This window comes from Rhizophagus irregularis, chromosome 27 (genome assembly GCF_026210795.1).
Source record: "Rhizophagus irregularis chromosome 27, complete sequence".
Classification (NCBI taxonomy): Eukaryota; Fungi; Glomeromycota; class Glomeromycetes; order Glomerales; family Glomeraceae; genus Rhizophagus; species Rhizophagus irregularis.
The window spans coordinates 365,958-473,966 of NC_089455.1; the positions used below are offsets into that span (position 1 = coordinate 365,958).

A 108,009-nucleotide genomic window follows, 5' to 3' on the forward strand; every position below is an offset into this window, starting at 1 on the left:
GAATTTTTGTAGATGTGAAAGAGAATCAAAAATCCTTTGTTGATATGATAATACACATGTTAGTCCAAGGAAATCGTTTCATTTTGGGATTCGATATTAGAACGTGAAAAGCGTCACGCTACCGAAGAACATGATTACAAGACACTTGAGCAAGTTCGAAGCAAACATGTCTCAATTGGTGGTGCTGACGTTGCTAGAGCGCAACGAGAAAATGCTCATTCCGAAGAATTAGCTTTCATCTTATATAAGCGTTGATCGATAGCTTATGTATTTGTTATTTTTGTTGAGTTTGTTCTCGTCAAAGGATAAAACGTATTTATTAAATTACCAACTATAATAAAGAAACATCCACCGCTCCGCCGTCAAGTTGACAGGCGCGGGACACGGTGGCCTACCTTTACGTGCAGAACGTTCACCGTCAGGTTGACAGGCATGAGGTCGTTCTGTACGTACCTCTACCACATCACCGTCAAGCTGGCAGGCATGAATGTGGTAGGCGACTGCAAAGAGGAGGTCACCGTCAAGTTGACAGGCATGATAATCTCCCCTTGCACTTCCAGACACAACTTGCCGTCAGGTTGACAGGCGCAAGTTGCGTGGGCAAAATACAAGTTCGTCCCAGCATCGCCATAAAAAATTCACGACCACGTGATCATAGTCGGTGTGTGAAATCCTATTTGATATAACTAAATGAATAGTATTTATTTTTATATATTACTATAAAGTCCTCTATTTTTTGCTATAATTCTGATAAAGGCTTACTTTTAAAGGATACTTACTTTTGGAACTTTATGGTAATTCAATTTGCATTTTTAATTTGTATTATTTAATATTAAAATATTGCATTATTTTAGAAATTTTCATTAAAAATTTTTTCATTAAAAATAATATAATTTGAATTAACAGATAGATTTTAGCAGAATTTTATATATTTTTTTATGAAAAGTATTTTATATAAAAATATAAACTCAAATTTAAAACTACTATTAGTAATATTTTTGTATTGTTAGTACCTTAACAGGTTTTTCTGTAAGTATGGTTATTAAAATTACAATAATTTATATTAACAAAAGAATATTAAATTACCAATTATTCAATATTATGTGAAATATGAAAGTAAATTGTTACACCGAACACTCCAAGTCATGCTTTACAATACTGTAAATATAAATTTTATTATAAAGAATGTATCTATTTATATGACTTTTCAATTTTTGAGATAACATGGTAATTAGTCATTATTGTATCGATTGGTTATTGAGAAGTTTCAGTGAAAAAGTACGTGTCCATTATACTTGATTTTAAATTTAGTAATTTCCGTGCGAATTCCAATGATATTAAATAATAAATATTTATTATTTTATTTTTATCTGAAAAAAAAAAATTATAATTCCGAAGTTGTATAGTTGATATGATTACGTAAATCATTTATCATTTTTTATTTAGCCCCAGATAAAATAAAAAAAGAAAATTTCAAAAATGTATGATTACAATTTTATAAAAATAAGAATTCTGAATAAAATACCTAAATTGTCTTGCTACTTAAATTGGACACATTGGTCAAATTTGATAAGATGGATCATTTGAGCCAAATGTATTTGACGATGGCAAGATAACTAATACTACTAATACTAAAATGTTAATATTCATAAAAGTTTGAACAACTTTTATTTAGTAAAAACCTGTTAGAAACAAAAATAAAACTGATTAACCAATTAAAGATTTCAAGTGTTCTCATAAATTTTTGTAACAAAATTCGGGGTAGAAATTTTTTTAAGTCGTATGACTCGTTTGAAACATATAAAACATATTGTTTGTTTATTTTTATTATGTTTCACACATAATGTTTGTACCAACTTAAATTAATTATTAATTTTTAATAATTTGTTTTTAAAAAAAATATTTAAAATAGACCAACATATTTTTATAATAAACATAATTTTTTTGACTATTCTTTTTACAGAATTTTATTACCTTAAAAAGTTTTATTGAAATACGCCTCAAATGATCATATTGTTATTATACTTTTTTTGTAAAATTCTTTTAAATGTTTGGAACAAACATATGGCATCTCTTTACCTTAGTTTGTTAAAACGCGAAAAAGGAAATATCACGATTTGATCTGCATATTATATCACGGGACTCGGATAAACTGAAAAGATTCTTACATTTATTTTAAAATAAAAGTTAATAAATAAATGCTGAAGATTTATTAATTATATGAAATATGCTAAGAACTAAATACAAAAATATAAATATTCGGTGAAATAAAATCATATAAAATAATTTAATATTATAGAATAATTTTAGCATCCATCAATCCACCAATCCACAAATAGGATTCATATGCATACAATAGCAATTTGCGTAACATTGATTGATATTTGGAAGTTTTTATTTTATTAGATTTTTAGATTTGATACAAGATTCTTTTCTTGTTAAAATGAATTATATTAATTGTTATGCGCAATATTCTGTGTAATATTACATATACTAGATCAATGCGCATTTCTTTGTCGGGTGTCCCTTGATTTAATGATAAAAAAAATTACTATTGTTCAGCAGATATTTGTTACATATTTTTTTTCCACCCGTTTTATCATAGAAAAAAATTTATATATAAATGCTATATTTTATTTCTTCATGGTTTAAAAAATTATTTAATCCATTCCCCCTTTTTAAATAATACCAATGTCACTAGTTAATTCTTTCTCAACCGAATACTTGGCAATTTCATTACATTCTCGGCTGGATAGAAGAAATATATTTCCACCATTATTTAATGATCCGGAATTATACGTTCCTCCAGCAGAAGATAATTTTCGAAAAAGAAGGCCTCCTAATCCATTTTTAATATGTAAAAAAAATGTCCATGAAGAAGCAAAATTAAAGGGTTCTTATAATATGCGTATAATTACTAAAGCTACAAGTATTTTTTGGAAAAATGCTTCACTTGAAGAAAAAAACTGCTATAAAACTATAGCTAAACGTGTTGCCGATATTTATTATGGAAGAAAAGCTTCTTTTTATAAAATTATTACTTTCCAATTATTACCGCCTACTCCTTCAAATTATTCGGTGGAAACAAATCCTTCCTTTTTTCCTCCTACAACTTCTCTTTATCCATCTACCGTGAATAATAATTATCCCATTTCTTTTAACTATACTCAAATTGATCCAGATCAATTTGTACCACCATATAATACTTTTATATTTATGTAGGTTCTTTTATCTGATGTTTTTAAATATTCTTTCTTTTGAACCAAATTTTTTTTTTTTAAATTATTATTTAGTATATTTATTACATATTAAATATTACAGTTAGTTGTTAAATTTAGTGAAATTGAATTAACTTTCTTTAATTTTAAATCAATAAATTCATAAATTTTATAAATTTTACAAAAAAAAAAATACAGTCAATGATTTGTAACTCCTGCTTCAAATAATGTATCATTTTTACATGGAAAACAATCTTTTTTTTTGTTCTCACGCAAATAAAACAAATATGTAAGCACTTACGTTAATAAGTCATTGTTTTGGGTAATAAATTAATCCATATACGGAAATCCAATAAATCAGATAAAATCATATAAAAAAAAAATATACGATTTGAGGCGTTTTTGTGTACGTGTAACAGGACTGTACAAGCCGTAGCAGAGTAGAAGTATAGCAAGACTTTGATAAATATTTATATTTGAAAGGAATACGTAATTTTTATGAATAATTTAAAAAATATATAGTATATTGAATATCGGTATATTTATGCATAATGTTTGTATGACTAAGTTATCATATTATGCCATAGTTTATTAGTTTATTAATGATTACACAAATCATTTAAATCATTTGCAAGATGAGTCATTGATAAAATTATATATAAAAATATGTTTTTTTGTATTTTTTTTCAAAATTTTTTGTAATTTCTTTCAAACTTTTGTAATTTCTTTCAAATTTTTGTAATTTCTTTCAAACTCTTGTATTTGTTTTTCCATACTATTGTATTTTTATTTTTTTTTATCATCATAATTATTTATTAAGTTAAGCAAAACAGACTTATAGATAAAAAAGTTGAAGGGGTGAATATTTCTAGTATTTTTTTTGTATTCTGCTAACTTTTCATTTTTTTTTTTTTTGACTCTAACTTTATAACTTTTTTTAAGCATGGCTACTGTACGTGAAGCTTGATTTCGTTTTGGACATTGGTTAATATCATATGATTTAGGTGCAAGGGCATTAACCGATTCATTCGGTTCCCACTCCAGGTATTGTATTATGAGCAAGTCATGAGCGGGTGTGGCTGTCAATTTAGGTGCAAGAACATACCTGACTTATATATTTGGTGTCAGTGATATCATGACAGTAGAGATTTATTCACTTACATTTTATATGAGCTTTGCTCCTTAAGGTTAATTGAGCTTGAGAGTATTTGCTGATTCTATAGTTCTGTTCAAATATATCAATCTCAAAATAGTGGGATGTTTTATAATTTAGAAATCTCAACCTCATGATACCATCTCTTTTCCAGAAGCTTTTTTTTATATGGGGTATCTCTTCCATCTGATACCAACCATGCTAATGTTGTCTTCCTCATTTCGACAAAAGCTCTTGTGGATTTTATAACTATGGTTTATGAAGTGTTAAAAGCAAAAACTCACTATCTATCTTTTTTGTATTATTATCCGCATGGTAGGTACTACTTCAATCATTGCATATGATCGTATTATATTAGGGCTTGACTATGACGACGCAGAAATTATTCGCAAGGAGAAAATTTATGGTCGTGTCGTCCTTAAGTTGACCAAGAAAGATTTTCGAGATTGTGGTATGCCTGGCGGAACTGCTGTGATACTTGCGAATTTTGCCAAGGAATGCACTACCTAAAATTCGAAGGAGATGCCTTAGGATAAAACGCTCATAACAAACCAGGAAAAATACCGGTACGACTTTTCACACAAGGGACGAAACATCCAGTAATAACGTATTATACAACAATTTTCCCAATAAACGCAGAAGGAAAAAAAGTCACGCGTAACTCTTGCCTATTATTATTCTGGAGCACCACTTCTATTTACTGATATCAATCAAATGACAATAGTTGAAAGTGGTTTTGGGCGTTTTCAGTCAGTAAATCCACCAACTGCCTCTCATTTTGAAACGATGTGCGATAATGAAAATATATTGTGCATTCTTCTCGTACAGGACTAAGAAAGACTTAAAGAGGTGTTAGGGAAGTAATCATTGAAGGTTTCAGAATTGTCCATTTGATTAAGTATTTCGGTGAAAGAGACCATTTAGAACACTTTGACATTCTCGTGCAACCGCCAAAGAGGTTAATCGCGTATTGAAGTTTGGGTGGGATTATTTTTCCCTCCTGCGGTACACTGCATTGATAATTTCTGCTTTTAGCGCAATTATCCTTTATACACTCACTTATAAAATTTTTTTAGAATGAATCTTGATTAATTTATTCAACTTTGCAAATAACTTTTGATGATTGACTATCAACTTTTCATTAATATCACAAAAACATATAGAATACAATTTATCTTCACATAAAAATGAAAGATATAATAAATTCCAATCAGTTCAATAATGTGGCTAGTTAAGTCTGCATCAGCTTTTGAAAATTGTGTTGCCATTGTTAAATGTATACGGTATGATTTTAGAAGTACTACTGGGTTTAACCTATTTGTTTCTTTTTTAATAAGTAGAAATTTGATGTATTCACATAATAATACAACAGTGTAGCTCGATTTGTATTATTATTGTGAAATTTTCGTTTAAAGAAGGGTAAAAAGGAGTTAATTTATATGTTAATATATTTTTATGACTTAATTTATCGGTGACTTAGAAAAACGTATTTTATTTTATTTTAGTAATTGACATTGTATTTTTCGCCCAGTTTAAAATTTTCCTTTTCCACGGACACACATGTTGGTACATAATATGTAATAATTTCCTTTCATAATTATAGAGACGATTAATAATATACGCAAATGATTTCCCTGATTTTTCTACGAATAATAATATAATTTTGACGCGCTCGCAAATAAATAATATTTTGTTATGGTATGTGTATTTGTTATGGTATTGTGCTTTATTGTCTTTTAGGTATGAAACTTTCTTTCTCACCTGTTTGGCTGTTTCTCTGGATGACATACTATACAAATACAACTAAGCTTACAGGTACAGTACGAGGTCACCTAATAAAATATAATATCTATAATATTTTTACTTTTTTAAAAATTTACCATTAAAAAGTCGAAGGAAATTTTTTATAAATTAGTTTTCATTTTATCTACAATACAACTGTAAAATACTAAAATTTATTATCAAACATCTTTAAAATTACACTTTTACATCTTAAAAAAAATTTACGTTAAAGATTTATTTAATTGTTTCAAAATAAATTAAAAATTCAGCAAGCTAAGTGGTTTTCAGTAAATTCTGTCCGGATTATAAAATAAGATTCATTATATAATTCGAAATTTTACTATAATGTTATAATGTAATTAATACCAAAATTTATTCATGTGATATTATGGTATTTCGGTAGTCGGTACGATTGGCATCGTACCCATTGTAACTGTACATAATTAACAATACCTTACTTATTATATCATATCGTACCATACTATTTTACTATATACTCAGGTTTTTTGGTGCTAAATGTACGTGATATAAAAGATTGTATAATTAAAGTTTATATATAATAACATTTTATTATAGTTTATGATAAAATGCATTTTCTTATATATGATTTAATCAATAGTTTATACTTTCAATTTCTACCGTTATATTTTAACGTTCTTATATGCAACTATTGAAAGTGATTTACTTAACTGCAATGTCACATTCTTCTTATTCGTTCAAAACATTAAAACCAATTATGAATTCTTACCCGTACTTTACACTTCAACAAAAACTTGAAAATATAGATGAATCTTTGAAAGAAATAGTTCTTAATTATATTCAATTCAGTAAGATACCGTTCTTCTACTTTCTTACAAAAAAAGAAACCTAAATAACAAACTTCTCGTTGATTTAGTCATTAATGTGCATTCGGCTCAAAACAATGATATTATCAAGTATATATTATATTTATTATAATAAATTTTTATTTATGAATAGAAAGTTATATATTCTATTATAATAGATCTAACACATCATACGCGTTAAGACTTCGTGAATCCGAAATAAAAAATAAACAACTTCAGTCTGAAAATATTGGACTAAGAGTTACTGTTGCGCAATTAAGAGCAAAGGTTGAAAAGCTTAGGTGCCAAAGAGCGAAAACGAATGACAACTTCAAAGAAAGTGTTAAGGTAATCCTTCTATTTTACTTTTTTTGAATGAATGAATGATATATTATATATATATATATATATATATATATAATGAAGGTATTTAAATTGGTTGCCATTTTAGTCTGCAAATGACAAAATTATCGCTTTGGTTCAACAATTACAAAGTGCTGCAGACTCTTTAAACACCATCGTGGACCCTGAATCAGCTCGAGGCTCCAGTTTCATTTCCGATGGTAAATAAGACTCTTGCTAATTCCGTTAAGGTTAAAGGTTAACTAATTTCTATATGTTAAAAAAAAAATAGGTTCGTCAATATTAAGTTCTTCAATTGATCTACCAAATGGTGGTCTCTATGCTACAAACGGAATTCAATATCCTGATACAGACACTACAGAGATGAATATGCATAAAAAGAAGTCTATTAATTCGGTAATATAATCCTTTTTAAGAATTTTTATGCGTTCATTCATTCAATCTGAATTTTAATAGTTGACCGCTTACCGGAATGAACCAAAAGACTTGATCCCAATCAATGAGCAAGAAGATCCAGAATCTTTAATTTCCGCATCAAATTCGCATAAACTGTGAGTTAATGCTCAACGTATACATCTTTAACTTCTTTGCTTAATGTCCTTTCTCCTTTATCTTTTGAAGCGAGCAAGACGGAGATGAATATCTGTCAGAAAAAGCTGAAAGAGTTCAGGCAAAGATTCCTCAAGAGGAGCAGCAGAGGGATGAATCACCATCAAAAAAGAAATTGAGGCGTGCTAAGAATGGTAATGATTTACTACCATTACGAGAAAAGGATTCTAACTTGGAAGTAATATTTGCAAAAAAGGAAACCAATTTCAAGCAACAAGAGGCTGAGCAACACACCGAAGGAAAATATTTATCCGTGGATGTCGAAACGGATCAACTTTGCCAAATGAGTAAAATTCAAGATTATACCCATGAATCGAAAGAAAGTGTTGAATCTACTACATTTCTGCATGTAAATAGAACATCTCCATCTCAGGTAGTCTCATGTAATCCTCACGCGGTAGCAAGTTATGAAAAAAGATTTACTAATTCTTCATCTATCGGTATTACAAAGCATCAGCTACAAAGTGTGGCAGAAAAGGGTAAACCAGGTGTTTTGACCCCGTCCCAAACGATAATGTCCAATACAAGTTCAATAAACAGAAACGAGAGACCTTTTCAAGAAGAATCTTATGAGATTAATAACTTAAAACTAGTAGAACAAAATATGGAAATATCGGAAAAACATAATAAAAGGCAAACAAGAGGTATAGCTCCATTACACGTTTTGTGCATTAACATTTATGAACGATCTATAGGTTAAACCAGAATTTGTGACAGGGATGATAAATGAAGGAGAATCTCTGGGAAGAAAAAGATCCAGAATAAATTATGCGGAACCAAATCTTCGCAGGTTGGTGGATTTCATTTTTTAACTATAGGTTTCTACCATGGATTTAACTAGTACGTAACATTTCTTATTTGTTTAAGCAAACTACGTAAAGGGGATCCACATACCTATACCTTAAAAACAAATTCTCAGAATAAAGGTTTACGATCACCTTAGTTCCAATGATTAAAGTGTTAAGTAAATTAAGAAAACCCGAGAAAAAATTTATAAAAATGTGGATTTCAAGATTTCAAAAAAAAAAAATTTCTGAAAATGATAAAATAATTCTCAATTTCGGGTTTTCGGTACACGATCGATTGCTTATAAATAATCTTTTTTTTTTTCTTTCGAAAAAAAACTCATTTGATTATTTGTTCTATCCTACAGGTAAATCAAGGGTTCGCACTATAAGTTTGCACAAAATTTTATTTTCGTAACATCTTCAAAATATTTTGAATTATATTTTCAACATCATTTTTAGTACAAAAAAAAAAGTCAAGCTTTTAAAGAAATAACTTTCTTTCTGTGTAAATTAATACCAAATTTACCGTTAACTAGATAAATTCTTGGGTAATTTCGCGAGTCATAATTAGTAAAATCTTATTAGATTGAAAATCAAAAACAAAAGCCTCCTCACAATCGATCTCTTCTCTTTCATGTAATATTTCAAAAATATAATAAATAGTTCGGTTAATTCCAATTGTTTCGGCTCTATTTAAGTAAAGAGAGTTTGACATAAAATAATTTACAAGATAAAAAGAATAATTATATGTACTTAACTTGAAGAAGTTACACTTTATCGCTCAATAGGAGATACAGGAGATAAAGAATCGCGTTTTATATTTTTTGGAGACAAGTGAAAATGAAATATAAACTGATAAACTGAATAATTATGGCGAGTATATATGACAAGTTATGACCATTATCATGCATTACCGGATTTATTATGTATAAGAAAATGGTGAAGTTTGTTTAAGAACTTGGATAAGATATTTCCTAATCGCTCTGTGGTGTTAGATTTGGAAAACAAGAAAAACATAAGAAATTAGTTAAGAAGTCTGAAATGTTTTAAAATCCATGATAATTGAAGAGTTAACATGGCCAGAGCCAAAAGTTTATCTGCTTAACAATTTTACTCTCAATTATAAGAACCGTAATTGTTAAAATTCATTTTTTATAGAATATACAAGCCTACACTTAAAAGCCAAATTAGCAGAGCAATTGCTGATTGCCTTTACTTGCCGATATTTTGAAGATTGCCAGCATTTGCTTTTTGTTCGTTTTTCTGTTAAAAGATAATCAATAATAACTGCTGGAATCAAGTAATATTTTCTCAATCATCAACAATATAACTAATAACGACCTATAGATCAGATTAACTTAATAGCAATATGTAAATAAGCCACTCCTTTCTGCGCCTTCATACTAAAGTTACTGTAGGAGTTAAAACAATTATAACTAATGTAAATAATCCTATTAAAATTTTAAATACTAAATGTTATATGATAAATTGTAAACCTATATAATAAAAATATACGTAACACGAAAGATTCATTGTTTAATGTTTTAATTTCCGAATTTTCCGTTCCTGTGGATTAATAAGACAATTTTCTCTTTTTGGTATCAATGAAAAGGTCAATTACGAAATTGGCGTTTTTTATGTAACTTGCCGGTTCGTTGTGTTACTATTAAGTAAGCTATTTCGACGCGACTTTTATAATATTTAATATTTAAATACTGTATATTAGTTTAGTTATATTGGTTTGTGTAATGTCGGAGTATGTCACCTATTATAGTTGTATAAAGTATAAAAAAAGTTGTTGAGAGTTAAATCAGTCGTGTTACAGGTATATGCATTTTCTACAATCACATTATTTAAGAGTTAAAATGGTAAAGAAAAGCTTCTTCGGAAAGTTTAAGTAACCTACCTTTTTACCTGTTTTAAAAGTATAAAAGATCTGAAATCTCGTTTTATTTTATTTTATTCTCATCTTTCTCTTTTTTTTTCATTTCATTTATTTTTTTTTTTAAAAAAAAGAAAAATTATAAAGCAAGTTCTAAGTTTGTATGTATTATATACGTCGCTTATATATTTTATGAATTTTTTTATGCTGCTTCCTAACCTTCTATTTTTTTTTACACCTATTTTTTTTTAAAAAAAAAGAATAAATATATTCTAGTCAACTCAGATAATGGAAGGTTGCAAAGTTCTCAGCTCAAAAACTATACCTCTTCCCGTTCGCTCTATTACTGCTTGCGCTAACGGCATTTTTACCAACTCTTGTCGTCCATTGATTAATAATACAACTCTTCATGACACTCGTTCTCGCGACGTTCGTGACTGTACAGTTTGTTATGATATTTGCCTTTCAAACCGACCTCATGAGGTTAAAGACGCCGTCGGTAACATCTCAATTCGTAATAATGTTGGAACTTTTAAAGAATCGTTTATGATGGTAAAGAATGCTATTGGCTGTTATGTCTTGCCGGATAGTTATAAACCCAATATATCCAGGAAGAAGGAATGCAAATTTGATGTTAATGATAATCGTTATCTTAAACAAAATGGTATTCCTTGTGAATATTATCCTTCGTCCGAAAAATTTAAGGTTAAAACACCCGTAACTAACGAACTCAAATCTGACGTAAAAGAAGAATTCAATCCTAAAGACTTCATACTCGCGGTTAATACACATAACCATATGCAAGATAATCGCAATCCTGTCCAACTTTCCTGGTCAGAAGTTGTTAAAGCCAACTCATCCCTAATGAGTCAACACAAACCAGGGTGTGTTCCTAAAGATAATATGCAATCTGATCTTAATTACAGTCATTATCTTCCGTCAGAATCTGCTAAGTTTAAAGGAATCATGAAGAAAGAATTCAATCCTTACGCTAAAAATTGGATACCTAAAAGCAAAAATATTAAAAAATTGACAAATTTTTCTAAATCCTCGTCAAAATTTGGATCTTCTGTTAAGGGTCATACACCAGAAGCTAAGTTAGTGGATATTAAAGATAAAAGGAGAGAAACTCGGATTTTAATATCTAAAGATTTCAAAAGTAACAGCAAAAGTTTTAAAACCATCAAGAAGGTTAACAATCTTGAAAATGAAGTATGTACACACAGGGTTGATGTCAACAATAATATATATTATAACAGTGGTATTCAGATACCAAATTATCCAACATGCATCAACCCTAAAGACGTCAATGTTGAGGACATTACTAGCGAAAATAAAGAACAAGACGCGACAATGACTGTTTTAATGCGAAAGAGATCTATTGACGAAGTCGAAAGCGCCGGATCAATCCCTAAAAAGTCAGAATTGCATTATACTGGCAGTCAAGTGATGATTAAACCCGCGGGAACTGCGAATTACAGTGAGGTTGCGTCAAATGCAAATAGTACGGTACCTTTCGTTGCGGATGCGTCTATTTATTGCCTCGAGGATTCATTAATCGAATGTCCTGTTAATAAATTCGATTCTCATAATATAACAAATAAGAAAATAATTTATAAGGGCAATGAAGAAACCATAAAAAAAGTCAGAGAGGAAATAAAAGAAATAAATATTCGCGAAAAAGAAGAAATAAATAATGATCCATCACTTAAAATCGACATGTCATTTGCACAGCTAATAACGGTCAGAGAAACAATAGAGAACATAAAGCGTAGTAATGGATTGTTCATGGTTTCTTCTGGAACATTCGAAGTGGCTGCGGCTTCGACAGTAAATATGACGAAACCACCTATCTGGTCTGGTTTGCATTGGGTTTCTGAACCTTCGCGATGGCTTTGTGTCTCAAATTTCCCATTCGAATCTGAATATTATCCGGATTTGAGACTTTTATTTGAGGTAAGATATGATTTATGCTTTAATAGTATGTATTCTATCGGTGTTAATAAAATTTTATCTCCAAATATTTCTAGGCATACGGAGATGTTCGGGAAATACATTGTGGTTTCAATGGAATTGCATACGTCTTCTATTACGATATTAGAGATGCAATAAAGGCGCAAAACTTGCTCAAACATAAAGAAGCACCCCATAATAGAGGAAGACTCAACGTCAGGTTTGGTCAAAAACCAACAAATATCAATAATGTATGTACAGTACAAGTTACGATTATTAGTATTGTCGTTTGCTATATCTTTAACGCACGCTAATATTATCAAAATTATTAATAGTTGGTGCACTTATACCCATCGATAAACTTGCAAGAGCTTCAAAATGAAGGTAGCCTGATCATTTCATACTACGGTGCATACGCAAGTGAATCTGCAATAAAAGCACAATTCAGCAAATGTGGAACTATTAAAGAATTCAAGTCACAGACTTACGAGGATGTACGAGTAATAACCCTCGAGTACTACGACTCGAGAAATGCGAATTCAGCCAAAAGGTCCTTAAATGGACAGAAAATACAAGTAAATTATTCAACTTGAAGCTTCTTTTTTTTTGTTGAAGATGTTAAATTCGTTTTAACCATTATTATTAATAACAGGGCGCGATTTTGGCCATAGAATTCCATGATCCAAGCGCACAATCGTGGGACATAATAACTAACGAAATCTCCGGCCGTCAAAAACCACCAAAACCAGCCATAAAAGGTTATCCAGCGCCACCAGTAACGAGTACTGTGCACTCGTCTGGGAATAGAACAATTCCCTTGAGAAATCGTATGAATCTCGAAAAAGTCAAGCAAGGTACGTTTTAAAAACGAGCTGCTCATAAATTAAATAATAATTCTCATATTATATATAATAGGGCTTGACGTTCGGACTACATTCATGGTTCGAAATATTCCAAATAAATACACGCAAGAAATGTTGATTGCAGAACTTAACGACACACATAAAGGAAAATACGATTTCTTGTACTTGCGCATCGATTTCACAAACAAGTGTAACGTTGGTTATGCATTTATTAACTTCGTGGATATCAGGTAAATAGATTACTCATTTAGCACTGTGTAAAATACTCCGTTAACTTTGTACGATATTTTACCAGAATTAAGATTAAATTGAGTTAAATTCACAAAAGTTCTAAATTTTATCTATTAGCGCGGTGATTTCTTTTGCAGAATCGCGCGTAGGTCGAAAATGGACCTGTTTTAATTCTGACAAAATCTGTGAATTGTCATATGCAGATGTGCAGGGATACCCTACACTCGTCGAAAAATTTAGAACCTCAAGGTATTTAATCTTTCTCATATCTAAGTCACATCAATCAGTTTCTTATTGTGGTAATAAAATTTAAAACTCTTATATTCTCCTATAGTATAATGAGAGAAAGACCGGAATATCGGCCGAAGGTATTCTTCACTTCGGGGCCCATGAGAGGCATGGAAGCTCCTTTTCCATGTTCTTTGGCCAAAAAATAAAGATCATTCTGAAAATTGGGAAAAAAAAGCGTGGGTTCTTAAATATATACTTACATATAATACCTACCAGAAGCTCATCAAGCTAGCATTTTCCCATAAAGACTGCTAATCTTGTACTACGTTAAAAGAGTATTTAATTTATTTACAAATCATATTTGATTTATAAATTATATATATTTTTTTAACAAGCAATGTCCCTAACCTTAGCGGGGCTAAAAGTTATAATAGCCCATTCAACCAAAAATTTAGACCCCAATGACTCAGATTCAGGTCCATTACTCATGAACATAATAATCTTATGGACCTCCTATAAGTTCCGTAAAATTTTGTTACTAAATAAAGCCGAATTTTATTACTTTATAAATTTTTTTTATATTTTATTTATATTAAGTTAAATTAAGAACAAATTATGAGAAATGTTGTATAGCTACACTTATTAATATTAAATCCAAAAAGGTGCCATTTATTTTGTCTGTATTTTAACATGATGTGTTCAAACAAGAGTTAAAAATTCTTATGCCGATCATTTAATGTTTGACCAGAACGAAAAAAAGGGTTGTATAATAATTGGGTGCATTCACAAATTCGTTGAGTTTGGCGCAGGACCTCAAAATATACATAAAAAGGTCCACAAAAAAAAAAATCATGAAAATCTTTCCTTTTATAGATAGTGCCCGGTGGAAGAGTTGAAGACTATTATTTTTTTTTGGATACTAACCGAAATTATAATAATTCCGGCCCTGACAAAATGCGTACAGCCCTCTGACCTTTTTATATATATTTTGGGGTTCTGTTGACGACCCATATTCACAAAATTAAAAATTCAATTTGGATTGGTCCAATGGATTCAAATGGATTATTCAATTATTCAATCCGTACCATACTGTACGTTTACCATACCACCATTTCACATGTTACATATATATTTAATTATGAGCTTAAAGTTTTTCTTTTATTCTTTACTTTTTTTGTGGGTTTAACAATAATGTAATACAAAATCTATAATCTGATCTAATTATTTATGAACACGGATCCCCATTATTACCAAGTATTACCATGTAACAATGCAAAAGGTTTTTGTTTTTATTTTCGGGGATCGTTGTATTTTAAAAATTGGGAACTTATGACAGATCCGAAGCAGTATTATTGGACCTAAATAATTATTATATAATAAAGCAAAAATAAAATTAATGCTATTATAAATTAAATCAATAATTTAATTAAAGTAATTGATTAGGTTTAGTAATTTAATCATAATAATAGAGTTTGGATCCGTTATCCGTATTTTACGGATATCCAAAACTATTCGCAGATTTAAATCCGTCAAATCCGGATAGTGATTTATCCGGATAAATATCCGGATATCTATGGCAAGCCAAATCGGACAAAAGTCTGTCAATGCACAGATAAATTATCACAGTTATTTCTTTCCATGTTGGGAATTTTTCGCAAATGATCTGTGATATTTTGCATATATTATCTGCGAAACTTTCCAAAAATTTTTACAGATGTTTATTCTGAATTTTCCCATTTTTTATTATCTGAACTTCAACAGATAACTATCTGAATATTAACAGATAATCATCTGGGTAATAGCAGATAAATTATCATCAGATTTATATATTTTTTTGTGTGATAAATTAAAAAAAAATTTTTTTAGAAGTCTAAAACTTGTCAAATATAAACTTTTTTTCATAATTTTTTATTTATTGCTTTACAAGGAAAGTTTTTAATGTTTATTAATATACTTTTTATAATATTTTATTAATATAATTACTTTATAGTTTTTGATACATAATTTATTTATATTTTTATCTTACACTATAACAGAAGTGAATTGTTTTTTTTTAATATCTCAATTGTACCTAAAGTTCTGAACGGTTCAGGCTAAACCAGGGAACCGATCTGAAACTGGCTCAAAATTCAGTTCAGTTCAGTTCGGTTCAGTTCAGTTTAATCTGATTTTTTATAAAAATGTAAAAAATCGAATAGCCGTCCATCTAGTGATCATACAAAGTTGAGCCATATATCATTGGATTCGTCTCAATGAGATGCATTGAATGGTGGTAAGATCACATCAGGAAGTTACGAAAAAAATGTACATTACATATACATTTATGCAAATCATGTACATTGCAATATTCATTCTTTTTAATGTACAAGTAATATTTAACATTAATGAACATCATCAATGAAATTTTTATCATGATGTGCAGCATTTAATAATAAATATTCAATGTACATATCTTTGCTATAATAAAAATATAATTACTAACTAGTAAATTTCAGTTAGTATTGATCGGTATCATGTGATCAGTTTGCCGATCGATCTTTTTTTTGATAAAAAAAAAGTCTAATAAAAAACTTTAAACTTTTTTTTTCCCTTTCTTTCACTTCCCTTCGTCCCCTTGTCCTTTCGTCCTTCTCCTATATCCTTCCCTTTCCTTTCATCCTTCACTTCCCTTTCGTTCTCTTCTTTTTCTCACACCTGTAAGTTTCGTTACTTTTTTTTAATTTATTTTTTTTTTTATTTTTTTTTTAATTTTATCTTTTTTTTTCGTTTCTTTTCATTATTTTATTTTTTGTAGGACGTTTACTAGGGGGACGCTGGCTTGAATACTATGAAACCGGACTTTAAGGTAGTAAGAAACTGAAAAGGGGAAGATTTTTTGTTATTTTTAATTTAAGAAATGAACTAACGTTTCTCTTTATTATTTTATTTTTTGTAGGACGTTTACTAGGGGGACGCTGGCTTGAATACTATGAAACCGGACTTTAAGGTAGTAAGAAACTGGAAAGTGGAAGATTTTTTGTTATTTTTAATTTAAGAAACGATCTAACGTTTCTTTTTCATTGTTTTTTTTTTGTAGGACGCCAGCTTGTTCACGAAACCAGACTTTAAGGTAAAAAACTGGGAAAGGGGGATGGTGGAAGGGGATTTCGCAAAGAGGAACCAAGATTCGTAAGAATCTTGGTTTTTTTTTATTTTTTTTATTATTATGAAACGGTTTACTAACCGTTCCTTTCTTTTTTTTATAGGTTCAGTGTCTCAGAAGGGCTTCCGAAGAATGGAAAATGGAGAACTAAGGTTTGTAAGTATTATATTCAGTTACGAACCTTAGATTTATTTCTTTAATACTATGGACGGTTCTAACCGTTCTTTTTATTTTATTTTTTATAGGTTCTGTCGGGTGATCTTCCGAAGAACGGAAAACGGAGAACTAAAGTTCGTAAGTATTATATTACGAACCTTAGATTTATTTTTTTTAATACTATGAACGGTTCTAACCGTTCTTTTTATTTTATTTTTTATAGGTTCCGTCGGGTGGTCTTTCGAAGAACGGAAAACGGAGAACTAAGGTTCGTAAGTATTATATTACGAACCTTAGATTTATTTTTTTAATACTATGAACGGTTCTAACCGTTCTTTTTATTTTATTTTTTATAGGTTCCGTCGGGTGGTCTTCCGAAGAACGGAAAACAAAAAACTAAAGTTCGTAAGTATTATATTACGAACCTTAGATTTATTTTTTTTTAATACTATGAACGGTTCTAACTGTTCTTTTTATTTTATTTTTTATAGGTTCCGTCGGGTGGTCTTCCGAAGAACGGAAAATGGAGAACTAAGGTTTGTAAGTATTATATTACGAACCTTAGATTTATTTTTTTTAATACTATGAATGGTTCTAACCGTTCTTTTTATTTTATTTTTAGGTTTTGGGTTTCTCGGGTGTCTTCTGAAAAATGGAAAAAACCAAAATTCGTAAGTACGAATCTTTGGTTTATTTTTATTTATTTTATTATTATGAACGGTTTCTAACCGTTCTTTTCTTTGATTTTTAGGTTTTGGGTGGGCTTCTGAAGAACAGAAAACCCAAAGATTTGTAAGGACAATATGAATCTTTAATTTTTTTAATTTTTTTTGTTATTTCTAATTCTTTTTCTTCTTTTAGATCTTGGGTGGGTTTCTGAAGAACGGAAAAAGAAGACGAATCTTAACGGATTGGTAAGTTTCGAAAATTTCAATTCACTTCGAAACTTGGATTTTTTTATTTTTCTTTTAGAAATGTAAACTAACGTTTCTTGTTTGCTTTTTTTTTGTAGGATCTGGGATCACTCAGTTATATGGAATTTCGAAGGTATATACAGTACCTTCAAATTTTTATTTTTTCTAACGAAACGTTTTTACTAACGGTTTCATTTTTTTTTCTTTTGTAGGTCCAAGACGCGACTGGATCCTATTTCGAAGGTATATATATCCCTTCGAATTTTACTTTTTTTATTTTTAACGAAAAGTTTTATTAACATTTTCATTTTTTTCTTTATAGGTTTATTTTGGAAATCAATTTTTATCTAGTATTTAACATATTATATAGATTTAAAATAGCCATAGATATTATATTAATTAGTTAATAATACATTTGTATAGTATAATGATAGTATAATAATAAATAACGCATGTATTTTAATATCATTAATAAATGTGTTAATTAATCGTAATGTACGGGTGATGAACATCTTTAATTTGGCGATGAACATCAAATGTTGTGATATCGGTAGTACATTGCAGGGTCCGATGTTCAGCGTTTCTTTATGATGTACATCAAGTGACCGATGTACATTTGATGAATATTTTTCCCGTGACTTCCTGATGCATGTCTCTAGAATTGATAGATCACACATTAATCCATGCTAAATGATTTGTAAATATAAAGCTATCTATCGGTGCTATGCTAGAGACATGATCTTAGCACCATTCGACGCATCTCAGCAAGATGAATCCAATGAATATTAATTCATCTGTGTACATCAGGAAGTCACAGAAATAATGTTCATCACATATTTGTAATTTACAGATCATATACATTGCAATTTTCATTATTTTGAATGAACATACAATATTTAACATTAATGAACATCATTAATTAGATTTTTATCATGATGTGCAGTATTTAATAATGAAAATTCGATGTTTATCAAATGGCACTAAGTGAATAAATCCCCTATTTATTATCATGTTACGTAAATAGTCTGGCAACATGATTTTTTTTATTTTTTTTAAACAATTTTTTCATTCCCCTTATTTTTATCCTTTTATTTTCCCCTTTCCCGCCCTTTCTCTTTCCCCTCTTCTAGTAATAATGAAGTTATTTATTTTGATAATAGAAGAACTAGTGGTATTTTTATTACTAAAACTCATTCTATTAGTGTACAACATGATAAGAATCTATAAAATCCCTAACGAAACATTTAAATTATTCGACCTAAATTAGTAATGATCTACTAGGACCCCAAAATATACATAAAAGGGTCAGGTCAGAGTTTGCGTATAATGAGTCAAAAAAATCATGTAGATCATTCCTTTTATGGATAATCCCAGCCAAAATAATATTTCCTAATTTAGATAATGGCTGAAATTATCGTAATTCCAGCCCTGAAAGAATGCGTATTTTGGACCACTTCTGGACCTGACCTCTACATATATATTTCGGGGTCCTGATCTACTATTCTTCAATTTGGTTGAATAAACTTTTTTTTACTTTTTTTTGGACTCCTTCTTCCCCTTCCCTTCGTCCTTCCCTTCCCTTTTCGTTCTCCCTTCTTTCTACCTTTAGTTTTTTCTCACAACAGCCTTTCTTCCGCTTCATTTTGTTGAAAGTACTGTAAGTTTCATTTCGAAACTTACATATTTTTTTAATTTTTTTTTAATTTAAGAAACAAATTAATATTTCTTTTTATTTTTTTTGTAGGATATGTACTAGGTTGAATACAAATACTACGAAACTGGACTTTAAGGTATAAAACTGGGAAAGGGGGATGGAGGAAGGGACTTTGCAAAGAAGAACCAAGATTCATAAGAATCTTAGTTTTATTTTTTTTATTATTTTAGAACAGTTACTAATAACCGTTCTTTTCTTTTATTTTTTAGATTTCGGGTAGACTTTTAATCTTTGGAAAAGGAGAAACCAAGATTCATAAGTACATATGAATCTTGGGTTTTTTTATTTTTATTTTTTATAATTACGAATGGTTAGGGCGATGACATTTATTACGTAATATTTTAGGGGGTGGGGGTCACGAAAAATCTTATGTTATACATATTAATATTTATCACGTGATATAATCAACCTATATAACCGATTTAGTGGCTTAAAAATTTATTAATCATTTGTGTTACTTTGGTTTCCCACGTTAAACTTTAGGAAAAAAATAAAATGAATTTTATATATGTATACAAATGCATACAATACATACAATAATAGGATAATAGGGAAATTAAGTTAATATACAATCATTCATTATCTGATATATATTCCCTTAAATTCATTTCGTCAAAAAGAGACCGCTTTTGTTGTGAAGGGAGGAGAGAGAAATCGTCAAGAGAATTTGAATTACACTTAGACTTTCCCTTAGGTCGTCCACGGCTGACTGGATGCATCGCTTTTTTATGCTTTGTCAAATAATTAAAAGTTGGAAAGTATTTGTTGCACACCGAACAACAAAGGCGCGAATAGGTCGTTTGGTCAATGGATGGGCAATGTGAATCATACCCGGGAATTTTTAAGAGATCATAATATTCAAGGAGGTGTATGGGATTTGCGAAATGTCCGTCTTTAGCTTTCGTAGTTGGAGGCAAAAAGCCATTATTCGAAAGAAGAAGATCCGTAGCTTCTTTTGCACGAGATGGCCCACAACAACTTGAATTTGTACAACGTTTAATATCAAGAGAATACTGACATAAATTACAATGATTTTCGATCCATGACCATGGCACAAAACATTCTGGTATGTCATTTTCTTTTTCTTGTTTCTTTTTTTGTTGTTTTTGCTCTTCTGCTTTTTCTTTATCCGTACCCTCAAACTCTATGTTTTCAAACGGGTTAGTAAGCTCCTCGACATACCGTGCATCAACACTTTTTCCAAAAATCAAATCTTTACGCCAAATATCACAAAGTGATTCTCCAGCATATCAAAAAATTTCGAAGGGCTAACTCCGGAACGATTACCTTGCCTTGTGTATTTAGGTGTGATCCAAAGTGATCGATCGGTAGCGTGATATCCGCCAATTTTCCGGACAGTGTTGCCATACCTCTTTCAACTGGATTATACTTGGACTGACCTGTAGCGTGTGTTCGTACAGTCAGGTAATCTAAATCGAACTTTTGAAAAAGGTGGCAATAGGTTTTGATATTTTTTAGATGTCTTGGATTTTCGTCTGGACCTCCATCTACCAATAACACCCAAATAGGTCTAATCTCTCTGTTTGTTTTCAACACATCGTTATATTTAGGATCCAGAGTTAGGTTTTCAAGGTCTTGCATGTGTGAGAGTGAGGACGTACCAAGGGACCATTGACGACGTACAAATATGGCAAGTTGTACCGTTCGTAACTCATCGTTTAATTCATTTGGTTTTATCATAAGGTAAACCGATGGAACTAATTTTTGTGCATTTCCTAGGGGAAAATCATGGTCGGCCACACTAACAAGCTCATTAACTGATTGCAAAGTGTGAAACGTCCGACCTACAGCAGGTACTCCAAGACCTATTTTCGCCTTGTCATCCTGCGAAATAATAACGGCATTATTAGCAAAGACAGTAGCAAATTGTCTTGCGCTTTTGACAGATGCAAGGCAGTTATGACCATCAGAATGATCCCGTATTTCGGTACGCGAAACTCTGACTACCGCGACCCACGCTGGATGATGATGCGCTTTTGCAGTGATAGAATTAGATTGGCGAGGTAACAAATAATTGTTCAATGTAGTTCTCGCCATATAAACGTTATAATTTTCTTCAAGATTTTTTCGCAAGTTTTCAACGATTCGGACCTTAATAACCTCTTTTCGTCATTTTTCGTCAGCCGCCCCAAATTCGATAGAATCATGGATATGATTGTGTAAATTTGGATGGTTAAAAAGAAGTGAAGGACGAACAGGTTTGTTATATCGTATTACTTCCTGATTTTCGTCGAGTATTTTTCTTTTCTTTTCTCTGCACTTTTGAGCATAATTAGCATTTCTTTTTAATTTGATGATTTTTCCCTTATTAGATCTGATTTCATCTCGAAGGCTTCCTATTTTTTTAAAAGTATCAAGCCGAAATTGAGAATCAGTTGTGATGTTGTAGATCTGCTCAAACTCGGTAAGCTTTTTTTCAGCTATTTGTATCTCGTTTACTGCCTTTTATTGAGATGATGCATTAACAGAGATTTCTGGAACAGGATCTATTGTACGAATCGTGGAAAGATTTGGAAGAGATTCTTCTCTAGATCCGGATGGTATTGACCTCATTGTTTGTATATCACATAAATTATATGGTGTGGCCAGGTAATCTCTAATAATATCCTCAATTTCCGGTTTATCTTTTCTTTTAATTTTGTTCCATTCTTTAGTCACTGATTCACAAAGTTCAGAGCGATTAGGATCACCATTCCCCGTCTTAACCATAATACTATATACGTAGGCATTGGTAAATTCTTGATATTTATTTGTTTGTAAACTATAAATCGGTTTCTTATTAAACTTGGGGCTGAGAAAAAAGGTTTGACGGTTCATATTAAGCTATTTTGTTGGATTTTGATAACAATAAAAAAATAGCTTACAAAACTTTAGGAATATATAAATTGTGAATAAAGTTTAATATCGACGCGTAAAAAGTTTAGAGTTTAAATTTAAGTTAAACGCATTTGTGCGAAGTGCTGCGGTAATTCACATTTCTTCTTTTGTAACGAGAAAATGCGAACCGCAGCTATTAATAGGTATCGCAATCGCTATACTGTATATCATTAAATATTATTGATTTGTGTGTTCAATTCATACTTTGATTATATGAAAATTTACGATTTTTGGACTTGAGATTTTAGAATTTCAGAACATGGGGGATTGAGAATTTTAATATAAAATAAACTTGTAAAAATAAATTAGATTATTTTACAATAAAATTTTCTTATCAAACAAAATTGTTTGTATAATTTTATTTAACATGCTTTATATCATTAAAATGAACGGAACATTAAATCAATTTAAAAAAAATTCTGATGAAATATGATCATTATGATGAAATACCAATAAATAATCCTATAAAAGGAAATGATCTGTATTCACGTGATCAGGATATCTTACCTGGGGGTGGGGTAAGCGTCTATAATAAAATGATATTAAGTAATATATGTCACCGCCCTTACTAATAACCGTTCTTTTTTTTGTTTAGGTTCAGGTGGGCTTCCAAGTTCTGAAGAATGGAAACCCAAAGATTCGTAAATACAAATCTTTTTTTATGAAATGGTTTATTAACCATTCCTTTCTTTCTTTTATAGGTTTGGTGGGCTTCTAATGAACAGGAACTAAGATTTTGGTATTTTTTTTTATTTTATGGAACGGTTTACTAACCGTTCCTTTCTTTTTTTTATAGGTTCGGTGTCTCAGAAGAGCTTCTGAAGAATGGAAAAACCTAAAGATTCGTAAATACTAGTATGAATCTTTTAGAAGTTTTTTTTTATTTTTTTTAATATTACGAACAGTTACTAACTGTTTTTTTTCTTTTATTTTTTATAGGTACGGGTAGTCTTCCGAAGAATGGAAAACAATAAACTGAGGTTCGTAAGTATTTTACTACAAACTTTAGATTTTTTTTGATATTACGAATGGTTTATTAACCGTTCTTTCTTTCTTTTTTTAGAGGGTCGGGTGGATTTTCGAAGATTGGAAAACAGAGAACTAAGGTTCATAAGTATTATATTACGAACCTTAGATTTATTTTTTTTAATACTATAAATAGTTCTAACTGTTCTTTTTATTTTATTTTTTAGGTTTCGGGTAGGCTTCCAATCATGTGCACTTTCATACATTTCACTTAAAATATTTCCAGTAATAACCTCGCTTATATTTTCAGGTGAATCCCCTATAGTGTTCTTAGGTGTACTTTGCCATTAGTTTTCTTTATCCTACGAGATTCTGTTAATTTGCAGGACCTGAAGATTTTTTAGGCCTTCTTCGCTTTCTTCGTAGTGAAATATTGGTTTCATCATTAACCATCTCATTATCAGAACTATTTTTATCACACTTTTTCATATTCTTTCTGAGCACAAAAATAACAATATAATTTCTTTGACCGTTGATATATGCTATATATTGTTATTTATTTATATAATTCTGATTTATTCATTTGTATTCTTGGTGAAAATCAAAACTTCAATTATTAGAAGCGTTTAAACTACTATCAGCAAAAGGTTTCAACCTGTTCAACAAGCTCAAGGTTTTAAAAGTAAAGCTGGACGCCCTCTTCGGAATTAGTAGAGCCAAAATTCATGAGTACGAATCTTGGTTTATTTTATTTTATTTTTTTAATATTATGGAACGGTTACTAACTGTTCTTTTTCATAGTTCCTTTTTTAGGTCTTGGGTGGATTTCCGAAGAATGGAAAAAGAAGATCAAGATTCATAAATATATACAAATCTTAACGAAACGGATTGGTAAGTTTCGAAGTTTTACTTCGAAACTTTTTTTAAAATTTTTTTTAAATTAATTTTTTTATTAATACTTTTTTTTTCTTTTTATTGTTAGGTTGTACTTCCTGGACAAAGTTTTGAAGAATAACTTTAAAACTTTTTTTATAGATAACCCAGAGTATTTAGTTAATTAATATAAAAATTGTAAGTTTCATAGCTAATAGGTGTTACTTTTAATAATAGAAAAATTTAGCTAATATTTAGTAGACTTAGTATATAGATTATACTTGTAGCTGAAACCTTCCAAGGGTATGGCCAAAACCGAAAGTCCGAAACACTAGTCCGAAACCTTGTCTGAAATCCGAAACCTTGTCCGAAACTTTATATAGGCTGAAACTATTTTTTATTATAAGCTGAATGTCCAAAACCTTTTTTATTATTTTATTTATTAATTTTTAATTTTTTATAATTATTATATTATTAATGAGCTAAATTATTGAAAGAAATAAGGAATATTCGGGTTTGCTATATACGCATTCATGCGCATACTATGCATGAGTCATGAGAATTAATGATAATTCTGGCCAGAATTATTGTATAATATGACGTATGACTTATATAAAAAAGCTTAAAATAGAACTGGAAAAGGTCAGGCATAGTTTCGGGCACTTTCGGCCATAGTTTCGGCTATATAAAAGGTTTCGGATATGGTTTCGGATTTTGACTAGGGTTTCAGTTTCGGAAATAAGGTTTGTAAACTGATACTGGCCGAAAGTCCGAAACTGAAACCTGGCCGAAACTGAGGGGTTTCGGCTACAAGTATAATATAGATTGTTATAGTGTATTTAATAAAATAAATTCAATAATATTATAAATTTAATATGATGTTTATTATCTTTAAATAATGTACATCGTTAATAGACATTAAATTTAAGTAATGCACATTGAATGTTGTAACATCAGTAGTACATTGCAAGGTCTGATGTTTAGCGTTTCTTTATAATATACATCAAGTGACCGATGTACATTTAATGAACATTTTTCCTATGACTTCCTGATGTACGACCACTGGATGGCGAATAATGTCAAGTTTTGAATTTTTTTAAAATTTTCGAATGTTAAAAATTAAAAATTCTAATACATAAATTTATTCATCATGCAATGATCGTATAAACATAAATTAGAACTCATTGGATTCATCTCGATAAGACAAGTTGAATGGTGGTAAGATTACGTCTCTAGCATCGATAGATAGCTTGCTAATGCCAATTTTTTATAAATCATTTAGCATGAATTAACTTACGATCTATTGATGCTAGAGACATGATCTCACCACCATTCGACTTTTCTCATCGGGACAAATCCAATGAGTCCTAATTCATATTTATACGACTATTGGATGACGAATAAATTCATGTATCAGAATTTTTAATTTTTAACGCTTGAAAATTTTAAAAAAATGCGAAACTTGACATTATTCGCCATCCAGTGATCGTACATAGACAAATTAATATTCATTGGATTCATCTCGCTGAGACGCGTTGAATGGTACTAAAATCATGTCTCTAGCATCGATAGATGGCTTGCTAATTCCAATTATTGATAAATTATTTAGCGTGGATTAACTTGTGATCTATCGATGCTGCTAAAGACATGATCTTACCACCATTTGACACATCTCATCATGACGAATCCAATGATATATGGGACTTTGTATGATCACTAGATGGATAGCTATTCGATTTTTCACATTTTTATAAAAAATCAGATTAAACCGAACTGAACTGCCAGTTTTTCAGTTCAGTTCTTACGAATTTTGGCTTTAATCTGAACCGTCTATAATCCAGACTAAACCAATCCGTTTAGAGCTTTAATTGTACCATTTGTTTTTAAATTAAACAAATAAATTTTTAAAAACTATTTTAAATTAATACATTTAATACTATTCTCTTTAAAACTAAAATACAAATTATTGTCTTAATAATTAGAATAATTTATCTGTTAAAATCTAGATGATTATCTGTTAATATTCAGATAATTATCTGCTAACGTACAGATAAATTATCTGTTGATGCACAGATAATAAAAAATGTAAAAATTTGGAAAAAATATCTGTAAAAATTTTTGGAAAGTTTTGCAGATAATATATGTAAAATATCATAGATCATCTGCGAAAAATTCCCAAAAATGAAAAGAAATAACTGTAATAATTTATCTGTACATTGACAGACTTTTGTCCGATTTGGCTTGCCATACTTATCTGCATTATCTGACAGATATCCAGATATCTATTGGATATCCGTTCATTTTTTTTAAATTATATCCGAATACTTAAGGATGATTTGCAAGTGATACAAATCACATGAATTGATTTATATTATTGATCTTTCATCCTTGATGTATTTAATGCAATTGCGTTACTAATTTGAAGTACAAAAAGGAGCAAAAGGGGCTAAATTATAATGCATTCTTTTTACCTTTAATAATGTGTTCTTTGCATTATCATAATTCATATGACCTTTTGCGCAGTAACTAACAACTAAGAGACTGTTCAGATATAGGAAAAAGGAAAGTCAGAACTAGAAAAAATAATAAAAGTACTAAAATGACCAATATAACAGAAGAAGTAGAAAGGATAGAACATGCTTAACTTTAGGTGATACCATTGAGAGAAATGAAAATGAACCACAAATTCAAGCTAATGGTAGTATAGAATTAAATGAAAATGAGGATACTATAAATCCTAATAATACAAATATTACAGAACCAGATAATGTGGAAACAGATGCCAGACAAGAAGATAATACAATTCAATTAACTAATAATTGAAATAGTTTTATTTGGAATTATCTGGAAAAATTATCTCCATAGAAAAACATAAGAAATGTGTCAGGTATCTTGTACCAGTTATTGGTTCTGATAGTTATGAGCAGCCATATGGGGAACAGATGGTAGTACAGAAAATTTTATTTATCATTTAACAAAACATCGTATAACACATAATACTGTTGAGAGACAATGAAATTCATTACAAAATGGCTAAGATAGCTAATGATAATTCTGTTAAAAAAGATCAATTAGATAAAAAATATGTTGGAATTATCGTAAAAGATAATTAACCATTAAGCATTTGAGATAACAGGTCATCACATAACGATATGACAAAAATATCACAGGGTAGTATGGTAAGATTTTTCATTTTTCGGTTGTATAGTACAGTTGACTAAATTTGACTAAGTATGGGAAATGTTTGTGTCAGGCAAAAATTACTTTCTTAACTCGCCTCACCTAATCAACACTGCATAAATCATCACATACTACTGCTATAAAATATTTATTTATATTATGCAGAGAGGTGATGATATGGTAATACAAGTCAAGAAAGGTAATTTATACTATAGGAATTAAATCAGTATCAGCTGTATCATAATGATTATAAGATATATAAAGTTTGCTTAGTAATCAAAATGAAACACAGATCCAGTTTTCCTTAGCTTTATATGACAACAAAAAAGTAGGCTTATAATAAATTTGGTCTTTTACTTGTTTATTAATTTTTACTTATTTTCAAAATATATATGACTTGCTTGACAAACTACATGAACCATGGATGATAAAGATCATAACAAAATTTATAAATTCTTACAGGTTTTTTTTATATGAAAAAGAATGTAGTTAAACTTATCATAGGCCGTTTTGAAAACAATAAAAAGAATCCCTGAATTCTGAAATATAAAGGGTATTATTTGGAATTTAACAAAATATTTTATAGCAGGTTTCAGAGAATTGTAATGCCTTATGGCCCCAAGGGCAAATTAGTGACTCCACCATTTATTCGTCCAATTTTTATCGTCACTGTGTGGGATGCAGTAGTTCTATTCTGGAAGTACATTATAAGTCAACCATTAAGAAAGGAATTCATGAAACAAGTTGCATTTCTGGAGAAAATGCGATCAATCCTTATGGACAAGATTCTGGACGGAAATAGGGGGATCTCTTGTCCATTTGCGATAAATTTCACATTTTTCATTTGAAGGAAAAAAATCAAGAATTACTTTTTCAGAGCATCACTTCGTGGCAAGTTTGGAGAAATGAAGGAATAGAAAAAATAGGAATACGTAAATGTCAGAAAAGCATTGAAGCAGAGAGTGGAGATGATGAAATCAATATTTTCAAATGTCAAAACCGAGAAAAAATTGACGAATCATTGCTGGGGCCAGTGCTCAGAGTCGGTGCCCTTAAGGGCTCTTCATGGAAAGAAAACTACCTCAAAACACCGTGTTATTTTGTATACCCAGACAGTAAACCTAAATGGATGACTAATACCTCCATGTTCCCAGTGTCAAATGATAATAGATTCGACTCCTCTGGCAATAATCTGTCCTTGTTTTTAGAAATGTTGGAAAACATATTAAACCGCTACCATATTGCGAACTTTCTTGATATTAAATTACTAAATCTAAAAAGTAATGATTATCTTCAAAAAGATAATATCCGCCTTTATGCAATGAATATTGCACTATGCGGTTTCAATCATATAATCATTATTGGAGAAACTTACTGTGGCTTACTTTTTCTGGATTGCTATGGACATATATTCCAATGGGACGCTATGGCTGATGCATTGGTGTTTTATGGAAATATTTTTGAAGGAGTGTTAGGAAAATCTCATGGAGTACTATGGGGCGTATCAGGAGATGGAAGTGTTTGGAAGCTATCTGGTATTTATGCATATTTTGCTTATTCTTTGTTTTAATATAACTAATTTCTATTCTTTTAGATTTGAATTTGCCAGAAGAATGCAATTCTCATCCTGTAAGTAACAAGAAAAAAAGTAAGAAAAAAGGCAAGAATAAGAACCAAAAAAGCGTTACTAATAAATGATTTTTAAATTCGTTATATTTTATAATAATAATAATAATATATATATATATAATATTTTAATGGGCTAGATAGTTATTATAGTTATTCTTGCAATCATTTAATACTGTAAAATACATGTATAGTTATTCTTGTAATCATCAAATACTATATATTTGCTTTAAAAAAAAAATAAAATATGCTATTAAAAATTAATTATCTCTTGGAAAAAGTTGTCAGAAAAGAACGCGTATTAACTTATTAAATATTTGAATATTTAACTACTTCTTGTCTAGAACTTCGTACTAGTCATTATTGTATCTATAATACACAGCATAGCATAGTATAGTTATTAGAGTAATTAATTATTAGATAATTATAGTAATATTGTGGGATACAATATTTCAAGAAGGAGTATGCAAAATTACAACTAATAATTAATAAAAATAATCTCATTTTATAATTCAATATAACAAAAATACTACGGTGTACCATTTGGACGAAAGTGCCAAAATTTTGAAATCGAATTTTTGAATTTTCAAAATCTCCTTATAAGAAAAATTTCCTTTTATAGCAATGTAATGTTACATAAATGTCGGAATAAGAAAGTTCATGTGACAAAATTTCATATAACATAGATCCATTCTATAAACGTAAAATTTCCTTAAAAGGCAATTTTCAAAGTTCAAAGACCCTTTTCATTTCTGAATAATATTGTACCCAAATATGTAAATGTAACCTGATAGTATGGTAAAGTCTTAGGCGTAGTAATTTATTTTTAAATTTTTATTGACAATAAAATTTCCGATTTTGATCACAGGAAATTGTTAAATAATAATAACAATTATTAAATTTTGTTAATAAATTGTAATTAAAAAACTCAACTTTATTTTTATTGAATTTCAAATGAATATACAAAAAAATTTTATGTTCAATAATACTTTTCCTATTCATTATCAATTTTCATTTGAACAAAAAAACGTGTATGATTTATTTGACAAGCAGTTACAATATGACGAATTTTTAGAACCAAATGAAATAAACAACATTGGTTAAATTCTGCTGAAACAAAAACAATTTAATACTGGTCAGACTCTAAAATTAAAACATTACTATCTTATCTTTCTGAAAATTTTGATTATTATCATACAAATAAAACAAAATTTCATGCTAAAGTTGCTATAAAAATTGGAAATAATAGAACTAGTGTACAAATTAAATTTAAACTTCAGGCATTAATTACAAAATTTGAAGAAAACTGAGAAAAAACTGGTAAAGAAAGATCAAAGTGACTAAATTTTGATGATATGAACAAAATATTTGAGAATAGAGAAAATGTTTGTTCTGATTATTTTATATTCAATATTAATTCTGATAAGGTATTAACATATTTTAATTATTGTAAGTTACTTATATAATTATTCAACTAATTTTAATTTTATTTATTACAGCTGGTAGCCTAATATTAGTAATGGAAATAATAAATTAAAAAAAAGAAAAATCTCTGAAATTGATCAATTTTATTTATCTGCATTTGATTTACTTTATAAAACAAAAAAAAAGAGCAATTAAAATTGAACAAGAGTAATTAAAAATTGAACAAAAAAGGTTTGTGAAAAAAAAAGGTGGAAAGAAAACATGATATAAATAAAACAACAAATTACAATGAAAAAGAGAAAAATTTAAAACAAACAAAATTATAATTTATAAATTCAGATTGGAATTAGAAAGAATAAAACAAGAATTTGCTTTAAAAGCTAAAGAATGTAATTAAAATATAAAAAAATTAATAATTTTGTATGTTTAATTATTTGAATAATTATTAATAATATTTTAATAATTACAATACAATATCCATTAAATTTTGCCTTTTAATCTTTCCTGCTTTTTTGATTACTTAGGATATCTTAAATTATTATATATATACATATCTTAACACTAATCCTAATTTTTTTGGAGTAATCCCAGATTTTTGTAGTATACTAATCACATGTACAATCAGCTAAATTGATAGTATTTTAATTGGCTAACCAAAATAATTTTTTTTTTTTGATTTTAATATATTTGCATAAAATTTTTTTAATAAATTTATGCATTTTATTTAGTTTTTAAAATGTTTACTTATTTTGTCTTCAACGTTATTAGAAGAATATTATTCTCAAAATAGTATACTTCAGTATATTTCTGCTCGTTTCTATAATAATACGCAGTTCAAGATTTCAGGCAATTATTTAATACAAACAAACTGGGGTAGGGGTACTTCTAAATATGTATACAATGTGAAATTAATTATATAGAAAAAATACCAGTCTTTAAAATTTTATTTGGAGAAAATTTTCAATTATATATTATGAAATCTACTCAATTAGCAACAAGTGCTGCAAATGCATATTTGCAAGTAAGTTGTGATAAATAAAGTTTGACATAGAGTTCTGAATGAGTCAAGTCAGGTCAGATTAATTGATAAATCTGACCTGAAATTTTTTTTTTCAGATCAGGTCAAATTAGATTATATCAGATTATCTGTTTGATCTGATCTGAACTGAAACCTGAAAATTTTCAGAATTTTTATTAAAATATTAAAAAAAAATGGTGTAAACCATTTTTTTCAAAATATCATCAGTAATTTTTTTGAGGCGCGGATCCTTAGGGATTCCAAAAATCCTGTAATTAGTAAGGATCCTTAAGGATATTTACTATTATATTTATTTTATATATTTATCAATAGATTTATTATTAATTTATTTATTTATAGATTTATTAATGTATTTATTAATTTTATTTATATATTATTACATATTTTTTTGAATTAATAAAATATAAAACAATAATTAGTTTTGATTACAAAGAAAAAAGGACAAATCATCTAAGAAAAAAAATAACGAACAGTTAGAAGTGTTCGTTAAATTAAAAAAAAAGTTGAAATAATTTTATTATTACTTGCTGGTATCCATGACCTACTTGAACGCATTTTTTCTTCTGTCTTTCTACTTTTCACCCTGTAATAATCAGAGACTTGAACTCGTCTAAAAAAAAAAGAAAAAGTGAACAGTTAGTAATGTTCATTAGTATAAAAAATTGAAAAAAATATTTTTTTTTACTTACCAGTCCTACATTATCTTACAAAAACAGTCTAAAATATGTAATAAGTGTTTACCTTAAGAAGTGCTCCAAATAGAGAAGCAAAAAAACTACGAGCTTTTTCGTAATATTAATACCGGTAGGCAATGTCAAGAGGATGGTCGTATTCATCAATTAGGATGATACACTCTTTTCTGTGATAATCTTTTAAATACCTAGAAAGGTCAATGAGAACATCATCTATGCGTTTACAATTCTCATATTTAGACCGTATTTGACTGAAATGTGTCTTCTCATACAGGTCAAGTTTATCATAAATATAATTATGATTTTTGTACAGCATTGCCAACATTCCAAATAGTTTGATTTTCATCTTCGACTAAATTTTACAGCCATCGAAATTCTGCAAAGAAAACGTAAAAAAAAGGCAGATCAACAAAACAATTCATAGTAGCAGTCTGGATGCAAATAACACTATACATTCAGAGAGAGAAAGATGACCAGGTACTTGCAAAAATGTGTGTCAAAAAGGCTCTGTTTCTCTGTAATTTTCGTGCCTACGAACAATTCACAATGGTAATCCATATTGTCTGGGTGGATGGGAATCGAAAAAAAATCTTTAAGCATCGTAAGGTTAATTATTTTTCCAAACCGCTTTAGTTAAACGAAAAGAGAGACTTTTGAATTGCACTCAATAAAATCGGAGATCAGAAATGTTTTATCAAGAAAAGTGCAACCTCTGTTCACAATTTTGCTAAAGCTGTCCCAGCCAATGGGTATGCTTTTTCCTGCAGAGAGTCATTAAGAAAGAACAAAAAATCGCCTAAAAAAAGAAAAAAAATGAATAATTAATAATATTTGTTAATATAGAAAAAATCAAAAAAAAAATAATTATTTTACTTACATTAAGTGAGACTTAAAAAACTGCCTAAAAAAAGAAAATAAACGAACAATTAGTAATGTTCGTTAAAATAAACAAAGAAAAAAAATTTTGTTTTACTTACTAATATCCCAAGTTCAGAGAGTCAGAGAGATTCAAACTCTACTTAAAAAAAGAAAAAAAATGAAAAATTAGTAATGTTCATTAAAATAAATAAGGAAAAAATTTTTTTTTACTTACCGATATCTCAAGTCCAGAAAGAATTGAACAAACCAACTAAAAAAAGAAAAAAAAATGAACAGTTAATAATGTTCATTAATGAAAAAACTTAGAAAATTTTTATTGAAAAAATATTGCATCTAGAAAATTTGTACCTTATATTACTTGTCGATATCACGTCCACAGTAACTTGAAGAATCCGCCTAAAAAAAGAAAGAAAAATAAACAATTAGTAATGTTCGTTAATATAAACAAAAAGAAAAAAAAATTTTTTTTTCTTACTTGCCGGTATTTCACATCCAGAAAGACTCGAAAATGCCTAAAAAAAAAAGAAAATAAACGAACAGTTAGCAATATTCGTTAATATATAAAAAATTGAAAAATTATTTCTGTTTTACTTGCTAAATGTTCTGTTTGAATACCCAAAAACCCAGTTATCTAAAAAAAATCAAACAGTTAGTAAAAGTTTGTTAATAAAAAAAAATATTTTTCTTTTACTTGCTGAAATTTACATCTGAAATTTACATTCAAGTACATTTCATTAAAATAAAAAAAAATTTAAAAACAGTTTAAACTTACCAAAATGCCACGTATTAGAAAAATATGAAAACCTAAAAGAAAAGTCTAAAAAATAGAAAAAAGAAAACAAAACATTAGTAAATGTTTCATTAAAATAAAACTTTTTTAAAAAATAACTTACTGCAAAAAAATCCGTCATGAACATAAAATTGATGAAATATAAATTAAAAGAACTGTCTACAAAAAATAAAAAATAAATCGTTAGAAACTGTTTATTAAAATTATTAAGAAATAAAGGAAAAAAACTAATAAAAATCTTACTGGAATATCATCTCCAAAGAAATCTGAAAAACCTGTCTAAAATAAATAAAAAACAAGTAATTAGAAACAGTTTGTTAAAAGAAATAATTAAAAATAAAAAAAACACTAAAAATCTTACCGGTATTGTCTAAAACATTTCATTACAGAATGAGAAAGGAAAGAACAGGGTGATGGAAAAGGGAAGGAGTGAAAGAGGAAGAAGGTTAGAGATGAAAGGATTCGTAATACTATATCAGATTATAAATGGCTGATCTAAGATTATATCACGTGATACACATGATACAATTTTATGGGTTTGGTTTTTTAGGTATTAGGTTTATCAGTAAATAATTTCTAAGGATTTTTAATATAGAAATCCTTAAGGATCTGATAATTCATAGAATCCTTAAGGATCTTTACAATTCATTTAAGGATTTTTAAGGATTTCTTAAATTGCCAGATCCTTAAGGATTCTGAAGTAATTTAAGGAATTCTTAAGGATCCATAACCCAAAAAATTTACTAATGAAATTTAATAAATTTTATTAAAATTTTATGCAATGTGTATAATTTTGAATTTTTATAATAATTTTAAAATTATATGCATCCTTGCATTTTTGTGCGAATGTGTAGAAAAACAAATCCAATTTATAAAATCTAAACATTTATAAATATAATTTTTTATTTATTATCTGAAGTATAAGGACATTCTACTTTTACATATTTCAAATGCAATGTCATTCTGTACTATAGTCTGATTGATGAATAAAATTTTGTATTACATATATACAAATTTAGCTGTGTTATATTGATATTAATTTTGCATAGTTAAAAAATAATATACAAATACATAACTCTGTAAACTTTAATAAATAAATAAGTAAAACTTTAAGTAAAAAGGATTAAACTTTTACTTATTTTGATAGAAGAAGTATTGTTAAAAAAAATTATATTAAGGGTAAAAACTGATTATATTGTGACTTAGAATGAAAGTCTTTAGTGAGATATTTTAGATAAATATTATATAAAAATTTTTAGGATATATAGAAAACATATATTACACAGTAAAATTCGATATAACAGAACTATCTGTTTCAGTAAAAATATCTGGTATATTGAGACTTCTGATATATCAAAAAATTTTGATATACCAGATTATATATATAAATCACATGTAAAGCTCTAATCGGGTCAGTCCTAATCCGATAACTCAGACTGAAAATTTGGATTGATTCAGTCTGGGTTGAGTTTTCAACCCAGACCAAAATATTTGGTCCAGTCTGGTTCAGTTTCGGATTATAAATCTAACTCAGATTGAATTAAACGGGTTAGGACCAGACTGGACCGATAAATATTTTCGCAATAGTTTATATTAAAACCATTGTGATTATTTAATTATTAAATAAAAAAATGTCACGTAACATTTTTTTTAACATATTATTATAAAAAAATGTTTGCGCAACGTTTTTTTAATTAATTTAAAGAAAAAACATTGCGAAATATTTTTTCTTAATATATTTAATTAAAAAAAATGTTTGCGCAATATTTTTTTAATTAATTTAAAGAAAAAATGTTGCGCAACATTTTTTCTTAGTATATTTAATTAAAAAAAATGTTTGCGTAATGTTTTTAATTAACTTAATGAAAAAATGTTGCGTAACGTTTTTTAATATATTATTATAAAAAAACGTTTGCGCAACATTTTTTTAATTAATTTAACGAAAAAACATTTTCACAACATTTTTTTAATTAACTTAACAAAAAAATGTTGCGAAACATTTTTTCTAAATAATTATAATTAAAAAAACGGTTTCACAATATTTTTTATTATAAGATCAGACCAGACTGGACTAAAATAACTGGTCTGGTCTGGTCTGGTTCCGGATTCTTCTTTTAATATAAACTGAACTGAACTGAAATGAACTAATTTTTCGGTCTGGTTCCAGATTACTCTCTAACCTGGACCAATTCGGACCATTTAGAGCTTTAATCACATGCTTAAATACATGTAACTTTTTACAAAAAATCAAAATACTTAGTGAGAAAAAGGTTAGTTTAACAAGAAATCAAAATATTTAGTGAGAAAAAGGTTAGTTTAATAATAAAATTTTTATTAAATCCATGATTTTTATTTTTTTATATAGTTTTGTCTATATTAACATTGCAAAAATTACATGTTTAAGTTTAATTTTAACAGCATAAAAAGAATATTTGATGTAAATTACATATTGTAATCAAATAATAAATAAGTATTTTTCAAATTTAAAAATCTTTTATATATTAAATAAAATGTAAAAGTCATCTTAATAAAAATTTTTCAATATATATCCAATTTTAATAAAAATTGACACACAAAGACTTTAAAATATTTTGAATTTATGTGCAAAATTTCAGTATATATTATTATATGGGATAGAGCAAAAATTTACTATTATACAAATTTCATAGTAAAAAAGTTCCTATGCCGAACCAGTGTTTGATATTATAATTTATATATACAAAAAAATCAACTGTATAATACATATTTAGCTAATTATATAATATATGTTTTTGTAACACCCAAATTTTTAATATAATCAGAAATTTGATCAAACTGAATCATTTTTATGTTTTTAAATAAAGTTACTAAAATAATCTTCTTTAGAACAGGTATTTAAACTACATTTTCATAGTCTATATTAATTATGACTGCATTGTAAAAATATTAATAGATTAAGTGTAACAATTTTTTTTTTAGTATTAAATGTAAAATTATTCAGACACTTCAACAATTTTCATTTCCTAGTCAATTTTAAAATTATGATTTTATTACCATTAAATATGCCTTAATAGAAGGAATTTAACAAATATAATGTTATCTTTCTATAATTACTAGATCTTAAGATATTTTAAAAATTTAAAAATTTTTAAAATTAATTTTAGCTTTTACAGTTCAAGGGGAATGTGTAGTCATGTGATTTATAATAAGATTATTAATGGCGTAAAAATTTAAAATATGAAGCCCAAGAACAAAGTACTTTAGTTTGAATAATTATGTATTATTTTATTATTTTTGTAAATATATGTAAAAACATACCTATAGAATACAAATATATTAAATTAATTAATGATAAAATGCTTTTTTGTTAAAAAAATAATATTATGTTTTTCAGTAGAAAGATTCTAAACTTTCACTAAACGATTTGCAATTTTTTTGGAATTTCTTTTGATATTTTCTCTAAAATATAATATTTAAGTCTAAATAAAAATTATACCTGGTGAACTTTCAGATTCCAAAAGGTAAGAAATTAATATATTTTTTTTTAAATATTTAGTAACAATTTACAAATGTTTTATTAGATATGGATGTTCCTTGGAATAGCACCCAAAAAAATTTTTGCTTGTAGGCATGCGGTGATAGTTAATTAAAAGTCATATGATAACATTTTATCAAGGGATAGTATTTATAATAAAAAAATTTTGCTTCTAAAATTACTATATCTTTAAATATTTAAGTAAAATTGTTTAGCAAACTAAAAATTACCTATAATTAGACTTTTATTAAATTCAGATTTTTGCTAAATTTAAACTTTTACTAAATTTAAATAAATATTTATAGAACTACAAGTTTTTATAACAATTTATATTGCATTTTTTTTCTTATAGTTTATTTTAAGCATTTTAATTAAAGTAAAATGCTTCTGGAATCTGGATATTTAAGTAAAATTGTTCAGTAAATCCAATTTAAATTTATATAAAGTTATAATAAAGTAATTATGTTACATCTTTTTTTTTAATTTTACAGTATATTTTAAGTATTTGAATCAAAGTAATCAATTCTAGATGTTTAGAAAAAACTCAGCAGATCCAAAATCTTGCAACTTAATTTTATTAAGATTAGATAAATACTTAAAAAGTCATTTATATTTTTGTAGTAAAACCAATTGTACTTAATAAAATTTTAATAAAAATTATCTATCTGTTTAACATTGTGAATTTATTATTTTTAAATGTAATTTCATTAAATAACTTTGATTTATAATAGTTTATACATGTAATGTTAAATATTAAAACAAAAACATAACTATAAAAATATCTCTAAATTTTTGGTCAATTAAATGTTTGATAATTCGGGCCGAAATTAAAAGTCACGTGGGGTAAAAAATTTTTGGGTAGAGTATCATGTGATAGATTGTAGTGCACTAGTGCCACTAAAATCTATTTTAAAATTCTATTAATACAGAAAATTGTCAATACTGAAACTGGTTTAACTCAAAATAGATTTGGATTTAATAGCTTAAAATTTGATTGCCAAAATCAAAAAACAGTTTATAGTTTGTATATCTTACGTACTACATTTTGAATAAATTGCTATACAAATCTTTAATTTATTCAGATTAATGATCATTATATGAATATGCTAAATGTAAATATATTATTCTACGACATCTTCATTTACGAGAATTTCTTATAAATATCTTACTAGAAAAAATCCCTGTAAGGACAATTCCTTAAAAAAATAAAATGTTCACCTTAAAGAAATGAAATCCAAAAGGATAAAAAATATGTATTTAATTGAAAAATTACAAAATTCTAATTTGATAAAAAGAAACTTATAGCTAATTGGGAGTCGAAAAATTTTAAATTAAATCTTTGTCTGGAGAACAAATAATAATAAAACATCGAAGTAACTTACTAGTTGAATAAATAAAGACTATGCCGGATTTTCCTTGGCTTGTTGTCTTATCCTCTTCTCATATGCTGCCCGGTCTTTCCTGAAAATAAAAAAAAAGTCGATATAAAACAAAATATCAATAACTAATCAAATTTAATGTTTTATAGTTCATACTTATATAACATATAGGCATCCGATTGCGCAGGACTATCCGGATTCGGTTCATCAAGAAGATTTTGTATTCCCAATAGAATCTACAATTAATTAATGATATAAGTATAATACAAATATAAATGAAATAATTTGTCAATTTACCTGTTTAATTGTGATTGCGGGCTTCCATCCTTCTTCCTCATTTAGGATTGATAAACAAACGGTACCGGATGGATAAACGTTAGGATGAAACAACGCTGGGCCAAATTTACCTACAAGAAATATAAAGATATGAAAGGATAGAATCCATAATAAAGTGAAAATTAATCCGATTTAGCAAGAATCGTATACTTCAACTTTTGTTTCTTGGTTCTTGTAAAAGGTCTTACATTTAGGAGGCTTTGAAGGGTAATCTGTAAGAAAATAATGTTATAAAGAAAGGAAATGGATATATCGAACGTTTGATTCATTCGTTTATAATTTTCATCCTAATTATAAATCAGAACATTCAAAAAATAAAAAAAATTTCAAAAAATAAATTTTTAATAAATTAAAAGCATTACCTTCGGGGAAAGTCATCACCATCTTATATACACCATTCTCCCAAGGAGTCTAGTATAAATTAAGCGGCTTTAGATTAAAGATAGTCTTCATAATATAAACTATATCCGTGTTCAATTAAATAAACGCGTCCAACCAAATTGTCCTTTACTAATTAAAATGAAAAAGTTGATCGCTTACTCCTTTCTTCCCAGGAATTCCGACTTGCCAAGTTAACAGATCCAAGCCAGTTTCATTTTTGACAGGTCGAGCGTAAAAACCCTTCAATAATAGATCAGCTTTAATATTTAAATTCTAACAAAATGAAATGAAGAGCGGTTTACTTACGTAAGGATGATCTTTACGCCATTGGCGCCGTTCTTCCATGAGCCTATTTTTGCAAATACTTGACATTGCGAATATATTTTTGAATTTTTATGAATTTTTATGTGAATATTGTTTATACAAAACGGAGTATGAAATGTAGAATAGAGAAAAATTCGTGTGACGTTAAAGATATTAGTCACATGATAAGTACCACGCGGTCACATGACTTTTGGCCTAAATGTGTTTATCACGTGACTGCAGATTTTGATAGATAAACCCAAAAAGATTATCGTCGTTGCGACGTTGCAGTCTTGAATTGGGTTTTGCGAGTTTAATTATGACGAATTTTGAAGTAATAAAATCAATAGAAACAGATTTTGATATTAAAATCACGAAATTTAAATCAAAGGTCACAGGATTAACAGTAATTCTTGTTGACCGTCAAGGTATTTCGTTTCAAAAATAAATGTGTCATTTGCGACTTTATACTAATATCATTTTTCTAATTATTGTTATATAGCTCCTTTAGTTGATGGATATTTCACAATTGCTACTGAGGGTATGAATATAATACTAATTAGGTTAATCCATATTTTTTTTTTTAATAAACCCATATTAATTTCAATAATATTAATTAAAGCTACCGATGATGATGGATGTCCTCACACTTTAGAACAGTATGATTTGTTTCTTTTGTTTTAGCCGATATTTGGTACATTAAAGTAAATAAAATAAATCAAAATTTTATTCTTTATATTTATTTTAGTTTGGTGTTTCTCGGTAGTGAATTATTCCCTTACAAGGTATAATAAATATCATTTTGGTAATAATTTTGTTTTTTTTTCTTTTAAATAATAAATTTAATATTTAGGGAGTATTAGATTTACTTGCAAATAGAGCATTTGCTAATGGAACAAATGCATGGACAGCAACAGATCATACGTGTTATACGATTCAAACAGCGGGAAGTCAAGGATTTTTAAATTTATTACCTATTTATGTGGATCATATTCTTTATCCTACGTTAACTGATAGCGGATGTTATACTGAAGTTCATCATATTAATGGAAAAGGAGAAGATGCTGGGGTTGTCTATAGTGAAATGCAGGTAATTATTATTAATAACCACGTAATTGATAACAATTTTTAACCGACTATATTTAATAGGGCCGAGAAAATTCTGGAGAAAGTCGCGTTTATTTGAGGTAAATTAAATAATTTAATCAACAAAATATTAATATTAATTAAGCCGATAATACTTTTGACATTAGATATCAACGATTAATGTATCCAGAAGGATGTGGCTATCGCAGTGAGACTGGTGGCCTTATGGAAAATCTAAGAGTTCTAAATGTAGAAACTATCCGTCAAGTAAGTATAAGTTTACCAAAATATTTTTAACTTTGAATAATTCAATTTAATTAATATGTTATTATAGTATCATAGAGACTATTACAAGCCGGATAACTTATGTTTAATCATTACTGGGAAGATTTTACACGATGAATTATTCAAAACACTTGATCCACTTGACGAGAGAATTTCCAGGAAAAAATCTCAAATTCACAAAAGGTAAGAAAGTTGACTAGCAGTACTTATAAAAGCAACAAATTAACAATAATAGTATTACTTTATATTCATTAGACCATTTGTAGATTCGGCACCAATTCCATTACTCGAAAAATCTATTCAGGAAGTAGTTGAATTTCCTGATGAGGATGAGAGTATGGGTCAAATAGTTATTGCTTGGTTAGGTCCATTAATCGACGTAAATATTATTAGAAATGTATAAAATTATCTGTGATCGTTTCTATTAATAATCAATCACTTTTAATATATTAGGAATTCTTAGAAATTAATGCATTAGAAGTTCTTCATACGTATTTGTCAGATTCGGCAGCATCAGTATTGCAAAAGGAATTTGTAGAGATCAAAGATCCATTATGCACAGGTAATGTGAATAATTTACACTGAATATTTGAACTACTATTACTTACTACTTCACTTTTTTGATATAGATATTTATATAATGATTGAACCTCAGACACGTACAGCCATATTAGCTACTTTTTCTAATGTTCCTACCGAAGAACTAGAAGAATTGGCAAATAAGGTGCTCCAAAAATTTACTAGAATTGTTGAAAGTGAAGGAATCGATATGGATCGTATGAAAACTGTTATACAGTTGGCTAAACTAAGGGTAATTTATCATTACTTAAAGATGTTTTCATCTGCTGTAGTAGTTATTAATTAATGTCATTTTTATTATAGATCTTGGATAAAATTGAAACAAGTTCAAGCTATTTCTCCGATGCCAGTATCGTAGGTTGGTACCATGTAAATATTACTTTCCTGAGTGCTTCTCATTTTAATTTTCCTTCTCTTCAATAATTTCATAGATCACGTATATGGTAAACGAACAGGAGAAGATTTAGAAAGAGCTACAAAAGACTTGAAATATTATGATCAATTGTCCGAATTTACTGAGCAACAATGGATACAATATTTAAAAAAATATCATTTAGATAATCATCATATAACACTGCTCGGTAAACCTTCTGCTGAATTTGCTGAAAAATTAAGCAAGCAAGAAGAAAACCGTATTGAAAAGCAGAGAGAAACATTAGGAAAAGAAAAATTAAACGAATTAGAAACCCGTTTAGAAGAGGCCAAAAAATTAAATGATGTACCTGTACCCTCTAATATTATTGAAGATTTCCCTATACCTAATGTTGATAGTATTCCTTTCATTAACGTTATTACTGGCCGCAACAAATCTGAAGGGAAATTGTACGTATTTAACTTAATAGCGAGAATTTTGATATAATTCTACTAAATCTATACTGACTTTTCTAGCAAAAATCCGGTTCAAAAATATCTCGATCATGATTCAAAAATTGACATTCCTTACTTTATTCAATACGACCGTGAGTACCTCAAACTATTCGAATTTAGTATATTTTATATTATATTTGTCTAACTATTTTTGTTCCTCAGATATTAATTCTGCGTTTGTAACAATATCGCTATATATTATCACCACGAATATACCTTTCGAATTACGGCCTTATATAAATATGTATCTTGGATCATTTTATTCGCTTCCACTTAACCTTCCCGATGGAACTAAGTTAACATTTGAACAAGTGGTTTCACAGTTGAATAAAGACACCGTGAAGTATGATTCTTCTTTGGGATATAACGGAAATTTTCAACAAATAGTTGATTTCAGTATCAAAGTTGAAGCTAGTAAATATGTTAAAGCTATTCAATGGTTAAACTATTTATTATGGCATACTGAATTCACAGCCGAGAGGTACCTTTAACTTTTTTGTGTCGAGTATATATTTTTGCCTTTTTTTTGTACATTTAAACGGCTTTACTTTTTTTCTTTAGGTTAAAGATTGTCGCTTCGAAAATCTTGAATGAGATTCCTGAAGCAAAACGTGATGGTTATGATGTAAGGTTTTTTTTTCATGTCTTAAGGTTTTTTATTATATATCTTATATTTTTCCTTTACTATCTAATTATGTAGATGACATCAACAGTTATGCAATTAATTAATTTTGATGAAAAATTATCAAATACATATCTTTCATCTACCCTTTATCAAGAGAAGTTTTTACCTAACGTTATTAAAGAATTAAAAGGAAATGGAGCTAATCAAGTTATTCAAAGATTTTATCAATTTAGAGAATTGTGTAAGGATACATATTTAAGGAGGAATAATTTTTTTGAAAATAACTAATAATAAATTTTTTACTTAGTGACTAAACCTGAGAATTTGAGGATTCATGTTTACGGAAATATTTTAAAACTCGCTAATCCTAAAAGTGTCTGGAATGAACACTTTAAGATAATTGAAGTAATTATTTATTTGTTGCTAGAATACATTATTTGTATGAAGTAGCATATTAACATAAATTGACTTTATAGGCCCCTAAATCATTAACGCCTGTACCTTTATCTCAACAATTTTTGACTGAATTTGGAAGAAATCCCGGAAATCAAGTATTATATTTAATTAATTATATTAGTATTTACTGTGTTAATATTAATTGTTATTTTTTAATTTATAATTTATTATTGTAGGGTTTTATTGTTAAACTACCAGCTATTGAAAGTACATTTTCAATGCATACAGCTGAAGGTAAGTATAAATTTAAACAAATACATCAACTCTTTATGATACAACTCATGGACAAGTTGCCAAAGAGTGGGTGATTAGAGTGCATTTATAAAAAGTAAAGCAATTAGAAATTTCCATATCTTCTTTTCTTCCAATGATTAATTTCTCTCGAACGAATCATTCTGAAATTTTTACATTTGACATTCCTGGGTCCAAAGTTATCATTGTCACATTTTTTTTTCAATGATTAACTCCTCGAGACTGAGCTTTTAATTTCTTGTTTCTCTTGCTTTTTATAGGACCATCGAGCTTTGATTCACCAGATCTTGCGTCATTGCTTGTATTATGCGAATTACTACAAGCCACGGAAGGTTTATTCTGGAAATTAATTCGTGGTCAAGGTTTAGCTTATTCTACTAACTTAAAAGTTGATGTAGAATATGGTAATTTCTTTCACCCTATAAAATGAGAATTATTATTTTCTAATTCTTTCTCTTGTAAGCTATTTTTGTAAATATATAACGTCATTTTTTTCTGGTATAGGGCATATTTATTTTGATATTTATAAATCTCCTGACGCTTTTAAAGCTTACGAACAAGCTAGAAAAGCTGTTTTCGGTTTAGCTGATAAGAAGGTATATATATATTATTTAGAGAAATAGAAGAAATCCTTTTTTTATTATAAAAACTGTTAATTAATTTAGTTAATTGTTCTTACAGATTGAGTTTGATAAAGCTGGATTTGAGGGTGCTAAAAGTGGTGTTATCTATAGTCTTGTCAGAAAAGAGGTATGATAAAAGAATGAGATGGGTAATTTATTATTAAATTAACTTTTTTATTATTTTGAATCTTTAGGGAAACATTTCTAAGGCGGTAGGTTTAGTTATCTTTATTTAAAATTTGAAAGGGTTTTTTTAAAGTCTTGAAAAATTATTGTTAGGCCATTGAGTCATTCGTAGTACAAGTGTTGAAAGATATGGACGCAGAATATAATAAAAATTTATTAGCTAAAGTTCAGGTAAAGTAATATTAATAATTTTGTAATGAATTCTGACTTCTCATAATAATTAACTCTTCTGTATTTTTAAAAATATTTAGGCTGTTAATATAGAAGATTTATATCCAATGTTAACAAAATATTTAGTAAATCTATTTAAGCCTGAAACTTCTAACGTTGTTGTTGTTTCAACACCTGTTAAAGTTAAGGTAAATGAAAAAAAAAATTACACTATGAACTTTTTAGAAAAATCAATACTAAATTTTTTTTTTGAATCAGGATGTTGAACAAGGATTTAATGGTCACGGGTTTAAATTAAAAGTTAAAAATTTAGATTCTATTATCGAATAATTGATATTAAGAAAATAATTGATAATAATAGATATTAAAATGATATATTGTCAATTACATTATTTAAGTAGAAATAATTTAAAAACCGTTATTTGAGGCTGTAAAAACATAAGATAAATCAACAGGACCTTGTATACAAGATAAAATAATGTCTTTCGGATCCCTAACTACAAAAATAAAGTTATAAATTAATCTTTAAAAAAATTAATCTTTTACAAATAATGACATACTTATTAGTTGATAAAGACAAGTCTTCGGTGGTTTATCAAGATTTTCAGGAGATGATTCTTTATTGCTGTAAATATTTAATCCATAAGTAAATTCATAATCTCCAATAGGTAAAGGACATTTTTCATTTGTTGTTTCTACAATTGAACAAAAATCATCTTTCGTTTCCAGTATTGTTTCATAATTTTCATCGATTATTAAAAATCCTATTGTGGAGCCTTTAAGGATTTCTACATTTCGTGTTCCATTAAATGTATATGAGGCGCTTTGTCCTATTACTAATGGATTAGGAGATATTAGTATATTTGTTATGGTATTTGGATAAGGTCCTCCTTCACATTCAGTAAATTTTGTTTGATCGGTTTCATCGGATAATAGAGGACTGACTGTAGTTATTGAAAGTGAAAGTAAGATACATAAGATATAAAATTTCATGACAGTAAAGCGGGTATTGGGATTGAAAATGTATTATTGGCTGGTTGGATAAATCTTCAAAATTGAAAATCATGCATTATGTGGCACAAAATACTAGAAATGATTTATCATTATTGACCTTAAAATGAATAATTCTGATTTGTCAATTGAAGGCAAAAGCATTTGTGAGGACACCGATAATTTAATTAAAGATTCAACAGTTAACATCGAAAATGATCAGGAATTTTTGGGCTGGACACCATACGAGAAATTTAAACAAAACATAAAAAAATCTTGCAAACTAATGATAAGGTTATATCTGTCGGTTAAGAGACGGATATTTGGGCGGAAAAAGCTGGGAAGAGTAATTTTAATAGTGATATTGTTAGTGACGCTGTGGAAGTTGTGGAGGTAAGTTTGTGGATATATAAATATATAAGTGATATCAACTTGTCTAATATTTAAGTAGTATAACCAGCTTGCCACCAAACGACGTATCGCAACGAAAGATATTTATTGCAGCAAATTTTTATAACAATGAAGATATATTACCAAATTTTAGTGAGCAACTGTTGGAACTTGTGCAAATATTGGGACCAGAGAACGTTTACATATCGATATTCGAGAATGGTGAGTTTGCATATTAAAAGAATGTAATCTTTCGAGTTAATTTGCAATATTAACTTATAATGCACACAGGCAGTAAAGACAACACCAAACTCTTTCTCCAAACCCTTCAATCCACTCTTAATAGTATAGACATAGCAAACACCATAATTATAGACGACACGCCAAAATATTATATTGGTAGAAGAATACCTTATTTAGCCAACCTACGAAATAGAGTGCTAGAACCATTACTTGAACAAGCAGAGAAAGAAAATCATTTTGATAAAGTTCTATTTTTCAATGATATAATATGGAAAGTATCAGACATTTTAACATTATTGAGGACAAATGGATATAGTTATGATGCTGCATGTGCCATGGATTTCTACTGGACCTTTTATGACACTTTTGCCACAAGAGAACTACCATCACCTAACATAAGCTATCCCTGGCCTCCTACCCCCTATTATCCCTTCTTCTATGACACAACAGCCCAACAACAAATATACAACGGCGAATCAGTGCAGGTATTCAGTTGCTGGAATGGTGTGGTGATTATGAATGCCGAACCATTTGTGAAACATGGTATAAAGTTTCGGGCACTAATGCCGCAAGATAAGGAATTACCTTTTGAGGCGAGCGAGTGTTGTTTAATTTTTAGTGATTTCAAAAAGGTTGGGTATGATAAAGTGTTTATCAATCCAAATGTGAAAGTGTGTATGAATAAATTTTATATGAAATGCATGGATTATTTCTTTTCTTGTCATTATTATAACAAAAAGTCCTTCTTTGTTTTGCGATATCATTCAGGTTTCCTACGTATACCGTTTTTACCTTTGGTCCAACTACTTTCTTTCACTTATCGACCGATTTTTTTTTCGATACTTCAACCATCCAACACCGCCATCATTATTCTCTTATGAAGGGATACGAATGCAAGAGGTGATGAAGGATGCAGTGAGATTCAATGTGACGAAATTGGATAGAATTTGCGTGCAATAAGAAGTATTCTGCGGTTGAGGGTGATTTTAGTAATATATATTAAGAAATGTTAATATTAAGCCCATGTATAGCGATATTATAAACAAGATCACGAGTCACGTGAATGTGACTTTTTAATAACAAAAAAACCAACTCTCGGATTTATTATAAAATCTTTATTTTTTAATGAAATTTAGAGAAAAAAAATTTCTTATACCGGAAAAAATTGGTATTTAATAGGTTCAAGTCTTTCATTATCATCATCATTGCTATCATTATTGAACAATAAATAATTCCTATTCATGAATCTGAGAAACAAATTATTCTTGCTCGATGATTTTTTTCTTTCCATGAAAATTATCGGCCAACCAACTCAATTTGTTTGAACCCATAATTTTTTCCATTTCATCGATTGCCTTATCCAACCCTATATCGACTGCTCTGAGTTTAATCATTTTAATAATCTTCTTTCTTGCGGCCAAGTTACCACTATTATTAATTTGCCATTTATTACCATAAGTTTCTATTAGTGAAACAATTGAAGGATTATCACCAATTCCAAAATTCCACTCTTTCCAAACATCAAATACAGTATCAAGAGTATCGATATCAGGAATGCGGTAATATCTTGGTCTTGTTGCTATAAATTCATTGTTTCCTGTACTAAATTGTGATTCGTAACTAGCGGGAAAAGAGTTGGTCAAATTGCCAGGTGGATTATTTGAATCGTCTAAATCACACATATCATTTCTAGTATGAATAAATGTCGGAGAGGGAGAATTATCGGTTGATGCTGCAGAATGATATATCGACGATCCAGGCATATTATAAAGATTCGTTCTCAAGTCATTTAATTGTGAACCGTGTGTTGCCGCTAAGTTGGAATGTCTAGATGAACTTCCAATTGCATTAGGAGAGCTGTTGGAAGTTTGATGATATCTTGAACCTGATAAATCGCCCATAGGTGATATGATCTTTCGTGAAGAACTGGCTGTTGCAGGAGTTAATGTAACTGAATTTAACGCATTTGTTCTCGTGTATGGTCCATTCGAAGGATCCAAATTGTTTAAATTATCAGATGAATTTACCGGAGTTGTACTTAAATTGGATGCACCTACTCTTAGTCTATTCTCCGAATTATCCAACTGAGAAGGAACATTCATTTCATTTATAGGTAAAATATCAGTTGTGACATAAGTAGTTGTATTAGAATTATCCGTACTGTTTTTAGTGATACTCGTCATTGTTATTGTAATCCTCGTAGTGGTCGTAGCTGAAAGTTGTTGTTCGTTCACCTGTGGTGGCATCTGTCTGTCAGATGACGATTGTTGAATATTACTTGGATTATTAAATGAAGGAATTGATGCTGGAGGTATATGGATTTCTGGACGCATTGGAATTTCATTTCTTCGTATCGAAATAATTCTTGGTCGGGTTGAAGCATGTCTTGCAGAAAGAATATCTTCGTCAGAACTGTCAATCGGTTGGACATATTTTTTCTTTTTAGGTGGCCTCCCTTTTCTTTTAATTTTGTTCTGATTATTCCGCTGAATATTGTTTGATTTTTTAGGCATTTTAATTAAGGAAGCTGATAAAGCGCGATTATTCAAGTAAATAACGGAAGATCACATGATTTTAAGTAAGATTATTACCATTGGCTGTTGGCTGTTGTAAGCGGAAAAATATGATGACACGTATAGATTAAAATTAACAAAACATGAAAGAAAATTATAACAGTTATATGTAATAAAAAAACATTTCTCTACTAAAAAATTCTGTTTAATTACTTTACATTCAAATGTACTTAACTTTTCAACTTTTAGTCGTTCTTATTTAAGTTCACAGATAGAAAGAACTTTAATAAGGGATAAAATAATAAGGCTGAACTTCTCACACACTCTTTTTTACAGCAGATTTCTTTTCTCTCTAGCTTGTTTCTATTGATCAATAGTATTATCCGTTTTATCCGTTTGACCAGTTTTTGCGTGGATTTTGCTCTAATTACTTGTCACATGAAAATTTGCTGTGCCAGGCAATTCGCCCATCGTTAATACTTTGATTCTTGATTGTTTCATTTCCATCTTCAATTGGGATATTATATTTTTGCATGTCAAGAGTGTCTAGAAATATACCGTACATATTCTAAGAAATGTATTCTCTATAGCAAAAAATCATGAGACTTGGCCCACTTCGTGTTACTATCGTATTACATATATGCGGGTCAAAGAAAGTGATACATACATGATAAGAATGTACTTACTTTTTTCTCTCGTCTATAAGTCTATACGTTCTGGCTTTTCACCATGTTCATAAAATGTGTCAATTATAGGTTTGACCTGGTAGCTTTTTTTTCATAAAACTCGTATCAAATATAAAAGCAAATTTATATATATAATCTTGTTCGTGATATTCATATTCGGTATCTTAAGGACTATCTATTTGTTTAATATAATGACAATTTATTGTACGTTATTTCATCTAGTGTATATTTATTTTATAGTCGAGAAAAAAGAGGGGCTTGCAGGAATAAATAATATGCACATATTACATTTTGATTTGTTTACAATATATTCTTAACAGCCAAATCAAAAATATTCAGTTTATTAATTCAATTTCTACCTACATCTTATATTAAATAACATAAGATATAAAATACCAAAATGTACATTATATAATATTACTAACTGACAACTTATTTGTGCTCGTCATTACGAGGTTTTTTATATGAGAAAACACTTGTTGCCTTTGGTGATACCGTTCTTTTTACACCACTGTTTTTCAATTCTTCTTGTTCTTCTTTCCATCTAATTAATAAATCTTGGTATTCACTTTTCGACTTTTCACCCCTCTCTAACCAAGGCTATACATAACAAAAGGAATTATATCATGCATTACTATAGTCTTAAAAAAGCAATAAATTTTACAATAACTTACTCTTTTCTCCTCATTCGACATCTTTTTCCATATTTCGGCAGCATATGCTATTGTACCGCTGATAGGCAATTTTTCATTCCTTACTTTTGCACACATATCTCCACAAAAGAAACTAAACCCATTTGCTGGCCTTCGTGGTCTTCCATCTTCATAATATTTATCAAGATCCAAGTGTTTCTGGGGGTTAGATGTAGTGGTAATATCGTCCCCTTCATCTTCCCCTTTTCTTGTTCTTAATGTCCTTTTAGAGGAGGTTTGAGATTGTTTCTTCTTTGAAGGGCTGTTTGATGTAGTGGGTGTAGTTGAAATATTAGAAGAATCAGGATCAACTTTCGTTCGTTGACGAAGATTAGCACTAGGTGGCCTATTACTTCTTGTATTATGCCACCTTTTTGGATTTGGTTGTTTCAAGATCGTTGACCTGCACTTAAAATTCTTATCGTCTGGATCGTCGGAGGGTACATCCATGTCTTCCTCGTCGAATTCTATTTCAGATGATGTCTCCACTTCTCGTGCATTTTCTCTATTTTCCAAATCAGCTTTTTCCTCATCCGAATTGTTTTTGCCCCTGTTTTCATTATCATCTAATATAAAAATCAATCAATCAATTAATTAATTCAATATGTTTCATTTTCTAGTAAAATCTTTTTATCTCATACCTTGTCTGTTCATATCAGCGATACCGAGCATATTAGCTATCATATCCCACTTGTAAGTAGTAGGAGGATCTATCTTAATCACTGTTCCTTCTGGTAATAGTCTTTGTAATTCATCATATGCATTAACCGCTTTTTTTGTTATTTCATCAAATTCTAAGAGTAAATTGTCAAGCTTTTGTTTTAAAAAACATTATATATACATATATATACATATATTATTATTATCAGTTGAATTAATGCTTATACTGAATGTCAATATTATCTAAAATATCACTTACTTTATGATACTTTTCTACTATTTCTTTTGATAAATCGCTAAAATTAATTATTTCTTCTACCTTTTCCACTTTATCCATCTTTTTAACAGGTTGAGGTGATTGTGTGACATGACTAGTTGACTGATCAGTTGGTCGAATTATATGGTTGAATGGCCTTTGAATTTCGTTAGACTGAGTCTCTGCAACATTATATTGATTTGTTTGACGAGAAGTCTCATTTATCTGATTTGTAAATTGAGTCATCAAATTAGTAAGAAGATCTGTGTGACTAGTCTCAGGTTCTTGACTAGTCATTTCAGTTTCAGTAGGTTTGCTTGAAGACGCATCTGCCTGGTTTGTAGTTTTTGTAACTTTATCAGCGGATATGGCTACCTTTTTTCCTTTGTCTTTAATTTTAGGTGAAACTTGAGTCTCTAATTCATCATTTTTCTCTTTTTCATTTTCCATTTTTTCAGATGCTTCTTCACTTTTTTCTATTATATCCATTTTGGAAGTTATATTTTCATCTTTATTTTTGTGATCTTGTTCAGACATGTTTACTTGATCTAATTCCATAATATCATTTTTATCCTCCTCCGTATTAATTGTTGACAAACTAGGATATTCAGTACTTTTATTATCGTCATTATCAATATCCATAACTTGAACCTCGTTATTATTAATCTTGTTAACAGCATCATCTCTAGTTAAATTTTGTATTAAATCCACAGGTTTCTCAACAACATCAACATTCTTAAGTTGTACCTCCGCGTTTTGAAATATATCTTTAGGATTTTCAGCTTGTTCTTTCTGCACAATTTCTTGTATTTTGGGATCATTATTATCAAATTGATTCTTCTCTGGATCTTGACCTTTTTTTAAGACCACAGAATCTTTAACTAATAGTGTTAAATTATTATCATCAATCTTGTCATTAACTTGTTCTTGTTGTTTTTCACTAATTTTTCCCGAGTTTTCATTTGTAGAATTATTGTTAAATAATTGATTTTGTTGGACAAAATTTCTTTTTACAATTGCAGAATATTTCTTAATTATTTTAGAACTATTAATTGATCGTTTATTCAGATCTTTTTTTACTACTATAGTATTTACATCAGATTTTCCTAAAGGATTTTCAATAATAACTTGCTTATGTGACTGTTTTTCTTCAGCTACATGATTTTTAACACCTTCTTTAAACCTATCATCTATTACTCGTTTATTATCTTTAAATAAAATTGTTTATAATTAGAATAATAGAATAAATTTTAAAACACGATGAGAATACTTGCTGAAATTCACCTTTTTCGGACTTAATATAAAATAAATTCGATACTTTGGCCGGCAATGATGAGGATTTATTCATGAAAGTAGACTCTTTAACTAAATTCGTATCATTTGCATTCATCATGTCGACATTGTTACTTAGTTTAAAAATGTTTTTTGCTGATGTATTAAATGACTGTTTATCTGCTTGAGATAATAACCTATTTTTATATCCAGTACTCTTTAATTCAAATTTAATTTTATCATGTTTTTCTAATTTTGTCGGTTCATTATTAACATTATTATTTGTAGGTGATTTATTCATTGAAGATTTCAAAAAAAATCCATTCGTTTGTTTAGATGAAGTCGATAAAGTAACTTGAGAAGATGTATTAGATAAAGGAGGTGAGGAATATGTTTTGGAAAGGTTATTCATAGTGTTTTCCGGAAGTGGGCAAGAAGGCAATTTAGACCCTTGGAAATTAAATGGAGGAGAAGGAGGTTGAGGCTGTGCACAAGATATTTTTTTTGATGATACCGTCGAATTGACAGATGGTTTAGTACCGAATTCATTAATATGATCACTTCTATTGTTAGAAGATTGTAAGGAACCGTTTTCACTTTGAGGTGAGAGTGATGTTGAAAAAAATTTTCTATCGTTATCTAATAATTTATCTTTATTCTCATTCATAATTGAAAAATTTGATGATTTTGAACACAGATTATGTGCAGCCGTGTCTTTATAATTGTAATATCTTTCGGAAGAAGAGTCAGAATCTAACTCCATATCGGATCCGTCATATTCATCCAAGGACATTCTTTGTTATCTTAAAAATGAGAATTTTTTTCAACCACAATAACATATTTTATTATTTTTTTTTAAAGAACAAAAAAAAAAGAGTGAAACCAATATTAAATAAACTAAAACAAACTTCATACCTATAAAATAAAGATATAAAATAATTCTTAGAAGAGGTAAACTAAGTGTAAAACTTTAACTATTTTCAAAGAAGGGTCAGAGTGAACAAAATTTCACAATAAAGAAAAATTTCGGGGTGCTGATTTATGCGCTGTTTGTTGTGTAACTATAGTTATGCCATTTTGCCGAGATTCAATGGATCATGAGCAATTTAGGGTGAATTATGATGACGATCATGTATGTAAAAATCGCTGGTCTGAAATCTGTGCCAGGTTAGTGTCGATCACTTCTATAATAGGTATGAGTGATGTTTACGCGTCACCTAATCACGTGCAGCCACGAGTTCAAAAACACTAAGTATCTGAGGGACTTGAAATTTTTTTGTGCCAAAAATTTATTTGTCACCGTTATTTGTCACCGTGATCGACACTAACCTGGCACAGATTTCAGACGTGCGTAAAAATCACGTAATCACGTGAGAATGATTTAACCCAAAAATGGAAAATAATTTTAATTTTATTTTTAATTCTCCAAATATAATATACAATTAAAAACTATAATTGAATATTTCATATTATCTTATCGTAAAATGTTTCTTTGCCTGAAGTATATTATAAGAGGAATAATATATCCGGTCATCTTTTATTTGGTTTACCAATTTCTAAGAATAATTATAATATAAATATAAAAGCGAGTCATTGGCCTTATATAATTTCTCATATTGTTATTGTGGAATTATCATCGTATTTATTATGAAATATTAATTAAAGATCATATGTTTATGAATGATAAAAGGAAGTCCAGAAATTTGTATTCAAATCTCTCTATTCTCTACCCTCTGCCAAAACAGACAACATTTTTACAAGTCTAGAAATTCGAATACCAATAACAAAGCAAAATGAAGCCGAAAGAATCGTTTCAATAATATCTTTATCCGGGTCATATGTTAAATTGATAAAATTAATAGTAATAGCGATACTTGCTAAATGACTATATAAATTCACTAAAAGTTTCTATTATTATTATATAATAAAATATATATAAACGAAATCAATATAGATTAAATATTTTAAAAGAAAAATATATATCTTTTAAGCATAATAAAATATACCCATTTTTTACGCTCTTCCAATATTCCTTTCAAATAAGAGACTTTCGTCAAATCGTCAGGAAAGTTTTCATAAGTCATCTTCTGATTCCAATTCAACCTTTTATATGTTTTATGTAACTCTCTATTGAAAGTCGAGTCAGAAAACAGAATAGTATTAGGAGAAGTTGAAGTCGGAATGTCAGTCGGCATATTTAAGAGAAAGTTAAAAGAAAAAGTTTTTCACGTAACAATAAGGAAAAACTGGCATTTTAAATTAATCAATATCAAATCATTGATTGTTACGTGGTTGAATGGCGCAGTACAATTTTGTGTCATAATAATTATGTGAGAATGATTCTTAAATATTTAAATTTATAAGCCGTAATATCACATCCAATTTCATATAACTGATTTTTTCAGATAGAAAGATAACAAGTATATTATATATTAAGTTAAATGGTTTCATTGAGAACAAAAATATTGCATAAGTTTATAATAGGAATGCTCCAAATTTGCATATTCTTTCTTACAAGATAACAAATTTTGTTTTCTATATGGACCATCAAATAATATATAAATTTGGCCTAATCGAACTTCCGATTTAGCATCATTCAATCGGGTATCTCCTATGTTTTTAGGGTGCATTGAAAATCTTGACATTTTTAACCGAAATTTAATCAAAAAAAAATTTTTTGTTGACAACAGTAACGGTTTTACTAAAATTTTTTTAATGGTAATACTACTGAATTTGGTCTGTGGCGTCGTCTTCTAATAATATAGTTAGTTTCTTTAGTAAATAATTTCTATTTTCTTATTTATAATGCATTAAAGTGTATTACAAAATTAGAATTTAAAGTTCCACGAAAAAATGAATTTTTTATTTAACTCTTAATAAATGTAGAATTGGCCAATTAAAAATAAGACTGAACAAAAAGCAGATAAAAGAACTTTTTTTATAAATAACGAAACTTTTGCTTTTTTATTAATACATATTAAAGTCCTCTTAAAGAATTATTTATACATAAAGAAAGACTCTATCAGGGCAATAAAAAATTTTGCGGACAGATATCATTAATATTGACCACCTATTAGTAGACATAATTAAGATATAATACACCTTCGAAGAGAATATACGAATAAGATAATAATGAGTACAGTAAATGTTCGTTAGTCCATGAGCATTTTCCTTATATAGAGTAATTATTATTGCGTCAATTCTGGCTTTTCTCTGGAAAGAATAAATAATAGGTACATAGCATATTGCTTCGATGCAAACGATTTCTTTAGTAGAACTACGTTCTATCCAAAATCATTCAACATTTCCAACAAAAACTGGGCTCTGCCTTCAGATCAAACTTGACAACTGATTCATAAACGCTTTCACCTCCAACGATTGTCCCAATATTCTTGCTAGTTTCATCGTCTGACAATTTCCATATCTTGATTTGTTTCACAACAATGACTTCTTTATAAGAAAGAAACGGATAACACGAATTACTTGTTCTTTTGGAACTAACTCCGTGAGAGCTTCACAAAATGTATAAATATTACAAATTAGTAAGGAAAAATACATACGAAATAATGATCTCCTGAATACTCAAAATAAAATACCCGCCCGCATCTTATCATATTCACGCTATTCTATTCTACCTTTGTGTTAAGAATGTTTATCAAAGATTAAGTTTTTTTCGAATTATGTTTATATCTCTTTTTCATAACGCATCTTCGATCATGTGAAGGACTCTAGCAGTATAGTATTTTATGGCGAAATGATATTTCCCGTGAAGCATTTAGTCAAAGTCAAATGACTGAAATGACGGCTAAATGACATACGAATATGAATAATGACAAATGATCACTGGATACAACATCATAGGCCAATTCTTTCAGGTAAAAGGTAGGAAGGTGCGCCATTAATACACTCATATGAAAATGGAAAAACATCTTTACATGAAGGTTAACATAACATAAGATAACAAAGTGAAAGAGAAAGAGCTTTATAATAGTGTTACTGCAGGCATCAAAAATATCGTTGACGAAGTGAAAAAAGAAATCGTTGTTCTGAATGTTAGTGACAATTTCTCTTGTAAACTGGCAACAATATATGATGAGGTGGTGGCGGTAAGGATGTCGGTTTTTTCCAAACGTTGTGTAATTTACATTGCTAGGAACTGTAATTGGCTTCCAAAAGATGTTGAATATGTCGGCAGAATTGAGAAATACTTAAATATATCTCAAAAACGGGTACAATATAAAGAGATATTTAAAGGTAAAGATCTACACGATGTTATAATGTCACACAAAACTTAAGAGAAATATAATCGCTAATCAAAACAGTGATTTTATTAGTTCTTTCACAAAATTTGCTTCAATTGATGCTGATAAAATAGATACTATAGGTGGAAGGGATTTTTACAAAATATCATTAACTTGTGACAAATATTATCATAAATCACAATCTTCCAAAATTTTTTTGAGGACATCTAAAAAAAGTGGGATCTTATTTTAGGTCATATATAAACATCGTAAAATGTGCATACAGTCTAACCTCGATATACCGATATTCGATATACCGATATACTATTAAAAACTTGATATACCGATAAAATTTTATTTTCCCACTATATGTGAGGACATATAAATATCGGTATATCTTTGATATACCGATATTTTCTAAAAATTTCATATATGTCCCGACATATCGTTATATAAAGGTTTGCCTGTATAATGCAAAGTATAAAATCTATTTTTCAAATGTGGAATTGCATAAGATTGATCCTATTTTGACTTATAAATACATATTTTCATGGAAAAATATTATCCAACGGTTAAATATGTATGAAGACTTCAAGAAAAGATGTTTAAGGGATAGTGTCATAGCGAAGAGATTACATATGGTATATGGTAGTGGTGATAACTTAGATACACGACTCGATCTTGAGAACATCAATAAACGTGTATGTTTACATGCAGAGATGAACATTCTGACCGAAATAATAAATCAAAGAATTAAAACTAGAGTATTTATAGCAGTTTCCAAGAAGTGTTGTTACTTATGCAAGTTGTATATTGAATTCGTATCATTTCATAAGAAAGTATATGATTGCTGGAAACTTCCAGTTCCAAACATAAATGCTAACTTCATTAATAATTCAATGAAATCATAAAAGATAAATAAAAAACCATGATAATTTAATGGTAAAATATGATAGTGAAGATGAAATTTACGAATTTTATGACAATAAGAAATCATATTTCAGATCAGTTTTTACTGAAGTTTGAAAAAATTCTTATATATTAATATTCTAGGTGAGAAGTTCTTAAAAATTAAATTTGTATAGCTTAAATAATTTATTATACTTCGTATATCTTTATTACCCTTCTTAGCATTATACTTTATTTATTATATAAATTAGAAAATATGTAACTAAATTGCATCACAGAAAATAAATTAGCTCTTATTATATTATGTTCTTCATAAAAAATACATTGGCTCTAACAATATAATTAGTTTATCAATGCAAAATAAAAATTATTAGAAATGATTAATTATATACATGTGCATTTGTTAGTAAATATTATAAATATTATTCCAATAAAAAATCTGATATGTATAGTTTGGATGCTATAAATATTATTCCAATAAAAAATCTGATATGTATAGTTTGGATGCCCTTTTATGAAAAATCAGCAAATTACCTGAAAAAGTAATTATATTTATCTCCAATATATGGAATTTCAAGTAAATATCATATAAATCTTTACTAGGAATATTAGCAACAAAAATTACAGCTAGTTCAAATTTATTTCCATTGATTCAAATTTTATTAGAATTAATAAAGTATTTTTATTCTGCCATTTTTTTTATTTTGTACATATTATATATAAAATACATTAACCTAAATTTTTATATCAATATTTTTTTACAGAGGAGAGTGTACATATTGTATGAATACTAAAAAAATATCACAGCATTTGAAAAAATATATATATGCAATGTTTCTTTCACCCTATAGTTCTCCAGTTCTGGTAAGCTATCTGGAATTTATATATATGTATCCATAACTTATAATTCGCTATATTTGCAGATTCTGTTCAATAATATTCAGAGGTATCAGCTTAACTGTCTGGACCGATTCAAGCAACTCTTCGACCAAATAAGGAACAAAAACTGACTTAATTCAGAAGAGATGTGACTTCACATTGCAATGAAAATTCATGCACTTGGAGGAAAATCAAAAAGAATATGGTTCAGGGGTTTTTACAAGAAAAATATCACGAAGAGATACTGTTATATTAATACATGAGATGATATTAGTTTATGAATAGATAGTAAAAACAATGAAACCTAGATAGCAATTTGGAGTAGCAGGAAGGAACTGCTATTACTTTTACATAGTAAAAGACATCTAGAGGCGGGCAGGCATATTTTATGCTTTCTCCTCCCTTGAAACATCCGCTACTCCATTATCTTTAAACTTATATTTTTTCTAATGTACTACTTTATGAAAAGATGTAATAAAAACATTTTTTTTTAAACATATGTGTATTTTATAAGGTCAAATAAGCATTGCATGTAACTCATTCTTGAATATTAATAAAAAAATACATCCTTTTTTTTTTAGCATCAAGATTTTTATTATTATTTCACACAGGTCAAAAAGTAAAAAATCAGGCATCAATCAGTCACCAATCGGTCACAAATTGGTCACCAATCAGATAGCTGATTGGTAACCGATTGGTGACTGATTGGTGATGATTAGCATTTTCGCCAAATACCGTTACCAATCAGGCAGTTTGCTAACTTTTGATTCAGTGATCAGAAAAAAATGAAATATAGCTCATTGGAATCGTCTCAATAAGACGAATCTAATGATAGTAAAATTACATTTCTAAGATTAATAGTTAATAAAAAATTAAATAAAATATAAATGATATATTTTTATTTTATATTTTACTTAATTTCTCATCAAGTATTAATTCTAAAAATGCAATTTTACTACCATTAGATTCGTTTCGTTGAGACGATTCCAATGAGCTATATTTCATCCTTTTCTGATCACTGGATCAAAAGTTAGCAAACTGTCTGATTGGGTGACAATATTTGGCAAAAATACCAATTAGTCACCAATTGGTCACCAATCAGCTATCTGATTGGTAACCGATTGGTGACTGATTGATGCCTGATTTTTCACTTTTCGACCTGTGTCACATTTTGCTCAAAATAAGGTTGCTTGTCTAAACCTTTTCAAAATTCTACGATTAGTTTCGTCAAAATTTTACTATAGATTTATTATAGTTTTGGCAGAGTTTTAGCAGTTTCGGCATTTATAATAAGTTTTAGCAGTTTTGCCTTTTTCCAAAGTTTCGCCAGTTTTTTAATATAACTTTAATATAGTTTCGGCAGAATTTCACTTTTTGGTGAAACGCTATCTTGCCTAAACCCCTAGGTTTCAGCAAGCAACCTTAACTCAAAAGAAACAACGTGTTACATATTACTTTGTCTGATTGAAGAATAAACTAATTTTGAGAACCAATAGACACAGTTTTTTTATCCAAACTCTCTATTTTAAATGCATCAAAATTTTTGGAGCATGACACATATATGAAATCTGCCTTCATTTCCCAAACTTCTTTTGCTTCATTGCAAGTATCACCTCTACCTATACTGCGAATATCAATAATAGCTATACTCTTTGCAATTTTAACAATCTTTTCATATTTTTCTTCAGATTCAAATCTGTCCTTGTGTTTTTTCATATCTTCACCATCTCTCAAAAGTTCTATTGCCCATTCAAACTCTTCCACATAGAAATCTATCTTTCCTTCACATCCAAAAACTGAACCTACTTCCCATGACAAAAAATGATCCCTTCCCAATACCTGTGTACCGATTCTATAAAATTCCTTCTGCCATGTTTGTTCCAGAATTCTTCCTTCAGATCCAACTCTAAGCGTTTTTCTTAAAATGTTCCCACTTTGTTCATTATACATTGCTGTAAAAATCTTCACAATAAATTGATACAAATCTGTGGGAATAATATCGGTACTATTGCTAACTCTGTAATATTGCTGAAAAAATGCCCGCTTAAGAAGGGGCGCTGCAAAAGTTAAATACCTATCATCCTTCACAACCATAAGGACTCCAGTTTTAACTAGATACACAGCATCCTCATCATCTGAGAAAGAAGTTTTTCCTTTTAAATAAGTTTCTTCGCATAACTCTAATTGTTTCCTATTAAGTGATTTAACATTTGGTACAGCGCGGCAGTTGTTATAGATAGATATATCAAATTCCTTTGAATTCAAGTATTTAAATATTTCTTCCCAAATTAGACGATTAGAATTAATTCGCTTCTTCATTGCATCTTCTGTAAATATCAAGATGTGATGAACTAAACCTGCATGTCCTTCTGTTACTACTTGAATATATTTATATAAATTTGAGATGTCAGATGAGTCTAAGTTTCTGAAGTATTTTCTGCAGAACATTCCGATATATTTTTCTAACTCATCACAGGTAAAATTAATATCAATAAGACTTTTGCAGTTCGATTCTGGTAACGTGACAGGAGTTGTAAGTCCTGTAGTGTTGGAACTTCTATATCCATAGGCTGCGAACATAATAATATTTATATGCGTTACTTCCTGAAGAAGACTTTTAATCATCATCCAGAATTGATCTGCAGATCTTTGATTTTGTTCATCAACTTTTTTCTCTCTCCCATAGATTAATTGAGCTTCGTCTATTATCAAAATAGTTTCAATAAGTCTGCACTGTCCTAACCATTCAAACCAATCTATACCAATAATTTTAAGCCATAGCTCTCTAAATGAATCAAAGCAATTTTCCACTCCTACAGTCTGTCCCCAAATCATTGAAACTCTTACTATCCTGTGGTTTGAAAACTCTGGTGCATTAACCAAGTTATACTCCAAAATTTGGGCTAATGACGTTTTGCCAGAGAAGGGAGGTGCCCGAACAAGTATGACTTTTTTATTTAAAAGATCTCTGATCAAAGGAAGTATAATATCAAATCTTAGGCTGATGTCAGGGTCAGTAACATTAACACCCTCATTGGTGGATCTCATTTTCAGACCAGAAGGTAACATCGTACCACCAAGACCACCTGAAAAAGACTAATAGTTAGAAATAAAATACTGTTATTAAAGAACATCAACTTATACGTACATTGTCGAGGCAGATAGCCATGATCTGCAATGGCAAGAGATACTTCAGTGTGCCTGTGATCTAATACAAAGTAAACAGAGAAAGGTGATCAATATTTTATATGGAAAATAGATAGCGAAATTATCTTTTTTGAGAAATAAAAAATTGGGTAACACTTACCAGTGGTGGCGGGCTGTTGTATAATGATATGGATATTTCCCACTGGAGGTTTATCAATAAAATATCTGTTAAATAGGAAATTAGGTTTCATCTTATTTCCTTCAAGTTTTTGCACAATGTCGTCTTCGTTAAAAATGTCCACAACTTCTTCGATATTAACATGCCAAAGATCCAGTTTGGAAGCATTGTCAGTAAATTTAAGATTTTCTTTTTCACGTTCCCAGATATATTTCTTGAGGATATCGATAGTTAACGATTCTATGGAGTACTCTTCTCTTTTAATAACAATTTTATTGCTAAGAGGGATTGAGAAAATAGTTCCAGTACCTAAGACATAACAACTTAATAACATTTTGACTATATTTCTGCAATTGCGAAAACTGAGAGTTAAAAAAATAAAATTAATTTTCAGTAAAAAAAAAAAAGAATGTAGACCTTTTTTGATTCGAATTTAACTTGACAGATAAGGAATTTTCATCAAAGTTAGTTTGTATTGGAGATAAAATACTGTTTGACTGAGACATTTTATAATTTGAGCCAAATGTTCTTTTGATAATCAGAATGTTTCAAAAAAATTTTCAATATTACGCACAATCTGTATTTAGATAAATGCAAATCATCATGTGAAATGCACAGTACTACGTAAGTGACTTCTCTAGCGTAATCTGAAAAAAATGTCATGAAATAGCCGGCATTACGCAACTTGACTGAAATTAAGTGTGGCATATATGTGACGAATAATGTGTGATGAATAAGTTTTTACCTACTCAATAAAAAAATGGAAACGCAGTGGGATGTGACAGTTATGACAAAAAAAGTCACATGATTTTTTATCAATCAAAATCAAATGACTAAATGACAAATGATCATGAATAATGACAAATGATTTCATAAATCATTTAAGTATGAATAATGACTAATTGTATGTGACATTTTTTTCAGATTACGCTGGAAAAGTCAAATTTTAGTTACTGCATTTTTTTTTGATTGTGTAAATCTCTGTGTAACTATATTGCAAGTAGATTGATGAGTGATGAGTCGTGTACTGATTTAAGTATTGTCATAATAAATACCATAAATACTCAGTTATATATATAGACACATTGTCTAATAAATATTTAGACCCGTTTCTTAAAACTCTTAAAAATATCTTCTAATAACAGTCTATTAACATGGAAATCATTAATAATTATTATAATGAATTTAATCAATTGAAAACTAGAAATGCATCGATAAGCAAGACTTTTGTAACAACTAAAGAAGAAATATTAGATGAAATTTTCAGAGACTCTGATGGAAAAGACAAGGACATTTCAATCCATTTAATTCAACTTTTTGAGCAAAAAAACAAGGTTATAAATAATACCTTTATATTAACTGAAAATGTGTTAAAGTTATTGCGAAGAAAAGAATTATTATGTTACAGAGATAAAGTCAGTGACTTTAATCAAGAAGTGAAAAAAAGATTGGGTCTGATACTTGGAAAGAGATATTGACTATTTTCAATAGGAAAATATATACAGGAAAAGAATTTAAAAAAGATGACAACAAATATCTTACAAAGCTAAAGAAAGTATTAGATAAAGTAAATATAACAAAAGTTGAATTTGAATTATTGTTCAAGATGAAACATACTAGCAATAACGAATTTTATCAGAATGAAATAAGAACTTTGGAACAAGATTTAAAGAATCTTGATGTCGATTTTCCTAATGATTTAAAAGATTTAAAGGTTCCTTTAAAGAAGTTTGAACTAAATTCTTTGAATCAACACAATTTTAATACTTTTTTCACTTCATCTCCAATTTGCTCTATACAATTCAACTAGTTTTCTATATCATTAAATTTATTAATTTATTATATTTATGATAATTTATGTTTTCTTCCTTTATATATTGCTTTATTTTACTTATTGCTATATATTAAAAATAAAAAACTGTAAATAAATACAAAAACTCTATACCTGAATTACTCCACATATTCTGAATTAAGTATCAAATCATATTTTTTTATACTAATGATGTCAACCTATTTACAGTATTCCTAGTAAATTCTAATTTGATTTTTTTCTCATAAGATCCTTACCCTTTTCATTTCTCTCTCTCCACTTCAAGAAACTTCTACTGACTTTTGTACTATAAAATATGATCAAGGACTTTTATTGTCTTGCACAACAAGTAAAGGTTTCTTTTACTGTCTAACGTATATACTATAAAATACAAGTTTTCTGCATCTGGCATACTTTATGGATATTATACTTGTATTTGCTTTGCGTTTGTGAGATAATAAAGACAATCTGAATGGGAACTATGCAAAGCTTCATCTTTTTTTGGACGTACTGAACAAATCAAATGTCTCAGTCTTAATAACCTAAAATTTCGTTGACATTCACTCCAAATAAAAAAAATCATGTGATTTGAGTGAACCAAGTTTGCTGAAATTGGCCAAAAAAAAAAATTTATTAATATATGCATAAATAAATACAAAGTTTGGGATATATCCTGTGATACATGACAAATTTTCTATGCTATAGTGTCCTATACATTTCTTTTTTCAAACAATACTTCTCTATCCTAGCTCTCTTCCTGTCAGATTCTTCCTTCACATATGTCTTATCCTTTAATAAACCCACAATTATTCCTAAAACCTCTTTCACGATATTACATAGTGATTTGTATCAGTTAGAGTTCAGGTCCAAGGCCTTCTTAGTAAATTCGATCGAATACGTAGTGTCACTTACCTTGAATATTTTTTCAGGGCTATATAGGAGAAAATGCCAATCTCAACCTATTGTGATGATACCATAGAGATAGTTGAAATTATCATCATCCCACTTTCTCTTCCTCTTATTCGTCTCGCATGCACTCTTAAGTTATTTGATATTCTGAGTGAAGCTTACGGGAACTTTATGTTGCTTGCCTTCTGTGATGCAAATAAAATTCTCAGCTTCCTAGAGTGAAGAATAATGAATTAATATCATATTGACTAAAGTCAGATTTCTCAAACATTCAAAATAAAATTATTCACCTACCTTGATTGTATAATCAACCTGACCTTTACTTTCTTTACCAACTATCCATATTGAGGACATATGCTAAACTCTTTATTTGTTTCATTCATGACGATATGGATGGAAACGTGAAGAAATACTACTACATATTCATTACGCATAGCCTCTAAGCTATCCGGTTGTAAAGTTCAGTAAGAACGCAACCTACCCAAAATCTCTTCTATGCAATACTTGAAAACCTTATTACTATCTTAAATTTCATATATTAAGGGGGAGAAGAGCAGGATAGAATCTATACTATTGGAGTCAAGACCATATTCCAACACCTCACTCAAACTGAGGTACAAGGAGAACCACTGGTAAAAAAATGATTTATCCTACACATATCTTACACATATTAGGTACTTAAAATGTAGAAAATCATACACAAATAATACACATATCATACACATATCGGGTACTAATATATATCATATATCAGGTACCTGATAGGTATACTATATATATAAGTACCCGATATGTGTATGATATGTGTATTATTTGTGTATGATTTTCTACATTTTGAGTACCCAATATATGTAAGATATATGTAAGATATGTGTAGGATAGACCATTTTTTTACCAGTGAACGCTTTTAATTTTTTATCTTTACACTCCTTAGCGAAGTTTGTGAGCTTTTTCAAAGGATTTCATAATGCTCAAACTCTTCTTTGCTCGTCTTAAGGAAGTCATAAGTCATAACCCATTATTTTTTGCTTGTGAAATATCTCCAAGTCATCATCGTCAAGACCTAAGTCTTCTTCCTTTTATAAATATCCGATAAGAGACTCTGTTTTATATTTTTTAATTTCTTTCACCAGCGAGAACGTCTCATTTCTAGCAACTGTAGTAGAAGTTGAAGCTGGAGTATAAGGTGTACTAGTTTTAGACATAGTATTACGTTTTTATATAGGCTAGTTTAGCTCAAACAAAAAAATAGTATTACGTTCTGTAGTGAGAAAAATTATTTCAGAAAATACTAGGCGTTAATATAGGTTTTTATATCACATAAGCATTGCATAATTTCACGTAATCTACTTTTTCATTTATATTCGATGAAATAAAAAATATTGTTAGAATCGGCTTACAAAATAAAAAAATGTGAATAATTCGCTTTACATGATACATAATAGTTATATATAAGGATGTTAACGGTCCAGTCCAGACTGACCAGACCGTGATCCAGTCCTAAGGACCGATTTTGAACTGAATCATATTAGAACTGGATTGATAGGACTATCAGTACTATAGACGATCCTATAAGAAATTTTTTTAACTAAAATTCATAGTGCTGGCCTGAATTATGGCAGTATAATGTTACACACTTCCAAAAAAGAAAATTTTATTTTTGCAAAAATTCACAAGATTGCACAAATTTCCAAAAAAAGAAATTTTGTTAATTCTAGAAATTATGCGAAGTAATAAACTAACACAAATTTTTTTTATGGGATTACAATCCAAACCACAGTTCTATAGAACTGATCAGTTCCAGTTCTCAGTCTAGTTCTGAACTGTGAACTGATGAAAACTGGATCAAGATAGGATTCCGCTTACTTATAATAAAGGTCACCATAAAAAATTGGCTCTTTACTAATAGTTTTTACCTTACTTTTTTTTTAAATTCTATTGGTTAATTAGTTAAAAAGGAAAAAAATCATAACAATGTAACATAAAATTTCCTTTTGTAGTAGGATCTGCAAAGAATTTTATATATGATTTTTATTTTAGGCCTGGGATGACCTATCTTATAAGTAAGCGAGGTCCTATTAAGACTAGATCAGACCAGACCGTTAACATCTTTAGGTACATTTAAAATGTGTGACAGGTTATATTAAAATCAGTAATAAATAACAGGTGACAAATACATTTTGAACCACTAAAAAAAAACTGAATCTCTCAGATAAATAGTGTTTTTGACCTTGGCTTGCACATGATCATATAACGCTAAAAACTGCTAACTATTACTTCTTACTCTAAAGCTAATATATTTGATGTAACCTGTCACATATTCTGAACTGGCTATCTCTAGTTATACATCATATGCTACTGAAAATTTAAGATAATTATATCTGTAATGCTCAATAGTATCATTAAGATATCTGTTTGGAGTAAGTTGATTTATATTAAATTCTTCTCATGTAAAAGAATCGTGACAATTCTCTTCTAACCATTTCACAATTGCACTTTTTTTGTAAAAGTATCCACTTATGTTAATATATTTTTAATTTATTCTAACGAAGAAAAAAAAATAACTGATTGATGGTCACTGCTCTGGACTAATCCTTTCCATTAATGAACTACTCTCAGATAAGCTTGATTCAAATGAATTAGTTTCAGACAAAGTAAACTGCTTTTTTCTCATTAATTTAAAAAATGATAAGACTTAGCACAGTTTAAATCCACCTAGGCTACACTCTGTAGTCTTTTAAATAAGGGGCAAATATCTTTAATCGAAAAATATGTAGGGGCCTTCAGAAAAATTCTTCAAATTACCAACCGCTTAACCTTTAACCTTTCTTAGCTATGCTTTCGTTGGCGAGAAACATCCTTTTTTTCTCTTACTTGATACTTATGGAATCCCTTAATTATCTTATCTGAATTAAAATTTCCAAAGAACTCAGACGAATAGGAAGCTTTACCTTTTTTACCAATCAGTAAGAAAACTATTTCTTGTATTAAGTTGATTATAAACTTTCTATCTACACATTTGTCCAGATCTTTCAATTTAGCTTAAGCTTTACATATTTGAAATAATAATCTTTCAGTCTTTTTTCTAATACCCAAATCTGTTCAAAGAGTGCTTTATATGCTCTTACATTCTGCTCATCCAGTTCAAATAACCAGGCTGTTTTATCTGTATATCTAATAACTTTCTACTTGCTAGTTATACTATCAAATTAATGCTTTTGATTGATTACTATTTTCGTGATATTTTATATATGATATATCCTGCCTTGAGCGAAAAATAAAATTAATAAATAATATCCTGACCTTCTAACATTCTATATAATTAGTTTTTATCAAAGAGCTTGAATGCCCTTGCTTGATTGTAAGGTTGTCCTTTCTTTTGATAATTTACTATAGTATAGGTTTGTGCTAGAGAGGTATGATTATCTAATAAATGTCAAAGGGCTTGACTGATAATGGTTATAGCCTCTAATAAATTCTTTACACTATTCAAAACAACTGCAAGTACCACCTTCTAAAGCTCTGAACGGTTCGGTTTGGTTCCATTTTTCAGTTTTTTGATGAGATAATTCCAACGAACTATAGATTGGGTTTATACGATCACTGGATGGCAAGTTATTGCGCAAAATGGATTCTGACCATTCAGAAAAGAACCAAAAAATAGAACCAAACTGGACCATTCAGAACTTTACCGCCTCCAATTTGCACAAATAGCTAGGGAGGAGTGGTTTACCAATTTCAAAAAGAAATTTATCTTTTTTCAAAAATGTATTAAACCATTTAACCCCTTATACTCCTAGATCCCTTATTAACTGTTCAGAAGAAATTACACTTTAAATTCAAGTAAGAAGAAGTTCAGTTTAACTTGCTCTTCATTTTTTTTTAATAATCTAAATATCCAAGAATTATTCTGCTGTTTTCAGTTTTTTGAATACCCAGTTTCACTTCCATTAGAAATGCACAAATTTTTAATTTTAGTGGGGCAGATGCGAATGATCCTTATCAGGTAATGGAATATCAGATGATTGAGAAGTTATCTGTATTTCTAAATGAATAGAAGATTTTGATATAGATAGATACATTAGTTTGTGCATTAACAGCAATTCGATCTTACTTGATTTTCCCGAAATCATAATTTAGTTTAGCAATGAGCTTACCTTTTTCTTTATCACTCTGCTCTAGTTTTGTGAGTTTAACAACATTATCTTTTATAGCCTGTCTTAATCTCACATTTTTGGCCTTAATCTTAGCATTTTCAGCCAAAAGCTTAGCATTCTCTTGTCTCAACAAATCTAATTCAGAATGCATGTTTGGTAATAACTTTTATATATCTAATATTGTATTTAAAATGTATAACTGACGCACAAAAATAAAAAAATCATGTGTGTATGAAGAATTCTTTGCGCTGATCACTTTTGTCAAAAAAAATTTTTTATTAATATATGCAAAAAACAAATACAAAGGTTTGGAACTTTGCTTGGGATACATGATATTTCTATGCTGTTTACCAGAACCTTTTGTTATACATTTTGAAATAGCATGACAAGCTGGATAAAATAATATACAAAATCAATATAATAATATATATTTACAAACAAACACTAAAGTACATACTTGTTGATCCAGAAGAATTAACTGTATTTTAAAGATTTTAATGTTTAAATTGATTAAAGAATGTATGATGTATATTTTCATGATCATGATTTGGCAACTCGATTATGACTACAATTCTGTCTTGAAACTCCCAGTACCTTGATGCATTCACAATCTCACATTTTTTTTCAAACTTTTTTATAACTTACACCTTCAATAAGAATCAGAGGAAGTCTAATAGAATAAAACAAATTTTAGCATAAACATTGAGAATTGATTTTATGTAGTATTATGATTATGACTTTACTTATTTTTATCAATAATTTTATAATTTCCATTAATCCACCATTTTTTTCTCTTGCATCAGCTTTCTTCTACATTAGCATTAATAACTTCAATACATTCCTAAAATGCCAACTCATCTGCAGTTAGATTAGGTAAGAAAGTTACTGAATCTTGACAAGAAATTAGCATTTTTCAGATATATAAAAGTCTGTCAATTTTTAATAGTTTTTAATAATTTTCTTTTATTTGAAAGCTAATCAATTGTAATTTTAAAATGCAATTAAAAATTTAAAATCTAGCTTTCAAATAAAAAAAATTTGGGTAATTTTGTTAGAAATTTATAGACCTTTATGCAATATGAAATTACCAAGCATTTTTACAGAAACCTGGTAAGTTTAAATTAAAAATAATAATAATAGATTATATTTATTAACTGCTAGTTAATAGAAATTATATATCTAAAAACCTAAAATTTAATGATTAAGAATAAATAAAACCTAAAACCACAACCAAAAAGCATTAATTTAGAGTAAATCACATGACATAAATATAATTTCGCCAAAATTAATTATAATTCTGGCCATATTTTTTACTATCAATCAATGATCACATGTTCTGTTACTTGACCTGAATATCTGATTAATTAAATTTAGCATGAATTCATGGATCTCATATACTAATAAGTTGATCTAAATAGTCATCGTTGGGAAATCGAGGCGTCTGTGAAGTCTGTTTAGAATATCCAGATAATCAGGTTCATTGTTCGGATCAATAATTGAATGCCGAATCAGAAAATCGATCACAACTATTATTTAAAAAGAATTTCTTAATATATATAAGAGTTATTAAAAATAACAACATAATAGAATACCTAGTGCACAATTAGGTTTAAATTCGTCCGCTTTAATATGCTTAACGAGCTAAAAATCCAACCAAATGATGCTATTTGTAATAAATATTACAAGAAAAAATTCTTCATTAAAAAAATGCGAACCTCATCCATGTCCCATAAATAAAAGCATTCCACTTCGCCATCAAGTGGCTTTGGTTCTACATCAAGAGGAATCTCAAGGTCATAAACATATCTGTTTATATATACGTATTCACGGAAAAGGAAATTATAATTATTCTTATTTATTTAAAAATTAATTAACCATTAAAACTTACTGAATTTCAGGTTGTAATCCTCTTTGTGATACTGTAAAATAGGAAATCGCACCCACAGGAACCGCTTTTTCTGCAATTTCCATAGATAAGCTTGCCTCTTCCATTGCTTCTTTGATAACAGACTCTCTTACACTTAGTGTATATGGAATTCCACCTGCTACAGCGTTATCCAGCCATCCAGGCCAAGTGGGTTTTGTCCTTGCACGTTTTGCGATCCACATTTTTAGTTGACCTTGTTCAGTCCTAGTATATCCATTCAAATGAACTCCGAAGGTCAACACACCAAATAATGGAGCCGCACAACGCTCCATGACAAATGCTATATTTTTTGGACTTTTCGGATCACCATATATAGGATATAATTCATCCCGCCAGCCTAAATTAAATTAATTTATTAATTAATTTATTTAAAAATAAGAATTAATTAGTGAAATTATGAAATGCCTGAAAGAGCCGGAAAAATCTTCTCTTCTCTCCACGTATTAAATAGTTGTTTAACAATTTCTGTTCTTGATTCGAACGTATTTAAATGTGCTGCAAATTTAACGTATTTATCTTCTATAATAAAAGGGTTTGGCTCTTTGAGACGAATATATTCTTTTAACGCTTCAACAGTTGGAGGAAGGAGGAGGCCTACTTTGATATCATTATCAAGAAGAAGTGGAATGTCATTTGGTTTAGAACTAGATTTAGTATTATCAGAGTATGGATAATTATCACATTTTTCAACTATATTAAAAAAAGAATAAGAAGAAGACTTTGAAGGTTCAGACATTTTTATCAAAATCTTATCATGATCAACCTAAAATAAAATGTTAGATTAGCTTACATAATACATCTTTTCTCGGTATAAAAATATTTTTTTTTTTTCAAAAATTTTATTTTACGCCAAAAGATGGTAGAACCTACTCCATTTATTTTGACTCAATATGGAAGTCTTGAAAATTTAGAAAAATATTGTAGAGATATGCCAAAAATTGTAAATTATCAAAACTATCATTTATGTTTTTAATATATTAAGTTAACATACGTGAATTGAATAGGAGTTACATGCACACATTAATGGTTCTATAAGTCCGGAAACACTTCAACAATTAGTAGAACGAAAGAAAGAAAAGAAACCTCATTTAGCACAATTTACAATACCAAAAAGAAAATTAGACGTAATTAATGAGTACGAAACTTGCAGTGAAAATATATCAATAATTATTTTATCAACTAAAAGGTTTTTTTACGATGACAGGTTTTTTTCTATATTCAATGTCGTGTATCAACTGACCGATGATGATGAGTCAATAGGTTATATTACCGAATCTGTAATTCTTGACTTTAAAAAGGACGGAGTTCAATATTTAGAATTAAGGACAACTCCAAGAAGTGATAAAAATGGTATATTCTAAAATAGTACCCCATTTACATGATCGTATTCTAATAATATTTTTCATAAAAGGGATGATGACAAAAGAATCCTATGTAGGTATCGTTTTGTCAGTTATCCAAAAATTTTCATACTCAGAACACGGAATTATTGTTAAACTGATACTAAGTATAGATCGTCGAAATACCTTGGAAGAAGCTATGGAAACTGTGAATTTAGCTATTAAATATAAAAACAGGGGTGTTGTTGGTGTTGATCTTTGTGGTGATCCTAGCGTGAGTTATTTTTAAAAAAGAATTATAAAAATTTAATCTCTTAAGTATGAATTAAGTATCTTTATTCGTTGATAATAGAAGGGACATATAGATAATGTTAAACCTGCTTTCATAGAAGCAAAAAAACACGGATTGAAAGTTACACTACACTTTGGAGAGGTGAATAATGTTAAGTTCGCATAATCTTTTTTAACCCGTGATTAAGGTTTAAATTAACTCTTTCAAATAATTAACGCGAAAAAGATTGAAGAGAATATACCAGAACATGCGTCAATGCTTGAACTTTCCCCTGATCGTCTTGGTCATGCTACACATCTTGATCCAGAATCAAAGGATTATATCTCTTCAAAGAATATTCCGGTAGAGATGTGTATGACTTCTAATGTGCTAAGTAATACAGTGAAGAATTATCGCGAGCATCATATTCGGGATTTTTTAATAACGGGTTACAAATTTTGTATTTGTGTAAGAAATTTGTTATTGATTTTCTTAATTTTGTCACCGCTTTTTCTTATTCTAACATTTATTCATATATACATATATATATCTTTTGACTATCAGACTGATGATAAAGGTAACGTTATTTACTATAAATTACATGACTTAAAAAGAAAAAAGAAAAAGAAAAAGCTTTTTATTGACGTCAATTATTTGCTGCGTACAGGTGTTTTCTTTTCGGATCTTTCCACTGAATATGCAATTGCCGCTTCAACATTTTCTCTTGATCCAAAAAGTTTATTCGAACTTTCATTTCAAAGTATTGATTGTATATTTGATAACGATGAGACAAAGCTACAATTGCGCAAAATATGGAATGACTGGTATAGCTCAAGCAAAAATTCTTTGTTGACAAATGTCAATGATTGAGATCTTTATGATTGATATTATAAACACATTTTGGATAAATATAAAAATAGTTTATTGATAATCAATGTTATTAAATTACATTTTATTAAGAGACCATACTGAAGTTTTATTATTAAATAGAAAAAAAAAAATAATAATTTTTAAGCCCAATCTAAACTTCTTTCAATAGCTTTTTGCCATGTTTTATATTTTTGTTCACTTTCCTCTTTAGACACTTTAGGAGAAAAAATTGTTCGGTCTTTGCTATTAACTTCATCTAATTCACTAAAAGATTTCCATACACCAACAGCGAAACCGGCAGCAATAGCCGCACCTAAAGCAGTTGTTTCTTTCATTGATGGACGATCTACATCAATTCCAAGAATATCAGATTGAATTTGCATGCAGATATCTGAATTTGTCATACCACCATCTACTTTAAGAGAGGTTATAGGATGACCTGAATCGGTATTCATAGCATCCAAAATTGCGCGTGTTTGGAAACATGCCGCTTCTAAAGTGGCACGAGCAATATGAGACTTATTTGTATATTGAGTGATTCCAACGATACAACCACGAGCATCATCACGCCAATAAGGAGCAAACAAGCCAGAAAAAGCAGTTACAAAGTAGACACCACCAGTGTCATTAACGGAAGCGGCAAGATTATTAATTTCATTAGTTTCATTTATAATACCCAAGTTATCACGAACCCATTTAATTGCTGATCCAGCGACAGCAATTGAACCTTCAAGAGCGTACACTGGTTCCTCATTACCGAATTTATAGCCTACAGTTGTAAGTAGACCAGATTTGGAAATCACAGGGTCTGCACCAGTATTAAATAACATAAAACATCCTGTACCATAAGTGTTTTTCACTTCACCTCGGTTGAAACATTTTTGTCCCACCATGGCAGAATGTTGATCGCCTAGATCACCAGCAATTGGGATTCCCGCCAAACTGGTTATTTTGATATTACCGTATACTTCCGAAGAAGAGCATATTTTTGGGAGAATACATTTTTTAATTCCAAAAAATTTAAGTAATTCATCACTCCATTCTAATTTCTTGATATCCATTAACATTGTTCTGGAGGCATTTGTTACATCAGTAATATGCAATCCACCATCAATTCCGCCGGTTAAATTCTATTTCAGAACACAATGAGATTTAATTAGATAAAAAGTACGTAAATTTTAAAAATAAGTTGTGAAAACCTACATATATAAGCCAAGTATCAACGTTTCCGAATATCATGGTCTCATTTTCATGAGCTTCTTTAACTGTGGATACATTTTCAAGAAGCCACTTAAGTTTTACTGCAGAAAAATAAGTTGAAATAGGAAGTCCACAAAGTTCTTTTAATGCATTTGTTCCATGTTTACTATTTAAATCATGTACCAAATGATGGGTACGAGCATCACACCAAACAATAGCATTACAGAGATGTTTTCCAGTAAATTTATCCCAAACGATAGTAGTCTCTCTTTGATTGGTAACTCCAATAGCCTTAATATCCGTAACGGAATAGCCTTTATCAATAAATTTTTTTAGTCCTTTCTCAATACATTCATAAACTGATTCAAGAATATCAATAGGATCATGTTCAATCCAACTTTTATAAATAAAAAACAAAAAAAAAATAATCAAAATAAAGGTATTAACCCTTTAAAATATTTTTAAATTAAAGTATTGAATAACTAACCCAGGATTAGGATAATATTGAGCAAATTCGACTTGATGATAATCTATCAAAGCACCTTTTGAATCGAATATCAAGAAACGGGAAGAAGTCGTTCCTTGATCTATTGAACCAATAAATGTAGGCATCTTTGTTTATAAAAAATTTTTAAAAATTTATAATAAATTGGGTACACCGATAAACTATTTTTCAAAAAGGGAGTTTCTTTATATATATCTATATTTGATAATCAATCAATTTGTCGATCAAGATTTTTTTTCAGGCCATTCGCACGTGAGGTTAATTAGAAACAAAATTTTGTGTAAAGTATGGTTTTTGACTCGATTTATATATGATCAATGCAAATCAAACATGATTAGCATTACGATTGATAAAGGAGTAAGAACATCTATAATTTGGTAAAAATAAAAATTTTTTTTTTAAATGAATTCGATTTCTTTATATTTTAATGAATTCAACCATAAACTACACTTACATTGGGGTAAAGGATGTTATTGGGGTTATTTGGAACGCAACCAATAGAAATTTCTTTAAAATGATATCGATATATAACTCCCCTATTATAAAAAAAATAAAAAAATAATTCTCATTTTCTTTCTTTTTTTTTTATTAATAAGTAGGTAAGATGCACATTATTTTTATAATGAAATTAACAAATTTAACGATAAGTAGAAACCAATCTAAATTTTAAATGTTCACCAGCAGTTAAGGGTGTTTTTACACCATCAACACCATAAACAATCCCCTTTTCCACATTTATAGAATCCAAATTTTCTAAATATTTACTTGGAATAGGATCTAAACCAACATCATCTTCAGCATGACAAAAATATGCTATGCTATATCTATCAATCATCGAAGTATCGTTATTAAATGTAACACGATGTTTAGTAGATTTAAATAAACCTTTTGACCAATATTCTAATAAATCTGCTATATTAATTAATACACAATCATTAATAACGGGTGCAGGAATCCATTGTTTTGTTGAAGGTAATTCTATTTCTAAACCTCCAACATCTTTTTGAAATAATATTGTCAGAGAACCATAATCTGTATGACTAAATGAGATAAATAAATAAATGTGTATAATTTTTTTTTTGTTAAAACCAAAAAAAAAATTTAAATTTTAAATATGTTTTACCTCCCAGCACGAATATCTTTTTCATCAATATTATGTTTCATAGGTGGATAATGTAAAATTCTTAAAGTATCACCGGAATCATTTTCATACTTATGTCTTTGTTCAAACCAATTTTTACCACCTTCATCTTGTAGAATTTCCAATGATATAGAAAAAGCTTGTAGTATTTTCATACATAATTGGTGACACGTCTGGATAAAAAAAAAATTAAATTTAGGTTAAAGTTATTAAAGAATAAAGAAGGATTTCATTTTCATGATAGAAAACCTTTTCAAATTTATCGATAAATTCTTCTTCAAAACAAGGGGGTAATACTTGTAATTTCTTTCGTATCTTACCAAAATTAAAACATCTTTTTTTTTAAAAAAAAAAATTGAATAAAAATCAATCCTTCTTTTTCTTTCTTTTTTTAAAAAAAAAAATTAAAAAAATTTCCCAGTTAAAAAATTTCCTGGTTAAAAAATTTTCCTTGTTAAATATCTTTCTCATAAACTTACTCTTTCCAATCACCAATTTTCTGATTCGATGGATCAAGCATTTCTTGATGAATGGAAACATATCCTTGATATTTTTCATTTACTGAATATTTTAATTTTTCTTCTTTTGAAAGACTAAAAAATTCTTTTGTCTAAATAATAATTATAATAAATTATAATAAAGATAAAAGTTCAAATTATAAAAAGTTATAATGAATCATTATTTATCCTTACTAACATGTGTAAACATTTTATCAATAATATCTTGCGAAATTCCATGATTTTTTAAATAAAAAAAACCAATAGTTTCACTAGCTTTTTTTATTTCTTTAGAACAATTAACTTGGTCAGTATCAAATAATGAAAAATCAATTATTGGAATTTGTTCCATTGGAAAGAATTTTTTTTTTTAAAAAAAATAATATAATATAACAAAAAATAATAGTAACAAAAATAATAGTGAGTACCAAAAATAATAGTAACAAAAAATAAAACAAAAATAAAACAAAAATAAGACAAAAAATGAAAATGAAATATATTTGATCAATGATCAACCAAAGTCTTACGATTCTTTGAAAGAGAAAAGAGCATTCATTTCATCCTTATCATCCCATTTATACATATGAATTTGTCATAATGTGATTACGAAAATCATATTAAAATGATGATTTCATAAAACTTCAATTTACCCATTCCCGTAATTTTATTTATAATATTATTTATACTATTTTGTAGTTGTCCTACTATTACAGTAAGCACAATGCGTAAATCTTTCATTTTATATTTTAAATGAAAAAATTTATAAATAGCTTAATACGCGCTAAATTAATTAGTTATAGTGTTCACAAAATTAATAAAATCATGAATAGTTCAATAAAACATCAACATAAGCAAGTTTCTCAACAAAAAGAAATTTCTCAACAGGAAGAAATTTCTTCTACCATAGTTAACAATATCAAGCCACAAAAAACTAATTATAAAAAATATTTAACAGATTTCGTTGAATACGCAAATGAAGGAATCCATTCCTCAATAAATTCCCTTCAATCCATTAATATTACACAAAAAATTTCTCATATTTATGAAATGCCATCATCATTTATATTACCAGATGATGATCTATTCGCCCCTACAGTAAAAAAATTCTTAGAAGATTATACATTAGATGATATTTATCATAATATTAATAAATATGGTATAAAAAAAGAATTAGAAATAAAAGGTTATAAAGATATTGTTATTAGTTTTGATACTTCCGATTATTTTGTACATAAATTAAGCTTAACTGATAAATCATTATTGAATTTTACTTCCACAATTAAAAGTATTAATGGCCAATTTTTAATTAATTTATTTATAAGAAAAAAAAAGTTCATCTTAAGTGATTTTAAAACCTATCAAATTTTAAGAAGAATTGAAACTTTTAATGAAAATGATGAAGAAGATAATTTTATTAAAAATATCAAATATATTAACGGCTTTGGTGCTATGGAAGTTTATAAATTTATGGAAAGCCAATTAAATGATAAATATTCATTATATTTAATTGAATGGATTTGTATGCAAGGTACATTATAATTTTATTTACAACTTTAAAAGAATAAAAAGATATTAATCATCTTAATAGATCCATGTAGTAAATTTTCTCAAAACAGACCACAATTTCCAGGTCAAAATTATCCTGGCTTAAGAATTGGTAGAAAAGTTAATAACATGTTGATTGATCTAGCTCATAAAGGTTATTATTAATTTACATTTATTATTATTATATATTTAAAATTATATATATTTATTTATTTTTTTTATAAAAGGTGATGGCTTAAGTAATATTCCTGAAAATTTTCACAATGCTTACATATATCATACGCAAGATTATACCTTTCTTAATCCTGCTTTTCAGGCTTATTTTGATTGTTTGTGTGGTAATTATTTTTCAACTCATCTATTATATTATTAATAATATTTTACTAATAAGTTTCTTTAAAAAAAACATAAATAAAGATTCTTTAAAAAATGATTTAAAAGTTCACGGATTATCAGCTGTATCTTGGGCATTTCATAATGGTCATGTAAAAAATCTTAATGGTGAAATAGAAATGTAAGTTATCACTTAAACTTGCTAATTAATATAGATATAAATGGTAATAATCTAATCCTTTTTATTTGATTTAGATGGAAACCAGAAGAACAAGTATACTCAATATCGTCAAAATTAAGTTCGTATTTTGTTTCTCATGGTTATAAGAGTTTGTATAATATATTTCGTAAACGTGATTATCAAGTCTCAATAGATTGGAATAATGCCAAAGAAATTTGGAAATTTTCTTTAAATCATCAATTTGTTAATTATAATACTGCTGAAGATATTATTTGTAATATTCATAATGAAGATGAAAAAAAGAACGAATTAAATATCATTAAAGATGTTGCAAACGAACATCAACAAAATGGGCAAGAGCATATTTGGATACCTGAAAAATCAAAAATTTAAAGAATATGTTATATATTTTTCTTAATTTTTAAGTCACCTTTATATAAGTATTTATTTATTTTATATATTTCCTCTTTTTAAACAAATTATTTAAATTAATTTATTCCAATATATATATGTAAGTAATATTATACAATAAAATAAATCTTTCTAAAGAGATTAATAGAATCTTTTGTTTTTTTTAAATATGCTAACAAAGTCTATGTCATTCATTAACCGATTTATTTAGAGCAAAATGGAAAAAAAGAAATCTGTTACTATTTTGAGTTTTATAAAACATGTGATACCTTTTCAATGTCCAAAAGAATTCTACAATAAAGCAAAAAAGAGCATATAAAAACTTCAAATCTATACCTACCGAAAAAAAAAAATATTTAATATCATAAAAAGTTTAAAGTAACTACTAATAATAACTTTTTTTGTACAAAATTTATATATATAATTAAAATTTAAATTCTTTATATTTCTTAGTTCCTGAACTTCCAGAACTTGAATCTCTGGCCGCAGCTCGCGAATCTGCAACCTTTTGTCTTTTCTTTGCTTGTTTACTTGCATGTTCAGCAACCATATCGGAAAAATCTTCATGTGCACCTTCGGGTAGAGTAGCCTAAAAAAAATGTAACATAGTTAATAAAACGTTACAAGATAATAAGTGAATTAAAATGTTTATCAACAACCTGTTGAGCTTCTTCAAACTTGGCTCTTAAAGTTTCTTCATCCAGATTAGCCATTTCTGAAGGGTCCAAGGCTACGTCAACACCAGCTCCAACAGCTTTTCGCTGTAATAATGTAATATTATAGATTAGAAATAAATAATAAATGTTTTTATTGAACATCCAAATTACCTTAGTAGTTCCCTTTAATGGTCCTGATGTTGATGTAGATGACAAATCATATACATGTTGTGATCCCATAAATCCTGAAATCGATGCTTCCTTTTGTGGGAGCACTGTGTATAATTGTTTAGGTTCATCTTCATCACTCCTGTATAGGAAATGTTTTTAGGTTATAAGATAATCATGTAATTTTTTTTTTTTTGAATAAATAAATGGGTAATAGGTTCATACTTTTGATATTTTCTTAGTTCGATGAAATCTGGTGTTTCTAAGCCACTCGCTAAGCTTGCCGTATTTGTTGTAGTAGAAGTAGTAGAAGTATTTTGGAATTTTCTCAATTCAATATATTCAGGAGTTTCCAAACCGCTAGGTACACTTGACAAACCGCTAGGAGTGACAAGACCTTCTTGTAACGCTTTAGATGCAGCAGGATCTTCTTCTACCGGTTCTTCCTCTTCCTCTTCCTCCTCTTCTTCCGATTCTACATATGTCATTTTAGGAAATGAAACGATATTCAAAAATAAATAAATTAATTTTATTTTTTCTTACCTTCTTCCTCGTATTCTAGTTCACCCCATAATGAACGTTCAATCGGTTGAACGATCTACGCAAATTAATATAATTTAAACTTAGAATTTAAATTTTATAAACCATAAACGAAAATATATGAAACATGACATACATCTGAGGGAATATCTTGTTGGTAAGTTCCAAAAACATCGCCATATAAAGGTCGATTATACTAAATTAATTAAAAATAAGTTAAATATTTCTAATGAAAAGTAAACAAATTTATTCTATAAAATTTTACCTCATCAACAGGAGGTTTTCCCCAACCACCAGGATGAAATCCCCATTGGGCCCTTAAAATTACATATTTTTTATAATTCATATTTAGTAATCCTTATCCTTGACACATAATAAATAAGAAATATATACCCTTCTGGAATCGGTGCGTTCAATCCGGGAATTTTCAAATTAGGATAACTAGGAGGAGGTCCGTAACGTTGCATTGCAATTAACCATGGTGGAGGAGCAAGCGGAGGCATATTTAAGGCCGCTTTCAGTTCTTCTGAAAGTTGTCCCGGTTTTTTTTCTTTAAGTTTCGTCTCAAATTCTTTGCCTTCGTAATACCTTAACAATAATCACAATATTAAATCAATAAAATTCTTACCATAAATGATTTAGGCATCTGAATTAAACTTGAAAGGACTCACAATTCTCCATGGATTGTTAACTTTGGTTTGGATTGAAATCTGAAAAATGCATCATGTAATTTCTGATAATCAATATCCAGTTTGCCCATCTTGGGCTGTACACGTTCACGTGTCTTTTGCTTCAGTTTTGCCGCGTCTTCCTTCTCTTTAACAGCTTCACGCATTTCCATGATACCAGTATCCTTGATGAAATCTAATTAACAATAAATAAATTATCTTCAATTTGTAGGTCTAGATAAAATCCAAACTATAGAAAATAAAATACCAGGTAAATCAAAAGCCGGCTTTTCTATTCCTCTCTTCCCTTGAAGATATTTCCTTTTTTGTGACCAATGTTGAGGAACTGGAACAGTATTTCTGTAAGCTTTGAGACTAACTAAAAGTTTAGGGTCTGCAGCAGTTACATCTACCCACTTTTATGAAGAAATTTTGAATTATTTATCAAATTTATCATAATTATTATTAATTATTGATTAAAATATAAAAGGAACAAAAATTATACCTCAACAACTTCCGGTCTTTTTACTAATTGTTTCAACTGAGCCACACTCAATCGAGCCAATTTTTTTAGCTTTTTCTTCGATACTTTTTCCTGTTTATCTTCTTCGGTTTCCATATCCGATCCTTCATCTAATTCCTTTGTTTTTATATCGTCTTTGGATTTATTAGTTTCCTCCTTTTCTTCTTCTTTCATCTCTGGCTGTGCCTATATCACCATTATCCAAGTTATTTAGTACATTTTTTCTTTTTTACAAAAAATCATTTCTCAACCAATTACCGTATAAAATATTTAAAATATAGAAACATCTCATTTACTGAGAAAACGATACCTCAGATTCGTTATTGGCGATCTGAAAATGGGCAAAAACCTTTGAGAATTCTTCAAAGTAAGGATCGTTAGATACATCCAGAGGAGGTTGTAATACATACTCAATTTCAACTTTTTCCGAGTCCTCAATGTCTGAAGTCTTCATCGTATTTAATTACAGCACCATAATTTATTATAGTCGAAATTTGCCAATTCATAAGATAAAAGAATAAAAAGATGATTAAGAAAATCAATAAAAAAGAAAAAAGAAAAAAAGAAGAGCTGAAAACATTTTTTAATGATTACCTTGTCTTTTCCATTTTTGACCGTATCATTTGATAACTGAGAATTTTCAATATTATTTGATTTCTTTTTCTTTTTGCGACGTTGTTTATTCTTTTTCTGTTTATTCGAATCCTTTACTTCAACTTCTTGATTAGTTTCTTGAGCTTGTGTGGATTCGACAACATTTGTAGCATCTTCAACAGCTGAATTTGATTCAGCGGCCATTTTAACGAAATCTAATAATTATCGAAATAGATCTGTACAAACGAGACAAATATACAAGCAAATTTTTTTTTTCGATGGGATTGATAGTCAATAGACCATGTTACACAACATTACTACGCCATAAATTTTTTTGATCGGCGCGCGTATTACGGCTATTAAATTATGATATCGTAGACCTCGATATACCGATATAATAATATTAAAAATTTGACATGACAATAAAAATTTTACTTTCTCATTAAATATCGGTATAATTGGTATAATTGTGATATAACGATATTTTTAAAGATTTTCATATGGATTTCAACAAGTCTGTATTAACTATACGGTGTATAGAGAGTTAATATTGCAGACGGTGCACTGCGTACAATTAGGGTCATATCGTACCCATTATCATGATACTTCTACCTTGACCAGAATATATTGTAAAATACGGTTGCAAAATGCACATATATCACGCGACGTACAAAATTCTCATTAATGACATTTTAGGTTTTTTAAAAGTTACTTTAATGATAAAATACAAGAATCAACAATTATGTGAAAATGAATACAAATAAAATAGAAGTATTTAGTTCCCCTCTTTATTTTAGATGAAAAAATGCTCACTATTTAAGGTATAGCTTGGTACCATGATGACTCTTGATATCTTTGGCGATCAGATGCGAAACTAATTTAAAAAAAAGTTAATAAATGAGAAAGTAGCGAGAAAGCAAAAAAGCAAAACATAATAATATATATGAAATTATTTGAGTATTACAAATAAGCAACTAAACCGAAGACTTGAAAAATCATAATTAAGAGGGACCATAAAAACTTATCCATAGTACGACGATTACTCTTAATGATGTCTATGATAGCCAAAGCATCGAGAAATAACTAAAAAAATGAAATTATCCATAAGTAAGCATTATTGAAAACAGTTTTATTAAAACATATTTACATAAATACATACAATAAAGTAAAGAAGATAGTCAGGAATACAAAAATAAATGTCTAAAAAGTAGTTACAATATTTATTTCCTAATTCCATTATTAAAACTAGAAAGAGTTTAAAAAAAAAAGAAAAAAATCAAAAAAATCGAAGTTAACCCATTTATTTACAAATTTGGAATTGTATCATAAGAGCTTATATAAATATTGAAACTAGAAATATTATAGGACACCATACTACTAAATTTCCTGCTGAAAACTAGTTTACGCTTTAATATGTTATTATAATTTATGATCTACATTAATTTAACCATTCCTGCAGTTTATATAAAAATGTTTTTATATTGTAAAAACCAAAATACTACTTTGATACAGAACTGAAGTGTTAGGAAAAGATACTTTTTCTTTTCAAACCAAGCTGTAATTATTGGAAAGAATAACCTATAGTTTGAATTTCATAAAAAAAAATACTAATTTAAAAATATTTTAATAACAATTATAATTTATTAAATTTGCAATATATTAAGTATAATATATGGCAATATGATTTTGGAAAGAAATTAATATATGCAGAAAAGTGATTCTTAGTAGTAAAAAGTTTATTAAAATGGAAAAGGATTTTATTTTTATTTAAAAAATTTTATTCTTTTCATTTTACTTCATTAAATTCAAATTATTTTATAATTTTTAAGTTTAAAATAATAAATAATATGTAAATTATTACAGTTTTATTAAAAAATAATTCTCATTTAACTAATTTTATACTGCTTATTTAAAAAATACTAAATGTATAATTTATTACCAATATTTTTTAATAAAAAATTACATTATTATATTATATTATTATATTATTGCAGTTATAATATTTAGAAGTAAGGAATTAATGAAATTAAAGTTTATTAATTTTTTACTTTTTTTTAAATAATTGGATAATTTATATATTTATGGGTATTACTAAAGTTCACCAGTAGTGATACTAGCATTATAATATACTTTTTGGCCAGAATTAAAAATCTATAAAATATTGGCCGGCATTACATCATAAATTCACTACTGGTGACCATCACCACTGGTGATATTTAGTATTACCCTATAAGATATTTACAAAATCAAACATCATATGACTTACAAGTTCCCATTTATTGACGTTTTAGGAAAGAGACAATAAAGTTAGAGAAAAAAAGTCTTTCGTATCGTAGCCCATATAGGCTACAGAGAGACAAAATTACATTGTTCATTTTTATCTAACTAGATAGTTCATTCATATAGATGTTTATACATTTTTATGTTTATTGTAACTTCATTTTTATTTCACTTTTGTCCTTGTTTCTTTAGGTAATAAAATAAAAATAAAATTTATTATTTCACAAATTATATTGTAAATGTGTATAAATAGCAAAATAGTGAGTATTTAGTTCCATCTTTCGGTTATCATTATTTAGGCTATATTTCGGTACCATGTGGACCGTTGATATCTTTTGCGGTCGGAAAAAAAACTGAAAAAATTATTATTAATTAATTATATGTAAACGGTGAGAAAAGGCAGAACATAATTTATATGAAAATTATATACAAATAAGCAATTAATCCGAAAACTTGGAAAAACAAAATCAAGAGAACCCATAATAATTTGTCCCCATCACTACGTCTACTCCTGATTATTTCTACAATAGCTAAACCATCGAGAAGAAACTAAATAATTGAAATAATCCATAATTATTAATTTTTGATAACGTTCAAAATCATATACCATAAATACATACAAAAGCTAGAAAAAAAATGCTATTAAAACAAAGTGTTATTCCCAAAAATTCGTCACAATGCCAATCTCGAACAATGGTTAATAAATTATCCATTTTTAAAGCAAATTGTATTTTCGCGTTTTTTTTTTAAAATCAAGCAGCAGAGTTAAGTATTTATGTTATTTTTTGCGATCATGAGAATGTGGGAATATTGTGGAACACTCGGCTCAGTATTACGTATTACCTTCATTCTCAATTATTATTGGCTGGTTTAACTGTCAATATTAATCCATTTAAAATGAAAAGCATTTTCATATTACTCATTTAATTTTACTATTAAAATTTTAAAACATATAATTATAAATTAATATATAAAAGCAAAATATGCACTAATTCCTTTCAATTTAATGATTTAACTATCATTAGATTCATCTCATTAATGAATCTAATGAGCTATATTTTATTGGTTTCTGATTACTGGTTAAAGAAAAATTAAAAAAAACCGAATTTTTAATTTTTTTTTTTTTATGACCTAAAACTTAATCTGGACCTGACCTAAACCTGATGTTTCAGATCAGATAATTAACTTCTGATTTAATTTGACACATAGTTTATTAATATAATACTTTTTATTTAAATTAATTTTATTAATAATTGAAAGAGTAATTTTAAAGTTTTTATTCTTATTAATAAATAAATTTACTAATAATTAAAAAAAAAATATTATTTTTATTTTTTTACAATTTAAAACCTGTTTTTATATATAATAAAGAACAGTGGAAACTGTAAAAGAGTGAGACGTGCATCACACATGTAAACGTGAACAAAACCAGTGGCAGAAATAATTATAAAAATATCAGATGATTGTCATATGACATATCGGAAGTATATATCTTATTATTGTTAAAATATCAGTGTAATATTATTATACTCTGATATTTAATGATATTTCTTCAAAAATCAGTTTTATTATTAGTAAAAAATCATTGACATATCAAATATTGATACTTATATCGGGTTTATAATATCTGACCGATATTTTCCCGCTTCCTCTGCCTAATCTCATCACTAACCTTTTTCTTATGTACCTCATCCAAGAAAGCATCCGTTTTCCTATCATCTTCGCAAAGTGAAGGGCTGGAAGGTACTGTTATCTCTGGTACAATAACATTTGCTTCACAAACAGGCGTATGTTGTTTGAGCTAAGCCATGTCTGAGTCAGGTACGTTGGCAGGTGATACCTCTGGTATCGGTTCTTCTTTGTTAAAGCAACCTTTTCATGAAAGGAACAATCCATTTCCTCATTCATCGACGATTTCCCGTGATTCTCTGTAACCGAATTGAAGTTAGATGAACTGCTGTTACTGTTATTAAAAGAATTAGTTACCTTGGTAACATTATCATTTTGCATCTGTCTCTGTTCCACTTTCGTGATTCTATCTCTAAACTCAGCATTCTCAGATTCAAGTTTAGTGGTAACTGCCCTATTTTACTCTAGCTCCACGATTATGACATTAAGTTTGCCAATCTTGACTGAATAATGCGATATAGTTTTCTCCAGCTCATCAGTTCTTGCCTTAAGCTCCTGTCTCAGCTTCATTTTCTCAACCTCATCCTCAGCAACCTTCTCTCTAAGTTTTGGAATTTTAGCATTCTCGGCCTAAACTTCTTCCTATCTTCCTAAGCTCAGCAATCTCAGCTAAGAGCTTGGCATTTAATTCTCTCAATGAATCAATGGATTGCATGTTCGATAATAATTTTTTATATAAGATGTAATAATTCAAAAGTTCGTCAGCATAGATATAAATGAGGCAATGCCTCACTGTTAAATATGGCTTTATTGATACAGAAATAATTTACATGATTCGATGATATTTACAAAATGAAATGGCGTTTCAGACCACACCAGTGTTTCGTTCATACACTAACACAATATCTCAATTAAAAATATTGACCTTAGTAAAACTCACTGAAAGTTTATGTTCCGCCTAATAAGCATCGAAATTCCTGAACAAAAAAATAGATATTAGCTTTGCAAACTCTGAGTCGCTTCCTTGCAAATGCACAATTATCTTAATTGCTGCTCATAACGTGAGAAATCTCACATCGCACAGGGTTACTACGCTTCCGGTCTGTGTTGCACACAAAAAGCCACATTAGTCAAATTCGGCCATTCGTACGACTGAAAAATTAAATAAATACCCTGAGAATTTAGTCGGAGAATCAAAAATCTAATGAGTAATGATAAAACCGTATTTCTTGTACTGATAATTACTTTTTTACTACTATACTTATTAATTTTTTGCTGTATTACGCCACAACAAGCCATCAAAAGTTTTATGCAAGAGTCTATCAGTCACGATGTATCCAGAAAAGTATATAAAGTATATATATACTTTAGACTTCTCTAAAGAACTTATCGCTTTTACAGAAACAAAATGTCATTATCATTAAACTGTTTGGTACTAGGACGAACTTCTAAAGATGTTATCACTACGTACATTGGCGAATACTCTGAAATTAATGGTGTTAAAGTCAACTCTGATGATTTGACCGTTGCAAGCTTTAAAAAACTTCTCCTTTGTGAAGAAGAACTTCAAGGGTTGACCAAAATGGATATTTGGAAAGTCGAACTCGACCTTAAGAGCTTTAAAGATACAATTTATACCGAAGATGAGATTAAAAAAATCGGCACGATGATGGAACCTGCGTATGTACTTAAAGAATATTTTCAAGATGATAAAAAACCTAAGCCAAATTACATTCATATCTTCATAGTCCCCTCTGGTAAGTGTCTCCCAATGGTTTGCCTCTTGAACAAGAAATTTGCAGTAACAAAATATAGTGTTCCTTTATTTTCTTGATGCTTATGTAATTGATCTTCTGTTTTTAGCCTCTGACTTTCCAAACAAAAGGACAAAGCTCGAAGGTTTGATGTTTTAGATCTAGGCTTGAACTTTAATGTTAACAGCTAACTCACATTTTAACTATCTCTATCTTAGATAGGACAACAGATTTTTTAAATGAGCTCTTGTGTCCCTTTGATACTGAAATTGATTGTACTAATGTTGAGCAGTTCCTTTCGGCAAAACTACCACTTAAATTGCCGTGTGTACCTGGTCTTGTTACGGGCTATACTGACGTAATTGAAGACATATTTTCAAGCTCTATTTATTCTCCTAGATTAAGTTTGATTGTTAGTGAAGTTATGGGCACATCATTTAAACAAATTTCTGGTGGGGAGGCAACAACTTTGGGAAATATTAATATTCATATTAAGAAAATTATTGAACTTGCCCAAGAATATGCAGAGAATTGTAGTGATTTAGATTTGGATCGTAACAAGACTTCATCCACTACCACAGAACTTCCGAGAGATCGACCAGATATGGCAATCTATTATAAGAACGTGCTTTTTATGATGGGCGAGGAGAAAGACCTTGATACTAGATTGAAAGATGCAGAAAGACAATTAGATGGATATTTTGACTTTTGGAATCCACTTGCCTTTGGTAGATTGCCATTTGTTATGGCTTTTGTAGCAGCCGGTATAAAATTGCAATTTTACTATTATTATCCGAACAACAACAATGTACCAGTACGTGTGAGAATTGGTAACACTATAAATCTTGGAACTTCAAATCGAATGAATAACTTTAAGGCACTTCAATATACAATCAATGCTATTCGGATTATTCGGACTTGGGATCACAAGCAGTATATACAACATCCGAAGATAAAGTTATATAAAGTGATCCACCAAAGAAATGATACCACCGTCACAATAAACCCCAAAAAAGTAATTAAAAAAGTACAAATTGAGAACCGGGAGCCCACCTATAAAGATTTCCTTAAATATTTTTACAACAATATTTTTCCAAAATTAAATAATTATAAGTTACTTGAATCAAAATTTCATGCAAGATGGATATATTTAGTATTTGCACCAGTTGGATATATGACAATTCCTAAAGATGAAGATGAGCTGCGATATGCTATATGGAGTGTACTTAAAGTTGTAATGATCCTTCACGCAAATGAGATTGTTCATCGGGACATTCGTTGGGAAAACATCATGAGACTTACAGATAATAGTTGGATTTTAATTGACTTCGAAGAAGCTGCTCCAATCGGAAGAGGTAACCGAAGGTAATAATGATAATGGACTTATTTGGCGTGTATCAAATATTATTAACTAATTTTTACTATTTTGTTATAGTACACCTACATTAAATATTGCGGCTCCGGAATATAGAGGTGTGGAATCCGATCCATGCCGAGCAGCAGGTGATATCTGGATGATTGGAAACCTTTTGGACGATCCGATAATTAATCGAATTCAGCTTTCTGAAAGTGCTAGAAATTTTCGGGATAGATTGACACAACAAAATCATAGTGAAAGACCATCTGCAGCAGATGCCATTGATGACGACTGGTTTAGCGATATGTAAAGATAAAATGTTTAGCATAGATTTACAGTATTAGTGTATTTTCGTAGTTGTAAGACTTTCTAGATTTTTACTATCATATTTGGGTATCAAAATGATGTAATACAAAACAAATAAAAAATTAATATGCAATGAAAATCGCATCTTTATTATCTTTATTATTTTTGTAAAATAAATGCCAGTACCAACTGGAGTAGTGATATTTAAAGGGAGGTGTTTAATAGTGACATATATAGCGTGTTAAAATAATATTTGATATTTATAGTATTTATAGTGATATACTAAAGACAAATATATATATTAAAACTAAATTATTTTTTAGCTTGACGTCAGCCTTTTGGCTGCCCTTTTTTTTGCCTTTTATTTTGGTGTTCTTATGGAGCTTCAAATGTATATGGGAAGGCGGATGCATAAAAAATCACAGGCGCAATAAGAATCACATAAAGGTGTGATATAGACGCAAGGCAGATTAAAAAAATGATGAGATGTTTATTAAGGATTTAACATAAGATATAAGTGTTATAATAGAAAGATGATTCTGATACATTATGCTAACAGTAACAAAATTTTCAGTGAAATTGACCTGTGTTTGTTTGATTAATAGATCATTTAAACAACAGATTAATTAATGTTGGTCTCCATAAATAGTTGTAAGTCCAAAAGTCAAGCAAATATAATGGTTGTAAATCAGAATTACCATCTTTTAGCTAACCACAATAGTGTAGTATTTACAGCCAATTTACAGCTTACATTTATAATATTACAACTACTAAAGGTTGTAATTTGATATACTGTATAGTAATGCAGGTTTGTTTCAACAAACTAGAATGTTTTCCTTATGCAAGTCTCCATGCACATATTCTGAATCATGCAAAATATTTTCAACCACTTTATTGATTTCTCCTTTCAGCTCATTAGTAAGGTTGCTTGCCGAAACCTAGGGGTTTAGGCAAGATGGCGTTTCGCCGAAAAGCGAAATTCTGCCGAAACTATATTAAAGTTATATTAAAAAACTGGCGAAACTTTGGAGAAAGGCGAAACTGCCGAAACTTATTATAAATGCCGAAACTGCCGAAACTCTGCCGAAACTATAATAAATCTATAGTAAAATTTTGACGAAACTAATCGTAGGATTTTGAAGAGGTTTAGACAAGCAACCTTACTCATTAGTCAGATAATAATTGATTCACTATATTTTGACAAGCTTCTTCACTAGTATAAATATAAAATCTATCAGCAGAAATTGTAGGTGAAGGCATTATCTTTGCATTCTTGGTCTTCTTTGCAGAGGTCCTCAAACATACCAAAACTGATTAACAGGTACGATGTTTGTAGCTATTGGTGGTCAGTGATTGTTATGCCTGTACCACTTGTTGGATTCACCCAGCTTTGATGGTGTTGATAACTTATCTATAATATCGGCATATGATCCATGGTAAGATTATATGTTGGGTCAATAAATTATTCATAATCAACTAATGCAAAGTATCATTTACTTTACGTCTAATATTTTGATAGGATTTATAAAACTAACTCAATAAAGTCTTGCTTTGAGGTCAAATCCACTTTTTTATTATCATTAATAAATTCATAATCTTTCACTAGAACTACAATAACATGAAATGTGTTTTTTGAGGGAAGACAAGAAAGAAAAGCATAAGATTAAATCAACATATAATATCATATGACCTATATGACTTACATAAGTTATTTGTCATGTGACTTATAACTTGTAACTTTGTCATAAGATTCTTAATTCTGGCCAACATTATAAATTTGGCCAGTACATATTGACCTTAATAAAAACATTTAATAATCATCAATCATCTTTGACTTATATATGTATTTTTGGGATTCTATATAGTTTATTATATTTTAGAAACAAAAGTTTTAATTGATAGTAATATATTAAAACTAATAGAAAATAAAAAGAAATATGATAAATATTTTAATTGGAATGATATTATTGTAAAAATAAATGTTAAATTGTATATTGCAAAGTAATTGGTAAAATGAAAAATAAAATAACAATTATTGGAAATTATTAATATATTTTATTGTGAATTTTCGTATTAAAAAAATTTATAAGGTTATATGATTTGATTGCTTTTTTTTGAATAATTTATAAAGTTACATATTGTAAAGCTATTATAAAATTTTTGACCTTTCTTATTACCTATATATATTGTATATTGCTTGAGATTATACTAATATATACATAAAATTTTTATTTTAGAAAGTTTTATAAAATTTATTTCATAGTATACACTAATAAGTGTGTAAAAATTTTCATATAAATTTATTTTAGATTATTATAAAATGAGATATGAAGTATGAATATTTATCTTGAAATTTTTTATAACAAAAAAATAAAAAAATGATATAAAAATAAGTTATCAAATATTGATAATTGATTTATTATATTTTTATTTATTTCTTTTTACTAAATAACCTTGTATTAAAAACAAAATACCATTATTAAAATGAAGCACATACATATTAGTAAAATCACTAACTTTAGTCAAAGAAGTTTCAAACAATACATAATAATTTAATCCAAACCAGAATAAACTTATCTATTGCAAGTGTTAAAGCATAATTGTTAGAGAAAGAACACTTGTACTTATCAGATTTAAAAATAAAATTTTTGATAAAAAAGTTTTTTTTTTGCACTATTATGAAAATAATGTTTAATAAAAAAATATTTAATATAAAAAAAAAATAATTTGTGTAAAAAGAATGTTTATTTCGTGTGAAAAGCGGTAAATAAACAAAATGAGGCTGAATGAATATCTTCACAATAATATTTTAAAATTTTAATAATGGGTATACTTATTGTAACTATAATAATTATTATAGTTATTATATCATATTTAAAAAAAAAAAATTTCAGGTTTAATAATTTTTATAATGTACCTTTTAATTATTAAATTGATTATTTATATTATTTATATATAATTTGAAGAGATCATATAATAATAAAAACCACCATAGACAAATTCAAAACTGAACCGACTTTATATTACAATAAAAACACATAAGTTTAGATAACTAGTTAAATAACGAGATGTTTAAAAAAAAAAATAATTAATTAAACAATATTATAGTATTAAGGAATGTACACAAATTTTAAGAGAATGACGTAAAAATTTCTATTAACCATGAGCAATGTTATTTTTTTTTATATCCAAAAAGCTAATTAAATCAAAATAGTAAATTTATACAGTATCCAAAACTAAAAAAATAAATCTAATTGATGTAATAAAAAAAGTTCAGAATTTCAAGAATGATACTATTTAATATCTTATTGTTCGTTGCCTCTAATAATATTGACCAACCTGTAAAATATTAAAAATTTTAATATTAAATCATTTATTAAATAGGACATTATTAAATACTTACCAATCTAATCCTTCCGTTAAGCCATCGCCTTTTACAGCACTTGTTTTATAAATACTCCATTGTCTATTCTTTAATGTGCCTAAACCTAATGCATCTGATACTTCAGCTGCGGACATTGCGCCTACCATATCCTGTTTATTGGCAAAAACCAACAACGCAGCATCGCGTAATTCTTCCTCATCAAGCATTGCATGAAGTTCCTCTTTTGAAGTACTCATACGGTCACGATCTACCGAATCTACAACATATATAACTGCGTCGGTGTTTGCATAATAACAGCGCCAATATGGCCTTCAATGATAAAATAATATTAGAATGGTAAATGTTGCAATATGTAACAAATATTACGATAACAATTAACCATACCTTATACTTGTTTGTCCTTATTGAGAAGATTATAATATAATAGAAAGATAATTTATAGATTAATCTAATTATAAAGGAAAATTAACCACAAAATCACTTAATTGAATTAGAATATGTTACCTCCTAGATCCCATACTAACAATGAAATAAATTTAAAAATTCTTTAGTACAAACATACGTAATGATAGTACATATATACGCATAAATACATAAAACATAGTTCACCTTGAAATTTAATATTCTTATATGTTACAGTTTCTACATTAAAGCCAATAGCTGCAGATCAAAAAATTTTCATATTAGCATTCCATAGTCTCAAATTTTAATTTTTGATCCAACTTACTTGGAATAGTTGTCACTACTTCTCCGATCTAAAAATAAATGAAGATTAATAAAATAATTAGAACTTATGGCTATTAACATGAAGTATAATGAATCTCAAAAATGAATCAAACAAGGAAAATATTAATTTAATGCTCTTTTCATCCTCTGATAAGTATATAATGCATTAAACATTTTAAACGTTGTTAAAAAAAAGAGAAACAACCAAAAAAATAACATACCTGTAATCGATATAGTATTGTTGTTTTTCCAGCACCGTCTAAACCTAAAATAAGTATTCGTACTTCTTTTTCACCCCATAGCCTTCCTAACACTCGACTAAGTATTGCACCTGGTTAGAAAGAGACAGGAAACCAGGGAGTCCACACTGAAATTAGCTTAGAGGGTATGTTGATGAAAGAGGAAAAACTTGGATTTCATAACTTTATTGAAGATAACTTGATACTTACCCATTATGTTCTTAAAGATTAAATAAAAAAATTATGTATATATATATAAATCTCGACAAATCTCTATAGAGTACGACTCAATTTATTTATTTTTTTTTAAAAAAAAAGAAATTATGATTTATTATTTTTTTTTTCGGACGTTGACCGAACTTTTATAGCTGTGAAAACTTCTGTATCTGGCATAGGTATGATTTCCATTACAAATCTCTCACATATCCGATCAGACCACGTGTTATATTAATTTCCCGAATTCCGAGATGTTCTTTTTTTTAAAATTGGAAGATTTTGAAGGGTATTATGTCTAACTTTGACCAGGGCCGAACTAATGAAAAAACACAGAAACGCGTTCCGAAATGGAAGAAACTACTGTCACTTAAAAATTCTTCTGTTACAGTACCTTTAGAGTACTCTTCTAAAACTGAAGAAAACGAAAAAATCAAAAGAAAGAAAAATGCTTCACATGATGATTCGTTCGAAATTGAAAAGAAAAGAAAAAAACACAAGAATAAAGATAAAGTAACAAAAGAAGAGAGAAAGAAAGAAAAAAAGATATACACAGAAAGAAAAAACAAAAGGTTAATTATGAAAAGATAACTGATGAAAAAGATAGTGATCGTAATGAAAGTGAAAATTTATCTATACAACTTCCATTGGAAAATAATAAGACAAATGATTTAAATTCGGTATTAGCAATTGAACAAACCAAACTTAAGATACCAGAAGAATTTACACAAACTGTCAAAGCAGGTGCGTTAATGATAAATTTTTTTTTTCTTTGATATTATATTAATTACTGAAATTTTTTTTTAGGGTTAAAATATCTTATAAATTGGCGTTACTGCAAAGAACAATGGAAATTTCAAAAAATACGTCAAATTTGGCTGCTTAAAAACGCATATAGTGAAGATTTAGTGAGTTAATGCCATAATATTGTTTGTAATATTCTCGAAAATCGAAATCTAGTTAAAATTATTTTAAATCTTTGATTGATATAGCTTTCGGAAGATTTTTTCGAATTATTTTTGGATTATATCGCGGAATTATTAGGACAGTCGCGTGATGTAAGTTTATAACTGTAATATAATTTTTCTTAGTTAACAAAAAATAAAATATTATTATTATTTTTTTTGCATGAACTTAATTAGAGAACACTTGAAATGGCTCAGGATATGATCAATAGGCTTGAATCTGAACAGAAGGACGATGAAACAACAGATCAAAAAGATGACAATGAAAAAAGAAAGGAACAAATCAAATTAAATAGAGCAAAAGCAGTAGTGAGAGTACTTTCGTAAATACTATAAATTCTTAATTCTTATTATTAATTTAATTGAAAAGTAAAGGGTAGGAATAAATCTTAGCTTTTAGTAATAAAAATATGTTCAAAGAAAATAATTTTCGAACTTAAGGTGTTGTTATAATATTATATTTCAAAAAACCAACTTTTGGAAACCCACGAACATGTGAAACGTATTACATATAAATAAATCACCCTTTCTTTTCAGTATAAGCTATGTAATTTAATCCTGTTAGAAAAAACTTTGATACAAAAATCATAAAAATATTCAATATGCAAAGAAGAGAGAAAAATAAAAAAAAGTTGGTTTCCAAATACTATTATTTATAATGAATTGTCCATGGTTTGGTAGCTCTTTCACTAGCTCGTTGTCTCTCCAATTCCTCTATGTCATTCTCCATTTCAATTACACCAGCAGTCAATATTTTTACAGTATCCAACCAGAGATAATTCCGTCGATCCAATTGATTTCTAACTCTCTTTGCAAATTGCTCCATTTTAGTGACATATTCTACAAATTCATCGTGATTAAATGATTGGTTGCCAAATTTTTGAATTTGATCGACTACACCCTTCTGCATAGGATTTTGTGGAGGAGGATTATTTACAATAGAAGTTTGTAAACCGGTAGCCCCATAAGGTAAAATGGTAAAAGAAGTATTAGAGTTGCGGTCTTGTGTCGGTGTGCTTGTAGATGTAATTCCAGGAATATTAGGAGTATTAACAGGAATAACGGAGTACTGACGAAAAAGATCTGGGTGTTTATTGATAGCACATTTTTCCCAATATGAATGAATTTGTCGAGGAGTATAATTTTTCATAATGCCTTTGCTTCTCAGTAATTGGCGTAGTTGAATAGGATTCAAATGAGTGTTTTCTTCGATTTCCTTCCTGCATTCATCGCTAATGTCAGAATTAGAAACTGGTCTATTATGAAGAAGACCGTGATGAATTTCCAACATTGCTTCAGATGCAGGCATATCAATCTTCATTTGCATTTTCCCTTGACAAGGAAATCTCTCCATTCGTTTCCTATTTGAACCTTCCTTGTATTCCTTCATGGCGACAACGGACTGGCTGCAAACGTAATAAAACTTTGCAACATCCTTGTGACGCATTGAGGTATTCATACAATTATAGCTTTATATAGAATAAGAAAAAAAAAACGAATCAACAAAGAGTCGAAAATATTTAAGTTGCCTATACCAATGATTAACTGATATATTAAAAGTAAAAATAATCTTACGTCCAGTTATATTCGTCAGCTCTTTCTATTTCTTCCACAATCCAACGGGCAACGTCTTTAGGGTGTTCGTTACCAGTAATAACATTAGAGAGATTGAGGGCTACTCGAAGATTCAAAGAACAAATTTGAGTTCCGTCAGGAACGGTCGGCTGTGGGTTACTAAGTAACGCTCGCATTTCAGCAGAGACGAGGGCCGCTAGATCCATAAGACCTACGGTTTTAAGAGAAACTCGTAAAGAGTCTCCGTCGACAGTGTCGTCATCGCGTTTTCTTTTTGTCTTTTGTTTCTTGAGAGCCCTTTGTTCGATACAACTTTGGCATGTCTTCCACTTTTTATTTTTGTGGAAAAAAGCCTCGTCTTGTTTAGTTTGATGGCAGGATGTACACACCGGCATTTGTAGGATTTATGTAATTGGATATATCGCTGGGAACCAACCGCAAGGGAAAAAAATAGTATCAATAAATAAAAATCTACCGTAAGAATTGTGGAAAAAAAATTTTTTGGGAGGAATGTTGGGCAACAAGGAAAAAACCCAAAGATCCATCGACTGATTAATTTATATAAAAAAGCAGGAAGTGAGTGACGCCAATTTCCGTAAGCGGGATTGGCTAAATGTTACTTTACTGGATAAGTTTCCGGTTTTAAAGGAAAGATCCTCCGAAACTAACCGGAAGAACAGAAGTTTTTTTCGGATAGATTTCATAGACGGCAAAATTACTTGTTGTAACAGGTTCCACTGTTAATAATATTTTCGTTACACGTTGGTTTAAATTCTCCCACACACACATCTCCCCATCAATTTATCATTACCTATAAAAATTCCCAAATCTTGCCGGGTTCCTGGTAATCTATCACTCGGTTGCAGATCGAATTATACGGAAGTTTAATGGTTTTCATATCCGGAATATAGATTGGCTATCCGGCAAAAAATCTCACCGTGACATTAGCTTTCAATTTTTACAGTTGTTAATTCCTGGCTATAGATCTTCTCAACCGCACTTAATATATAAATAAACTAATCATGGCTACTAAAGTTCAAAAAATTATGGTTCAACCCATAGTAAGTAGTTTACTTTCATTTTTTTTCTTTACTTTTTTTTCTTTAAAAAAAATATATATAAATACGATCTAATAAAACGTTTGTTTTTTAGAACTTGATTTTCAAGTATCTTCAAAATGTAAGTTTTTTTTAAAATATCTTGCAATGTGTTACATAATTTCTTACATTTTTTTTAAATTTATCAGAAAACAAGAGTTCAAATTTGGTTATATGAACAAGTAGATTTGAGGATCGAAGGGCAAATTATTGTCAGTAGTATTCACTTGATAATTCTTTTTTACATCTATTTTTATCTATTAAACAAATCTTTAATTATATATTTACATTTAGGGGTTTGACGAATTTATGAATCTTGTACTTGACAATGCTGAAGAAGTGAATCTCAAGAAAAAAACTCGAAATGCATTGGGTAATTAAACATGTCTTCAACTGTATTAATTAGCTTTAATATTCATTATATTTTCTTATTTATTCTAGGTCGAATCTTATTAAAAGGAGATAATATAACTTTAATCCAAAGTATTTGATCGGAAACATAGACAAGTTGTAAAAAAGTTCCGAATGCTATAATTCAGTAGTTTTTACTGAAATAGAAATAAAATTAGAAGGAATAAAAATGGGTAAAAAAACCATCTATATAATGTTAGAAACAGGTTTGTTCTGATGAAAATAAAGTTTTTCGGTTGTGGTGAGTATAATCTTTCAAGCAATAAATACACATTTTCAATTGTGTTTAGTAAAAGATTTGAGTATTATCTTGATCTGCGGTAGTTCACATGATAAGCATCTTTAATTTTATAAATAAAAATTTCAATGCAATGGCTGCCCTTCCTACCCTTCCAAAAAATCATTTCACTACTAAATGATCATTCTTACGGTTGAGAATTGAGACAGACTCTGATTGATTCCTCAAAAAAGTACACTAATGACCATAGATCCTTCACGTGACTTTCCGTTATCCGATTTGAAGTAGTCTTCTTACTAAATCCCATATGTTATCTATATATATATCAATTCCCAATTTCTTTCTTGAATAAGATCAATCTCTAATTTCAAGCAGCTTATGTATGTACTGTACCAGTAAAAAATTTTCGGAATACATGTCGTTCCTACCCCTCGATTTTCATGCACACGTGTATGTGACAAAATCTGAGATAACATTGCGCTTAAATTTAAACTAATTTTGGTATGTGTAATATTGTGTTATAATTTGCGTAATATCACATGGAAAAACTCGATTATAAGTAAACATAATTTCTTATTTATTGATACTATTTTACTTTTGAATTTTTTTTTAATTGACGTTTTGTCAAAAGAAGAATTACAATTAATATAACTATCGAACTCAAACGTCTATACTTTCCTAACATTATTGATAAGTCTCGCCATATAATTAGTTTATTTAATCTAATTTCTTATATTAATTTACCAATTACTATATATTACTATATATGAAAAATTGAATGAATATCTAATTTTTTTTTAAAAAAAAAATAAGGAAAGAAAAGAATTAATAAATTAGTTTTCCCTTTATGCAATTCAAAATTAATTCAAATTTTTACTTACAATAAAGTCAAAAATTAGAGTGCCTCCACTTCCTACTAACCAAGCTAAATTCATTAGCAAATAGTGTGGTTCTATTGAGAAGAAAATAATCGACTTTTGATAATAATTTAATAATTAAAGGTTAGTTATGTTAAAAAATATTAATTAAGTACTTTAAAAATCGAAATTCTTCATACCAAACTATAGGTTATATTTCCTAACACACAAAAACAGAACATTGCTAGTGACAAACCCTCCGTAGATTTATTTTGATAGTTTTGAATAATTTGTGGAATTCGAGCACCAACTGTTACAATTATCAAATGATTTTGGTTAGTAAATATTAATAATAAAAATGGTGATCTTTACTTACGATAAAGAAATGCGCTAGCCCATCCAAAGATTTGTGCTACAATGTTCATTCCTTGATCTTCGCTGTTAGAAACTTCCTGTGATTTCATTCTGCTGGTGATGACATATGAAATTACTCCTGTTAAGCAAACCCCAATTAATGAAGCGAAAATAAACAAGAATTGCTTAATTCTTTCTTGACGTCTCGACTCCGGGGTAGAAGTATTATTAATAAGAGGAATTGTTTCTCCAACAATTTCATCATCAGTTTGTCTTCTTCGTCTGCGGTAATAGTAAATTTGGATAATTACTATTATATCAATTATTATATAATAAATAGCAAGAATTATCTAATAATAAAAAAAGTCGTTTATATATCATTTACAATTCATTGGAGTTCAGTCTACATGATAGATTTTTACATATAATTTTACATAAAAAACAATCATTTACTTACCATAGTTGTAAGCAGTTTTTGATATACTGCTCCGACTAAATTTAACCAATCGCCGACGGCCCATATGTAAAGAAAAGTAGGTGATAACGAATCTCCAGACTTGCGTTTATAATTTATCCATATTTGCCTGGAAAAGAATTTTTATCAATTTCCTAATTTAAGTACTCTTGAAAGTAACATATTTCATTGTAATTATAAATTTTCTTTTTAAACAAAACTTACGGAAATAAAACTACGACCCAAGAAGCTATCGATATATAGCCAGCAACATTAGAAAGAACTACGTTTCTTTCCATTATTAATATAAAATATAAAAATATAACTTATAACTGTAAAAGTGATGTAGGTTAAAGAACTGGCAGAATGGGAAAGTTTAAATAATATTTATAATATTTCAAAATATCAAATATTTTTATTATGATTCTAGTTTTAGTAAAGTAATACATTAGTGATGTAGCACAATTAGGTGAGTCATCATGCACTGTATTTGCCACATGTTTAAAAAATAAATTCTTGATAGTTGTTAGGCGTTTGATAATTTTTATCTGATGACTTTTTGATTTTTTTCATTTAGAATGTCTGCATTGATAGAATAGTAAAAAGATCTTAAAAGATCTTGATTAATGGTAACAATTTTCAGGTGAACTATGTAGAATTTCCCAGTTTAAAAAAACGTAATTTTATTTGCCAATGCCAATATTATGCAGATAAATCTTTTGTGTTACTACAAATTTGGATTAGCATAAAATATTACAATCCAAAATGATGTTCGTACAAGTTTTCTCTTGGCAACTTACGCATTGCCACAAACTTAACTTATTATACGAACTTTTCAAATTTCACATGTTTTATAATTATGACCGAAATTGAAAGTTCTAATCCTGTTCAAACTCCACAGACGAAAGGAAAAAGCAAAGCTGTCGAAGAAGATACAAATGTAGGAAGAAAACCTATATCAACAAATAAAGTAGCGGTCGAATATCAACTTAAAGCTATTGAATGGATTGAACCTTCTTCAGGAGAACTTCGAAAATTAAAAGTTATCACGCAAAATGGTATGATCTATATACGTTTTATAAAGTTTTATTAAAAATAAAGATTAATGAAATATATTTTATTTATATAAATAGAAAATGGACCATGCCCATTATTAGCACTTTGTATGCATAAACTTTTCCTTTAAACGTAATGTTTAATTTTATGCATAATGAATTAATTAATTATTTAATATGATAGGCAATGTATTGCTGTTACGAGGAGATATTAAAATCAAACCCTATGACCGTTCATCTGTTACTTATGATTTTCTAGTAGAATTATTAGGAGATTATTTGTTGAAATCAATCCCACAAGGAGAAGTCGAGGTCTTATATTTTACCTTAATATTTTATATTGTACCAATTTATATTTATTGTTACTGACTTTTTTCAATTAGATCCGGAATGGATTACAAGTAACAAATGGGAAATCATCCCAAAATCAAGAAGAAACGAAATTACAATCAGACAATGTTTCAAATGGAGTTGAAGATTTAACAAATAAAGTTCAGCAGGTTACATTGGAAAATGGTGTAGCAGAAGATAAAGAAAATGAGCAAATAAATAAAAACAATGGTGAAGTTGATATCATAAGACCATCTTTGTTGGATTATCATCATACACTCAACACTGCTTTATCTATCATTCCATCATTACAAACCGGATTGGATGTGAATGTTCATTTCAACTCAATTCATGGATTTGAACCTACTGCGGAATTATCAGTTTTTGATGTATTCCATGTTGATCTTGTTCATGGATGGGTAGTTGATCCTCAAGATGAAGAGACTTGGAATGTAGTGGTTGGAAAATGTGGCAGTTATAATAAAGCGGTAGAGTGTGTCGTTGGTGGTGATTCCGTGAGCAAAGGTATTGTGGTAGAAAGTTCGAATAAAGCTTCAAATAATGGATTTGAGGATTCTAAGAGTTCTCTAAACGAAGACGACAATATAAGAGTACGGGATGGTAAGTTGTATGGCATTCGAATTTTAATTTTAATTTATTTGTTTATTTATTTTCGGAATTTTTTAACACAATTTTAGCTCTAATTACTTCACAATTTTTGGATTCTACCGCAACACAACTCACATACCATGGTTTGTTATCATTATCCGAGACTTTACCACCAGGGCACCTTTGCACATTTTTCCGGAATAATCATGTGAGTTTATGATAACGTACATGCATGCTAGAGTGGGTAACTTTTTACCTTAGTCTACCTTAAAATTGATTTCATTATTGTTTTTTTTTAATTATCAAAATATATATATTCTATTTAATATTAACATCTATTTATTTATTAAAAGTTTTCAACACTTTATAAACATCCTGAAACATCCGTACTGTATATTTTAGTCACTGATGCAGGTTTTGTTCATGAAAGGTCTGTGGTATGGGAATCACTTATTGATGTAGATCAAAATGCTTCAGAATTTGTGAATGGACAATTTAAAAAAGGTGAAGCTACTGGTGGAGATTATGTAGATGTTGTAGAAGAACATCAGGATTTAACAGGAGGTGGTGATCAAGAGTAAGTGAAATTTCTAGTATATCGAACATATTGAAAATTTTACAAATTTTACGCAATGATTTAATATATATATGGGAATACAAATGTATTTATAACACATTTCTTTATAGTTATGCTTTAGCTTTAAGTCTTCAACAAGAAGAGGAACGGGAAGCTGAATATCGACGTCAAAAAGAATCACAGCGTAAACAACAAGAATCACAACGTAGACGTCAAGAAGAAACACAAGGAAGGAAAAATCACCATGAATCAACTTCACAAATCTCAACTAGTAGTACTTTTACTACTTCATCTGAAAAGGAAAAAAAGAAAGATAAATGTATAATTTCTTAGCATTTTGGGCACAAGCAATTATTCTTTTATTATTTAATTTAAAAATTTATTTTGTTTATTAAGAAATATTTTAAAGTTGAATTTTTTTTGTGGTTTGGTTAATCTGTATCATATATACTTTGTATATTATTATATTTTGACTTTTAATTTATAATAAATTCTAACCCATGAATTTAGTAATTTCATTAGGTAATTTTTCATTTAATATTTAATATTACTAACGTAAAAGTAGTAATATTAAAAGAAAGTTCTTTTATTACATTACAATGATTTCCATAGTAGTTTAAGAAATTGAAACGTACTTTCTTAATTAGATTGCTTTCACATTATTAAAAAAAACAAAAAGAAAAAAATGCTAATCGACAATTACATTATTTACCAACTTTTTTTTTTACATTAAAATTATAAAAAGAAAATCGTTTTTTTTAAGAGTTAACGATTTTCTATAGAAAAAATTGTTCGTTTGCTTTCTTTGCTTTAAAATAATGAGTTGCAATCTCTCAAACATCATTTTAATGAAAGATCCCGATCTTTCAGAATGTATATACAAAATATTTCTCGTTCCCTTATTGAGAACGTTGTTTATATGGGGTTCCACGGTTTCCTATAATTAAATGAAATAATACACAGATTAAATCATGAAACTTAGAAATAACTATTAAAATTTTAATTGTCAAACAGACCTTGGTATCCACCACCTCTTCCACCACGGGGACCTGAACCACCACGTCCACGATAATTTCCATAATTTCCACCATCACGATAATAACCTCCTCCTCCATAATTATTGTAACCTCCCGAATCCCTTCGAGGCCCTTGGCCTCTATGTCCACGATTACCGCGATAACGCCCTCTGTGTCCACCAGAACCCTGTGATAACGGCGGTGGTTGATTACTATTTTGTTGAGTTGATGCCTGTGTTAGTTTTGAATCTGATTGATCTTCTGAAGTAGTTTGTGATTCTTGAACAGGTGGTTCCTCTTGTTGTTGAGACAATTCTTCTTGTTCAGTAGAAACCTGTTGTTGATCATCCTGTTCAATAAATTGCTGCTGTTGCTGTTCCACTATATATTGTTGTTGTTGTTGTTCAACAGTGAATTGCTGTTGTTCCACTGCATATGTATCATAACTCTGTTGTTGACTATATTGTTCTTGAACATTAACATCTACAACTGTTTCTTCTGCTGGATTTTGTTCCGCATCTGTGCTTTGATAACCAAACGTTGTATTATTATTGATTGTGTTATCAAAAGCTTGAGGTTGAGATTGATCATCTAAATATTCAAACAAAATGTTCACTCAATGAGAAATTCAAAACATAAGTTTAGTTGAAAATAAAATGTATAATTACCAGGGCGCATAAATTTCAATTCAGCATTAAATTCGGTAGTAACTATAACAAGAATTAAAAATCAAACATCTGTAGATAACGAAAATAACCTTTTGAATAATGAATAAATTTATACCTTCAATGTGATCGGGTGTGTTAATAATTTCAAATGTTTCATTCAATTCCTCTTGATCTCCGGAAGTTTCTAGTATAGGAGGGTTTTTAATCAAAGAACGTAACTGAGAATCTAGAATTAAGGATCGAATCTTTTATTAAAAAAAAAAAAAATTTTTTTTCTCAAAACATCATAAAAAGATAATGTGAAATACATGATATTCCATAGGAAGAAGGAGTTTCATCACTTGATGCAACTTGATCCGTTTCAGGGACACCATTAGGCAATATCAAACCCTCATCACCTGAGTTTAATTTGCCGACAAGATCCAATGCATGTCGGATTTTTTCTTCATATGGTTCTTCATTCTCTGCTTCCTCAGATAAAGTTGTAAGTTTAGCACGAAGAGTTTCAACAGCTTCGAATTCATTATCCGATAATTGGACAATACCGCGTTGTTGAAAGTGTACAAGCCTAAAAAAGAGGATGAGCTGTAATAAGGATTTACAATGCGTAGCCTAACAATAAATTTTAAGTCAGTAAATTAATACCAAAGAAAAGAAATATTTATTTTATATGTGAAAACAAAAGAAAAGGAGATATATTAATACCTTAACTTTTTCAACAGCATCAGCAATTGCTTGATCACGTTCCAACTGCTGTGCCTTTTTTAGTTCAGCTTGTTTCTTAAGTTCCTATTGAAATTATATCGACGAGAAAATTAATGATTACGCAAAATAATAGGGACCAATTAACCAAAAGAAAAAACTTTAAACATACGTCTTTTTCAAGCAACTCTATCTGCTTAAGTGTTGATTCAAATTCTTTGATAGCACCACTAGTTTCACCTTTTCTTTCGAGAACTTTAATTTGATCTTCACTTAATTGAGGTTCAGAATCGGAATTTTTAATGGCTTCATATTTCTCAACATTTCTCTATAGAACAAATAATAAAATTATTAATTAAACAATTATGAAATATACATAATTTTCGCGTTCATCTTAATTCTTGTAATAAATTCGAATGTGAATAATAGTTCAAAGAAATTGAAGATAGTAGACTAGTCCCATCCCAAAAACTCATTGATTACAATAAAATAATTTTTTTTTTTTTATTAAAAAATAATAAAGGATATAACAAAATAAATTAAACCTTCATACCATCACTTTGTTTAATTTTCTAAGTCTTTTATTAATCACGTCAAGGTATGGGTTTTTGTTTACGTTTTCAAGAGAAGAATCCCCGGATTCAATAGCAGGTGTGATTGGAGAAAACGTTTCCTGGGGTAAAGAAGAAACATCTTTTTCAGTGGTAACTGCCAAAGATTTGCTTTTATCCTTCTTACGTGAAGGTGCGTTACTTTTGTTTTCAGTTTCAACGTTAGGCATTTCGAATTATTACTACTTTTTAGTTTACGTTTTTGAATAGGAAAATTTCTTTTGTTAAAAACACCGAAAATAAGATACCAAGTAAAAAATTTTTTCACAAGAATTTCAACAAAAAAAACCTGTTACTTTTTTTAAAAAATTTTTTTTTTAAAAAAAAAATTATTCTTATCACGTGCGGCAACGAATGATGTGGATGGAATGGGATCCACCACATTTAAAAAACTTATCGACTATCTCTAAGCCCCCTTTTCTTTGAATAAAGACAGAAATGGTTTGCCAAAGAACAATTGTTTTTGGAAAATGATTTTAAAGATGGAAACTAATGGAATAATAATTGTATATTTATTGTCTTCTTTTTTTTCTATATTTGTTTTAGGGTACTCGTAGAATTACTTTCAACAAAGGGACAAAAAGCATTCAAAGTAATTGTAACCGAATAAGGTAGTAAATAAAAAAGCGAGAAGATTCTGAAAATAGTTTGCGCCAAAACTTTACTTTCTTTATTTCCTTTGCCTAAAAATGTGACTTTATCATATGAATGATTTTGATTGGAGATCGCTTTGAATTAAAGTTTTTTTTTTATTTTTCGCGCTCTTCCCAATGTCATTGGCCATTCCCATCAGAGTAAAGTTTAAATAAAAAAAAAATTTTTTTGTTAGTCACGTGATTTATTACTGCGAGATAATTTTTTTTATTTTTACAATAATATTTGAATTCACAAAAAGAAAAAGGCCATTTAAGAATACTAATCAAAAAATTATTTTTTTTTTCAACAAAATCCTTCATAATTAATAGCCATCCTTTATTTTTTTAATAAAAAAAAGATAATTAATTAATCAATCAGACATTTTATTATTATAATTATAAAAAGTGAAAACTTTATTTATAACTTTATACTTTATTTTATAAAACCTTATTTTTTATTAAAAGGTATTTTTATTAAAAGTCGCTTCTAAATTTTTCAGCATGTGAGATCTTTAAAGATCTTTCTTAAATTTAGTTAGACCTCTCATAAATCTAAGCTATCCCAATAAAGTAATACACATCGTGTGGTTTATTATTATTTGAATTAAAAAAAATGGTTACAGACTTGCAGTTTATAAAACACTCATTATTCAAAAAAAAAAAAAATAATATTTGGTGTAATTAAAAATTATTGAAAATGGGCGAAATTTAAATTTATTGTAAAATACCAAATGAGGTCACATACAGGTTTGGCTCTTCACGTAATATTTTGCCAATCAAATCGAAAATTCTGATCTAAGGCGCAGCCTCGCTTCCGCCACATATTTAATTAATAATGGGAAAATCTACATTACTACATTATGTGACTATCAAAATCGGTAACAATTTATTATATTAATTATCAATATATTAAACATTTATATTAAATTCTCCCCGCTTTTTGATTGGTTAAAAATTAAGTTTAATAAAGTTAAACCATATCGATACTTAAGATATATACTCACGTGCCATAATGTCACAATGATGAAAAAAAAAAATTCGTTATTTCATATAAATATAGCCCATTTTTGTTATTTGTACCCCTTCTGGCCAACAGTATGCACTGACACGTGATATCGCTTGGCCGAATTTTCCTTAATTCTGGCCATGGGGGTATGAATAACAAAAATTGGGGTATAAATAACAATGGCCTAAATATACTATGATGCTTTATTTAATAAAAATATGTTTTGCAAATAATTATATATCCAAATAATGGTTTACATATATATGTCTACAAAATAACTATTAATCATATTTTCAACAAAATTTATTGTAATCTTCTATAAAATCAAGCAATAAACAAGTTTTGGGAAATTTCTTGTCGGAATATTATCTTCAGGATATATATCTTCGGGGTAAGGTCATCAGGAAAATGTCCTTTCGGGTTT

At 28.6% G+C, this 108,009-nt stretch overlaps 33 protein-coding genes across 35 annotated transcripts; 16 read left to right on the forward strand and 17 right to left on the reverse strand.

Annotated features, from left to right (window-relative positions):
• Positions 1-2,691: 2,691 nt before the first annotated feature.
• Positions 2,692-3,222, forward strand: OCT59_017989 (uncharacterized protein; the record flags this gene model as incomplete). The annotated part of the gene is made up of 1 exon (XM_025313614.2): positions 2,692-3,222. The coding sequence occupies one exon, from the start codon at positions 2,692-2,694 to the stop codon at positions 3,220-3,222; it is 531 nt and encodes a 176-aa protein (XP_025186943.1).
• A 3,625-nt stretch (positions 3,223-6,847) lies between these two features.
• On the forward strand, positions 6,848-8,892 carry OCT59_017990 (uncharacterized protein; the record flags this gene model as incomplete). The annotated part of the gene is made up of 9 exons (XM_066148464.1): positions 6,848-6,980; positions 7,049-7,088; positions 7,157-7,325; positions 7,429-7,540; positions 7,612-7,736; positions 7,797-7,891; positions 7,962-8,593; positions 8,655-8,739; positions 8,817-8,892. The coding sequence occupies 9 exons, from the start codon at positions 6,848-6,850 to the stop codon at positions 8,890-8,892; spliced, it is 1,467 nt and encodes a 488-aa protein (XP_066004392.1).
• Positions 8,893-10,907: 2,015 nt separating this feature from the next.
• On the forward strand, positions 10,908-14,103 carry OCT59_017991 (uncharacterized protein; the record flags this gene model as incomplete). The annotated part of the gene is made up of 7 exons (XM_025310032.2): positions 10,908-12,575; positions 12,650-12,823; positions 12,908-13,147; positions 13,225-13,426; positions 13,488-13,665; positions 13,784-13,915; positions 14,001-14,103. 7 exons carry the CDS (start codon positions 10,908-10,910, stop codon positions 14,101-14,103), a joined length of 2,697 nt encoding a protein of 898 aa, XP_025186945.2.
• Positions 14,104-17,171: 3,068 nt separating this feature from the next.
• On the forward strand, positions 17,172-17,730 carry OCT59_017992 (uncharacterized protein; the record flags this gene model as incomplete). The annotated part of the gene is made up of 5 exons (XM_066148465.1): positions 17,172-17,191; positions 17,285-17,333; positions 17,419-17,463; positions 17,552-17,600; positions 17,687-17,730. The coding sequence occupies 5 exons, from the start codon at positions 17,172-17,174 to the stop codon at positions 17,728-17,730; spliced, it is 207 nt and encodes a 68-aa protein (XP_066004393.1).
• Positions 17,731-17,847: 117 nt separating this feature from the next.
• Positions 17,848-18,516, forward strand: OCT59_017993 (uncharacterized protein; the record flags this gene model as incomplete). The annotated part of the gene is made up of 6 exons (XM_066148466.1): positions 17,848-17,866; positions 17,947-17,987; positions 18,057-18,109; positions 18,208-18,242; positions 18,322-18,352; positions 18,432-18,516. 6 exons carry the CDS (start codon positions 17,848-17,850, stop codon positions 18,514-18,516), a joined length of 264 nt encoding a protein of 87 aa, XP_066004394.1.
• A 3,773-nt stretch (positions 18,517-22,289) lies between these two features.
• OCT59_017994 (uncharacterized protein) lies at positions 22,290-22,661 on the reverse strand (the record flags this gene model as incomplete). The annotated part of the gene is made up of 1 exon (XM_066148467.1): positions 22,290-22,661. One exon carries the CDS (start codon positions 22,659-22,661, stop codon positions 22,290-22,292), a length of 372 nt encoding a protein of 123 aa, XP_066004395.1.
• Positions 22,662-28,345: 5,684 nt separating this feature from the next.
• On the forward strand, positions 28,346-29,438 carry OCT59_017995 (uncharacterized protein; the record flags this gene model as incomplete). The annotated part of the gene is made up of 3 exons (XM_066148468.1): positions 28,346-28,483; positions 28,591-29,275; positions 29,335-29,438. 3 exons carry the CDS (start codon positions 28,346-28,348, stop codon positions 29,436-29,438), a joined length of 927 nt encoding a protein of 308 aa, XP_066004396.1.
• Positions 29,439-38,756: 9,318 nt separating this feature from the next.
• On the reverse strand, positions 38,757-40,237 carry OCT59_017996 (SUMO conjugating enzyme Hus5). The gene is made up of 8 exons (XM_025313615.2): positions 40,108-40,237; positions 39,961-40,041; positions 39,783-39,831; positions 39,609-39,632; positions 39,382-39,491; positions 39,241-39,320; positions 39,088-39,166; positions 38,757-39,010 (listed from the first exon to the last, which is right to left on the reverse strand). The coding sequence occupies exons 1-7, from the start codon at positions 40,171-40,173 to the stop codon at positions 39,106-39,108; spliced, it is 471 nt and encodes a 156-aa protein (XP_025186947.1). The 5' UTR covers positions 40,174-40,237; the 3' UTR covers positions 38,757-39,010; positions 39,088-39,105.
• Positions 40,238-40,423: 186 nt separating this feature from the next.
• Positions 40,424-45,748, forward strand: OCT59_017997 (uncharacterized protein; the record flags this gene model as incomplete). The annotated part of the gene is made up of 27 exons (XM_025313616.2): positions 40,424-40,532; positions 40,607-40,645; positions 40,727-40,763; positions 40,853-40,889; positions 40,958-41,194; positions 41,254-41,291; positions 41,358-41,457; positions 41,525-41,658; positions 41,731-41,854; positions 41,929-42,037; positions 42,105-42,286; positions 42,358-42,412; positions 42,486-42,876; positions 42,943-43,013; positions 43,084-43,402; positions 43,483-43,546; positions 43,622-43,787; positions 43,854-43,951; positions 44,023-44,097; positions 44,179-44,236; positions 44,515-44,658; positions 44,759-44,850; positions 44,936-45,004; positions 45,072-45,089; positions 45,157-45,234; positions 45,315-45,422; positions 45,493-45,748. 27 exons carry the CDS (start codon positions 40,424-40,426, stop codon positions 45,562-45,564), a joined length of 3,024 nt encoding a protein of 1,007 aa, XP_025186948.1. The 3' UTR covers positions 45,565-45,748.
• Positions 45,643-46,227, reverse strand: OCT59_017998 (uncharacterized protein; the record flags this gene model as incomplete). Its single annotated transcript, XM_025313617.2, has 2 exons — positions 45,643-45,731; positions 45,795-46,227. 2 exons carry the CDS (start codon positions 46,225-46,227, stop codon positions 45,643-45,645), a joined length of 522 nt encoding a protein of 173 aa, XP_025186949.2.
• Positions 46,228-46,351: 124 nt separating this feature from the next.
• OCT59_017999 (uncharacterized protein) lies at positions 46,352-47,987 on the forward strand (the record flags this gene model as incomplete). The annotated part of the gene is made up of 4 exons (XM_066148470.1): positions 46,352-46,617; positions 46,676-46,836; positions 46,906-47,528; positions 47,626-47,987. The coding sequence occupies 4 exons, from the start codon at positions 46,352-46,354 to the stop codon at positions 47,815-47,817; spliced, it is 1,242 nt and encodes a 413-aa protein (XP_066004397.1). The 3' UTR covers positions 47,818-47,987.
• Positions 47,932-49,377, reverse strand: OCT59_018000 (uncharacterized protein). The gene has a single exon (XM_025313618.2). It carries the CDS (start codon positions 49,368-49,370, stop codon positions 48,117-48,119), a length of 1,254 nt encoding a protein of 417 aa, XP_025186951.1. The 5' UTR covers positions 49,371-49,377; the 3' UTR covers positions 47,932-48,116.
• A 992-nt stretch (positions 49,378-50,369) lies between these two features.
• On the reverse strand, positions 50,370-53,930 carry OCT59_018001 (uncharacterized protein). The gene is made up of 6 exons (XM_066148471.1): positions 53,852-53,930; positions 52,949-53,739; positions 51,668-52,872; positions 51,390-51,561; positions 50,731-51,314; positions 50,370-50,656 (listed from the first exon to the last, which is right to left on the reverse strand). Exons 2-6 carry the CDS (start codon positions 53,727-53,729, stop codon positions 50,489-50,491), a joined length of 2,910 nt encoding a protein of 969 aa, XP_066004398.1. The 5' UTR covers positions 53,730-53,739; positions 53,852-53,930; the 3' UTR covers positions 50,370-50,488.
• A 508-nt stretch (positions 53,931-54,438) lies between these two features.
• Positions 54,439-55,165, reverse strand: OCT59_018002 (uncharacterized protein). Its single transcript, XM_025313620.2, has 2 exons — positions 54,943-55,165; positions 54,439-54,844 (listed from the first exon to the last, which is right to left on the reverse strand). The coding sequence occupies exons 1-2, from the start codon at positions 55,129-55,131 to the stop codon at positions 54,656-54,658; spliced, it is 378 nt and encodes a 125-aa protein (XP_025186953.1). The 5' UTR covers positions 55,132-55,165; the 3' UTR covers positions 54,439-54,655.
• A 2,590-nt stretch (positions 55,166-57,755) lies between these two features.
• On the forward strand, positions 57,756-58,088 carry OCT59_018003 (uncharacterized protein; the record flags this gene model as incomplete). The annotated part of the gene is made up of 1 exon (XM_066148472.1): positions 57,756-58,088. One exon carries the CDS (start codon positions 57,756-57,758, stop codon positions 58,086-58,088), a length of 333 nt encoding a protein of 110 aa, XP_066004399.1.
• Positions 58,089-60,441: 2,353 nt separating this feature from the next.
• OCT59_018004 (uncharacterized protein) lies at positions 60,442-62,624 on the reverse strand (the record flags this gene model as incomplete). Its single annotated transcript, XM_066148473.1, has 3 exons — positions 60,442-62,051; positions 62,114-62,173; positions 62,273-62,624. 3 exons carry the CDS (start codon positions 62,622-62,624, stop codon positions 60,442-60,444), a joined length of 2,022 nt encoding a protein of 673 aa, XP_066004400.1.
• Positions 62,625-63,444: 820 nt separating this feature from the next.
• On the forward strand, positions 63,445-64,100 carry OCT59_018005 (uncharacterized protein; the record flags this gene model as incomplete). Its single annotated transcript, XM_066148474.1, has 2 exons — positions 63,445-63,705; positions 63,837-64,100. The coding sequence occupies 2 exons, from the start codon at positions 63,445-63,447 to the stop codon at positions 64,098-64,100; spliced, it is 525 nt and encodes a 174-aa protein (XP_066004401.1).
• Positions 64,101-70,576: 6,476 nt separating this feature from the next.
• OCT59_018006 (uncharacterized protein) lies at positions 70,577-71,829 on the reverse strand (the record flags this gene model as incomplete). The annotated part of the gene is made up of 5 exons (XM_025331490.2): positions 70,577-70,692; positions 70,759-70,807; positions 70,882-70,972; positions 71,055-71,430; positions 71,499-71,829. The coding sequence occupies 5 exons, from the start codon at positions 71,827-71,829 to the stop codon at positions 70,577-70,579; spliced, it is 963 nt and encodes a 320-aa protein (XP_025186957.1).
• A 120-nt stretch (positions 71,830-71,949) lies between these two features.
• OCT59_018007 (uncharacterized protein) lies at positions 71,950-73,729 on the forward strand (the record flags this gene model as incomplete). Its single annotated transcript, XM_025313622.2, has 8 exons — positions 71,950-72,033; positions 72,098-72,228; positions 72,298-72,443; positions 72,505-72,707; positions 72,786-72,866; positions 72,951-73,172; positions 73,269-73,281; positions 73,372-73,729. The coding sequence occupies 8 exons, from the start codon at positions 71,950-71,952 to the stop codon at positions 73,572-73,574; spliced, it is 1,083 nt and encodes a 360-aa protein (XP_025186958.1). The 3' UTR covers positions 73,575-73,729.
• On the reverse strand, positions 73,605-75,432 carry OCT59_018008 (uncharacterized protein). The gene is made up of 3 exons (XM_025329314.2): positions 75,262-75,432; positions 74,778-75,171; positions 73,605-74,704 (listed from the first exon to the last, which is right to left on the reverse strand). Exons 1-3 carry the CDS (start codon positions 75,384-75,386, stop codon positions 73,715-73,717), a joined length of 1,509 nt encoding a protein of 502 aa, XP_025186959.1. The 5' UTR covers positions 75,387-75,432; the 3' UTR covers positions 73,605-73,714.
• A 171-nt stretch (positions 75,433-75,603) lies between these two features.
• Positions 75,604-77,269, reverse strand: OCT59_018009 (uncharacterized protein; the record flags this gene model as incomplete). Its single annotated transcript, XM_025313623.2, has 7 exons — positions 75,604-75,646; positions 75,734-75,815; positions 75,958-76,319; positions 76,403-76,593; positions 76,670-76,754; positions 76,900-77,030; positions 77,117-77,269. The coding sequence occupies 7 exons, from the start codon at positions 77,267-77,269 to the stop codon at positions 75,604-75,606; spliced, it is 1,047 nt and encodes a 348-aa protein (XP_025186960.2).
• Positions 77,270-77,739: 470 nt separating this feature from the next.
• Positions 77,740-79,552, forward strand: OCT59_018010 (uncharacterized protein; the record flags this gene model as incomplete). The annotated part of the gene is made up of 5 exons (XM_025333393.2): positions 77,740-78,445; positions 78,506-78,616; positions 78,690-78,800; positions 78,880-78,976; positions 79,051-79,552. The coding sequence occupies 5 exons, from the start codon at positions 77,740-77,742 to the stop codon at positions 79,367-79,369; spliced, it is 1,344 nt and encodes a 447-aa protein (XP_025186961.1). The 3' UTR covers positions 79,370-79,552.
• OCT59_018011 (uncharacterized protein) lies at positions 79,553-82,791 on the reverse strand. 2 transcript variants are annotated; one of them, XM_066148477.1, is made up of 14 exons: positions 82,537-82,791; positions 82,353-82,390; positions 81,925-82,273; positions 81,688-81,835; positions 81,423-81,615; positions 81,145-81,339; positions 81,017-81,068; positions 80,888-80,947; positions 80,755-80,809; positions 80,437-80,686; positions 80,215-80,353; positions 80,047-80,148; positions 79,728-79,976; positions 79,553-79,569 (listed from the first exon to the last, which is right to left on the reverse strand). In XM_066148477.1, exons 3-13 carry the CDS (start codon positions 82,114-82,116, stop codon positions 79,812-79,814), a joined length of 1,551 nt encoding a protein of 516 aa, XP_066004403.1. In that variant the 5' UTR covers positions 82,117-82,273; positions 82,353-82,390; positions 82,537-82,791; the 3' UTR covers positions 79,553-79,569; positions 79,728-79,811. The 2 variants fall into 2 exon arrangements, with proteins under 2 accessions (XP_066004403.1, XP_066004402.1); XM_066148476.1 differs by having other exon boundaries at positions 81,925-82,128; positions 82,253-82,390.
• Positions 82,792-83,213: 422 nt separating this feature from the next.
• OCT59_018012 (uncharacterized protein) lies at positions 83,214-83,794 on the reverse strand. The gene is made up of 3 exons (XM_025313624.2): positions 83,696-83,794; positions 83,501-83,619; positions 83,214-83,410 (listed from the first exon to the last, which is right to left on the reverse strand). The coding sequence occupies exons 1-3, from the start codon at positions 83,771-83,773 to the stop codon at positions 83,353-83,355; spliced, it is 255 nt and encodes an 84-aa protein (XP_025186963.1). The 5' UTR covers positions 83,774-83,794; the 3' UTR covers positions 83,214-83,352.
• Positions 83,795-84,940: 1,146 nt separating this feature from the next.
• Positions 84,941-85,529, reverse strand: OCT59_018013 (uncharacterized protein; the record flags this gene model as incomplete). The annotated part of the gene is made up of 3 exons (XM_025313625.2): positions 84,941-85,169; positions 85,247-85,365; positions 85,437-85,529. The coding sequence occupies 3 exons, from the start codon at positions 85,527-85,529 to the stop codon at positions 85,112-85,114; spliced, it is 270 nt and encodes an 89-aa protein (XP_025186964.2). The 3' UTR covers positions 84,941-85,111.
• A 2,324-nt stretch (positions 85,530-87,853) lies between these two features.
• OCT59_018014 (uncharacterized protein) lies at positions 87,854-89,999 on the forward strand (the record flags this gene model as incomplete). The annotated part of the gene is made up of 4 exons (XM_025313627.2): positions 87,854-88,202; positions 88,309-88,344; positions 88,418-89,564; positions 89,635-89,999. The coding sequence occupies 4 exons, from the start codon at positions 87,854-87,856 to the stop codon at positions 89,864-89,866; spliced, it is 1,764 nt and encodes a 587-aa protein (XP_025186966.2). The 3' UTR covers positions 89,867-89,999.
• A 2,857-nt stretch (positions 90,000-92,856) lies between these two features.
• OCT59_018015 (Arf GTPase arl1) lies at positions 92,857-94,545 on the reverse strand. Its single transcript, XM_025313628.2, has 8 exons — positions 94,423-94,545; positions 94,195-94,304; positions 93,975-94,002; positions 93,857-93,907; positions 93,752-93,766; positions 93,632-93,647; positions 93,266-93,556; positions 92,857-93,201 (listed from the first exon to the last, which is right to left on the reverse strand). The coding sequence occupies exons 1-8, from the start codon at positions 94,424-94,426 to the stop codon at positions 93,168-93,170; spliced, it is 549 nt and encodes a 182-aa protein (XP_025186967.1). The 5' UTR covers positions 94,427-94,545; the 3' UTR covers positions 92,857-93,167.
• Positions 94,546-94,693: 148 nt separating this feature from the next.
• On the forward strand, positions 94,694-95,717 carry OCT59_018016 (uncharacterized protein; the record flags this gene model as incomplete). The annotated part of the gene is made up of 5 exons (XM_066148478.1): positions 94,694-94,938; positions 95,013-95,169; positions 95,233-95,333; positions 95,418-95,483; positions 95,568-95,717. The coding sequence occupies exons 1-5, from the start codon at positions 94,720-94,722 to the stop codon at positions 95,715-95,717; spliced, it is 693 nt and encodes a 230-aa protein (XP_066004404.1). The 5' UTR covers positions 94,694-94,719.
• On the reverse strand, positions 95,681-97,494 carry OCT59_018017 (uncharacterized protein). The gene is made up of 2 exons (XM_025330007.2): positions 96,966-97,494; positions 95,681-96,859 (listed from the first exon to the last, which is right to left on the reverse strand). Exons 1-2 carry the CDS (start codon positions 97,358-97,360, stop codon positions 96,040-96,042), a joined length of 1,215 nt encoding a protein of 404 aa, XP_025186969.1. The 5' UTR covers positions 97,361-97,494; the 3' UTR covers positions 95,681-96,039.
• Positions 97,495-97,890: 396 nt separating this feature from the next.
• On the forward strand, positions 97,891-98,869 carry OCT59_018018 (uncharacterized protein). The gene is made up of 5 exons (XM_025313629.2): positions 97,891-98,026; positions 98,118-98,144; positions 98,212-98,274; positions 98,357-98,435; positions 98,504-98,869. The coding sequence occupies exons 1-5, from the start codon at positions 97,988-97,990 to the stop codon at positions 98,551-98,553; spliced, it is 258 nt and encodes an 85-aa protein (XP_025186970.1). The 5' UTR covers positions 97,891-97,987; the 3' UTR covers positions 98,554-98,869.
• A 592-nt stretch (positions 98,870-99,461) lies between these two features.
• OCT59_018019 (uncharacterized protein) lies at positions 99,462-100,675 on the reverse strand (the record flags this gene model as incomplete). The annotated part of the gene is made up of 6 exons (XM_025313630.2): positions 99,462-99,497; positions 99,593-99,685; positions 99,769-99,878; positions 99,945-100,272; positions 100,380-100,506; positions 100,602-100,675. 6 exons carry the CDS (start codon positions 100,673-100,675, stop codon positions 99,462-99,464), a joined length of 768 nt encoding a protein of 255 aa, XP_025186971.1.
• A 251-nt stretch (positions 100,676-100,926) lies between these two features.
• OCT59_018020 (uncharacterized protein) lies at positions 100,927-103,458 on the forward strand. Of its 2 annotated transcripts, XM_025313631.2 has the most exons (7): positions 101,167-101,434; positions 101,510-101,539; positions 101,616-101,743; positions 101,815-102,382; positions 102,460-102,578; positions 102,724-102,947; positions 103,058-103,458. In XM_025313631.2, the coding sequence occupies exons 1-7, from the start codon at positions 101,236-101,238 to the stop codon at positions 103,278-103,280; spliced, it is 1,491 nt and encodes a 496-aa protein (XP_025186972.1). In that variant the 5' UTR covers positions 101,167-101,235; the 3' UTR covers positions 103,281-103,458. The 2 variants fall into 2 exon arrangements, with proteins under 2 accessions (XP_066004405.1, XP_025186972.1); XM_066148479.1 differs by having other exon boundaries at positions 100,927-101,434; positions 101,510-101,743.
• Positions 103,459-103,478: 20 nt separating this feature from the next.
• OCT59_018021 (uncharacterized protein) lies at positions 103,479-106,223 on the reverse strand. The gene is made up of 8 exons (XM_025313632.2): positions 105,887-106,223; positions 105,506-105,661; positions 105,337-105,420; positions 104,940-105,243; positions 104,747-104,857; positions 104,632-104,673; positions 103,964-104,554; positions 103,479-103,884 (listed from the first exon to the last, which is right to left on the reverse strand). The coding sequence occupies exons 1-8, from the start codon at positions 106,112-106,114 to the stop codon at positions 103,847-103,849; spliced, it is 1,554 nt and encodes a 517-aa protein (XP_025186973.1). The 5' UTR covers positions 106,115-106,223; the 3' UTR covers positions 103,479-103,846.
• Positions 106,224-108,009: the final 1,786 nt, after the last annotated feature.

What these genes read in the sequence shown, in the direction of transcription:
- OCT59_017996 (XM_025313615.2), bottom strand. Translation starts at nt 40,173, where the DNA reads ATGTCAAGTATTTGCAAAAATAGGCTCATGGAAGAACGGCGCCAATGG. An exon ending in GAATTCCTGGGAAGAAAGGA is followed by an intron (nt 39,832 to 39,960) that starts GTAAGCGATCAA and finishes AATTTATACTAG; the next exon opens with ACTCCTTGGGAGAATGGTGT. An exon ending in CCCTTCAAAGCCTCCTAAAT is followed by an intron (nt 39,492 to 39,608) that starts GTAAGACCTTTT and finishes TATTTCTTGTAG; the next exon opens with GTAAATTTGGCCCAGCGTTG.
- OCT59_018000 (XM_025313618.2), bottom strand. Translation starts at nt 49,370, where the DNA reads ATGCCTAAAAAATCAAACAATATTCAGCGGAATAATCAGAACAAAATT.
- OCT59_018001 (XM_066148471.1), bottom strand. Translation starts at nt 53,729, where the DNA reads ATGTCCTTGGATGAATATGACGGATCCGATATGGAGTTAGATTCTGAC. An exon ending in TAGTAGAAAAGTATCATAAA is followed by an intron (nt 51,562 to 51,667) that starts GTAAGTGATATT and finishes TTAAAACAAAAG; the next exon opens with CTTGACAATTTACTCTTAGA. An exon ending in TGTCGAATGAGGAGAAAAGA is followed by an intron (nt 50,657 to 50,730) that starts GTAAGTTATTGT and finishes TGTTATGTATAG; the next exon opens with CCTTGGTTAGAGAGGGGTGA.
- OCT59_018002 (XM_025313620.2), bottom strand. Translation starts at nt 55,131, where the DNA reads ATGCCGACTGACATTCCGACTTCAACTTCTCCTAATACTATTCTGTTT. An exon ending in TGGAAGAGCGTAAAAAATGG is followed by an intron (nt 54,845 to 54,942) that starts GTATATTTTATT and finishes TAATAATAATAG; the next exon opens with AAACTTTTAGTGAATTTATA.
- OCT59_018008 (XM_025329314.2), bottom strand. Translation starts at nt 75,386, where the DNA reads ATGCCTACATTTATTGGTTCAATAGATCAAGGAACGACTTCTTCCCGT. An exon ending in CAATATTATCCTAATCCTGG is followed by an intron (nt 75,172 to 75,261) that starts GTTAGTTATTCA and finishes TATTTATAAAAG; the next exon opens with TTGGATTGAACATGATCCTA. An exon ending in TTGATACTTGGCTTATATAT is followed by an intron (nt 74,705 to 74,777) that starts GTAGGTTTTCAC and finishes GTTCTGAAATAG; the next exon opens with AATTTAACCGGCGGAATTGA.
- OCT59_018011 (XM_066148476.1), bottom strand. Translation starts at nt 82,740, where the DNA reads ATGGCCGCTGAATCAAATTCAGCTGTTGAAGATGCTACAAATGTTGTC. An exon ending in AACGCACCGATTCCAGAAGG is followed by an intron (nt 81,069 to 81,144) that starts GTATATATTTCT and finishes TGTAATTTTAAG; the next exon opens with GGCCCAATGGGGATTTCATC. An exon ending in AACAAGATATTCCCTCAGAT is followed by an intron (nt 80,810 to 80,887) that starts GTATGTCATGTT and finishes TAATTTGCGTAG; the next exon opens with ATCGTTCAACCGATTGAACG.
- OCT59_018012 (XM_025313624.2), bottom strand. Translation starts at nt 83,773, where the DNA reads ATGGAATTAGGAAATAAATATTGTAACTACTTTTTAGACATTTATTTT. An exon ending in ACTATCTTCTTTACTTTATT is followed by an intron (nt 83,620 to 83,695) that starts GTATGTATTTAT and finishes TCATTTTTTTAG; the next exon opens with TTATTTCTCGATGCTTTGGC. An exon ending in TTCGGTTTAGTTGCTTATTT is followed by an intron (nt 83,411 to 83,500) that starts GTAATACTCAAA and finishes TTTTTAAATTAG; the next exon opens with TTTCGCATCTGATCGCCAAA.
- OCT59_018015 (XM_025313628.2), bottom strand. An exon ending in CAATACTATATCGATTACAG is followed by an intron (nt 94,003 to 94,194) that starts GTATGTTATTTT and finishes ATTTATTTTTAG; the next exon opens with ATCGGAGAAGTAGTGACAAC. An exon ending in AGTAGTGACAACTATTCCAA is followed by an intron (nt 93,908 to 93,974) that starts GTAAGTTGGATC and finishes TTTGATCTGCAG; the next exon opens with CTATTGGCTTTAATGTAGAA.
- OCT59_018017 (XM_025330007.2), bottom strand. Translation starts at nt 97,360, where the DNA reads ATGCCGGTGTGTACATCCTGCCATCAAACTAAACAAGACGAGGCTTTT. An exon ending in GCTGACGAATATAACTGGAC is followed by an intron (nt 96,860 to 96,965) that starts GTAAGATTATTT and finishes TTCTATATAAAG; the next exon opens with CTATAATTGTATGAATACCT.
- OCT59_018018 (XM_025313629.2), top strand. Translation starts at nt 97,988, where the DNA reads ATGGCTACTAAAGTTCAAAAAATTATGGTTCAACCCATA. An exon ending in TTTTCAAGTATCTTCAAAAT is followed by an intron (nt 98,145 to 98,211) that starts GTAAGTTTTTTT and finishes TAAATTTATCAG; the next exon opens with AAAACAAGAGTTCAAATTTG. An exon ending in GGATCGAAGGGCAAATTATT is followed by an intron (nt 98,275 to 98,356) that starts GTCAGTAGTATT and finishes ATTTACATTTAG; the next exon opens with GGGTTTGACGAATTTATGAA.
- OCT59_018020 (XM_025313631.2), top strand. Translation starts at nt 101,236, where the DNA reads ATGACCGAAATTGAAAGTTCTAATCCTGTTCAAACTCCACAGACGAAA. An exon ending in AAAAGTTATCACGCAAAATG is followed by an intron (nt 101,435 to 101,509) that starts GTATGATCTATA and finishes TTATATAAATAG; the next exon opens with AAAATGGACCATGCCCATTA. An exon ending in ACAGGAGGTGGTGATCAAGA is followed by an intron (nt 102,948 to 103,057) that starts GTAAGTGAAATT and finishes ATTTCTTTATAG; the next exon opens with TTATGCTTTAGCTTTAAGTC.
- OCT59_018021 (XM_025313632.2), bottom strand. Translation starts at nt 106,114, where the DNA reads ATGCCTAACGTTGAAACTGAAAACAAAAGTAACGCACCTTCACGTAAG. An exon ending in ATGCTGTTGAAAAAGTTAAG is followed by an intron (nt 105,244 to 105,336) that starts GTATTAATATAT and finishes ATTTATTGTTAG; the next exon opens with GCTACGCATTGTAAATCCTT. An exon ending in AAGAGGTGGTGGATACCAAG is followed by an intron (nt 103,885 to 103,963) that starts GTCTGTTTGACA and finishes ATTTAATTATAG; the next exon opens with GAAACCGTGGAACCCCATAT.